The sequence below is a fragment of the Nematostella vectensis genome, chromosome 1 (genome assembly GCF_932526225.1).
Source record: "Nematostella vectensis chromosome 1, jaNemVect1.1, whole genome shotgun sequence".
NCBI lineage: Eukaryota > Metazoa > Cnidaria > Anthozoa > Actiniaria > Edwardsiidae > Nematostella > Nematostella vectensis.
Window position 1 is genome coordinate 19,828,737 of NC_064034.1, and position 121,896 is coordinate 19,950,632.

Genomic DNA, 121,896 nt, shown 5'->3' on the forward strand with positions numbered 1-121,896 from the left:
TTGTGTGTGTTTTGGGCGTGTGGTGTTGGGGGAGTGGGATGGTGTGGGGGGTCCGTATGCCTAGGGGTGGTGGTAGTGGCATGTTGGGGTGTAGTTGAGGTGTGTAGGTGGGGTAAGGGGTGTGGGGTAATGGGGTGGAGTGTGCTAGTGGTATGAGGTGGGTATGGGAGGGTGTGGGTAGTAGGGCGCATTTAGTGGTAGGGGTGGGGAGGAGGGCTGGGTGGTGAGGTGTAGTGGGAGGGGGTGCAGTGTGGTGCGGTGGGGGTGTGGGTAGTAGAGGGTTTGGGGGGTGAGGTTTGTTAGTGTGGCTAGGTGTGGGAGTAGGTGGGGAGTGCGGCGGTGTGGTGGAGGGGATCGGGGAGCTGGGGGGGGGACTGTAGTGTATTATGAGGTTGGTGGCTAGGGCTGGGTGGGGGGAGATAGATAGTAGGGCATCGAGTTGCGTGGGGGAGAGGTCGTCACGAAAATTATGGGTAGGAGATGTTGTGTGAGGGGTTGAGACATGTTGGTGTAAAATATCATCTTCAATGTAGGAGGGGTCTGTATGATAAGGGGTGTTGGGTGTTGAGGTGTTAGAGTAGAGTGTGGGCGTGTGGGTGGATTGGGTTGTGGCAGTAGTGGTTAACACGTGTGGGCGTACAACAGGTCCTGCTGTGCCATATCGACGGCGGGTGGAGGCTGTGGAGAGATTATAATGATGAGTATAAGCAATATCGGAGGGAAGGGGGTTGTGTGTTGTTATCAGAGGGAAAGTGGGAAGGAGGTGAGGTGTGGGAGGGGGTACGTCTTGGGATCACAGGTTGTGATACAGCACTTTCCCCGTATAACTTTTTGGTTTGGATCGGGTATTCGTACCAAGACGTAGGGGCCTAAAGTGGTGTGGTAGTGAGGTGGGTGTGATCATATGGTATGGTGATGTAGGAGGGTGATGGTGAAGGATGGCTAGTAAGGTAACATAGAGTGGAGATGGTAATAATGTAATTACGGTAAAAAGGTGGATAGGTTCGACTAGTAGGTGGTGGAGGGTGGTGAAAAGATAAAGGGGGACTATATAATAGGTTGTGGTAGTGTGTGGTGGGTAGGTGAAAAAGAAAAAAAAATAATAATATGGTGTGGTATGGAGATGGCTAATGGCTGTATTGGTGGGGGAAAATTGGTACGGTGTATAGGTAAGAGTGGTGGTGAGGGAGATGTGGAGTAGATAAGGCTTATAATTTAGAGTGATGGGTCTGTGTGTGTTTTAAAATGGTAGTGGTGCGGAGGTCGATTTAAAATTTGTGAGGTTATGGTGTAAATGTGGGTGATAATGTATCGTTATGATGTTAGGTGATCTTAAGGTGTTTGTTTGTGGGTAGGTAGGGTGGGTCATAGGGTGTGGTCGTTTGTAGTTGGGTTTTGTGCTTTTTAGTTTGGATCGGGTATTCGTACCAAGACGTAGGGGCCTAAAGTGGTGTGGTAGTGAGGTGGGTGTGATCATATGGTATGGTAATATTGGGGGGTGATGGTGAAGGATGGCTAGTAAGGTAATGTAGAGTGGAGATGGTAGTAATGTAATTATGGTGAAAAGGTGGATAGGTTAGACTAGTAGGTGGTGGAGGGTGGTGAAAAGATAAAGTGGGACTATAGAATAGGTTGTGGTAGTGTGTGGTTGGTAGGTGAAAAAAAAAATAATATGGTGTGGTATGGAGATGGCTAATGGCTGTGTTGGTGGGGGCAAATTGGTACGGTGTATAGGTAAGAGTGGTGGTGAGGGAGATGTGGAGTAGATAAGGCTTATAATTTAGCGTGATGGGTCTGTGTGTGTTTTAAAATGGTAGTGGTGCGGAGGTCGATTTAAAATTTGTGAGGTTATGGTGTAAATGTGGGTGATAATGTATCGTTATGATGTTAGGTGATCGTAAGGTGTTGGTTTGTGGGTAGGTAGGGTGGGTCATAGGGTGTGGTCGTTTGTAGTTGGGTTTTGTGCTGTGGGGTAAATGTTTGTATGGTGGGGGAGGGGGCTGTATGTAGGTGTTTGTAGGGGGGGGAAATTGGTTGTCGGGTAGTGTCTGGTGTAGGGTGTGGCTGGTTGGTGTGTTGTGGGTTGGTTGATATAGTCGTGGGATGCTATGGTGTGTATGTAGTAGGCTATGTGTGGAGGGGTAGATGTGTGTGTGGTGGGAGGGGGGGGGGGTTGGGCTGTATGTAGGGTGTGGTGTTGGAGGGAGCCCTGGTTGTAGGACTGTGGGCTGCTGTAGGGTGTGGTTGGTTTGGTGTGTTATAGGGTAAGTAGTGTTGTGGCCGTGGGGGGGGGGGGAAAGGGGTGTGTGGTTTTAGTGTTGGCAGGGGTCTGGCTTGTGTAGGGTGTGTTAGGTGTGTATATTTTAGGTGAGAGTGTAGGAAAGTGTTAGAGGGGGGAGTGTGTGTTTAGGTGTGTGGGGCTTAGGTGGGTGTTGGTGTTGTGTTGGGGCTTGGAATAATCGTGGTGGGTTGTATGATGGCGTGGTATGGGTAAAGTGGGTATGGGGATGTTTGTGGGGTAAGGGATGAGGTTGTGCTTGTTGAAGGTGGTTGTAGGTGTTGTGGTTGTGTGTGTTTTGGGCGTGTGGTGTTGGGGGAGTGGGATGGTGTGGGGGGTCCGTATGCCTAGGGGTGGTGGTAGTGGCATGTTGGGGTGTAGTTGAGGTGTGTAGGTGGGGTAAGGGGTGTGGGGTAATGGGGTGGAGTGTGCTAGTGGTATGAGGTGGGTATGGGAGGGTGTGGGTAGTAGGGCGCATTTAGTGGTAGGGGTGGGGAGGAGGGCTGGGTGGTGAGGTGTAGTGGGAGGGGGTGCAGTGTGGTGCGGTGGGGGTGTGGGTAGTAGAGGGTTTGGGGGGTGAGGTTTGTTAGTGTGGCTAGGTGTGGGAGTAGGTGGGGAGTGCGGCGGTGTGGTGGAGGGGATCGGGGAGCTGGGGGGGGGACTGTAGTGTATTATGAGGTTGGTGGCTAGGGCTGGGTGGGGGGAGATAGATAGTAGGGCATCGAGTTGCGTGGGGAAGAGGTCGTCACGAAAATTATGGGTAGGAGATGTTGTGTGAGGGGTTGAGACATGTTGGTGTAAAATATCATCTTCAATGTAGGAGGGGTCTGTATGATAAGGGGTGTTGGGTGTTGAGGTGTTAGAGTAGAGTGTGGGCGTGTGGGTGGATTGGGTTGTGGCAGTAGTGGTTAACACGTGTGGGCGTACAACAGGTCCTGCTGTGCCATATCGACGGCGGGTGGAGGCTGTGGAGAGATTATAATGATGAGTATAAGCAATATCGGAGGGAAGGGGGTTGTGTGTTGTTATCAGAGGGAAAGTGGGAAGGAGGTGAGGTGTGGGAGGGGGTACGTCTTGGGATCACAGGTTGTGATACAGCACTTTCCCCGTATAACTTTTTGGTTTGGATCGGGTATTCGTACCAAGACGTAGGGGCCTAAAGTGGTGTGGTAGTGAGGTGGGTGTGATCATATGGCATGGTGATGTAGGAGGGTGATGGTGAAGGATGGCTAGTAAGGTAACATAGAGTGGAGATGGTAATAATGTAATTACGGTAAAAAGGTGGATAGGTTCGACTAGTAGGTGGTGGAGGGTGGTGAAAAGATAAAGGGGGACTATATAATAGGTTGTGGTAGTGTGTGGTGGGTAGGTGAAAAAGAAAAAAAAATAATAATATGGTGTGGTATGGAGATGGCTAATGGCTGTATTGGTGGGGGAAAATTGGTACGGTGTATAGGTAAGAGTGGTGGTGAGGGAGATGTGGAGTAGATAAGGCTTATAATTTAGAGTGATGGGTCTGTGTGTGTTTTAAAATGGTAGTGGTGCGGAGGTCGATTTAAAATTTGTGAGGTTATGGTGTAAATGTGGGTGATAATGTATCGTTATGATGTTAGGTGATCTTAAGGTGTTTGTTTGTGGGTAGGTAGGGTGGGTCATAGGGTGTGGTCGTTTGTAGTTGGGTTTTGTGCTTTTTAGTTTGGATCGGGTATTCGTACCAAGACGTAGGGGCCTAAAGTGGTGTGGTAGTGAGGTGGGTGTGATCATATGGTATGGTAATATTGGGGGGTGATGGTGAAGGATGGCTAGTAAGGTAATGTAGAGTGGAGATGGTAGTAATGTAATTATGGTGAAAAGGTGGATAGGTTAGACTAGTAGGTGGTGGAGGGTGGTGAAAAGATAAAGTGGGACTATAGAATAGGTTGTGGTAGTGTGTGGTTGGTAGGTGAAAAAAAAAATAATATGGTGTGGTATGGAGATGGCTAATGGCTGTGTTGGTGGGGGCAAATTGGTACGGTGTATAGGTAAGAGTGGTGGTGAGGGAGATGTGGAGTAGATAAGGCTTATAATTTAGCGTGATGGGTCTGTGTGTGTTTTAAAATGGTAGTGGTGCGGAGGTCGATTTAAAATTTGTGAGGTTATGGTGTAAATGTGGGTGATAATGTATCGTTATGATGTTAGGTGATCGTAAGGTGTTGGTTTGTGGGTAGGTAGGGTGGGTCATAGGGTGTGGTCGTTTGTAGTTGGGTTTTGTGCTGTGGGGTAAATGTTTGTATGGTGGGGGAGGGGGCTGTATGTAGGTGTTTGTAGGGGGGGGAAATTGGTTGTCGGGTAGTGTCTGGTGTAGGGTGTGGCTGGTTGGTGTGTTGTGGGTTGGTTGATATAGTCGTGGGATGCTATGGTGTGTATGTAGTAGGCTATGTGTGGAGGGGTAGATGTGTGTGTGGTGGGAGGGGGGGGGGTTGGGCTGTATGTAGGGTGTGGTGTTGGAGGGAGCCCTGGTTGTAGGACTGTGGGCTGCTGTAGGGTGTGGTTGGTTTGGTGTGTTATAGGGTAAGTAGTGTTGTGGCCGTGGGGGGGGGGGGGGGAAAGGGGTGTGTGGTTTTAGTGTTGGCAGGGGTCTGGCTTGTGTAGGGTGTGTTAGGTGTGTATATTTTAGGTGAGAGTGTAGGAAAGTGTTAGAGGGGGGGAGTGTGTGTTTAGGTGTGTGGGGCTTAGGTGGGTGTTGGTGTTGTGTTGGGGCTTGGAATAATCGTGGTGGGTTGTATGATGGCGTGGTATGGGTAATTTGGGTATGGGGCTGTTTGTGGGGTAAGGGATGAGGGGGTGCTTGTTGTGGGGTAGGTGGGTGGTTGGGTGCGGGTGATGTGAGTAGGGGGGTACTTGGGTGGTTAGCTAGGTATGAGGGGGGGAAAAGGAAGGGGGTTGTGACATGTATAGAGCTGGGTGGTAGTAGTGGGTAGGTATGTTGTGTGGTAAGGATAGAATACGATTTAATTTGTGAGAGGGATGTGGGTATGTATGTGTGTGTACTTTGTGTAGGAGGGAAGGTGGTTGTAGGTGGGGTGGTTGTGTGTGTTTTGGGCGTGTGGTGTTGGGGAAGTGGGATGGTGTGGGGGTCCGTATCCCTAGGGGTGGTGGTAGTGGCATGTTAGGGTGTAGTTGAGGTGTGTAGGTGGGGTTAGGGGTGTGGGGTAATGGGGTGGAGTGTGCTAGTGGTATGAGGTGGGTATGGGTAGTAGGGCGCGTTTAGTGGTAGGTGTGGGGAGGAGGGCTGGGCGGTGAGGTGTAGTGGGAGGGGGTGCAGTGTGGTGCGGTGGGGGTGTGGGAAGTAGAGGGTTTGGGGGGTGAGGTGTGTTAGTGTGGCTAGGTGTGGGAAAAGGTGGGGAGTGTGGCGATGTGGTGGAGGGGATCGGGGAGCTAGGGGGGAACTGTAGTGTATTATGAGGTTGGTGGCTAGGGCTGGGTGGGGGGAGATAGATAGTAGGGCATCGAGTTGCGTAGGGGAGAGGAAATAATAAGAAAAGACGCTAGGGAGCATATGTCCCAAAAAAGCTCCCTTGAGAAATTGGTGATTAAAGCAAACCACTAGGCTAGTTGTGTTCAGAGGACCTCAAATAACAATAAAAGTGATGTTGCCAAGTATGCAACCTGTCACGTGCCGTTTAATGTTTTTTTTTAAGAAATGACGTTTCTCTTCCAGCATGGAAACGAGGCTCTATAATAAAAACAGGAGTATCTTTGACGTTTGTTAATCAAATCATTTCATTTGCGACCGGCCGACCCACCGACGGACTGACCTACCGACCGACCCACCGACCGACTGACTGACTGACCGACATACTCAAACTACATTCTAACATATGTGCCCCTCATGAATTATTTTTGTTGATTTTGTGCATGTTTTCCTTTAGATTCCTGGCACACATGTGATACCAGTTATACCCATGGCACAGGTATCCCATTTAAAAACATTAACCAGCCATTAGCAAGGTTTTAAATGGGTTTGAATTTATCAAAATTATTGAATTACCAAATATGTTCGATTTTAAATGCGTAATAAAATCTGTCAATTTCTCATTTATTTAAGGCCAATAAACGTTCACAAGCGGCTCGCCCGATAACCGAAGCGGAGGAAGATCTCTTGTTTGAGAACACCGGAATCTCTTCATCGCACAGTTTGGTGGCTTCTTTCACTTCACTTTGGGTTTCGACTGCACAAATGTCGGCCTTCGGCCTCGGTCAGTATTTTCAACACCTCGATCACGGTTTTTCACGATACGGACCTCCCACCCGGTAAATAACCCCTTTTGGTGTAGTAGGACAACATATACCAACAACAGTCCTAGCTAGTCCTGATAATGGTACAACTTTGTTGTATTAAAAGGCTGTCGTCTTCTTTGTTTTATGGACGTCTAGGGTTAGGGTTTCGTCCAAACTTGGCCAGTGACTCAGAACAAGTGGTGAAAAACTCAAATCCAAGCGATGGCGTTACCTGGGCGCGATCCGTTTGCAACGCTAGAATATCAAGAATATCAAACCATTAAAATATCAAACCAAATAAAAATACCAATCTGAGTCCATGTTTGAGTAGAGTCTTCTAATCACTGGGAACAATGCGTTCCACAGAGTGAAACGTACACGTGATTCAAATATATTGTATATGGTGTCACAAAAAATAGTTGTTAGCTTCAACGGTTGGATATTAAAAAACGGAAAAAGGTTTTTATCAGAGGGATATTTTAAATGGTGTCTGCGAAATCATGTTCAGTGAAGATTCTACTTTTCAGAGGTAAGAAATGATTTCTCAGCTTCTTCCTTCATTTGATAAAAATGAACGTAAAACAACGCAGTTTTTTTTTTTGTCTTAGCGTTTATTTTACCCTCGGCATTCAATGATTTCAAACGCCCGCTCGACTTAAAAGCTTTCTTTTTTCATCTAAAAAATTCTCACAAATGTATTGAAGGGACGTGATTTGTGTTAGAACTACGAAATTCTGAATGAAAAATGTGCTGTCCGACGCTAAAAATAAATACCTTTTGGCTTTCTGTAGGATAATTGAAAATGGCGCCTACGAATTTCGATCTCTCGTGGAAGAAAAATGCTTGAATTAGAGATTCTCTATGTCTTATCATCGATAATTTATTTTAATAATATGATAACAATTACAATAATAATAACAAAAATAATAATGATTTATTTAGCCACGTAAAAACACCTTAGAGTCAGATGCTCGTTGTAACGAGTACTTCTTCTCGTTTAAATTCTCCAGGCGAAGAGTCTGGAGAGGTCAAAGGAGAAGAAGTTCTCGATGCCACGCCTGCTCTACCACCAGCAAGCGACCAATAACTATGAGGCTTCCCTCTCAGGCGGCTACTGCAGAAGACAATAGGAGGCTTGGTGCCCAAGTGCTCAGAGTGGTTCTTCCTGCAAAAGGAAATGGGGATTTGCCCGCGACCCCCGGGCAAATCCCGATTTGCTTTTGCGAAGAAGAAGGCAAAGGGTATGTCTTGATGTCTGACAACCATCTTGGGAACCGACCATTTAATATCTGAAGGGTAAGTAAAAAACGAGTTAGAATTTCTAAAAGAATCGAGAAAGCAATCCTTAGACAAAGCCAAATTTCAGTTTAGAAAGTCAACAGGCCGCGAAAAAGATGCATATTCATGTGGTAAGGATAGTAAATAGTCAGTCCCTTGTATGTAAACAATTTAGTAGAATTATATTTGAGAGTTTACATAACTGGAAAAGGTTTTCTAACTTACCATCCCTACGTCTCTGAAGCTATCTATCTATATATATATATGAAATTTACTTGAGTCACTGGATTGTGTTTTCTCGACGTTTCGGGGATGTTGCCTTCATTAGGATTAACGGTAAATTATGACGAGTAAAAACTAAACAAATATAAAAGTCCCAGTGCGCGCGCACGGGGATGTCCGTGCGTGCGTTCAAAGCATGGGCAGTCCTACATTAGGAGGGATTTGACACCCTTCCCATGATGCACTTCGTCAAAGCATATTAATATATAGATTTAGGCACTGCCTAAAAGCGGAGCCAGCATTGAAAGAATGTTTTAATGAGATTAAAAAAGCAATTTTTACTGCCATGTTATTATGAATTGTATTGGCCCCTCCAAATGGATCAAGCAAGCACTTATTCAATAATATTAAATATGCAGTATGAAAGTACTAATCCTGGTGTAAAAAAGGCTGTCAAAGTTCAAAGTGCCTTAGTTGATGACAATGTTTTTCAAGAGTCTAATGGTCAATTCTTATTTGTTCCACTATGCATATTTTTTTATCAAAACAGCATAATAACAATCTTTGACCTTGTAAAGAATATATTAAGGATGTAACAGCATTCCAAAGATTTAGATGCCATTCTGTAGTTTCCATGTACTGCAACTGATTATTCAGAATAATGTGTTGAAATTAATACATATTAGTGCACCCACCCTTTGGCCAGTTGTTTTTAGAAACCCTGGATCCACCCATACTAGCTACTCAAAAATGAATGCAATGGAGGAAAATACTAAATTATTTAAAGTTCTTTAATTTCAAACCAAACCATGTTCATTGAGTTATGTTTGGGGTAGAGAGGAATAAATAAACAAATAAACAGAAAGTCAATGGGGAGTTGAAAGGGAGAAATGTGACTCTATTTGAAAAAATGTGAATCTACTTTAAAAAAAATACATGACAAAAATGCAATAATAGCTTGACTGAGCACTTTTCTAACATTTTCCCCTTTCCCTATTAGCTTTAGGTTTGATATGAAACTGTTTTCTTTATAGATTTATTATTGAAAAAGCACAAGTTTGTTATTATCTTTATATAATTTATTAAGTAAGTACCTTGCTCTAATAAAAACCCTTTTATAGAAGTTCCATTCATGTACACTACTACACTAGCACTAGGTACATTCTGACCGGCTTTGCACTTGCAAAGAAACAAATAATGGATGAAACAGCATTCCAAATATAGAGTGATATAGTTAGATACACTTCAGGTGCCACTTACTAGTGATACTCCATCACCAAGGAAATTAAAATCCACAAATATACCTCAGTCATGCATTACATATTGGTGAACCCACCCTTTAGCATGGTGGCCTGCTGTCTATTTTATTTTATAGAAACCCTGCAGCTGGATCCACACATGCTAATGCTACTGCAAAATTAAATGCAATCAAATGGAGGAGAACAAATTGACTTGGGAAGCAAATTAAAAACAAATCCTTGATATTACTGATTAGTGCTTAATGAAAATGTCTAATTTAAAACCTAACCTATTTTAATTTATTCGGGGTGCAGAGGGGAAACAGCAAATAATTATCAATTGCATATAAAAATAGTCAATAGAGAGAGAAAAAAGAAACTGGGACTATATTTTTGATAAAAACTTTAACAGTATTGCAACAACTTGATTGAGCACTCTCCTATCATTTCCCCTTTCCTCATTATCTTCAGGTTGATAAAAAATGTTTTACAGATTTACAGTATCATTGACACAAAGTATCTTGCTCTAAAAATCCTATTAACTTATACTGCTGTATCAAAGTAAGAAAGCCCGGCTACATTTGCCTATTCTTATGTCTTCCAGCCTTTAGCATCAAGCATGACCCTCAGGTAGTCCTTGGTTGGTTTAACCTAAATAAAAGTGAAAACAGTTAACTTGGGTATTTGTTTTTCTTTCAGATTAAGATTTTTATCATCCCATTTATAACCTTACTAATTTTTCATAACTATTTGAATAAAAATAAATAAACACATTATATAGTATGCAAGATGCAGACAATATAAGCTTGAGCAAAAAAAATATAGGTTGCATTTTTTGGTTTTTATTTTCGGTGAAAAAATTATCTTGTAACTGTAAAGCATTTATGATAATGTTGAAGAAGTTGCTGTATCTTCAAAAAGACTAAATACACAGGATATAAAGACAAGAAAGGTCTTCTTTAGCAATATGTGACAGGATTATATTTGTCAGCCTTGATTAAATATCTCAACGCTGTCAATAAAGTAAAGAGAGAACGAAGAATATCAAAGGATGTTGTTATGCTCAAATTGCTTGTTAGACCACGAATTCTCAGTTTTAATGCTCGGTTACTGTAAGCTGAGTTGCATTATACCAAGATAAATAAATGTACATAAATAAGACTAAAACAGTACATTATACTAATTTATACAGCTCTGTTTCGAAACTAAGGTTTTAAAAATAATGAACTGGCACTAGCGGTGTGTGCCGGAAGGCTGTTCCAATCTGGAATAGTGTTGGGGAGAAATGAAAATTTGTAAACATCTGTACTCTAAAAACATATGTATAAATCGAACATGCTAAGTGTCATTGATACAGTAGCTAGACTACTACGTATTTCTGTCGTTAAATTCTTACTTACCGTGAGGAATATACGCCTGAATTTATAGAACTTGAAAGAAAGTATTTACGAATTTAACATCTTCATGGCGATTGTCAGTTGAATAAAAGCCATTCAAGTGCCAAAATTATAAACCAATCGGAATTCAAGTAGATGGTATTTTAGCCAATCAAAACAAGGATAGATGACATTGATATGTCATCTTGACGTCATACTAAAGCTGGTACGGTGTTTTAGTCTGAGCGATTGGTTTTAGGAAAAAAACGAACAAACGAGCATTATAAAAGCACAACAATAAATGAAAAAAAAAATGTCATATTCAAAATGCAAATCACCTTTGGCAGTGTTTTTTGGATGATGATGAGGACGATGTTTGTCGGCTATCTTGGGAACCGACCATTTAGTATCTGACTGGTCGGTAAAACTCAAATGAAACACAATTTCTAAAAGAATCGAACAAGCCATTCTTAGCTAAAAGACAAAGCGACATTTTAGAAGAAAAAGTCAACAGAACGCGAAAATAATATATATTAAAGTGGTATGGTTTTCAAACGGTCGATCCCTTGAAAATAAACCGAATAAAGGTTTCCTAACTTATTGCCTTCTGTCTGTCAATAAAGATATCTATATTCCTCTCACTCAGCCACAGACGCCAAGTCTACTCTCCCAGACATCAGAGATACTAAGGACAAAACTTTCGTGAACCAGCGTAGGGCGGACCTACCCAATGTCCGTGATCTTTACAAGAACAAGAAAGTGGTTCCTGTAGCAGGCGAGGGCGCTAGTGCGACCACACCCATCACCGGGTCGCACCAGGCTTTGACCGCCATGCAAAGCGAAGAGGAGCCTGGGGCTTCTATGGGGCACAAGACAGAACGCAAGAAAGCCAAAGAGCTGAAGCCAATGAAGAAAGCGGGGTTAACCCCCCTTAGACCCCCACCCCACCTGAACACCATGGAGGACGATGATGGTCACAAGGTAAGTGACAGGTCCCGGATGAAGGGTACAATGAGTGAACAGGGTAAGTGACAGGTCCCGGATGAAGGGTATAATGGGTGTGCAGGATAAGTGACGGGTCCCGGATGAAGGGTACAATAGGTGAACACGGTAAGTGACAGGTCCCGGATGGAGGGTACAATGGGTGAACAGGGCAAGTGACAGGTCCCGGATGGAGGGTACAATGGGAGAACAGGGCAAGTGACAGGTCCCGGATGGAGGGTACAATGGGTGCACAGGGTAAGTGACAGGTCCCGGATGAAGGGTACAATAGGTGAACAGGGTAAGTGACAGGTCCCGGATGAAGGGTACAATAGGTGTACAGGGTAAGTGACAGGTCCCGGATGAAGGGTACAATAGGTGTACAGGGTAAGTGACAGGTCCCGGACGAAGGGTACAATAGGTGTACAGGGTAAGTGACAGGTCCCGGACGAAGGGTACAATAGGTGTACAGGGTAAGTGACAGGTCCCGGATGAAGGGTACAATAGGTGTACAGGGTAAGTGACAGGTCCCGGATGAAGGGTACAATAGGTGTACAGTGTAAGTGACAGGTCCCGGACGAAGGGTACAATAGGTGAACAGGGTAAGTGACAGGTCCCGGACGAAGGGTACAATAGGTGTACAGGGTAAATGACAGGTCCCGGATGAAGGGTACACCATATAATAACGGACAGTATATTCATCATTAATTCGATTCTGCCCTGAAGCTAATTACATGTAAGCTAATTACAAAACTTTAAAGCTTATTGATTGACCAATAATCTTGAAATTCAAGTTAACTACAGAAAGAAGTAATGACCTTCTTGATATCAGGCTCGGATGAACAAGCTGAAGAGAGCTCGTATTCGCCTTGCCAAGAACAGGGTCAACCCTGAGGTGAGCAAGCCTTTTCTGAAGTCACTACCAGATGCAACTCCAGGGGCGGTTTGGTGCGAAAACTACGCGGTTCTACCTCCAATTGAATCCGCTCCACCCATAACGGGATTATACTCCCGCCATCTCCAGCCCACCCCTCCTCAGGCCAACACTCACCGGGGTATCCTCGGGTACAAGACAAGTATCACACACGACCTAGTGATAAAAGACGTGGAGACCGATGAGTAGGGGTCATGGGGTTCAATATGCGAGATACACCCTGCGTGCTCCACTCAAACCCAGTTTCGGTATGAAACTCCCGTCCTATGCAGATCACGCACCAACTGGTGACTTCGCCACTCGTGCTGTGACATGGTGGGTTGTCCCGTTAGACACATCAAGGCGGTGCGGTCTCCGCGACAAATTGAGGTGAGACGGCCATGACCAGTGATAATCTCCTCTCTCTATCGGATTCATGGAGGTGTTATTTGCTCGGGGGAAAACGCTATCTGTGGCAGTATAAGGCGGGTGCTCACTTGCCACAGTACAAGGCGTGCGAGGAGCTCATATTAATCGTACGGCACGTAGTCATCCCCGTTGATCTTGAGCGCCCCGTCTTGTACCATCGAGGCGAGTTTCTCTGTTGATCGTACGGCACGTAGTCATCCCCGTTGATCACGAGGGCTTCGCATTATTCTGTCGCAGGGAGCGTTTTATCATCTAGCAAATAATGCCAGTGAGCCTGATGGAAAAGGTCTTTAATCGCTGGCCATAAGTGCCTCATCTCCTTCTGTCAGCGAACCCAACGCCTTGATGTGTGTTATGGAGACAACCACCATTTTACCACACGTATAGCCAGGTCACAAGTAGAGCGCGTGTCCTTTGTTTGGCGGAGCAAGTAGAGCCACAGACTGGGTCCCGATTGAGCTTTATATTTGTCTATCGTAGTTTTTCTTTTTTCGTTACCTTCATATAACTAACTTTACTTCTCTGTCTTCTGTAAATCTGATAAATTAAAAACATACTCAAACTGAATTTTGTAAATAAAAGCAGCTGAATTCTCTCATCTAAGACATTCCCAGTGTTCTCTCTTATTTTTATCATAATCATTTCATCAAGTAAACATATCAAAAGTGATCTATGATCTATTACCTATGATAATAAAAGCACGTGATGAGAAATTGTTTTGTATAGTGTCACCACCAGAGGTTCTGCTGGACAATAATGGCAACATTGTGGTCTGTGACGATGACGACCCTGCCCGCGTCCGTGCTTTCGATATGATGGAAATGAGACCCTGTCAATCAATGTCAGCGCAGATGAGCAGAGTTCTGACGCCTCTCATCACAGTGTCCGTATTTGCCCTTTCCGCTGAAGACGTTTTTAGAAATAGGGTTAAACTTTAGAATTGTTTTTAACCATCAAAAGAAAATAAGAAAAGACGCTAGGGAGCATATGTCCCAAAAAAAGCTCCCGTGAGAAATTGGTGATTAAAGCAAACCACTAGGCTAGTTGTGTTCAGAGAACCTCAAATAACAAGAAAAGTGATGTTGCCAAGTAGGCAACCTGTCACGTGCCGTTTAATGGGGTTTCTAAGAAATGACGTTGCTCCTCCAGCATGGAAACGAGGCTCTATAATAAAATCAGGAGTATCTTTGACGTTTATTAATCAAATCATTTCAAAGTTGCAGGATATGTTGGGAAACACATATAAGACTACATAAAAGTCACGTGACTAGCACAGCATGGAAGCGAAGCTGTTTTAATTATTTAAAAAAATCATTTTTTTAAAAATAAATAATTCATTATAGCTAAAGCTTCAATTTAAGCACTTTTTTTTAATATGGAAAAGCTAGAATGGGGTACCTGTAATGATTTATTGCTGCTTTTGTAAGAGAAAGGTGCTAGAACGGGCATTTACGTATTGTTAAAAAAACGATTTTTTTTATAATCCAAACAGCTTCGCTTCCATGCTGTGACTTACGTGACTTTAAGGTAGTCTTATATGTGATCCCCAACATATCCTGCTACTTTGAAATGATTTGATTACAAACGTCAAAGACCTCACAGTTTGCATACTTGGCAACATCAATTTTCTTGTTATTTGAGGTCCTTTGAACACAACTAGCCTAGTGGTTTGCTTATTTTATGTCGATGTAAAAGGAAACAAAGATAATTCTAACAAAGGGTTGATCCAAATTCCGAGGGGCTAAGAACAAGGGTTATAAAAGCAAATATTACATTCTCCCTTGGCCGATGTCTTGTCCAACCGCTGGCCATGAGGGGCTTATCTCCCTCTGTCAGGGAACGCAACGCCTTGATGGGGCTATAATTTGGGGCGACAGTTTTAAAAAGCACACCGACGCCATGATCCAGAAGCGTGCTTCCCGAATAATAATGAGGGTAAAATGGGACCAGCCATTAGCTGAACTTTTTGCTACTCTGGGAATAGTCATTAAATAAGCGAGTGTGGCGTCTGAAGTGTGAACTTATGTTTAAGACTTTAAATGGGCGCACCCCCGAATATTTAAGTAATAAGTTTAAGCAATTTTATTCTCAACATACGATCAATACAAGAAATAGTAAACGCGGAGGCCTGATTTTACCTCGTGTCCATCGCACTCTCGGACAACGAAGTTTCGCCTTTGGTGGGGCCAAAGCATGGAACGCTCTTCCATTGAATATTAGGGAAAGCAAATCCCTTACTATTTAGTGCTGCACTAAAGGCTTTATAGGTAAACATGTTAATACTGTTCCTAGTGAAAATTGTGTCGTTTAACATTATTGACTGACTGACTGACCGATCGACCGACCGACCGACCGGCTTACTGACTGACCGACCGATAGACCGACCGACCGACCGACTTTCTGACTGACTGACCTACCGACCGACCTACTGACTGACTGACAATTTGGCGCACAATTTGGTGGCTTCTTTCACTTCACTTTGGGTTTCGACTTCTAGGGTTAGGGTTTCGTCGCAACTTGGCCAGTGACGCAGAACAAATGGTGAAAAACTCAAATCCAAGCGGTCGCGTAAGCTTGGGGCGATCCGTTTGCAACGCTAGAATATCAATATATATTGTACATGGTGTCACAAAAAATATTTGTTAGCTTCAACGGTTGGATATTAAAAATAGGTAAAAGGTTCTTATCAGAGGGATATTTTAAATGGTGTCTGCAAAATCATGATCGGTGAAGATTCTACTTTTCAGAGGTAAGAAATGATTTCTTAGCTCCTTCCTTCATTTGATTGAAATGAACGTAAAACAATGCAAGAAAGGTTAACTGTACTTTTTATATGCTCGAGATTGATTTACTCGGAAACGCAAAAAAAAACGTAGTTTTTTTTTGTCCAAGCGTTTATTTTACCCTCGGCATTCAATGATTTCAAACGTGCGCTCGACTTAAAAGCTTTCTTTTTTCATCTCGAAAAATCTCACAAATGAATTGAAGGGACGTGATTTGAGTTAGAACTACGAATTTCTGTATGAGAAATGTGCTTTCCGCTGCTAGAAATAAATACCTTTTGGCTTTCTGTAGAAGAATTGAAAATGGCGCCTACGAGTTCGGAAGAAAAATGCTTGAATTAGAGATTCTCTATGTCTTATCATCGATAATTTATTTTAATAGTATAATAACAATTACAATAATAATAACAAAATAATAATGATTTATTTAGCCACGTAAAAACACCTTAGAGTCAGGATGCTCGTTGTAACGAGTACTTCTTCTCGTTTGAATTCTCCAGGCGAAGAGTCTGGAGAAGTCAAAGGAGAAGAAGTTCTCGATGCCACGCATGCTCCACCACCAGCAAGCGACCAATAACTATGAGGCTTCCCTCTCAGGCGGCCACTGCAGAAGACAATAGGAGGCTTGGTGCCCAAGTGCTCAGAGTGGTTCTTTCTCGCAAAAGGAAATGGGGATTTGCCCGCGACCCCCGGGCAAATCCCGATTTCCTTTTGCGAGGAAGAAGGCAAAGGGTCTTGATGTCTGACGGCCATCTTGGGTACCGACCATTTAATATCTAAAGGGTTAGTAAAACACGAGTTAGCTAGAATTTCTAAAAGAATCGAGAAAGCAATCCATAGCTAAAAGACAAAGCCAAATTTCAGATATGAAAGTCAAGAAAGTCAACAGGCCGCGAAAATGATGCATATTCAAGTGGTAAGGATAGTAAATGGTTAGTCCCTTGTATGTAAACAACTTAATAGAATTATATTTGAGAGTTTACATAACTGGAAAAGGTTTTCTAACTTACCATCCCTTTGTCTCTGAAGCTATCTATCTATATATATATGAAATATACTTGAATCACTGGATTGTGTTTTCTCGACGTTTCGGGAATGCTGCCTTCATCATGATTAACAATGACGAGTAAAAACTAAACAAATATAAGATTTCCAATGCGCGCACGGGGATGTCCGCGCGTGCGTTCAAAGCATGGGCAGTCCCACATCTTAGGGGCCGTCCACACTAACACGGATTCGTTTGAATCCGTATACTTTTTGATACGTTTAGGCCTCCCGTCCACACTAACAAGCGCGCTGGATCCAGCGAATCCGAATACGTTTGAAAACGCGTCGAAAGTGAATCAAAATGAATCCGTATACTTTTGTCCGTAGTGTGGACGGTCGAATCCGTATTAAAATGAAAACGGCGTCATATCGCAGGCGCGCGCTGCTTTGAGCATGCGCATATCATAAAAATGACGAACCCCTGTACCTTTCAGCGTTTTCAAACGTTTGAATCCGTGTTAGTGTGGACGGCTAGATCCAGGCGAACACGCTTAGAAAACGAAAGTGTGGACGCAAATCAAGTGATGCGTTTTCGGCGAAACGAATCCGGGTACTTTTGAATCCGTGTTAGTGTGGACGACCCCTAAATTAAGGCGGCTTGGCGCCAGGGTGTTGTGCTTGATGATAATCTTGGACTCCGCTCATTTACGGGTATCAGTGTCCATAAGGCCGGCTACCAGCATCGCCACCTTCATATCATTGACAGTATGATTCAGTTGATCGAGTTGATTCAGTGAGCCGGTACTGTTATTTCGGCAGTGTTGTTGACCAAAACCATCCTATGGCTTCTAAAATTACCCCCTAGACTGCGCCCAGTCTCGCCGAAGTATACTTTAGTGATACATTTTCTTGCACGAAATGCAGTAATCTAAGCCGTTCGAGGTGTTTGTATGTCGATTTTTTTCTGAATTGTCCCTTGCGGTGTTTTTATGGTGGGATCTTTGTTTACAAATGGACAAGTTCGGCAAACTTGGCTGCCGCGAGGGTCGTTTCCTACTATTGGATCAGTGTCTAATGGTATGGTGCTGCGGAACAAAATGTCCTTCAAGTTCCTATCACGTCTGAAGGCCTTTCAGAGGGGGTTTGAATATTTCTTTCGTATCGATATCGTTGCATTAGATTGTAAAGTTACGTTCAAAGATGGTAGACACCTGGCAGTTCTTTGGGAGAAAAATTGTGGAGAGTGGTTTTCTTTCTTGAGCGGTGTTGTTGCTCTGGCATCCTGACAAGAGATCATCACGATGATTTATCACTGCTTGCTCTCGTCCTCTTTTTACTATATCCAAGGGATAACCGCTGGCCCTGAAGAACTCCTCCATAAGTGACGATTGTTCTTGGAAATCATCCGCGTTACTGCAAATTTTGCGAAGGCGTACAAATTGCCTGTAATGGGCAGGAAAATTTGCTCGTGTAGACCGGGAAAATTGAAAAAAGTTATTACTTGACAAGTCTACTTTTTTAAAAGCTGGCGTGATTGCTTCTACTTGACAAGTTTTACTTGCCAAGTGCAGTAGGTTAATCGTGTAGACGCTCAACGAGTTTTACTTGACAAGTTTTCCCGATGAAAGAAGTTCGTAGGCCCCCTTTTCTTTACTTGTGGACTATTAAAAACGCTGCTATTGCTGCTCTGCTGCTCTTTGTAAGAGGCACCATTTTTTGACGGGAAGTTTTGTTATTTTTTTGTATCGCCGCTGTCTGAAGGCATTACCAGCTCATCGCACGGAAAACTTGTCAAGAAAATATTGCTCGTATGGAAAGCACGTCTACACGAACGACTAGAATATTGTCAAGAAAAACTTGTCAAGTAAAAATTGCCCGTGTAGACGGCCCTTCAGGATGGATGTCTTGCACTTGCAGGGGTGGGATGAGTCAAAGTTCAGATACGAGTGACTATCGGTTGCTTTGTAGTGTATATTGGAGCCAATGCGGTTATCTAGTTAGACCATAAGGATGTTCTGGATTTGTTGTCTATCCTTGGAGCTTGGCCAGGCAAGTTTTAAATTGGTGTGGAATGTAGATGCATGCTCGGGGAAAGTGTTGAGGTCGTGGTCACGACAGGATAAAGCAACGGCGATGTCAAACATGTACCTCTTGTATAAGTTTGGTTTCTTTCCCGTGTAGCTGGATAGCATTTCTTCCTCTAAGTATCCCACGACAAAAATGGTTAGGACCTAGTATACTTCTCAGGTCTGTTTGTAGTATTGGCCGTAGAACCCAAACGTTTAAAGAGTTGTGCCTAGTGCACACTGGCGACATAACGACATGGGCGCGCGCACTCTTATCTTCGACATAATGACATGGACATAACGACGTAAGAGAAAAAACATGTTTTTTATTTTATGTCATTATGTCCATGTCGTTATGTGGGGCTAAACATAGTGCGCGCGCCCATGTCGTTATGTTGTTATGTTGCTAGTGTTCACTAGGCATTAGAACAAGCTCGGCCATACGGAGTTTCACCGTATTGGCTCCCCCCCCTCCTCCACCAAGCTATGAGCTCTTACCATAAGCCTCGCCTGGGAGAAGAAAAATTGCGTTGACAACGGTTTCTTTTAAATAGGTGTTTTCGCTAGAATTGTTTTTTTTTTAACGCAAAAGGCGTAAATACGAAAAAGGAATAAAAAATTCGTGCGAATGCAAAACGTACTATTTTTTGTCAATTTTAAAGAAACATATAAAATAAATGCTAACTAAGAGTCAATCCAAATTGCGAAGGGCTAAAACCAAGGGTTATAAAAGCAAATATTACAGTCTCTTTTGTCCGATGTCTCGCCCAACATGGCGACAATAGCGCGTGAGATTGAGTACGAACAACGCGCGCCCTTCCCAAAGATGACATTACGTCATAATGGTAATCATATTTGACCAATGAAATCGATTCCTTGACTTGCGATATTCACAGCAAAAAATAGGAAAAATGCTAAGACGCGCTTTCGTAAACCTTGGATTTAACTCACCGAGTGAGGCAGAGAAAGCCTTGAAAAAGTCAAATCGTAAAGATGGCGGTACCCGGGCACAGAAGGGAAGACTGTTGAATCGCCCCCAAATGGAGAAGGTGAGCTGATGGTTAAATGAACAATCCCCAGGGTGAAACGCTAGGATATCAAACCATTAAAATTAAAATAATCCAATCAGATAAAAATGCCAAAACTATGGTGTCTGTAAGTTGATGTTAAAGTCTTCTAAACCATGGGGACCAGCACGCTCCACAGAGGGAAAATAAATGTTATACATGTTGAACACGGTGTTACAAAAAGACGTTGTATTGATTTAAGCATAAAATAAACGATACTTTAGAGGACTGACTAACTATGAATACAGATTCGCGCACTTCCTCCGCCTGGAGAGTTCAAGAGACAGGAAGTTCTCGACGCCACGCCTGCTCTACCACCAGCAAGCGCCCAAAGAACTATGGGGCTTCCCTCTCAGGCGGCCACTGCAGAAGACAATAGAAGGCTCGGTGTCCAAGTGCTCAGAGTTGTTAAGGGCGGGGTGGCCCCCACAGGGCTCCCGCGACCCACGGGCAAATCCCGATTTTCTTTTGCGAGGAAAAAGGCAAAGGGTATGTCTTGATGTCTGTCGGCCATCTTGGGAACCGACCATTTAATATTGGACGGGTCAGTAAAACTCGAGTGAAATAAAATTTCTAAAAGAATCGAGCAAGCCATCCTTTGATAAAAGACAAAGTGACGTTTCAGAAGAAAAGGTAAACAGGACGAGAAAATATTATATATTAAAGTGGTATAAATATCAAATGGTCGGTCCCTTGAAAATAAACCATTCAATAGAATCAATTTAAAGAGTGTTTGAATTATAACCAGAGAAAGGTTTTCTAGCTTACCACCCCTCTGTCTGTCTATAAAGATGTTTATATTCCTCTTACTCAGCCACAGACGCCAAATCAACTCTCCCAGACATCAGAGATACTAACGACAATGCTCTCGTGAACATGCGTACGACGGACTTACCCAATGTCCGTGATCTCTACACGAACAAGAAAGACAACGCGGTTCCTGTAGCAAGCGAGGGCGCAAGTGCGACCACATCGACCACCGGGTCGCACCAGGCTATGACCGCCATGCAAAGCGAGGAGGAGCCTGGGGCTTCTATGGGGCACAGGACAGAACGCCAGAAAGCCAAAGAGCTGAAGGAAATGAAAAGAGCAGGTTTAACCCCCCTTAGACCCCCACCCCACGGAAACACCATGGAGGACGATGCTGATCACAAGGTAAGTGACAGGCCCCGGATGGAGGGTACAATTGGTGAACAGGGCAAGTGACAAGTCCCGGATGAAGGGTACAATGGGTAAACAGGGCAAGTGATAGGTCCCGGATGAAGGGTACAATGGGTGTACAGGGTAAGTGACAGGTCCCGGATGAAGGGTACAATGGGTGAACAGGGTAAGTGACAGGTCCCGGATGAAGGGTACAATGGGTGAACAGGGTAAGTGTCAGGTCCCGGATGAAGGAAACAGTGGGTGTACAGGGTAAGTGACAGGTCCCGGATGAAGGGTACAATGGGTGTACAGGGCATGTGACAGGTCCCGGATGAAGGGTACGATGGGTAAACAGGGCAAGTGACAGGTCCCGGATGGAGGGTACAATGGGTGTACAGGGTAAGTGACAGGTCCCGGATGAAGGGAACAGTGGGTGTACAGGGTAAGTGACAGGTCCCGGATGAAGGGTACACCATATAATAACGGACAGTACATTCATCATTAATTCGATTCTGCCCTGAAGACATGTGAGCTAATTACAAAACTTTAAAGCTTATTGATTGACCAATAATCTTGAAATTCAAGTTAACTACGGAAAGAAGTAATGACCTTCTTGATATCAGGCTCGGATGAACAAGCTGAAGAGAGCTCGTATTCGCCTTGCCAAGAACAGGGTCAACCCTGAGGTGAGCAAGCCTTTTCTGAAGTCACTACCAGATGCAACTCCAGGGGCGGTTTGGTGCGAAAACTACGCGGTTCTACCTGCAATTGAATCCTCTCCACCCAAAACGGGAATATACTCCCGCCATCTCCAGCCCACCCCTCCTCAGGCCAACACTCACCGGGGTATCCTCGGGTACAAGACAAGTATCACACACGACCTCGTGATAAAAGACATGGAGACCGATGAGTAGGGGTCATGGGGTTCAATATGCGAGATACACCCTGCGTGCTCCACTCAAACCCAGTTTCGAGATGAAAATCCCGTCCTATGCAGATCACGCACCAACTGGTGACTTCGCCACTCGTCCTGTAAAATAAAGTGTTGTCCTGTTAGACACATCAAGGCGGTGCGGTCTTCACGACAGATTGAGGTGAGGCGCCCATGACCAGTGATAATCTCCTCTCTCTATCGGATTCATGGAGGTGTTATTTTCTCGGGGGAAAACGCTATCTGTGGCAGTATAAGGCGGGTGCTCACTTGCCACAGTACAAGGCGTGCGAGGAGCTCATATTGATCGTACGGCAAGTAGTCATCCCCGTTGATCTTGAGCGCCCCGTCTTGTACCGTCGCGGCGAGTTTCTCTGTTGATCCTACGGCACGTAGTCATCCCCGTTGATCACGAGGGCTTCGCATTATTCTGTCGCAGGGAGCGTTTTATCATCTAGCAAATAATGCCAGTGAACCTGATGGAAAAGGTCTTTTATCGCTGGCCATAAGTGCCTCATCTCCTTCTGTCAGCAGACCCAACGCCTTGATGTGTCTTATGGAGACAACCACCATTTTACCACACGTACAGCCAGGTCACAAGTAGAGCGCGTGTCCTTTGTTTGGCGGAGCAAGACGAGCCACAGACTGGGTCCCGATTGAGCTTTATATTTGTCTATCGTAGTTTTTCTTTTTTCGTTACCTTCATATAACTAACTTTACTTCTCTGTCTTCTGTAAATCTGATAAATTAAAAACATACTCAAACTGAATTTTGTAAATAAAAGCAGCTGAATTCTCTCATCTAAGACATTCCCAGTGTTCTCTCTTATTTTTATCATAATACTTTCATCAAGTAAACATATCAAAAGTGATCTATTATCTATTACCTATGATAATAGAAGCACGTGATGAGAAATTGTTTTGTATAATGTCACCACAAGAGGTTTGGCTGGACAATAATGGCAACATTGTGGTCTGTGACGATGATGACCCTGCCCGCGTCCGTGCTTTCGATATGACGGAAATGAGACCCTGTCAATCAATGTCAGGTGTTTGTAGGGGAGGAAAAATGGTCTTTGGGTAGTGTCTGGTGTAGGGTGTGGCAGGTTGGTGTGTTGTGGGTTGGTTGGTATAGTCGTAGGATGCTATGGTGTGTATGCAGTAAGCTATGTGTGGAGGGGTAGATGTGTGTGTGGTGGGAGGGGCTGGGCTGTATGTAGGGTTTGGTGTTGGAGGGAGCGCTGGTTGTAGGACTAGTGGCTGCTGTAGGGTGTGGTTGGTTTGGTGTGTTGTAAGGTGAGTAGTGTTGTGGCCGTGGGGGGGGGGAGGTGGAAGGGGTGTGTGGTTTTGGTGTTGGCAGGGGTCTGGCTTGTGTAGGGTGTGTTAGGTGTGTATATTTTAGGTGAGAGTGTAGGAAAGTGTGAGGGGGGGAGAGGAAGTGTATGTGTAGGTGTGTGGGGTTTAGGTGGGTGTTGGTGTTGTGTTGGGGCTTGGAATAATCGTGGTGGGTTGTATGATGGCGTGGTGTGGGTAAAGTGGGTATGGGGCTGTTTGTGGGGTGAGGGATGAGGGTGTGCTTGTTGTGGGGTAGGTGGGTGGTTGGGTGCGGGTGATGTGAGTAGGGAGGTACTTGGGTGGTTAGCTAGGTATGAGAGGGGAGAGAAAGGGGGTTGTGACATGTATAGGGCTGGGTGGTAGTAGTGGGTAGGTATGTTGTGTGGTAAGGATAGAATAATTTTAATCTGTATGTGGGTATGTATGTGTATGTAATATGTGTAGGAGGGAAGGTGGTTGTAGGTGGGGTGGTTGTGTGTGTTTTAGGCGTGTGGTGTTGGGGGAGTGGGATGGTGTGGGGGTCCGTATGCCTATGGGGTGGTGGTAGTGGCATGTTGGGGTGGAGTTGAGGTGTGTAGGTGGGGTTAGGGGTGTGGGGTAAAGGGGTGGATGGTGCTAGTGGTATGAGGTGGGTATGGGTAGTAGGGCGCGTTTAGTTGTAGGTGTGGGGAGGAGGGCTGGGCGGTGAGGTGTAGTGGGAGGGGGTGCAGTGTGGTGCGGTGGGGGTGTGGGAAGTAGAGGGTTTGGGGGGTGAGGTGTGTTAGTGTGGCTAGGTGTGGGAGTAGGTGGGGAGTGTGGCGGTGTGGTGGAGGGGATCGGGGAGCTGGGGGGGGGGACTGTAGTGTATTATGAGGTTGGTGGCTAGGGCTGGGTGGGGGGAGATAGATAGTACGGCATCGAGTTGCGTAGGGGAGAGGAAATAATAAGAAAAGACGCTAGGGAGCATATGTCCCAAAAAAGCTCCCGTGAGAAATTGGTGATTAAAGCAAACCACTAGGCTAGTTGTGTTCAGAGGACCTCAAATAACAATAAAAGTGATGTTGCCAAGTATGCAACCTGTCACGTGAAGTTTAATGTTTTTTTAAGAAATTACATTTCTCCTCCAGCATGGAAACGAGGCTCTATAATAGAAACAGGAGTATCTTTGACGTTTGTTAATCAAATCATTTCATTTGCGACCCACCGACCGACTGACTGACTGACCGACATACTCAAACTACATTCTAACATATGTGCCCGTCATGAATTATTTTTGTTGATTTTGTGCATGTTTTCCTTTAGATTCCTGGCACACATGTGATACCAGTTATACCCATGGCACAGGTATCCCATTTAAAAACATTAACTATCCATTAGCAAGGTTTTAAATGGGTTTGAATTTATCAAAATTATTGAATTACCAAATATGTTCGATTTTAAATGCGTAATAAAATCTGTCAATTTCTCATTTATTTAAGGCCAATAAACGTTCACAAGCGGCTCGCCCGATAACCGAAGCGGAGGAAGATCTCTTGTTTGAGAACACCGGAATCTCTTCATCGCACAGTTTGGTGGCTTCTTTCACTTCACTTTGGGTTTCGACTGCACAAATGTCGGCCTTCGGCCTCGGTCAGTATTTTCAACACCTCGATCACGGTTTTTCACGATACGGACCTCCCACCCGGTAAATAACCCCTTTTGGTGTAGTAGGACAACATATACCAACAACAGTCCTAACTAGTCCTGATAATGGTACAACTTTGTTGTATTCAAAGACTGTCGTCTTCTTTGTTTGATGGACGTCTAGGGTTAGGGTTTCGTCCAAACTTGGCCAGTGACTCAGAACAAGTGGTGAAAAACTCAAATCCAAGCGATGGCGTTACCTGGGCGCGATCCGTTTGCAACGCTAGAATATCAAGAATATCAAACCATTAAAATATCAAACCAAATAAAAATACCAATCTGAGTCCATGTCTGAGTAGAGTCTTCTAATCACTGGAAACAATGCGTTCCACAGAGTGAAACGTACACATGATTCAAATATATTGTATATGGTGTCACAAAAAAGAGTTGTTAGCTTCAACGGTTGGATATTAAAAAAACGGAAAAAGGTTCTTATCAGAGGGATATTTTAAACGGTGTCTGCGTAATCATGTTCGGTGAAGATTCTACTTTTCAGAGGTAAGAAATGATTTCTCAGCTCCTTCCTTCATTTGATAAAAATGAACGTAAAACAATGCAAGAAAGGTTAACTGTATTTTTAATTTGTTCAAGAATGATTTTCTCAGGAACACAAAAAAACGTTGTTTTTTTTTTGGCTTAGCGTTTATTTTACCCTCGGCATTCAATGATTTCAAACGCGCGCTCGACTTAAAAGCTTTCTTTTTTCATCTAAAAAAATCTCACAAATGTATTGAAGGGACGTGATTTGTGTTAGAACTACGAAATTCTGAATGAAAAATGTGCTTTCCGCTGCTAGAAATAAATACCTTTTGGCTTTCTGTAGGATAATTGAAAATGGCGCCTACGATTTCGATCTCTCGTGGAAGAAAAATGCTTGAATTAGAGATTCTCTATGTCTTATCATCGATAATTTATTTTAATAATATGATAACAATTACAACAATAATAACAAAAATAATAATGATTTATTTAGCCTCGTAAAAACACATTAGAGTCAGATGCTCTTTATAACGAGTACTTCTTCTCGTTTGAATTCTCCAGGCGAAGAGTCTGGAGAGGTCAAAGGAGAAGAAGTTCTCGATGCCACGCCTGCTCTACCACCAGCAAGCGACCAATAACTATGAGGCTTCCCTCTCAGGCGGCCACTGCAGAAGACAATAGGAGGCTTGGTGCCCAAGTGCTCAGAGTGGTTCTTCCTCGCAAAAGGAAATGGGGATTTGCCCGCGACCCCCGGGCAAATCCCGATTTCCTTTTGCGAGGAAGAAGGCAAAGCAGGGTATGTCTTGATGTCTGACGGCCATTTTGGGTACCGACCATTTGATATCTGAAGGGTTAGTAAAACACGAGTTAGCTAGAATTTCTAAAAAAATCGAGAAAGCAATCCTTAGCCTGTTAGCTAAAAGACAAAGCCAAATTTCAGATATGAAAGTCAAGAAAGTCAACTGGCCGCGAAAATGATGCATATTCAAGTGGTAAGGATAGTAAATGGTTTAAGTCCCTTGTATGTAAACAATTTAGTAGAATTATATTTGAGAGTTTACATAACTGGAAAAGGTTTTCTAACTTACCATCCCTTTGTCTCTGAAGCTATCTATCTATATATATATATAAAATATACTTGAATCACTGAATTGTGTTTTTTCGACGTTTCGGGAATGCTGCTTTCATCATGATTAACAATGACGAGTAAAAACTAAACAAATATAAAAGTTCCAATGCGCGCGCGCACAGGGGATGTCCGCGCGTGCATTCAAAGCATGGACAGCCCCACATCTTAGGGGCCGTCCACACTAAAACGGATTTGTTTGAATCCGTATACTTTTTGATAGGATTAGGCCTTCCGTCCACACTCACTCGCGCGCTGGATATAGCGAATCTGGATACTTTTGAAAACGCCGTCGAAAGTGAATCAAAATGAATCCGTATACTTTTGTCCGTAGTGTGGACGGTCGAATCCGTATCAAAATGAAAACGGCGTCATATCGCATGCGCGCGCTGCTTTGAGCATGCGCATATCATAAAAATGACGTCCCCCTGTACCTTTCAGCGTTTTCAAACGTTTGAATCCGTGTTAGTGTGGACGGCTGGATCCAGGAAAACACGCTGCGAAAACGATAGTGTGGACGCGAATCAAGTGATGCGTTTTCGGCGAAACGAATCCGGGTACTTTTGAATCCGTGTTAGTGTGGACAGCTGGATCTAGGCGAACACGCTGCGAAAACGATAGTGTGGACGCGAATCAAGTGATGCGTTTTCGGCGAAACGAATCCGGGTACTTTTGAATCCGTGTTAATGTGGACGACCCCTAAATTAAGGCGGCTCGGCGCCAGTGTGTTGTACTTGATGATAAGCTTGGACTCCGCTCGTTTATGGGTATCAGTGTCCATAAGGCCGGCTACCAGCATCGCCACCTTCATATCATTGACAGTATGATTCATTTGATTGAAGTGAGCCGGTACTGGTATTTCGGCAGTGTTGTTGATCAAAACCATCCTATGGCTTCTAAAATTACCCCCTAGACTGCGCCCAGTCTCGCCGAAGTATACTTTAGTGATACATTTTCTTGCACGAAATGCAGTAATCTAAGCCGTTCGAGGTGTTTGTATGTCGATTTTTTTCTGAATTGTCCCTTGCGGTGTTGTTATGGTGGGATCTTTGTTTACAAATGGACAAGTTCGGCAAACTTGGCTGCCGCGAGGGTCGTTTCCTACTACTGGATCAGTGTCTAATGGTATGGTGCTGCGGAACAAGATGTCCTTCAAGTTCCTATCACGTCTGAAGGCCTTTCAGAGGGGGTTTGGTGAATATTTCTTTCGTATCGATATCGTTGCATTAGATTGTAAAGTTACGTTCAAAGATGGTAGACACCTGGCAGTTCTTTGGGAGAAAAATTGTGGAGAGTGGTTTTCTTTCTTGAGCGGTGTTGTTGCTCTGGCATCCTGACAAGAGATCATCACGATGATTTATCACTGCTTGCTCTCGTCCTCTTTTCACTATATCCAAGGGATAACCCCTGGCCCTGAAGAACTCCTCCATACGTAACTATTATTCTTGGAAATCATCCGCGTTACTGCAAATTTTGCGAAGGCGTACGAATTGCCTGTAATGGGCAGGAAAATTTGCTCGTGTAGACCGGGAAAATTGAAAAAAGTTATTACTTGACAAGTTTACTTTTTTAAAAGCTGGCGTGATTGCTTCTAGTTGACAAGTTTTACTTGCCAAGTGCAGTAGGTTAATCGTGTAGACGCTCAACGAGTTTTACTTGACAAGTTTTTCCGATGAAAGTAGTTCGTAGGCTCCCGTTTCTTATGCTTGTGGGCTATTAAAAACGCTGCTATTGCTGCTCTGCTGCTCTTTGTCAGAGGCACCATTTTTTTGACGGGAAGTTTTGTTATTTTTTTGTATCGCCGCTGTCTGAAGGCATTACCAGCTTATCGCACGGAAAACTTGTCAAAAAAAAATTGCTCGTAGGGAAAGCACGTCTACACGAACGACTAGAATATTGTCAAGAAAAACTTGTCAAGTAAAAATTGCCCGTGTAGACGGCCCTTCAGGATGGATGTCTTGCACTTGCAGGGGTGGGATGAGTCCAAGTTCAGATACGAGTGACTATCGGTTGCTTTGTAGTGTATATTGGAGCCAATGCGGTTATCTAGTTAGACCATAAGGATGTTCTGGATTTTTTGTCTATCCTTGGAGCTTGGCCAGGCAAATTTTAAATTAGTGTGGATTGAGATGCATGCTCGGGGAAAGTGTTGAGGTCGTGCTCACGACAGGATAAAGCAACGGCGATGTCGAACATGTACATCTTGTATAAGTTTGGTTTCTTTCCCGTGTAGCTGGATAGCATTTGTTCCTCTATGTATCCCACGAAGAGCATGTTTAGGACCTAGTATACTTCTCAGGTCTGTTTGTAGTATTGGCCGTTGAACCCAAACGTTAAAAGAGTTATGCCTAGTGCACACTAGCGACATATCGACATAACGACATGGGCGCGCGCACTCTTATCTTCGACATATTGACATGGACATAACGACGTAAGAGAAAAAACATGTTTTTTCTTTTATGTCATTATGTCCATGTCGTTATGTCGGGCTAAACATAGTGTGCGCGCCCATGTCGTTATGTTGTTATGTTGCTAGTGTTCACTAGGCATTAGAACAAGCTCGGCCATACGGAGTTTCACCGTATTGGCCCCCCCACCCCCCCCCCCCCCCCCTCCTCCACCAAACTATGAGCGCTTACCATAAGCCTCGCCTGGGAAAAGAAAAATTGCGTTGACAACGGTTTCTTTTAAATAGGTGTTTTTGCTAGAATTGTTTTTTTTCAACCCAAAAGGCGTAAATACGAAGAAGAAATAAAAAATTCGTGCGAATGCAAAACGTACTATTTTTTGTCAATTTTAAAGAAACATATAAAATAAATGCTAACTAAGAGTCAATCCAAATTGCGAAGGGCTAAAACCAAGGGTTATAAAAGCAAATATTACAGTCTCCTTTGTCCGATGTCTCGCCCAACATGGCGACAATAGCGCGTGAGACTGAGTACGAACAACGCGCGCGCTTCCCAAAGATGACATTACGTCATAATGGTAATCATATTCGACCAATGAAATCGATTCCTTGACTTGCTATATTCACAGCAAAAAATAGGAAAAATGCTAAGACGCGCTTTCGTAAACCTTGGATTTAACTCACCGAGTGAGGCAGAGAAAGCCTTGAAAAAGTCAAATCGTAAAGATGACAGTACCCGGGCACAGAAGGGAAGACTGTTGAATCGCTCCCAAATGGAGAAGGTGAGCTGATGGTTAAATGAACAATCCCCAGGGTGAAACGCTAGGATATCAAACCATTAAAATTAAAATAATCCAATCAGATAAAAATGCCAAAACTATGGTGTCTGTAAGTTGATGTTACAGTCTTCTAAACCATGGGGACCAGCACGCTCCACAGAGGGAAAATAAATGTTATACATGTTGAACACGGTGTTACAAAAAGACGTTGTATTGATTTAAGCATAAAATAAACGATACTTTAGAGGACTGACTAACTATGAATACAGATTCGCGCACTTCCTCCGCCTGGAGAGGTCAAGAGACAGGAAGTTCTCGACGCCACGCCTGCTCTACCACCAGCAAGCGCCCAAAGAACTATGGGGCTTCCCTCTCAGGCGGCCACTGCAGAAGACAATAGAAGGCTCGGTGTCCAAGTGCTCAGAGTTGTTAAGGGCGGGGTGGCCCCCACAGGGCTCCCGCGACCCACGGGCAAATCCCGATTTTCTTTTGCGAGGAAAAAGGCAAAGGGTATGTCTTGATGTCTGTTGGCCATCTTGGGAACCGACCTTTTGATATTGGACGGGTCAGTAAAACTCGAGTGAAATAAAATTTCTAAAAGAATCGAGCAAGCCATCCTTTGATAAAAGACAAAGTGACGTTTCAGAAGAAAAGGTAAACAGGACGAGAAAATATTATATATTAAAGTGGTATAAATATCAAATGGTCGGTCCCTTGAAAATAAACCATTCAATAGAATCAATTTAAAGAGTGTTTGAATTATAACCAGAGAAAGGTTTTCTAGCTTACCACCCCTCTGTCTGTCTATAAAGATGTTTATATTCCTCTTACTCAGCCACAGACGCCAAATCAACTCTCCCAGACATCAGAGATACTAACGACAATGCTCTCGTGAACATGCGTACGACGGACTTACCCAATGTCCGTGATCTCTACACGAACAAGAAAGACAACGCGGTTCCTGTAGCAAGCGAGGGCGCAAGTGCGACCACACCCATCACCGGGTCGCACCAGGCTATGACCGCCATGCAAAGCGAGGAGGAGCCTGGGGCTTCTATGGGGCACAGGACAGAACGCCAGAAAGCCAAAGAGCTGAAGCAAATGAAAAGAGCAGGTTTAACCCCCCTTAGACCCCCACCCCACCGAAACACCATGGAGGACGATGCTGATCACAAGGTAAGTGACAGGTCCCGGATGGAGGGTACAATTGGTGAACAGGGCAAGTGACAGGTCCCGGATGGAGGGTACAATGGGTGTACAGGGTAAGTGACAGGTCCCGGATGGAGGGTACAATGGGTGAAAAGGGCAAGTGACAGGTCCCGGACGAAGGGTACAATAGGTGTACAGGGTAAGTGACAGGTCCCGGATGAAGGAAACAGTGGGTGTACAGGGTAAGTGACAGGTCCCGGATGAAGGGTACAATGGGTGTACAGGGCATGTGACAGGTCCCGGATGAAGGGTACGATGGGTAAACAGGGCAAGTGACAGGTCCCGGATGAAGGGAACAGTGGGTGTACAGGGTAAGTGACAGGTCCCGGATGAAGGGTACACCATATAATAACGGACAGTACATTCATCATTAATTCGATTCTGCCCTGAAGACATGTGAGCTAATTACAAAACTTTAAAGCTTATTGATTGACCAATAATCTTGAAATTCAAGTTAACTACAGAAAGAAGTAATGACCTTCTTTATATCAGGCTCGGATGAACAAGCTGAAGAGAGCTCGTATTCGCCTTGCCAAGAACAGGGTCAACCCTGAGGTGAGCAAGCCTTTTCTGAAGTCACTACCAGATGCAACTCCAGGGGCGGTTTGGTGCGAAAACTACGCGGTTCTACCTCCAATTGAATCTGCTCCACCCAGAACGGGAATATACTCCCGCCATCTCCAGTCCACCCCTCCTCAGGCCAACACTCACCGGGGTACCCTCGGGTACAACACAAGTATCACACACGACCTCGTGATTAAAGACGTGGAGACCGATGAGTAATGGTCATAGGGTTCAATATGCGAGATACACCGTGCGTGCTCCACTCAAACCCAGTTTCGGGATGAAAATCCCGTCCTATGCAGATCACGCACCAACTGGTGACTTCGCCACTCGTCCTGTAAAATAAAGTGTTGTCCTGTTAGACAAATCAAGGCGGTGCGGTCTTCACGACAGATTGAGGTGAGGCGCCCATGACCAGTGATAATCTCCTCTCTCTATCGGATTCATGGAGGTGTTATTTGCTCGGGGGAAAACGCTATCTGTGGCAGTATAAGGCGGGTGCTCACTTGCCACAGTACAAGGCGTGCGAGGAGCTCATATTGATCGTACGGCACGTAGTCATCCCCGTTGATCTTGAGCGCCCCGTCTTGTACCATCGAGGCGAGTTTCTCTGTTGATCGTACGGCACGTAGCCATCCCCGTTGATCACGAGGGCTTGGCATTATTCTGTCGCAGGGAGCGTTTTATCATCTAGCAAATAATGCCAGTGAGCCTGATGGAAAAGGTCTTTAATCGCTGGCCATAAGTGCCTCATCTCCTTCTGTCAGCGAACCCAACGCCTTGATGTGTGTTATGGAGACAACCACCATTTTACCACACGTACAGCCAGGTCACAAGTAGAGCGCGTGTCCTTTGTTGGCGGAGCAAGACGAGCCACAGACTGGGTCCCGATTGAGCTTTATATTTGTCTATCGTAGTTTTTCTTTTTTCGTTACCTTCATATAACTAACTTTACTTCTCTGTCTTCTGTAAATCTGATAAATTAAAAACATACTCAAACTGAATTTTGTAAATAAAAGCAGCTGAATTCTCTCATCTAAGACATTCCCAGTGTTCTCTCTTATTTTTATCATAATACTTTCATCAAGTAAACATATCAAAAGTGATCTATTATCTATTACCTATGATAATAGAAGCACGTGATGAGAAATTGTTTTGTATAATGTCACCACAAGAGGTTTGGCTGGACAATAATGGCAACATTGTGGTCTGTGACGATGATGACCCTGCCCGCGTCCGTGCTTTCGATATGACGGAAATGAGACCCTGTCAATCAATGTCAAGTGTTTGTAGGGGAGGAAAAATGGTCTTTGGGTAGTGTCTGGTGTAGGGTGTGGCAGGTTGGTGTGTTGTGGGTTGGTTGGTATAGTCGTAGGATGCTATGGTGTGTATGTAGTAAGATATGTGTGGAGGGGTAGATGTGTGTGTGGTGGGAGGGGCTGGGCTGTATGTAGGGTTTGGTGTTGGAGGGAGCGCTGGTTGTAGGACTAGTGGCTGCTGTAGGGTGTGGTTGGTTTGGTGTGTTGTAAGGTGAGTAGTGTTGTGGCCGTGGGGGGGGAGGTGGAAGGGGTGTGTGGTTTTGGTGTTGGCAGGGGTCTGGCTTGTGTAGGGTGTGTTAGGTGTGTATATTTTAGGTGAGAGTGTAGGAAAGTGTGAGGGGGGGAGAGGAAGTGTATGTGTAGGTGTGTGGGGTTTAGGTGGGTGTTGGTGTTGTGTTGGGGCTTGGAATAATCGTGGTGGGTTGTATGATGGCGTGGTGTGGGTAAAGTGGGTATGGGGCTGTTTGTGGGGTGAGGGATGAGGGTGTGCTTGTTGTGGGGTAGGTGGGTGGTTGGGTGCGGGTGATGTGAGTAGGGGGGTACTTGGGTGGTTAGCTAGGTATGAGGGGGGGGGGAGAGAAAGGGGGTTGTGACATGTATAGAGCTGGGTGGTAGTAGTGGGTAGGTATGTTGTGTGGTAAGGATAGAATAAGTTTTAATCTGTATGTGGGTATGTATGTGTATGTACTATGTGTAGGAGGGAAGGTGGTTGTAGGTGGGGTGGTTGTGTGTGTTTTAGGCGTGTGGTGTTGGGGGAGTGGGATGGTGTGGGGGTCCGTATGCCTATGGGGTGGTGGTAGTGGCATGTTGGGGTGGAGTTGAGGTGTGTAGGTGGGGTTAGGGGTGTGGGGTAAAGGGGTGGATGGTGCTAGTGGTATGAGGTGGGTATGGGTAGTAGGGCACGTTTAGTTGTAGGTGTGGGGAGGAGGGCTGGGCGGTGAGGTGTAGTGGGAGGGGGTGCAGTGTGGTGCGGTGGGGGTGTGGGTAGTAGAGGGTTTGGGGGGTGAGGTGTGTTAGTGTGGCTAGGTGTGGGAGTAGGTGGGGAGTGTGGCGGTGTGGTGGAGGGGATCGGGAAGCTGGGGGGGGGGACTGTAGTGTATTATGAGGTTGGTGGCTAGGGCTGGGTGGGGGGAGATAGATAGTAGGGCATCGAGTTGCGTAGGGGAGAGGAAATAATAAGAAAAGACGCTAGGGAGCATATGTCCCAAAAAAGCTCCCGTCAGAAATTGGTGATTAAAGCAAACCACTAGGCTAGTTGTGTTCAGAGGACATCAAATAACAAGAAAAGTGATGTTGCCAAGTATGCACTTGTCAGGTGCCGTTTAATGTTTTTTTAAAGAAATTACATTTCTCCTCCAGCATGGAAACGAGGCTCTATAATAGAAACAGGAGTATCTTTGACGTTTGTTAATCAAATCATTTCATTTGCGACCCACCGACCGACTGACTGACTGACCGACATACTCAAACTACATTCTAACATATGTGCCCGTCATGAATTATTTTTGTTGATTTTGTGCATGTTTTCCTTTAGATTCCTGGCACACATGTGATACCAGTTATACCCATGGCACAGGTATCCCATTTAAAAACATTAACTATCCATTAGCAAGGTTTTAAATGGGTTTGAATTTATCAAAATTATTGAATTACCAAATATGTTCGATTTTAAATGCGTAATAAAATCTGTCAATTTCTCATTTATTTAAGGCCAATAAACGTTCACAAGCGGCTCGCCCGATAACCGAAGCGGAGGAAGATCTCTTGTTTGAGAACACCGGAATCTCTTCATCGCACAGTTTGGTGGCTTCTTTCACTTCACTTTGGGTTTCGACTGCACAAATGTCGGCCTTCGGCCTCGGTCAGTATTTTCAACACCTCGATCACGGTTTTTCACGATACGGACCTCCCACCCGGTAAATAACCCCTTTTGGTGTAGTAGGACAACATATACCAACAACAGTCCTAACTAGTCCTGATAATGGTACAACTTTGTTGTATTCAAAGACTGTCGTCTTCTTTGTTTGATGGACGTCTAGGGTTAGGGTTTCGTCCAAACTTGGCCAGTGACTCAGAACAAGTGGTGAAAAACTCAAATCCAAGCGATGGCGTTACCTGGGCGCGATCCGTTTGCAACGCTAGAATATCAAGAATATCAAACCATTAAAATATCAAACCAAATAAAAATACCAATCTGAGTCCATGTCTGAGTAGAGTCTTCTAATCACTGGAAACAATGCGTTCCACAGAGTGAAACGTACACGTGATTCAAATATATTGTATATGGTGTCACAAAAAATAGTTGTTCGCTTCAACGGTTGGATATTAAAAAAACGGAAAATGGTTCTTATCAGAGGGATATTTTAAATGGTGTCTGCGAAATCATGTTCGGTGAAGATTCTACTTTTCAGAGGTAAGAAATGATTTCTGAGCTCCTTCCTTCATTTGATAAAAATGAACGTAAAACAATGCAAGAAAGGTTAACTGTATTTTTAATTTGCTCAAGAATGATTTTCTCAGGAACACAAAGAACCGTAGTTTTTTTTTGTCTTAGCGTTTATTTTACCCTCGGCATTCAATGAATTCAAACGCGCGCTCGACTTAAAAGCTTTCTTTTTTCATCTAAAAAATTCTCACAAATGTATTGAAGGGACGTGATTTGTGTTAGAACTACGAAATTCTGAATGAAAAATGTGCTGTCTGCTGCTAGAAATAAATACCTTTTGGCTTTCTGTAGGATAATTGAAAATGGCGTCTACGATTTCGATCTCTCGTGGAAGAAAAATGCTTGAATTAGAGATTCTCTATGTCTTATCATCGATAATTTATTTTAATAATATGATAACAATTACAACAATAATAACAAAAATAATAATGATTTATTTAGCCACGTAAAAACACCTTAGAGTCAGATGCTCTTTATAACGAGTACTTCTTCTCGTTTGAATTCTCCAGGCGAAGAGTCTGGAGAGATCAAAGGAGAAGAAGTTCTCGATGCCACGCCTGCTCTACCACCAGCAAGCGACCAATAACTATGAGGCTTCCCTCTCAGGCGGCCACTGCAGAAGACAATAGGAGGCTTGGTGCCCAAGTGCTCAGAGTGGTTCTTCCTCGCAAAAGGAAATGGGGATTTGCCCGCGACCCCCGGGCAAATCCCGATTTCCTTTTGCGAGGAAGAAGGCAAAGGGTATGTCTTGATGTCTGACGGCCATCTTGGGTACCGACCATTTAATATCTAAAGGGTTAGTAAAACACGAGTTAGCTAGAATTTCTAAAAGAATCGAGAAAGCAATCCATAGCTAAAAGACAAACCCAAATTTCAGATATGAAAGTCAAGAAAGTAAACAGGCCGCGAAAATGATGCATATTCATGTGGTAAGGATAGTAAATGGTTAGTCCCTTGTATGTAAACAATTTAGTAGAATTATATTTGAGAGTTTACATAACTGGAAAAGGTTTTCTAACTTACCATCCCTTTGTCTCTAAAGCTATCTATCTATATATATATGAAATATACTTGAATCACTGGATTGTGTTTTCTCGACGTTTCGGGAATGCTGCCTTCATCATGATTAACAATGACGAGTAAAAACTAAACAAATATAAAAAATCCAATGCGCGCACGGGGATGTCCGCGCGTGCGTTCAAAGCATGGGCAGTCCCACATCTTAGGGGCCGTCCACACTAACACGGATTCGTTTGAATCCGTATACTTTTTGATACGTTTAGGCCTTCCGTCCACACTAACAAGCGCGCTGGATCCAGCGAATCCGAATACATTTGAAAACGCGTCGAAAGTGAATCAAAATGAATCCGTATACTTTTGTCCTGGATGCAGGCGAACACGCTTAGAAAACGAAAGTGTGGACGCAAATCAAGTGATGCGTTTTCGGCGAAACGAATCCGGGTACTTTTGAATCCGTGTTAGTGTGGACGACCCCTAAATTAAGGCGGCTCGGCGCCAGGGTGTTGTGCTTGATGATAATCTTGGACTCCGCTCATTTACGGGTATCAGTGTCCATAAGGCCGGCTACCAGCATCGCCGCTTTCATATCATTGACAGTATGATTCAGTTGATCGAGTTGATTCAGTGAGCCGGTACTGTTATTTCGGCAGTGTTGTTGACCAAAACCATCCTATGGCTTCTAAAATTACCTCCTAGACTGCGCCCAGTCTCGCCGAAGTATACTTTAGTGTTACATTTTCTTGCACGAAATGCAGTAATCTAAGCCGTTCGAGGTGTTTGTATGTCGTTTTTTTCTGAATTGTCCCTTGCGGTGTTTTTATGGTGGGATCTTTGTTTACAAATGGACAAGTTCGGCAAACTTGGCTGCCGCGAGGGTCGTTTCCTACTACTGGATCAGTGTCTAATGGTATGGTGCTGCGGAACAAGATGTCCTTCAAGTTCCTATCACGTCTGAAGGCCTTTCAGAGGGGGTTTGGTGAATATTTCTTTCGTATCGATATCGTTGCATTAGATTGTAAAGTTACGTTCAAAGATGGTAGACACCTGGCAGTTCTTTGGGCGAAAAATTGTGGCGAGTGGTTTTCTTTCTTGAGCGGTGTTGTTGCTCTGGCATCCTGACAAGAGTTCATCACGATGATTTATCACTGCTTGCTCTCGTCCTCTTTTCACTATATCCAAGGGATAACCCCTGGCCCTGAAGAACTCCTCCATACGTGACGATTGTTCTTGGAAATCATCCGCGTTACTGCAAATTTTGCGAAGGCGTACGAATTGCCTGTAATGGGCAGGAAAATTTGCTCGTGTAGACCGGGAAAATTGAAATAAGTTATTACTTGACAAGTTTACTATTTTAAAAGCTGGCGTGATTGCTTCTACTTGACAAGTTTTACTTGCCAAGTGCAGTAGGTTAATCGTGTAGACGCTCAACGAGTTTTACTTGACAAGTTTTTCCGATGAAAGCAGTTCGTAGGCCCCCTTTTCTTTACTTGTGGGCTATTAAAAACGCTGTTATTTCTGCTCTGCTGCTCTTTGTCAGAGGCACCATTTTTTTGACGGCAAGTTTTCTTATTTTTTTGTATCGCCGCTGTCTGAAGGCATTACGAGCTCATCGCACGGAAAACTTGTCAAGAAAAAATTGCTCGTATGGAAAGCACGTCTACACGAACGACTAGAATATTGTCAAGAAAAACTTGTCAAGAAAAACTTGTCAAGTAAAAATTGCCTGTGTAGACGGCCCTTCAGGATGGATGTCTTGCACTTGCAGGGGTGGGATGAGTCAAAGTTCAAATACGAGTGACTATCGGTTGCTATGTAGTGTATATTGGAGCCAATGCGGTTATTTAGTTAGACCATAAGGATGTTCTGGATTTGTTGTCTATCCTTGGAGCTTGGCCAGGCAAATTTTAAATTAGTGTGGAATGTAGATGCATGCTCGGGGTAAGTGTTGAGGTCGTGCTCACGACAGGATAAAGCAACGGCGATGTCGAACATGTACATCTTGTATAAGTTTGGTTTCTTTCCCGTGTAGCTGGATAGCATTTGTTCCTCTATGTATCCCACGAAGAGCATGTTTAGGACCTAGTATACTTCTCAGGTCTGTTTGTAGTATTGGCCGTTGAACCCAAACGTTTAAAGAGTTATGCCTAGTGCACACAACCGACATATCGACATAACGACATGGGCGCGCGAACTCTTATCTTCGACATATTGACATGGACATAACGACGTAAGAGAAAAAACATGTTTTTTATTTTATGTCATTATGTCCATGTCGTTATGTCGGGCTAAACATAGTGCGCGCGCCCATGTCGTTATGTTGTTATCTTGCTAGTGTTCACTAGGCATTAGAACAAGCTCGGCCATACGGAGTTTCACCGTATTGGCTTCCCCCCCCCTCCTCCACCAAGCTATGAGCGCTTACCATAAACCTCGCCTGGGAGAAGAAAAATTGCGTTGACAACGGTTTCTTTTAAATAGGTGTTTTCGCTAGAATTGTTTTTTTTCAACCCAAAAGGCGTAAATACGAAGAAGGAATAAAAAATTCGTGCGAATGCAAAACGTACTATTTTTTGTCAATTTTAAAGAAACATATAAAATGAGTGCTAACTAAGAGTCAATCCAAATTGCGAAGGGCTAAAAACAAGGGTTATAAAAGCAAATATTACAATCTCCTTTGTCCGATGTCTCGCCCAACATGGCGACAATAGCGCGTGAGACTGAGTACGACCTAGAGCGCGCTTCCCAAAGATGACATTACGTCATAATGGTAATCATATTCGACCAATGAAATCGATTCCTTGACTTGCGATATTCACAGCACAAAATAGAAAAATGCTAAGACGCGTTTTCGTAAACCTTGGATTTAACTCACCGAGTGAGGCAGAGAAAGCCTTGAAAAAGTCAAATCGTAAAGATGGCGGTACCCGGGCACAGAAGGGAAGACTGTTGAATCGCTCCCAAATGGAGAAGGTGAGCTGATGGTTAAATGAACAATCCCCAGGGTGAAACGCTAGGATGTCAAACCATTAAAATTAAAATAATCCAATCAGATAAAAATGCCAAAACTATGGTGTCTGTAAGTTGATGTTACAGTCTTCTAAACCATGGGGACCAGCACGCTCCACAGAGGAAAAATAAATGTTATACATGTTGAACACGGTGTTACAAAAAGGCGTTGTATTGATTCAAGCATAAAATAAACGATACTTTAGAGGACTGACTAACTATGAATACAGATTCGCGCACTTCCTCCGCCTGGAGAGGTCAAGAGACAGGAAGTTCTCGACGCCACGCCTGCTCTACCACCAGCAAGCGCCCAAAGAACTATGGGGCTTCCCTCTCAGGCGGCCACTGCAGAAGACAATAGAAGGCTCGGTGTCCAAGTGCTCAGAGTTGTTAATGGCGGGGTGGCCACCACAGGGCTCTCGCGACCCCCGGGCAAATCCCGATTTCCTTTTGCGAGGAAAAAGGCAAAGGGTATGTCTTGATGTTTGTCGGCCATCTTGGGAACCGACCATTTGATATCGGACGGGTCAGTAAAATTCGAGTGAAATAAAATTTCTGAAAGAATCGAGCAAGCCATCCTTAGATAAAAGACAAAGTGACGTTTCACAAGAAAAAGTAAACAGGACGCGAAAAAAATATATATTAAAGGGGTATGAATATCAAATGGTCGGTCCCTTGAAAATAAACCATTCAATAGAATCAATTTTAAGAGTGTTTAAATTATAACCAGAGAAAGGTTTTCTAGCTTACCACCCCTCTGTCTGTCTATAAAGATATTTATATTCCTCTCACTCAGCCACAGACGCCAAATCAACTCTCCCAGACATCAGAGATACTAACGACAATGCTCTCGTGAACATGCGTACGACGGACTTACCCAATGTCCGTGATCTCTACACGAACAAGAAAGACAACGCGGTTCCTGTAGCAAGCGAGGGCACAAGTGCGACTACATCCACCACCGGGTCGCACCAGGCTATGACCGCCATGCAAAGCGAGGAGGAGCCTGGGGCTTCTATGGGGCACAGGACAGAACGCCAGAAAGCCAAAGAGCTGAAGCAAATGAAAAGAGCTGGTTTAACCCCCCTTAGACCCCCACCCCACCGAAACAACATGGAGGACGATGCTGATCACAAGGTAAGTGACAGGTCCCGGATGAAGGGTACAATGGGTGAACAGGGTAAGTGACAGGTCCCGGATGGAGGGTACAATTGGTGAACAGGGCATGTGACAGGTCCCGGATGAAGGGTACGATGGGTAAACAGGGCAAGTGACAGGTCCCGGATGAAGGGAACAGTGGGTGTACAGGGTAAGTGACAGGTCCCGGATGAAGGGTACACCATATAATAACGGACAGTACATTCATCATTAATTCGATTCTGCCCTGAAGACATGTGAGCTAATTACAAAACTTTAAAGCTTATTGATTGACCAATAATCTTGAAATTCAAGTTAACTACAGAAAGAAGTAATGACCTTCTTTATATCAGGCTCGGATGAACAAGCTGAAGAGAGCTCGTATTCGCCTTGCCAAGAACAGGGTCAACCCTGAGGTGAGCAAGCCTTTTCTGAAGTCACTACCAGATGCAACTCCAGGGGCGGTTTGGTGCGAAAACTACGCGGTTCTACCTCCAATTGAATCTGCTCCACCCAGAACGGGAATATACTCCCGCCATCTCCAGTCCACCCCTCCTCAGGCCAACACTCACCGGGGTACCCTCGGGTACAACACAAGTATCACACACGACCTCGTGATTAAAGACGTGGAGACCGATGAGTAATGGTCATAGGGTTCAATATGCGAGATACACCGTGCGTGCTCCACTCAAACCCAGTTTCGAGATGAAAATCCCGTCCTATGCAGATCACGCACCAACTGGTGACTTCGCCACTCGTCCTGTAAAATAAAGTGTTGTCCTGTTAGACAAATCAAGGCGGTGCGGTCTTCACGACAGATTGAGGTGAGGCGCCCATGACCAGTGATAATCTCCTCTCTCTATCGGATTCATGGAGGTGTTATTTGCTCGGGGGAAAACGCTATCTGTGGCAGTATAAGGCGGGTACCCACTTGCCATAGTACAAGGCGTGCGAGGAGCTCATATTGATCGTACGGCACGTAGTCATCCCCGTTGATCTTGAGCGCCCCGTCTTGTACCGTCGCGGCGAGTTTCTCTGTTGATCGTACGGCACGTAGTCATCCCCGTTGATCACGAGGGCTTCGCATTATTATGTCACAGGGAACGTTTTGTCATCTAGCAATAATGCCAGTGAATCTGATGGAAAAGGTCTTCATCGCTGACCATGAGTGCCTCATCTCCTTCTGTCAGCGAACACAACGCCTTGATGTATGTTATGGAGACAACCACCATTTTACCACACGTACAGCCAGGTCACAAAGGGAGCGCGTGTCTAGCGTTTGGCGGAGCAAGACGAGCCACAGATTGCGCCCCGATTGAGCTTTATATTTGTCTATCGTAGTTTTTCTTTTTTCGTTACCTTCATATAACTAACTTTACTTCTGTCTTCTGTAAATCTGATAATTTAAAAACATACTCAAACTGAATGTTGTAAATAAAAGCAGTTAAATTCTCATCTAAGACATTCCCAGTGTTCTCTCTTATTTTTATCATAATACTTTCATCAAGTAAACATATCAAAAGTGATCTATGATCTATTACCTATGATAATAAAAGCACGTGATGAGAAATTGTTTTGTATGGTGTCACCACCAGAGGTTCTGCTGGACAATAATGGCAACATTGTGGTCTGTGACGATGATGACCCTGCTCGCATCCGAGCTTTTGATATGACGGAAATGAGACCCTGTCAATCAATGTAATGCAGCTTAGCAGAGCTCTGATGCCCCTCATCATATTGTTCGTAAATGCGCCATTTGACAATCGTCATTTACCTTCACAACAATGGCGCGTATAGGAACAAGGATAATCAAAGATTCGTGCGCGTGCGCAAAGTTTCGTACCTTTTGTCTTATTTTAAGTAAGGCCTGGGGTTGCCACGCCCACCCTGCTAACGCTACCTGATGCCACGGGCAATATACTTCTAGATGGGACGCTCGACGTAGCGGGTAAGGAGAACCGGTAATCGGCAACGGTTAGCACATTTGTCACGTGACTGTGGTCATATTTGTGTCACGTGCTAACTGTGGCCGACCTTCCCCCCCGATTGGACCAACTTGAAATGATGATCTGTTTGTCGATATTTCTCAATTTCTGTTACCCATATAAACGTAAACTGCTTCAATTGCTGTCTTCTGTGAAACTTGTAAATTAGGAAAACATATCTGCGCCTTATGAATTAGTTGTGTTTTTTTTTTTTTTTTTTTTTGCACATGTGTTACCTTAGATGCTAGTATTCCATCTCATTTTACAAGGTTAAAAAAACACATAACAGTGCCGTAGCAGACCTCGAAATATTTGAGGGGCACAATACATATAAATAAAAAATATTTGGGGCACGGCCACGCCCCTACTGGTCATTTCCTTATAATTCTTGAAAATACTGGAGGGGGGGGGGAGGGCGAGTGCCCCCAGTGCTCCACCCCCTGCTACGGCCCTGGACATGTTCGTTTAGGAAGAGCGTAGGACGAGTTTAATCAGGCGGTTGTGGCCTAAGGCGGTCAGACATAATAAGAGCTACTTTGACCACCGTTGCCATGGTTATACATTAAGTGAATACAAAGCATCCATATTCCTGATGAATTTTACGGTGTAATAACACCTCATATAATAGGCCTCGACTTCCTCACAACGACTCCCGCACAAGATCGTCTTCTGTTTCATGGATGACTAGGTTTTTGTGCACTCTGCAAGCAATATCTGCAAAGACATTTTCAATAAAAAAGCTCGAAATTCCTTAATCTGTAAGAAATGTGTCTGACCATGGTAGTAGCAATTTAGGTTTAATGCAGCTGCTGATCGCCATCTTTAAAAATCATGAGTTAAGGGAGTTGCTTGTCCCAAACGGGGTATATATCTCTGAACAGGGTATCATTTCGGTTTCACGTAAATTTTCAAGTAAAATGTCATCATGCGGGGTTCCAAGCTTGAGCAATTGTATATATTTTTTTGGCAACATGGGGCATTTACAATCTAATTACGACTGATGATAAGCCGCGCAGAAACAGAGTATTTGAGAGGTGTAAATATTTCCGTTCTAGTTTACGCTTAGTTTTTCAATAGGAAAAATTCAATAAAAATCTTTCCCTTCCAAACCAACAATGCATTTGTCTGTCATCTAAGGGATTTTTTGCTTGAAAATTTGTATCTGCATTTCTGTACGACTGTGTGTGGTTCTTCGAGAGAAACGTCGTGTTAGACAACAATGCAAGTATTACCTGACGAAACGCGGTCGCATTGAAGCTGTAAAAGGCAAAGCAGTCTCTCGATTGGAGCATGCGCGGTTGTTCCCCTACGATTTCACATATCTTGACGTCCCCTGACCCCCCGCAGTGCTGGTAGTTATACCCCCTACAGTGCGCATGTCTCATGCAGTGGTCCCCACATTGCAGCCTGGTGAAGACTCGGTGTGACGTCATGGTCATGTGACCTGGGGCGGCCATGTTAAGGGTGACGTTCTTCATATCTTGATGATCGGTAGGGGGAGGTGACGGGCAGGTCGTGGGAAGGGAGGGTCTACGGAATTGTTTAGTGTCTAAAAAGGACAAGTAAGAAGTTTGTTGTTCACATATGTGTAAAAGCTGCGCGGAAAAAAATCTTATGTGATATGAGATATATAACTGTCACGGCGAAACAAGAAACGCTATGATACAAATTGTGGAAGCCTGAAATGTAACGAAGGATGTCAATACACTTGGTTCTTTATTAGTGACTCACAAAAATAATACCTTTGAATCTCGTTAGATGTGACGGGGCCTTAATCTCAGCAGTCCCGCTAATGAATCCACCTCTTGCTCGTGCCCACTCTATCACGGTTCCAAAAACCGCAGGACACGATTTAGTACGATACAAGAACTCTATGTTATTAAAACTCAGCCCAGTCCTCCAGATATTCAAACACGTGACTCTTCCTACACATCCGGGGTCTGTTGTTATGGAGAGGACCATGATGTTATCGGTGTGGTTGTGGTGCTTTGTGGGAATCCTCCTTGTGGCTTCAAAGCTCTGTTTACTGTTGATATAGACGGTGAAGTGAGAATCGTTCCAGAACGTGCAGACGAACTGCCAGCCTTGCTTGGGCACCGCGACGTAAGGTATCCTGAAAATGCAAGCACGTTTTGTTATATATTTTGGTAAAAATTGTGTGTCTACCTACAGGTGTGCACCTAAGATTTAATTAGGTGGGGGTGGGGGTGGGGGTGGGGGTGGGAGGTGGGGGGAGGGTCGCCCACTGCGCACGTATTCATTTCTCCTTTTAGAAAAAGACTTGAATACGTGCTTAATCTCCTGGAAGAAGAAAAAACCCGATCTTGATATTTTCGGGTGCAAGTGCATCAATCACAACACAATTTTAATAAAGGAATTCTGCCGGCAACTTGTCAAAAAACTTGAAAAGGTCACGGGCATGTTGATAAGTTCCTCGCAGCTTTAGTTTGCTTTTCCACTCTACTATGTGCGAGCATGAATTTGCCAGTTGCGCTCCGTCTAGCGTGTGATAATATATACACTCGAAGAATACATTTTAAAGAATGCTAGATAAATATTTGAATAGAAAAAAGTAAGGCGCATCTTGATCCGTTACAGCCGAATTCGATGTATAGCGATGGGGCATTAAATTCAACCAACTGCCTTAAAATTATTACGCTTTTGCTGTCCCTTAGGGGGTCTCACAGTGATTTTAGAGCTTCGACCACACCCAATGTGCTATCCTTAAGGGTTAAAAATGTTGTTGAAAAGTGCTATCCCATAGGGGGTTTTCGGCTTTTCTGTTCCGCCATTCATACCGATCTGATTCATGTCCTGTTTCGCTTAGTGCAGTGGCCTGGCTTTCTGTCGCAAACATTGTCTAGTTTTCGTCCAGTAAATAGCATCGCGATACTTCGAATTCGGCTGTAACAATTTGCAACGATTTTTTTTCTCCACAAATGCTTTTTATTTCGCCCAACAAGGGGGGTGGCATGTGTCACATCCGTCACCACCTTTTAGACAATGAAAATAATATCGAACAAAAAATAAATTTGCCCCTCCCACGTCAAATATAAAATTGTAAGTCCCTTACGCCCCACAAGGGCTGTATTAAATGCAATTGCATGTAAAATAAAGCAATCGGAAGCATACCCAGTATTTGCTAAGGGGGGGGGGGGATGCCAAGTCATGGGTATCACATGAAAAAGGGAAAGTATTTGACAACGCTTCAATGGGAAATGATCCACTTGTGGGGGGTGCGCGCGCACCCTGCTCACCCAGCTTCATTTGCATCTATTACATCAGCATGTGGATATACGTGAATCGCTCTATCATTACTCATCCAGCCTTTTTGTTTTATTAGAACTCGGAGTGATGAGCGTTGAGCGTTTACATGATGTGGATATATATCATTTGTCACTTAGCAAGCTACAAATAACCTAGGCCTGGAAGCGTGCTACAAGACACCGTAATAGTCAGGACATCACGTTTTAATGAATTGCTGCAATTACTGGAATAATTGATTATTATTAATTTTATATTATTTTTTATATGGTGTTATCAGTGTTAGCAACAGGCTTACCAATCACATATTGAAGCTCAGCCAATGCATAGATCACAGACTTGTGTATTATTTTATCAGAGAGTTGATAAAAGTCTTTATTCATGTTCACGTTTTTTTCCTCGTCAAATTATTTAAAAATCGCAAAATTAGCAATTTGAAGTCACCCGACCAGCTATTTTGGTGTCGACTTTGGCATTAAGTTTAAGAGTAAACATAAAGGAGCCGTTTTTTTAAGTAAGACGTTTTTTCCCCAAAATTCAAGTTCGCCAGCATTTGAGGTTACCTCGGAAGGAAGACGCAAGGAGATGCTACCGTATGTATTATCGGATCCCTTAGCCGATGTAAAACAATGTTTATTTGCTTTAAAATAGTTATTGAAAATAAAAGAGTTTAAGGAAACACCACATTCCCGAATCGTTACTGCCATTTGCTAGACAGCAAACATTACACTTACATTGCATTGATAAAATGGTATATACAACTTGTTTGTTATTTCACACATGCTAGAGAAGTTGTTGCAAAATCCAAGTTTTTCATTTATAGAACGAAATTGAAGCAAAATTTCTCACGACAGGCGGCCAAGGGCTTGTAAGTGCACCCACCCCCTTGTTTACGCGCCTCACCTCCAAAGCCTTACCAACCTCGTACCAGGGGGGTCCACGGCTAGACGGCATACTTAAAATTACCCAGAAAACCCCGGGGTGAGGTTGGAAACCTTCGAGCCGTGTTTCTTTGCGCCAGAATCACTGCGCATTGCGCCGCAACTCAAATTTAAAGCCTCGAATTGTACCCTCTGGTTTGTCAACATAATTCTTTTGACCAAACAGAGGGTACAAAATGTTCTTCGTTACATACAATTCAAAACTTGATTGACGTGAGAGGTGTACCCCTGTGTTAGCGCCTTATAAATGAAAACTTGTAAAAAAAACTCACCTGAATCCATCCATAGAAATACTCGCATTATTTTCACCCTTGGCGTATCTGAGGGTGTGTGTCGCTTTGCTGTTTGGTATTTTATGCATGCGGAATATCTTCAGTACGGTGGATGAGTTAACACTGCACTTTAGCGCCTCCCAGAAACACACTCCAGCGGGCACGTGATTATCCACGTGACTAGCCATGGGAGCGAATAGTTCGTAGTACCCTCCACCGTAGCCGAAAGCCAGGTCGAAGTCTTTAAAATATATACAAGCATGAGGAGACCTCCAAAGACAGGAAACCCGGCTAGAACGCCTAGGCCTGCTCAGCCGCTTTTAGTTCCGGGTTATAGCTATGGGTAACCTTGTGAGGAATGCGCACAGGGAAGCCCGAAACTAAAGCGTGCGTAGGAGACTACAATAAATGTAGAAATGCAAAAACTACAACCACAAGGCCATAAAAGTTAAAAAAAAAATCTTACCGTTCATTTTAGATGTTTGAACTTCAATATGGAGAAATAGCGCCACATAAATAGCGGTGAAAGGGGAGAGTGCCGTCATTTAGAGCATCTTTCAGTATTTAGAAAACTGGAAAATTTTGTGTTTCTTCCTTTTTGTTTTTTGAATAAGGCTAATTCAAACTCTTGCAAAGCCAGTCTTGAGCTAACTAATGTTATCATGGCTGTTTTGTCAGTTAAAAGTCGTCTCTACTGGCGTGCAAATAACGGAAATTCTCATTATTTGGGCAGTTTGAGACAGAAAACAATTAAAAGACGACATTGCGGATATTGCGTCGGTGCTTAATGTCTATTAAGCCCCTAATTTACTGGCTTTGCTGTGCCTAAATGTCCCACTATTTGTACACTATTTGTACACGAAAGGGTTTAACAAGAATATGAATGATATGAAACAGAGACAATTTGCTTATATACAAATAAGGAGAAATTGCACATTGTCAAAAAAGTCTTTCGGTTTAGCTATTATGTCTACACCAGATGGTCGAGGCCCTGTCCTAAAAGAATTGAAAAAAAAAAAAAAAAACTCGTAAGTGCAAAGGTGTGCTAAGGAGAGCTGACTTCCCAGTCTTCGCGCGCCATATGCAAATTTACAAGTGGTCATGACAACACTCAATTCCAAAATGGCGGCCTACGTGTGTACACAACTTGATTTTCTGTAGTTCGTGGATTTCAAACACGGAATCAAACCGCCCCAAAATCACAAATATGAATTGGTGATCAGATAAGTCCCCGAAAAATCAAATTACAATGGCTTGCAATGAGAAAGAGTTCAAGCTTCCTAAACAAAGAGACTTTTTGCCCGCAAAGAAATATCGAGACGCCGTCAAGCGATGGGGTGAACCGAACCAGATGACTCGCAAAAGGGTTATAATCGTACCAACCATACAGTGCGAAGAAAGAGATGCAGATGTATACGGAGATAGTAGAAGGAGGAGCGGGCTGGCATCTAGTGCAGATGGATCTAGAGGAACGCGAGGTTTGTGACGACACCAGTTTTTGGGTATCTAGGATTTCACGTGAATCTTGTTATCATGGTTGTTTCCCAATATCAATTAACACATTGACCCCTCAACCGGCCTGTACCGGCTTTGAGAAGTACCCACAACCCCAAAAATTCATAAATGCAAAATAAAAACAACAAGATAAAGATACTCAGGCATCAGTCTAAGGGATAAATGGTCTTGCAGATATGCATCCAACCAAGGTGTTGGCAACTACTTTTAAGCCAAATAAAAGCACAGGTTCTTTGACAAATTTCAAATCGAACAAGGAAAGAAAAGCAGGATCACCCCTTTCAATAAAACGTTCAAAATTCCACACAAGGGAGAGAAATCAGCAAACACAGCTCAAGACACAAATAGATACCTTTATTCTGATCCTCCAGGTTCATTTCCATGGCCTCAAAACACAATGTCCACTCCTTGAAGGCTTGTAAAACCACTTGGATGCCTTTACAGATTGCAAAGCATTCTGGGAGATCCAGGGAAAAATTCACAAGGGGAGGGCCAGTCAACACTCCTCTCCCCAAAGTCAGATGGTTTTTTATAAGTCTTTTCACCCCGAAGCCAAACGAATCAATTCCAGGCCATACAGACCCAGAATAGCAGTGTCAACAATTTTGGAATCAATTTGGTTCCAGAAAAGACAGCATTTAGGAGAGCTGTGGTGATTCATTAGAAAATTATTTTCTCATCCAGGCAAAGCCAAACAAGAAAAAATCATCACGAATCCACCTTTGCTTGCAAATATCCATAAGCAAAGCACTCAATTATGCCCCAATAGACTTCATGATGTCCTGAGACACTCTCTTAATATGCTCATAGCTGTATTTTTGATGAAAAATACAAGCAACCATCAAGTTGTGCTCACTTCAGCACAATGACGAGGGATTAAAAGTGGGGGCCGCAAAGCACTGTTGGAAAGCTTGGATACCGCTGACTAGGTGCAGCTGTGTTTGGCAGGTTTGACAGGCGGTATAAAACTCAGAATAGGGGGGGAGGTATCTGTTTTCAGTCTGTTTTTTGTTAATTCAACTCAAAAATAGCCAGGGTTAACCATACCTGTCAACTCTCCTGCATTTGGCGGGAGTCTCAAGATTTTGGTACCCATGTCCCGCGTTGCACACCAAATCTCCCGCTTTTTAACGATTTTTATCGCTTCCAAAATTATTCTATAGAAAATCGTCATTTTGCCTATTTTCTATTAACATATTTGAAACAATAATTCCCTTGCGTAGCGCAATCTATTTAACACCCTCCTGAGATCTATACGGGGATTTGTTAGCGAGAGCTAAAAAAATTTAAGGCCCCATGTCCATTTGTTTGTATTTTCATTTGTTCTATAGAAATTGAGATGTGATGAACCATTGAGCCCTTGTATTCTGTAATCGGTCGGTTCTTGATCTTCCTAATTTAAACAGTGTATACATTTTAGTTTAAAATGTACAAAAAGAGTTTCAATGCTCCTTTTTCTACAGGGACTCTTCTTTGTGACTCTCTGTCACAAATGCTGTACTGAAATCTACTAGATTTTAATGATACTAATTTGCAAAAAAAAAATGCATCAAATACTTGTATAAAAAGTGGTATATAATATTTAATTTGCTATTACTTGCCAAGAATTCTCCACCTTATTTTATGCAAAATAAGATTATTAGCTCCCAAAGGCGATGCTTGAGTGTAGTACCAATGCAATAAATGTGTTTTTCAGGTCAAATTAACAACCAGCATCTAGAGGACTCAGAGTCTTCTCAGGAGGCAAAGTACAAAGCATGGCTGGCAGAGCGGAAGAAGCTGAGATCCATCCTAAACAACAGTGGTCTTAACCAGGAATGGCTGTCCAAGAAAAATACTAAAACAGCCCTTGAGCAGCGAGTCCTCAAGCGCATGAAACAGGAGGCTAACCCTGAAATACGGGTCAAGAAAGTGAGTTTCCCAGTTCTTTACCATAATCTTTGATATAAGCAACTTGCATTAAGTCACATGACTTTTTGGGTTACAAACTTATGCCCAAATAAATGCAAAAATAGCTGTGTCCATCACACCAGAGAGTAAACAATAAAATCCTCAAAAAAAATTAGACCTTCCAAGACTTACTAGCTTATTCATAAGTCCTGATTTGTTGTTATATATCTGTTGTTATTTTGCCGCCAAAAGTTAAAGCAGCATGCAAGTTTAAAACCCAAAAAATCAGTATGATTTCTTAGTGCAAGTTGCCTACTGGATCTATATTATTGTGAGTAAATAGAGAAGGTTAATTTTGGGATATCTTTTTTTTTTTGTATCAACTGTTAAGCCATGTTCTGTTACAGCTACCTCCAATTGTAACTGCTGATGATGAAAACATCACTGGAGTAGACAAAGGTGTTCCAACAATCCGCCAACCCTCCCCAGCTGCGCTGGCGTTGATACAAGAATACCTAGACCAAAGAAGGTTGAGACTTGTTGACCTTTTTGCACAAGCAGATAAGGACAAAAACTGGGTTGTGACAAGAGTAGAGTTCAGGAATATCATTCGTTCCACTGGGATCCCAATAACAGAGTCTGACTTGGAGGATTTGATAATGGCATTAGATAGAGATGATAATGATGCACTTGATTACAGAGAACTGGCTAGTGGACGGCAATCTTATCTTGAGGAGAGGTGAGGATTTTATTTGGCACATAGTATAAAACACCAAGGCTAGTCAGGGGCCATTTTCATTTTAGCTAAGCTGCAACTCAAATTTTGCCAATTTAATGGTTGAACAGGGTTTCTTTTTTGAATGTTTTAACTTGCCTTTAATAAAGTTGGGGTTTTCTCTCACACCAGGTTCTGTATGTTACAAGGATGAAAAAACGGTAGCTGATAGAGACTCTTTTAACTGAGCCAAATGAGATAGTTAGCTTGAAATATCCCACTTTTTGTGCCTTTGAAGGTTCTTTAGCAGTTATAACTCTCACATGAGTACTTGAGAATGCTGAATAGTTTCTGTATCTATCAGGGGAGTTTCTGTATCTATCAGGGGAGTCTCTGTATCTATCAGGGGAGTCTCTGTATCTATCAGGGGAGTCTCTGTATCTATCAGGGGAGTGTATGTATCTTTTAGGGGAGTGTATGTATCTATCAGGGGAGTGTATGTATCTATCAGGGGAGTGTATGTATCTATCAGGGGAGTGTATGTATCTATCAGGGGAGTGCATGTATCTATCAGGGGAGTGTATGTATCTATCAGGGGAGTGTATGTATCTATCAGGGGAGTGTATGTATCTATCAGGGGAGTGTATGTATCTATCAGGGGAGTGTATGTATGTTGTGGTTTGAAATGTGGCATGGTTTGAATTTTTTTGAAACTGGTTTGAATTTTTCAAACTAGCTCATTTTTGGATACCTAGCATTCTAAAAGGGATTTTATTTTTGGGGAGTCATTAATAAAACAGGGGCTTGGATTTTTTGAGGGTTGGGAGGTGTAACTAAAAGAACTAGATAAAAGAATATGCAAATATCCCCTTTTCAAACCAGTTTTAACAATTTCAAACCAAGAAGCATTTCAAACCACAACATGTATCTATCAGGGGAGTGTATGTATCTATCAGGGGAGTGTATGTATCTATCAGGGGAGTGTATGTATCTATCAGGGGAGTGTATGTATCTACCAGGGGAGTGTGTGTATCTATCAGGGGAGTGTATGTATCTATCAGGGGAGTGTATGTATCTATCAGGGGAGTGTATGTATCTTTCAGGGGAGTGCATGTATCTATCAGGGGAGTGTATGTATCTATCAGGGGAGTGTATATGTATCTATCAGGGGAGTGTATGTATCTATCAGGGGAGTGTAAATATCTATCAGGGGAGTGTATGTATCTATCAGGGGACTGTATGTATCTATCAGGGGAGTGCATGTATCTATCAGGGGAGTGTATGTATCTATCAGGGGAGTGTATGTATCTATCAGGGGAGTGTATGTATCTATCAGGGGAGTGTAAATATCTATCAGGGGAGTGTATGTATCTATCAGGGGAGTGTATGTATCTATCAGGGGAGTGTATGTATCTATCAGGGGAGTGTATGTATCTATCAGGGGAGTGTATGTATCTATCAGGGGAGTGTATGTATCTATCAGGGGAGTGTATGTATCTATCAGGGGAGTGTAAATATCTATCAGGGGAGTGTATGTATCTATCAGGGGAGTGTATGTATCTATCAGGGGAGTGTATGTATCTATCAGGGGAGTGTATGTATCTATCAGGGGAGTGTATGTATCTATCAGGGGAGTGTATGTATCTATCAGGGGAGTGTATGTATCTACCAGGGGAGTGTATGTATCTATCAGGGGAGTGTAAGTATCTATCAGGGGAGTGTATGTATCTATCAGGGGAGTGTATGTATCTATCAGGGGAGTGTATGTATCTATCAGGGGAGTGTATGTATCTACCAGGGGAGTGTATGTATCTATCAGGGGAGTGTATGTATCTATCAGGGGAGTGTATGTATCTATCAGGGGAGTGTATGTATCTATCAGGGGAGTGTATGTATCTATCAGGGGACTGTATGTATCTATCAGGGGAGTGTATGTATCTATCAGGGGAGTGTATGTATCTATCAGGGGAGTGTAAATATCTATCAGGGGAGTGTATGTATCTATCAGGGGACTGTATGTATCTATCAGGGGAGTGTATGTATCTATCAGGGGAGTGTAAGTATCTATCAGGGGAGTGTATGTATCTACCAGGGGAGTGTAAGTATCTATCAGGGGAGTGTAAATATCTATCAGGGGAGTGTATGTATCTATCAGGGGAGTGTATGTATCTATCAGGGGAGTGTAAATATCTATCAGGGAAGTGTATGTATCTATCAGGGGAGTGTATGTATCTATCAGGGGACTGTATGTATCTATCAGGGGAGTGTATGTATCTATCAGGGGAGTGTATGTATCTATCAGGGGAGTGTAAATATATATCAGGGGAGTGTATGTATCTATCAGGGGACTGTATGTATCTATCAGGGGAGTGTATGTATCTATCAGGGGAGTGTAAGTATCTATCAGGGGAGTGTATGTATCTATCAGGGGAGTGTAAGTATCTATCAGGGGAGTGTAAATATCTATCAGGGGAGTGTATGTATCTATCAGGGGACTGTATGTATCTATCAGGGGAGTGTATGTATCTATCAGGGGAGTGTAAATATCTATCAGGGGAGTGTATGTATCTATCAGGGGAGTGTATGTATCTATCAGGGGAGTGTATGTATCTATCAGGGGAGTGTAAATATCTATCAGGGGAGTGTATGTATCTATCAGGGGACTGTATGTATCTATCAGGGGAGTGTATGTATCTATCAGGGGAGTTTCTGTATCTATCAGGGGAGTGTATGTATCTATCAGGGGAGTGTATGTATCTATCAGGGGAGTGTATGTATCTATCAGGGGAGTGTATGTATCTATCAGGGGAGTGTATGTATCTATCAGGGGAGTTTCTGTATCTATCAGGGGAGTGTATGTATCTATCAGGGGAGTGCATGTATCTATCAGGGGAGTGTATGTATCTATCAGGGGAGTTTCTGTATCTATCAGGGGAGTGTATGTATCTACCAGGGGAGTGTATGTATCTATCAGGGGAGTGTATGTATCTATCAGGGGAGTGTATGTATCTATCAGGGGAGTGTATGTATCTATCAGGGGATTGTAAATATCTATCAGGGGAGTGTAAATATCTATCAGGGGAGTGTATGTATCTATCAGGGGAGTGTATGTATCTATCAGGGGAGTGTATGTATCTACCAGGGGAGTGTATGTATCTATCAGGGGAGTGTAAGTATCTATCAGGGGAGTGTATGTATCTATCAGGGGAGTGTATGTATCTATCAGGGGAGTGTATGTATCTATCAGGGGAGTGTATGTATCTATCGGGAGTGTATGTATCTATCAGGGGAGTGTAAATATCTATCAGGGGAGTGTATGTATCTATCAGGGGACTGTATGTATCTATCAGGGGAGTGTATGTATCTATCAGGGGAGTGTATGTATCTATCAGGGGAGTGCATGTATCTATCAGGGGAGTGTATGTATCTATCAGGGGAGTGTATGTATCTATCAGGGGAGTGTATGTATCTATCAGGGGAGTGTAAATATCTATCAGGGGAGTGTATGTATCTATCAGGGGACTGTATGTATCTATCAGGGGAGTGCATGTATCTATCAGGGGAGTGTATGTATCTATCAGGGGAGTGTATGTATCTATCAGGGGAGTGTATGTATCTATCAGGGGAGTGTATGTATCTATCAGGGGAGTGTATGTATCTATCAGGGGAGTGTATGTATCTATCAGGGGAGTGTATGTATCTATCAGGGGAGTGTATGTATCTATCAGGGGAGTGTATGTATCTATCAGGGGAGTGTATGTATCTATCAGGGGAGTGTATGTATCTATCAGGGGAGTGTAAATATCTATCAGGGGAGTGTATGTATCTATCAGGGGAGTGTATGTATCTATCAGGGGAGTGTAAATATCTATCAGGGAAGTGTATGTATCTATCAGGGGAGTGTATGTATCTATCAGGGGACTGTATGTATCTATCAGGGGAGTGTATGTATCTATCAGGGGAGTGTATGTATCTATCAGGGGAGTGTAAATATATATCAGGGGAGTGTATGTATCTATCAGGGGACTGTATGTATCTATCAGGGGAGTGTATGTATCTATCAGGGGAGTGTAAGTATCTATCAGGGGAGTGTATGTATCTATCAGGGGAGTGTAAGTATCTATCAGGGGAGTGTAAATATCTATCAGGGGAGTGTATGTATCTATCAGGGGACTGTATGTATCTATCAGGGGAGTGTATGTATCTATCAGGGGAGTGTAAATATCTATCAGGGGAGTGTATGTATCTATCAGGGGAGTGTATGTATCTATCAGGGGAGTGTATGTATCTATCAGGGGAGTGTAAATATCTATCAGGGGAGTGTATGTATCTATCAGGGGACTGTATGTATCTATCAGGGGAGTGTATGTATCTATCAGGGGAGTTTCTGTATCTATCAGGGGAGTGTATGTATCTATCAGGGGAGTGTATGTATCTATCAGGGGAGTGTATGTATCTATCAGGGGAGTGTATGTATCTATCAGGGGAGTGTATGTATCTATCAGGGGAGTTTCTGTATCTATCAGGGGAGTGTATGTATCTATCAGGGGAGTGCATGTATCTATCAGGGGAGTGTATGTATCTATCAGGGGAGTTTCTGTATCTATCAGGGGAGTGTATGTATCTACCAGGGGAGTGTATGTATCTATCAGGGGAGTGTATGTATCTATCAGGGGAGTGTATGTATCTATCAGGGGAGTGTATGTATCTATCAGGGGATTGTAAATATCTATCAGGGGAGTGTAAATATCTATCAGGGGAGTGTATGTATCTATCAGGGGAGTGTATGTATCTATCAGGGGAGTGTATGTATCTACCAGGGGAGTGTATGTATCTATCAGGGGAGTGTAAGTATCTATCAGGGGAGTGTATGTATCTATCAGGGGAGTGTATGTATCTATCAGGGGAGTGTATGTATCTATCAGGGGAGTGTATGTATCTATCGGGAGTGTATGTATCTATCAGGGGAGTGTAAATATCTATCAGGGGAGTGTATGTATCTATCAGGGGACTGTATGTATCTATCAGGGGAGTGTATGTATCTATCAGGGGAGTGTATGTATCTATCAGGGGAGTGCATGTATCTATCAGGGGAGTGTATGTATCTATCAGGGGAGTGTATGTATCTATCAGGGGAGTGTATGTATCTATCAGGGGAGTGTAAATATCTATCAGGGGAGTGTATGTATCTATCAGGGGACTGTATGTATCTATCAGGGGAGTGCATGTATCTATCAGGGGAGTGTATGTATCTATCAGGGGAGTGTATGTATCTATCAGGGGAGTGTATGTATCTATCAGGGGAGTGTATGTATCTATCAGGGGAGTGTATGTATCTATCAGGGGAGTGTATGTATCTATCAGGGGAGTGTATGTATCTATCAGGGGAGTGTATGTATCTATCAGGGGAGTGTATGTATCTATCAGGGGAGTGTATGTATCTATCAGGGGAGTGTATGTATCTATCAGGGGAGTGTAAATATCTATCAGGGGAGTGTATGTATCTATCAGGGGAGTGTATGTATCTATCAGGGGAGTGTATGTATCTATCAGGGGAGTGTATGTATCTACCAGGGGAGTGTATGTATCTATCAGGGGAGTGTAAGTATCTATCAGGGGAGTGTATGTATCTATCAGGGGAGTGTAAGTATCTATCAGGGGAGTGTAAATATCTATCAGGGGAGTGTATGTATCTATCAGGGGACTGTATGTATCTATCAGGGGAGTGTATGTATCTATCAGGGGAGTGTAAATATCTATCAGGGGAGTGTATGTATCTATCAGGGGAGTGTATGTATCTATCAGGGGAGTGTATGTATCTATCAGGGGAGTGTAAATATCTATCAGGGGAGTGTATGTATCTATCAGGGGAGTGTATGTATCTATCAGGGGACTGTATGTATCTATCAGGGGAGTGTATGTATCTATCAGGGGAGTGTATGTATCTATCAGGGGAGTGTATGTATCTATCAGGGGAGTGTATGTATCTATCAGGGGACTGTATGTATCTATCAGGGGAGTGTATGTATCTATCAGGGGAGTGTAAGTATCTATCAGGGGTGTGTATGTATCTATCAGGGGAGTGTAAGTATCTATCAGGGGAGTGTAAATATCTATCAGGGGACTGTATGTATCTATCAGGGGACTGTATGTATCTATCAGGGGAGTGTATGTATCTATCAGGGGAGTGTAAATATCTATCAGGGGAGTGTATGTATCTATCAGGGGAGTTTCTGTATCTATCAGGGGAGTGTATGTATCTATCAGGGGAGTGTATGTATCTATCAGGGGAGTGTATGTATCTATCAGGGGAGTGTATGTATCTATCAGGGGAGTTTCTGTATCTATCAGGGGAGTGTATGTATCTATCAGGGGAGTGTATGTATCTATCAGGGGAGTGCATGTATCTATCAGGGGAGTGTATGTATCTATCAGGGGAGTTTCTGTATCTATCAGGGGAGTGTATGTATCTACCAGGGGAGTGTATGTATCTATCAGGGGACTGTATGTATCTATCAGGGGAGTGTATGTATCTATCAGGGGAGTGTATGTATCTATCAGGGGAGTGTATGTATCTATCAGGGGAGTGTATGTATCTATCAGGGGAGTGTATGTATCTATCAGGGGAGTGTATGGATACTAGTTTGTGGTGCATGCTCACCCTCTTGGTCGCCAAAAAGTCATTTCTTATAGAATTGTACCTATCACCATTTCAATTTTTTTCCCAGAAATGAAAGAAAAAGTGCAGGTAAAGGACCTCCAGAGCGTAAGATTGCTGGCCTGCAATCAGTCAAAGAGGAACCAGAGACAACTCAATCATCTGAGCAACTACCAAAACGACCATCCAGCCCTCAGAGGCCCAAAAGTCCTAATCGGCCAGCCAGCCCTCAGAGGCCCAGAAGTCCTAATCGACCATCCAGCCCTCAGAGGCCCAGAAGTCCTAATCGGCCAGCCAGCACCTCGCAGTCGCCATCTTCCATTATGCTTGACCGTCCGGACTCATCACCAGCTAGACCAGCCTCTCAGATGTCAGGGGTGTCGCTATCCCGCTCAAACTCCTCACCATCTTTGCTTGATTTACCAGCAATTGAGATGACAGAGAAAGTTGAGAGACCATCTCAAGATGAGGTCAGTCATCATGCCCCATCTTGCCAGGCCTACGTAGGGGGGGGGGGGGGGGGGGCATGTGTACCCTGGAGCACCGGCAAAGTACACTGGATCTTCGACTAAGACCTCTCTCAGGCACAGGCTATAGGATAACTTTAGCCCAAACTGATGTCTTATGCTTAGTGTTGAATAAAATACGCATTCCTACCTCAACTGGCTGTATTTGCCTTGATTTTGCTCCTCTAGTGAAGAGGAAAAACGGGCTGCTGGGGTCGAGTTGCTAAATAACCAGGTGCCTGCTACCTAGCGCATCGTTTGAAAGGAGTAAAACCAAGTATTCAAAAGTAAAAAGCATTTGACATCACTTTGGCCTAAAGTTATCTATCCTATAGCCCGTGTGTCATGCAAGGCATTTGAGCTGTGTTACTGCACTCGGTTTGAGGCATAGGCAGGGATAGCCACATGTTTTAGGCATAGTTTGACAGCGCTCAGAGCAACTGTGCACATTTTCTTGTTTTAGATGAAAGAGAAACGAATGAAGAAGCAACAGAAAAGGAAAGATAAAGAGAAGGCTAAGTACAAGAAAAAGCCAGTTGAAAAGCTGACCGTGGCGCCGTCCACGCTAGGGGGTACCACGGGAGAGGTGATAGACCGGTATCGCAAGCTCACCTTGAAGGAGTACCAGGAATCCGTCGAGCTCTGTCAGATGCATGGAGTCCCCCTCAGCAAGGCCATGCTAGGGAGAGGTATGTTGGCTTGGTATTCTTAGATACAGAAAGGGTTGTGTTTGAGATTCTAGCAATGCTTGGCCATAAAAATATTGTTGCTTTAAAGATTTGACACCCTCAATCTCCTTTTTTGTATGACTTTGATGGTTTAAAAGGTTGTGTTTGAGATTCGTACAATGCTTGGCCATGAAAATATTGTTGCTATTGTTGCTAAATTAATTTTGAACAGTAAATCGATTACTACTGCTCACCTTCATAAACAATAAACAAAATGTGGAAAAAGAGCACTTTTGAAACACAGAACAAATCTAGATCGGAATTACCACCATTGCCCTGGGTACCAGAGGATCCGAGCTTCGCGGCGACAGAAGCGGATCTAGGGGGAGGGTTTAGCCCCTCCCCCCCCCCCCCCTAGGCTGCCAGAAAGCCATATGAAACAGAAAAATACCCCCTCTCCCTTTGTCACTGAGCCTAACCCCCCCTTTGGAAAAAGCTAGATCCGCCCCTGGGCGACACAAAACGTTTTCGTCGCAAAGCTTGGAGCCTCTGGTACCTAGGGTAGACCACCATCGCAACCAACGAGAATTTCTCTTGTTGTAAATGCGTTTATCTGTGTTCAGAAGGCACGGTATTGTTTTGCTTAATTTTTAGGCTCGATAACATTTGTTTTTTAACCGCAACTGACGTCTTTTGAAAATAGACGCTCCTGAGCTTTCTTGTCATTATTTCAGTGATACTTTACCCGGAAGATAAACCAGTCGCGCAATGCATCCCTAAGTCGAGGAAGGGCATGTTCGCCATTACCACGAGACATCACGTGCCAGCATCACAACGAGGCAGCCGGCCACCAATAACAGGCCCGGATTGGGTCACGTGATACCCAGGATTACTAAATAGTGAGCTACATCTCTTGTACATAGGAAGTGATTTAAAGAAGCGGTAAATGATAAAAATACCACTTACAATAAATGTGTACTTATTTTCAAATAAATTGTGCTCTTTTCTGGGCAATGCAGGGTTGTATTCACCATTATTCTTACGTTGCTCCCGATATTCCGGGATTTTCTAGCTTTCATTCAGTACCAGATCAACACGTTTACGACGGCATGTTGAATTGCCCCTAAAATCGTCCCAGCATGCTGTTCGCTTATTAACTTAACCCAATCCCCCGCGCAACGCAAAAATGACGTATAAGCGAGCAGGCTATCAACGACTTCCTGGAGCTGTTTCATATAAAAGATTTTATTCAAACATTAACATCTTTCGTATTTTGTACAGAATTGTGAGGAAGCTTGGCGTGATTTAAGTGGCGATCTGATAATCAAGCAAAATGAAAAAGGTTCCTATGTAAATGCTGCACTACTTACAATAAAAAAATAAATGTACTCTAAATATGTCATGTAGAAAATAGGCTAACTATGGCGAGTTGATCAATGTTTACTCATAAAAAACCCTCAGACCAGGGATTCGTTGCAGGCCGCTACCTTTGTCAATATTGGCAACAGGTTAAAATAAACCAAATGCTGCATTGCACCACATCTAATGGGAATGTTTTTTGAGCTAGCATTTTGGCGACTTTAGATAAGCTTATTTGATAAGCAAAGATTATCGTTTCTCTCAGCGTTGTTTTCCTAGCAACAAGGTCTAGGGAACCTGAACTCCGCACGTCGTGTTTAGAAGCCATAACACGAGTTGCCTGCCTAGACGTGGACCCTCTAGGGGCGCGCAGAATTCTGCGACAAAAATCAAGTGTGCGCTATACGGCCCCCGAATGGTCTTTGGCGAGCACTCCGTTTCTTATGCGAGACCGAGCATTTTTAGTTGTTAAATAAATCAAGCAGCGAGCACATCGAAAAATACGATGCGAGCTCGGCGAAAAAATTGCGCGAGCATTAACCGAAAACTGCGAGCACAACGAAATTTCGGGGGGCCATTTTGGGGCACTCGCTCTGGATTAGGGGTAAAATATTGCTCGTCTACCCCCACAACCCATAGAGCACCCTCACATTTATCAATAACCCTTTCTGCTCAAACAGACGCTTATGGCGGTGAGCAAACGACTAAGGGCGCGTTTTTTCACTCGTGATTCCGAATTGAGAATGATTAGAATAGAAAAAAAGCGCGTTCGGTTATCCCTCGTTCCCATTCCGGAATGGAATGAAGGCCAATCCACCCATTCTGCTACCTGTAGCAGAATGACACGAATGCCATTCTGAACATTCTCTACCAACCAATTCCCATTCCAGAATGATAGGAAAAAAACGCGCCCTAAGTCTGCCGACTGGTAGCCTTTAAATTTCGTTCGTATTATTTAAGTGTAGGGGTGAGTTGATTCGCGGTAAAATTGATCCTTATTTGCTACTCTTGGTAGCCTCTACTGTTTCTTACTTCGGGAGAATAAAGAAGTTTTCCTAGAAAACGTTTATAAAAGTCATTCAGTTGTAGGTAGGGCGCGCTGCCACGCCGGCGCTGATTCTAGGCCCAGAAGCCGTGTCTTATTCACTTGGCGTTTACAGCGTTCGCTTGCTCTGTATTGTTGTTCACTTTACTTGCAGAGGACGACGAACTACCGCCACCTAGCCCCAGAGCTTTCATTCGGCCTATCGCGGTCGCCGCGTTAAACGCTTGCTGTAAAATAAGTGAAAAAATAATTTTATATTGTAGGAGTGGAGAGAGATTTAAAGTCAATTCTCTGACACAAAGAACCATACGTCAAAGAATCCACCCCCCCCCCCCCCCACCCCCCATCACAGGCAGCCCAAGCTGGAGGGAGCGGTCATGAATTAACGTGGTGTTTTACACCACACATACCTTCCATTTTTGTTTGTAGAAATTCTTCTTTATCTGTTCGCTGACAGAAGCATGGATATCTCTAGTTAGAGCTTCACCGCCGCAAATCCTACAGCAAAAGAAACCAGGGTATTAAAGCATCGAGTTTTTATCGAGGGGCATGCTAGGAAACGCCTATTCCGTAATGGCGGCTTGCAAATCAGAACTTGAAAACGTTAACCCTTTTACCCCTGGGTACTTTTAAGTTGGAGTTAAGCCTATATTTTACAGGCGTCTCAGGGCGTAATAGTAATGAAAGACATAACCAAACAAATAAAAATAATATTTATGCCTTCCTGGCTTAGAAAAAAGGCTTTATGGCAAGCTTAGGGGCTGGGAACAGTGTATGCAAATTCTGGTTGATAGACAAGCAAGCCTCATTAAGTTATGGTAGAATATCTAACAGATAATTTTTATGTTAAAACCATTGGGGAAACCACAGGAAGGCCAAATTCCATAAAAATATTTGCCTTTATAAATGCTTATGGATGTTTACACGCTGAGGTTGATTCAATGGGATAATTCCTTGTCTGGGCTTCACCAAGTGTGAAAGGAATTCTCTAGTGAATGGTCTCATAAATGGCCTCATACATTGTGGGCCATCTTTGCTACCCAACCTTATTTAGAAATTGTTTTCAGGCTTTTTCTGGGTTCCTTGGATCTGGAAATGTTTTGTTTGGCTTCGGGGCAAAGAGACTTATAAAAAAAACTGTAATGATTATTGGGGAGGAGATTGCCTGCCTGTCTGTCAAGGTGTTTCCAAGACTCCCATGATGCAATGCAGGCATGCAAAATAGGCTAAACATGGTGACTCACTTCTAATGGAGGTTCTAGCATTCATTATTGTGACTGATTGCTGCATACCTGTCAACTCTCCCGCATTAGGTGGGAGTCTCAAGGTTTTGGACCCCTTCTCCCGCTCTCCCACGTTGAGTACCAAATCTCCTGCTTTTTAGCGATTTTTATCGCTTCCAAAAAATCATTCCATAGAAAATCGTCATTTTGCCTATTTTCTATTAAAATATTTGAAATAACAATTCCCTTGTGTAGCGCAATTTATCTAACACCCTCGTGAGATCTATAAGTGGATTTGTTCGCGAGAGCTTTTGATACGGCAAACGCCTGCAAGGTTAAACCCACCCCTCCCCCCAACAAATGAATATACACCACCCCTCCCCCCAAAAAATTATCGTCTTGAGATTTTCGGAGGTTGACAGGTATGTTGCTGTAAAATGGAACCTCACGGACCTGATGGTGACTTGATCTGTGTTTGCTTGTCTCTATTTGTAGTTCGGAATTTTGTGTCTTTTTTGGTAAGAAATGTTTCTGAGTATAAGCATTTGTTTACGAATTGGTCAGAAATCAAGGTTGATATTTTGACAACAGAGTCAATTCTATTACATTGCTTAGATGCGCTTTTGAAGGTCGTCTATGCCTTGGAGGAATCCATGAGTATCCGGGTCTGGTGATGTTTAGTTTGCATTTCAGACATTTTGGAGTTAAGCCTATATTTTACAGGCGTCTCAGGGTGTAATAGTAGTGAAAGACTTAATTAACACAGCAAGATAGGACGCACATGTGTAGTGACATCATACCGGTTATTGTGTGCTTTTAGGAGAATGCGATTTGCTTTCAATTCAAGCATTGTTCAACTGTTTCTCAATCTCTGGTATGACTCACCAGGGGTGGCTCAGTGCTTGTCGGCACGTGTATCTCAGTTTGGGGTCGAGTTCCATTAAATGCCTTATAAAGTCTTTAGCTGTTAGGAAAAAAAAGGATGAATTACAGTTTCATCTACAACGTAACTAATTCAAAAACTAGGTAGAAATGGCTCCCAAACTTACCTGATTCGGAAATTTCATCCCTGTTGAAAAATGAAATATTGATATTATAAGCTCCATGGGTCCTCTAGGGCAGTGGTGTGGGGCTTCTTTAGGTGGATTATTTATTCTTTATTATTTTAAGAATATAAATTATTATTACTAAAGGGGTGGGGCAGATGTTGGATGGGTATGTACATGCCCCCCCCCTCCACACACACCCCAACAACCATGTATACAGGAACTCCATGTGCATCAAATATACAAAAACATATTAGGAAATTCTATTATGTTGTAATGCTGTACATTACTCCCCTGCTCACATTGACGTGCAGGGTGTGTGCCCATCCTTCCCTTGGCTGTGGGCCATTTCTTATTCAAGGAATGTCAAATACTACCCTTTCTCTACATAACACATGACTGCAAATCCCCCCCCCTCCCCAGCAAATCCTGATGGTATGCGTCTGAGCAAGATTAACTTACCAGTAAGGTGAGTCAAACTCATACTCTGCTCTCATAATTTGAGCAAATAGATTAGCATCACTATCATCATAAAAAGGAGGGTAGCCGCATAACCTAAAAATATAATATTGATTAAATAATTAATCACTGGATAATACAATAAAATATATTTTCCTTAATTGTATTTTTTGTCAAAATGAGCTTTTGGTAATTTAATTGTTTTGATTTTCTGTCAAACCTCAGACATCCAAGTCAGCCACAGGCTGATAAGGTGTTATTTGTTATACCTAGCCATACTTACAGAATATATGTGATAACGCCTATTGACCAGCAATCCACAGCTTTTCCATATGGCTGTTGTTTAAGTACTTCAGGGGCTGGAAAAAATAAGATATATTAAAAATAAATATACATCTACTTCAGAGCCTGGAATAAACGGAAAAACTAAAAATATATACAAACTACCTCAGGCGCTGAAATAAATAGAATATATTTAAAATATATATATATATATATATTTAGGAGACTATAAATAATAGGAAATTTACCTCAGGGGCTGGAAAAAGTAGAAATTATTGAAATTACAGAAATTAGTGAAAATAGATACTTATTAGAAAATGTTTGAAACATTTTCATGTGTTTCATGATAATATAACAAATGTACTTCTGGAGATGGAATTGACATGTACAGATATCAACAAAATTTAGCAGCTTTATGAGACTATAAAATAGAACGAAATACATTTACCCTGGTTTATTAGCAGAATATATGTATTCTTTCACACATGTGAAAGCCTTGATGGAAATATAATATTTCATAGAAGAGATAATTAATCAGTATATTATAGGCACATTTCTTATTATCTGTCACAGAAATTGGAAATCCAATCTTTCACTTGAAAAAAGTAAATACTAGAACATAGAGCAAATAAGTAATTTAGATTTCTTGCAACAAAATATGAGTAATTGCTTCCTTGAATAACCAAATAATGACGTACCAACATAACCAGGAGTCCCACAAGCTGTATCCATAAAACTTCCCTGTGCCTCAATTTTTGATAATCCAAAGTCACTGATCATTATCTTCGAGTCCTCATCAGGACTGAAAGGAACCAAATGTCAATTAGTACAGGTTTTATTACAATAAAATGTGATTAAATCTGGATAATTTCTAGTGGTGAAAATGGAAATATTAGGAAAAACAAATAAACTTTCTAGGGCAGAAATGATAATCACAACTTACCTATAATATAACAGATTTTCAGGCTGAGAAATAGAGAACATAAATTTATGAATAAGTTTTATATTAATCAAAAGAAATACTCTGGTGCTAAATGGAGGGGTATTTAAGAAACTCTACTCCCTTGATCTGTAGTCTGACTGTTATAAGATCCTTGCAAGAGAAGCTTAAAACAAGGTATGCTTGTCAGTGTCCCCATGGCAACGTGCAATGGTAAGCTGCTAAATGGGTTCACTTGGCGGAGTCTCCATTCTAGCAACATACAGTGCTTACCTTAAGATCTCTGTGTACGATTCCTAGGGAATGCAGGTAGTCGGCTGCCTCTAAGATCTGCTGCACTAGCGCACTGGCATCTTGTTCTGTGTAGTTTCCCTTTTCCACTATTCTGTCAAATAGTTCCCCTCCCTGTACCCTAGAAAACATGTTTTGACATTAAAATACAAAATATATTTTATTCAATATGGGTTTTTTATTTTTTTTCATTATGTTTTTTTTATTCAATATGGCTTTATTCAATATTGAGTTTCTTCTGCAGAAAAATAAAATTAAAAGGAAACTTTAATAACTTTGTTGAAAATCGGGTAAGATATAGATATTATCCCTGTTGCTAGACTCTGACTGCATTTCAGGTTACCTTGGCTAAGAATAAATTGCTCCTTCCCACATTATTTATGAGAATTTATAAACTTGGCAATCACAAGGGTTAATAAATTAAATGAGAGTTGGTATTTTTAAGTCCCTGGTACTGGTTATGGTTTGCTTTTTTTTATTCACTCATTTTTTTCAATCTTTTGAGTATCAAAATTAACAGGATATAATATTGTTCAAAGTGACATTAGTTTTATATGGCATATGGCATGCACATTTATATCTTAGTCTGTGAATGGCTAAAATTATAATGGAGCTCTTAATAATAATCTAATAACAGTGGTATTGTCCACAGGATTATAAGCTCAATATCGTCATTCAGGTATTCAGTTAGATTTTTAGCTGTTCTGCCATCAGGACAACCATCACTTATACTAGGCTTCCGTCTTTAACTACATTAACCAGTCCACTAACAACCTACATAAGCGTGATTAACATTTTCTGATGAATTGAATTGCAAAATGAGCATGTGCTAACTTCCCAACTTCCGTCGAGGAGAATCAGTTTTTTGAAATTATATATGCATTTTTAAAATTAACTTTTGAACATCTGGTTACTGTGGATGAAGATCAAAAGTAATGTTTAGTAAATAGTAAAGTAGGCTCTGTTTGTTATGGCTAGTGAATTTTATGGTATTCAAAGAACGGAAAGCTCTTTAGTCGTAGAGGGAAAATCTTAAAACTTGATCAATATGGCTCTGCACTAAGATAAGAGAACAAAGGAGAGGCGAATTCACAGTGCTTGTTATTACAAAACGTCTTTATCCCCGCGCGCGAATACCTTATTTAAACAAGTTAATGAAATATTAGGGGATTGTTTAACTTATCTGTTTTTTTTTTTTTTCAAAAACAATCTGTAAGTCTCTGGCTGAAGTAAAAGTTTTCCCATGTCAAGATTGAGATCTGTCGAGATGAAAACAAATCTTCCAGCTGGATTCTACATGACAATAGTCAGATAATTCACAACCAAGTGTTTCGCTAAAACACACAAAACCACCACAATGGAACTGAACAACATGATCTTTGGAGATTTCGCAACGACAAAACTCATTATCACACAAAAAAAGTAACTTCTAGACACGAGCTAGACTTATGATTTCTCGAAAGAAACCCTAGAAACCTGTTGTCGATTCAATATTGTAATTTATTTACTAAGGCAAATGACAGTTTATGACACTTGGAGGATAGCGCGGAATAGCCTGCTAGAAAATGTCTTGTTCTGTACATAAGGCGCACTCCAGAGGATCCTGGAGACAAACCCCAAAGAGATCCACGCATTTCCGCCACTAAACGCTCAACCAGATGGATTAGCCCGAAAAGGTTGATATTTCAGACGCAAAATACACAAATGGCTTTTGTGGTTTTTTACTTCGCTCGATTAAACCTTAGGAGTATTGTGGAACTGTTCGGGAATGCTCCCGCAAGGAGCTCGCATATCATAACAAACCGTATAATGCGAGATATTTGAGTTAACCCCGCTTCGTGGCGGGATGTTTCTTGCGAAATATGAGCACCAATAGAATGATAACGGCCCCCTAGGTATTCGTGCTCGATCGTTGCGCTGAACACAAGGCGATATATAAGATAAACATGCTCCAGTTTAACACTAGACAGTAAGGTATACTCAGGCAGATTAAATTAGTTGATGTAAGAAATTATGTCGCTCCTGATAAAACACAAACGGTAACAGCAAATAAAGTGACATTTACTCACAGGTCCATGACCAGATAGAGATGAGACTTGTTGTCGAATATATCCTTCAGGCCGATGATATTCTTGTGTCGAACTCTAGAAAGAGATAACCCAGGAATTATTAGCGGTCGTAAAAGGGGTTCGTAGAGTATTAAAACATGGTCAAAGTACTAACGCATTTGATTAACAGCGATGAGCGCTCACTAACAAGGCTAAGTGTCGGTCTCTGTGCCATAATAGAGCCGCAGCATCGCCCGCTATAATCGCGATGAACTCACTTCTTGAGAATCGCTATCTCGTTCTCCACAGATTCCTCCTTGCCTTTCAGTTCCTTTTTCGAGATGCATTTTACGGCGAACAAGCTACCGGTAGCTTTCTCTTCTGCGAGCACTACCTCGGAGAAAGCCCCACTGCAACGATGACCGGAATAGTTTAGCTCCAAGCAAAAACATTAGAGGTGTTGTTATTCAATAAACTGCTTATAAAATGAAGGCAAAACAAACCCAGCTCAGGGATCGAATAAATAACCCACAACAAAACTCGGGTCACAATGGCAAGAAGGCCTAGAGATAATACGGCCAGACTTACGTTCCAAGCACCTCCCTTAAATCATACTTCTTCGTGATTTTGTCGTCGAATTTCTTCTTCCCGAACAGAGGCATCCTGTAAGAACAAGCACACGAACACATGAGCCGCTCGTCAGAACCGGCGGGTAGACAAGGCGACCGACAACAGCGAGCGCCTGTCGATCTCACAATAACACAAACATAAAACTACAGTCGAGTTGCTTGCCTTGACGTCTAGCTTGTATTTACAGACACTTGACTGTTTTCTGGCGATGAACGAGGACCAGCTCGGGCATAGTTTGCAAGAGCGCTCTCGCAGCGTTGTTAGGAGGGTGGGCAGGCTTACTGAACGGGGGTAGGGTAGGGGTTATTGTTATTCGACGCAGTAGTGTTGTGGGCGGAGAAAGAACCTAAATCGCGATATTATCATTTTATCGACTTCTTAATGCATTGTGAATCGCGGCTTTCAGTTGAACTAAAGAGCAATTGCCATGGGATTGGCGCGCACGGGGAGTTGTGCATTGAGTCTATGCTCGGCAAATCTAGTGAACTCGTCAGTTGTCACAAGAGCGCTCGAGATGGGAGATTGCCGAGAGCAGCCGACGACTAGCCGACAAGGCGACGATAGTGATCTGCAAAGTACAGTCTATTCCGTCAAAGAACGCGCGCGAAAAACAGCGACAAGGAAGAGAATAAATTTTACGCGCCAGCTGGTTTTCAAGTCGCTTCGTAGCCGCTCAAATTAACATTTTTTTAAAAGCCGGAGAAAGACGCATTCACAAGCGCAGCCCACGCTTTCTCGAAGCACTTCATTTGCGTGAAAAATGATGGGTATAGTTTTTTTTTCAGGAAATGCACTCTGCGTAATAAAACAACATCCCAGGTAGCGTGAAAGTGGTTGGAGTTTCCACCCGTCAATTGAATGCCGCAGTACTGCATACTATGTCTGCAAACGGCAGTCCGCCTAGGGGGAGCTAATCACAACCTTCATGTTTATACGAGTCTCCACTTTCTCCACCAATTAACAGCTGCTTAACTCCTATCGCCCCAGGCTTCACGTGTCCAATACGCATTCTTTTATCCACAGCCCCCAGCAAACTAGTGAAAGATACGCGGTAAAATTGCGCATTATGCGGACCTTTCAAAGGCAAAGTGTAGCGAATGGCGGTGAAGGAGCTTGAGCGATGTGCTTTGTACAGGGACAAAGGTCCATCTTTCACTGCGGAAGCTCCTAGGATCTTGTGATTGTTGTTTTTAATGGCATGCATCTAGGGGTAGAATGATGGTGCTCGTGATAGATTGGCGGCTATAGAGGCCATGTCTAATCAAAATAGAGGGGATATGAGTCTTAAGGGCATTCACCACGGCCAACGACGGCCCACGTAAGGTGAATGACGTCAATAATATTGTAAAGCTACCCTGGATTTAATGCCCAGAAGGAAACCGTTTTTCTGACGAAACCATAACTTAATGAAAAAAATAAATAAAAACATACACACACACACAAGCTCACAACAGCACTAGAACCCCCTAAAATGTGTAGATGCTCCGCTTTATAATATTTGTCGTATTGTCTGTTCGATATTTTGTGTATACTGTATGCTCTCTATGTTATTGCCTTCTGTAATGCATGCTCTGATCAGTGTTTGAGCGATAGCTTCACCTGCCCACCCACTAAACCCTGACGGCTGTAAAGTAAACCTGAGACACTACCCTTTGCTGGTGTAAATCAGTTTGAGCGAGTGCCCAGGACCGATAATTATTCTGGTAGTCATTGGGAATGTACTGCATGGCCGCTTAACTCTGAGTGCTACCTGAATACACTCTATCATCCCTGATCTTTTGGGAACACTCAATCTTAGTTACTGTATAATTCCTGATCTTTGTGAACACCTCAATCTTAGTAACTCTTCTACACTGAGATAAGATCCCAACTTCCCTTCGCTTCTTTTTTTCCTCTTTTTTACACTTGTCTGAATAGTGGGAGATTCGTTGCATGCTGTAGCGTGCTGTATCTACTATATCTCCCTCTATATTTCCAAGGGGTGGGAGAAGCAATGTGACATATTCAAGAGCCCATTTCAAGTTTGCACTGTACGCTAGTTTCGATAGAAGTGATAAAATCATCTGGTAAACCTCATGCGAATATAAAATTCAAACACGGAATTTAACAGGCCATAGGATACTTCAAATGCATTTAAAATAAAGTAATTTCCTAAAACAGTCGCTAGGATGGATGTCAAGATTTCCTGTCTGTTAAACTTTTTTTTCTATTAATAACCACCATTTCATCTTGACCAGAATGACGTGTGCTTTTGAGGGGGCAGTGTCATTTAGTTGTTAAAAGAATAAAAAAAATCCCATCCTTCTAGGCACAACCGTAATCAATCATTCATTCTGCATTTTTATTTTTGCGTGTATTTTTTCGAGAATAATATCCTGTGTATTATCTCTAAGCTTTTATGAAAAAAATATTTCGCCTTCTGGCATACTCTACCGGAATTTGTATAATATCCTAGAAGATATTCTAAACAAGATGAAATTTTAATTTGCGTAAGTAATTTTCTCGTATGCCAATGTAGAGAGTACTTCATCTTTACATGTTTCTTATTAAATGTGGTCTTTATGGTCAAAGCTTCAAGAGCTCTCCCCGTGGGTGCCTTGTCCTCATTCCAACCTCAAATTCATATAATACGAGTTGAGGTCATCATTGCAATAATAAGCTTGTATTACGTTGTAATTCTCGCCTAACACATGTTACCTATTATTCCGTTGTGGTAAATTTGTTTAGTCTGTCTCACTGCTCATTACTTTAGTTTTTCTTATCAGAAAAAAAGGCGCAAAAAGGTTTTCCCTACATGAAATCCCTATCACGAAAAAGCCGATAAAAACATCTGTACACAGCAATAAAAAGCGTGCAGAATCCACACCTCGGGCCCAGTCTCCTTATCTAAGTCACGCTAACGTTTTGGTGTATTTTGTTGAGCCATCTTATTTAACTTGTTCATACTGTTCCAACAGTTTGTAGCGGTGTAAGTTACATTAAAATGGAAAAAAAACGCGTCTACACGTCGACTACAGTTTTAAGATAAAGTTTGACTAAGTATTTGCATACGTCATCGTTACAGTCTTGATCCGAAGAGAAGGAAATCACAGAATAGCAACTAGCATTTTTCTTTATCCTGGCAGAAAAGCTCTCGCATCAACACAGAGTCTATATTCACATGTTTAACGACATGTGCTTATAGGTATGGATCTATGTGCCGACTCTCACATCTGTGATTTATAGCTCATATAGAACACCGAAACACTTTAAGTATGCAATTTGCTCATCAAGGAGGCCAGAGAAGGGTTAATGTTGTGCTTAAAATCCTAAAAGCCTCACCTCTGAAAACATTTGAACATCTTTGCGTAGAACTAGTTGATCTTCGTTCCTAGTGACAACCTAAACGTTTGATGATTCGTCTCGCTCTGTGTACAATCCGATCACATTCGTGACGGAACATCACAGCGACGAGAATAATATTGCGGCGAGCTCTGATTGGCCAACGCTAATCGTGTTAACTATGATTATACCCCTCTACAAGAGTAAAACCCGAGTGACGACGAGGACGACTCAAGCCTCTGGCGGTCTCTCTTCTTACTTTTACAGACCCAGTTAAACACAACAGTCCTCACGGACCATGGGATTCTCTGGCGTATCAACAAGTCTTTAGAGTTAATCTTAGCGTCTGACACCTCTCTGTCAAAAGCAAACAAAATCTGCGGAATTATTCTTTGTGTAGTAATTTACAAAAAGGCCTATAGAACAAAAGGCCTGAGGTGTTGACCTTTTTAAAAAACATCATTTGCGCACTCTCGGGGTGTGGGATGAGCTAAAATACGGGATGCTTCATATATATCTGGTCTCACGTTAAAATACGGGATGCTTCACAGGAATATCTGGTCTCATTAGTTTTGTCCACGAATAGCACGTCTATTAAGAATCGAAAGTGGACTTTCGGCCGTTGTGTGTGTGTGTGTGTGTGGGGGGGGGGGGGGGGGGGGGGGGGGTAGGGGAGGGGGGTGCGTTCTCACCCCCTGCACCCCCGGGCCTGCAATGTATGTTTGTTCCAACATCTAGTTCTTAGTGCTTCTAAGTGTGCTACTTTGCAAGTAGCGTCACTAAGGATGGTACCACGGTGCCAGCGTCCTCAGCGGTTCATTGAGTGTTGTCGATGGGTCCAGTATCTGTAGTGGCTCTATATGTTTTTTTTTTATTAGACGTTCATTTAAAAAAATGTAGAATCAAATTTTACTAGGTAGCGTGTGTTGGTGGGAGGAGGGATGGGGGTGGTTGTGATCACATAAGCACACTTGCCTATTTAAAGCGGAGAATAATCGACAAACGATCTCCCTGGGGCTAGATGTCTTAATGGTTCCAATTCAAGCACGTAGAGTAGCCGGTACAATTAGTAGGTTTCTATATAGGCATCACGATTGGACGGAAAAGTGAAAAACTCAAACAGCGATGTATTTGGATCCCATTAGATGCAATGTCTGGAGAATATGTATAGAAGTAAAGATCCCAACTTTTCGGACTTAACTTGCAATCCTCCATCAGGAAAGCAACTAAAACCTAGTGACGGTTTTAGTAGTCGCCTTGGTTAAGGACTGCAAGTATTTTAAGTCCGAAACGTTGGACTCTTTCGACTTCTGTTTTGTCTATCCCCTTTACTCCTCTATAGGCACATCACGTATTATCACTCCTTTCAACCCACGCAACGCTCCGAAGGTATGTTGGTAGTGATATCAAATATATTTCGCTAGCCCGATGTTAAGCGTCGCGTTGTTTAATGATTTAAATTTTGTCTGGCTAAAATGAAATATTCGTTATACTTTTTTAAGACGAGAAAAAGCTTTCATATCGTGTTAACCATCAAGTCAAGTTCTTGATCATAATCAAATGGTGCGAATTGTATTGCTTACTGGTTGTATGGAGAAAACAGTAACAGAGAATAAACTCTTATTTACAAAAAAAAACAAAAAAACAACAACAACAGAGAACACAATTTGCAGTCTATGACTGTGATACCACCGTGACTGAGATAATGCAATCTTTGGAAATTTCGGGATCGGAGAAACCTACCTAGATAAAAAAGTACCCAATAAAAGGTAAAGTGGTTTTTATTGCCTCAGAGGTTAGCCCGCAGGTTCGGGATTCTAAAAGATACTAAATGACTTTGTACCATCACCCGATGATAAAAAAAAGTGTTTCATCAAAAGCAACAGGAAAAATATCTTATTTTTGTGCGTCTAGATAAAAAATCTTGACCACAATAATCTGATTAGGATAAACACGAATAACTCTAAGAGCTTTCATATTGTACGTGTTATATTGTGGCAATCTTCTAAATTGAGACAAATCTGTAACGTATTTCATGGCAAACAAATTGAGCAAAGCAATAAGGGATACTAGGCCATTAGATATTTGAAAGTGGGGTTGCATACTTCTTGGATTCAAGATTATTCCACGCGAAGGAGATGTGTTCGTTCTTTTTTATTTCCGCTGATCCATTGCTTTTTTAATTACTTGCCTATATTTGTGGAATTTGTACATCCTTCCTCCCTAAAGTATCTAATGGTCCGTCTCTTTTACGGTACGTGCCATGATGGCAAATTCCTAACTGACAAAACTTTCTAATCTGACTCATGGCGTGGAAGTCGATCGACATACACCTATTTCAATAAAGGTTATCAGCGCAAACAGCGAATGGCAAATGCCAAATCGCAGTTCTACGACCGAAAGGTGCTTTAGTAACTATTTGTAAAAATAAAGGTTGTAAATAAACTCAACCCATTTGCCGTTTGCACTGACAACGTTTTCTGAAATAGGTGTATATTACGCCGAAAAGTGAAATGAGTATGTACAGGCCAGTAGCCAGGATTTTGAGTGGGAGGTTCGTTTAACCATTTAGCGGACCATTTTCAACTAAGGAAAACTTCACTCCATAACTTCAATATGTAATTTTTCTTTATTTTTTTGTTTGCTGTTTTTTTTATGCAATTGTGTTTTTTGTAGACATTGTAACACCATAAATGATGAAAAAATAATATAAAAAAAATTATAAAAAGAAATCAATTTCCATCGGCTAATTCAAGCGAGTAACCAAGATATTTTCAATGAAATATCGTCAGTAATGTATCAGTCTTCGTTTTTTATCCATATATTGATATTTTGAAGCTTCCGTTGTATTTTTAATGATAAACAGTAACAAATGATTATCGACATTCTTTAAACATCTCTGGCCGATAAGTTTTTGCTCAGAAGCAAGTACACTATTTTTTTAGAGGAACGTCTAAGTTCAGTTGAGGCTGGGCTGTTCTAATCTTTGGGACATTTTAAAGCTGAATATGCTCTTAATTAACGATTTTCTGAAATTTAGTGTATATAAGAATATAATACCCAATGAATTATAAGGAAGAGAATTACACTAATGATCAATAGCAATAATAAGCTTGTTACTATGAGCACAATTAGATTCTGCATTATAAAACGCATCAGGACTAAAAAAGATTTTTTTCTGCTACCTGAGCCTCGGCATGTTCTTAGCATGTTCTTAAAATTTGGTGAAATCTCGTGCTAGACGTTCTTATAAAAAAAGGTGTATCAAACTAAAAATAACTAATGCATACGCGCTCCCAAGTTGTAATACGTCACATGCGGACTGCTAGCTGGCTAGCCACAGAAATCCCAGCAAAGGGCCTTTCTTGAACCACCAGTTTGGTATATTTTAGAAATTTCAATCCATTACGCCAAACTGACTTCCACATCCATGGATGATAAAGTCATAATATGTCTTGGCAAAGAAATGCTGATCATACCGGGAAGGTGACTCATTTTTTTTCCAGCTCCATATATACCCGGGGCCGAGTTGTGCTATTTTATAAGACTACCCCATCCCCTCTAAGGAGGGGGTGGGGGGAAGGGGAGGTAAAACTTCACAATGCCGACTAAAAGTTCATACTTTAGACTCCCAGATGTTTTGCTTGTACCTCCCGCTGTGCAGCGGTTGATTCTCGGATATTTCCTATTTCTGATCATTCATTAGTTTCACGCTGTCAAAACCCTGTCTGCACTTAAATTATTTCTGGTATATGTGTTGAAAAACTGATTTTATCTTCAGTAATGTTTACTTGTATACGCCGTGTGGACCATGCGAGTGGGAGGTGTGAAAATGTGCGCACTTGTAAAAACCCTTGAACGTGAAGTATCGTGTTTAATATTAAATCCACTTGTATCCACTACCTGCTACTTGAACCTGTGCTTGCGTGTTTTATATCCAATCGTATTTCGTGTAATGAATATCTCATATTACTGTTTCAAGATTTCGGGATGCCTGTGTTATATTAGGGTCTCATAAAATAAGTATCGCAATTCTGAGCTAAACGGGTTCGAACCCTTTGCGGCATCAATACATCTTTTCATTCAATCTGATTTATATCAATTACGTTGTCGGCCTCCAATCTTTTCAATTTTAATATCTTTGCTCAGATTCATTAGTTTCACGCTGTCAAAACCCTGTCTGCACTGAAATTATTCAAAAAGCATTGTAAACAAAGTTGAAATTATGTTGCATTACGAAAAGGCGATCAGATTTTTACTTCAGAAATAAGATAAGTAATGCAGCTCGATACACAGAATAAAATGATAAAAATTCCCGTATCACGGGAAAAACGATAACAATTCAAGTCATTTATTGAATTTCGCGTATTCATGTCGTCAACCACTAATTATTACTGTCAGTTTGCATAGACGAAAGACCCTAAGAACCCTTCTGTCGGCAAGGCTTCCTTAGAAGATAAGTTCAATTCCTGAGTAACCCAAGCTGTATTTGCTACACAATCCGCCAGGTGAAATATTAACGGAGCAAAGTTGCCGAGCTCCAATCATCTTGTCTCCAATTTTTCAAATAAAATAGTGTAAAAAGCACCCCCGTTTGTCGTTATTATGTGAAGCTCGATAGAAGGAAAGATAAGGTAATGCAGTCAAAGTACCTAATATTGCAGAAACTACCTTCGACATTGTACAGTCGATTGTTCGGAAGGTGATTCCAGTTTCTAGCACTATACGCACAAGGTGTTGATAAATTTTTTATGTCGCTATTAAAACTAACTTAGCGCTCGACTGTTGAAAAATGGCTTGTTATCCGAGAAGCATTTTTTCAAATCGAACCAACAGAAAGCCGCCACACATCGCAACTCCTCGAGAGCACTAGATTGTAGAGCACTTCTAGAGTGTGTTACAAAACGCTCAAAGAATAAGATTGTTGGGTGAATGAGGTTATGATACTAGTGATGAGAGCTATTGTTATTGGCGCGCTACAATGGATTCCTACCTTTTCTTTTTTTCCTTCTTCTCTCGCGGCGGAGCATCGTACCCATCAGCCAAACCATTTTCATCAGCCATGACCCTTTTGGTATTTATCCCTCCGATTAATTAGCACCCATGTGAATTCGTGGTCTTGTCGCTGGGGTGCTTTTTCCTCTTAGATCGTATGCATCAACACCACATAAGCCACTTCTCAAGCTAACGACGAAGCCCAGCTAAGTCTGCTTTCTTCTCGAAGAGGTTAGACCTCGAGCGAATATGTCATCTGTAGGCAAATTGGTCATAGTTGATTGGTCATGTGTATATCGGATTTACAGGTCTGTTTGCATCTGAGCCTGTCAACAATTGAAAAGCTCTGGCTCTACGCGCACTCACTTCCCGCGAACACTAGTCAAGAATTTAGCGGGTAATAAGCTAAGTAGCGTCACCGTGTGTGTTTACGCTAGAGGTGACATCCGCAGAGATGGGTCTTTGTGAGAAGCTGAGCTCAGAACGATCGACAGCTTATTGAATTCGGATACAAACAATCAAGCGATGATGCAATTAGTTAGACAAAAAAAGATGTTTACGTTAAGACAATAATAAGGCGATATGATCTATTGGCAGCTATGACTGATTGATCCAAGGTGTAAATCGTCTTTGTGTAGGCCTATAATTATCAAGATATAGAACCTATAATCGCTTGGTTCTGATTCTAGCCCTGGCAGTACGGTTAAGCTCGCTTTCATGTAATTTTCTTTGGCTCTTAGAGAACAGCATGGATCGTTGCCCCCTATAGCCCTCGCATTGATAGCGAGACTGATAATTCGATATCAGTGCTTCCATAAGGAGTCTCCCATCGCGTGACCGTCAGGCTATTGGCTGAAAATGAATGTCGTGACAATATCTTTAGCGTAAACTACATTCCCGCACGAAATAATACCGCGATAGGGTTAAAGGCGCTAAGTGAGGAGGAAAGTGCAATTTGTTAAGCGTGCTTAGAAGTTACACACACAGAGACAATACAAATCAAAGATTTAATCTTTAATAAAGGTCAATATGTTTTTTACGTGTGAAATATCTTCACCGTTAGGGAAGGATCATTATTTAACGGGGGAGGGGGGGGGGGGGGGAGTAGGGCTGCTATGTTTGGGGGAAGGGTTGCTATATATTTTTGAGCATTGATAATAATTTGGCGGAGTGCCTCATTTTTTGATACAGGGTTAAGTGGAGTGCCTTATTTTTTTTTTAAAAACGTATTCTGATCAATCGTCGAGCCTCCTAAAAGTCTGGAATTTCAATTTTATTTCTGGGAAGAGCCCCAGACCCCCTTCCAAATAGATAATGAATGTGATGCGCCTTCTGCTTGCACTTTCAGGCCTTTCCTTTGGCTGGCGTTGAAAATCATTATTCAGTAAAGTGTTGCCTCTATTATTTTCAGTTTTTGTTTAATTAACCTCCATCAATGAATTTACAAATGTCTATTCATGAGAAAGCCTCCCCCCTACTAACTTGTCAGTATTTAGTTTGGAAGGAGCTAATGATACAGTTTTTGCAATAATTAGCATTTCATATATTTGAAAATGGCAAAATTTTCACGTGGGAGACCCCCAAACCCCCCCTATACAATACTAGTTACACCCCTGAAAAATGGGTTTGAAATCAACTTTTCTCCTATGGGCATGTCTAAGTCAGTCCCCCCCAACACACACACACACACACCACTTAAATTTTAGTTATTTTTTATTCTGGGGGAGAGCCTTAATTATTTGGTCGCCTTTTTTTTTTGGGGGGGGGGGGGTCACTATTTTTGGGCTTTACATTGGGAGGGTAGCAATTTTTGAACTACAAAAAAAATTAACTCAGCATCTCTCCCCGATAATAATGACCTTTCTGTTAGAGTCGTTACTTTTTTGTATGCATATCTGATCTGATACGGGACGGGGGAGCTACAATATAGGCCAAAAGAAGTGACACACTTTTCCTCTTTCCTCAATGTTTGAGCATACATGATCGCATCTGCTACTTTCATGCTGGAAAAGGCTTTTAACCAATATTATAGGCTATTCAAGGTGTCCCACTTTCTTTTGTTGGGGATTGTAACAGGCGACGAAGGGCGCTGCGCGGAGAGAAAAGATTTGGCCAGACCCCAATAAAATATCACGCGACATTTTTCTCCACACCGTGTTGATGGTATTTCACATTTGTTTGAATTCGTATCTGTGATACCAAGAGTATTTTTTTGCATTTCTGCTTAGGGTAGCAACATTGCTAGGGGGCCATATTGCTGAGGGCACATTGCTAGGGAACCATATTGCTACGGGGGGGGGGGGGGGCACATTGCTAGGGGAGCCATATTGCTATGGGGGCATATTTCTTCTAAAGACATTTTTTTACTAGCGAAGGAGCTTACACTCGTGTGAAAACTAGAAGCAAGGGGGGAAGCTTCTTCCGCGTCCACTCTGTCCACTAGGTTGGATGATTAGCCCTGATTATTTCTTCTATTTTTTGTGGTCGCTCCCTAAATTGTGGCCGAAAATACGAAGGCGCTCTTCCTGCTTTTAGGATGACTACTCGGTAAATTATTGCGCGATTCTTTTGCCATGTTTGTTTTGTTTCTTTTTTTGTGTGTGTGTCGACAAAATCAAGTGAAATGATTGAACAATGATACTAGAGCATGCTCTCTTGATTATGCCAACCCCCTACCCTCTTTTTTAGAACCTTGAATGATGGTTACCCTGTGGTAGGTTTCGTTACCAGATCCCTGCGATGAGAGTCTTTATGTGTCGCAATGCATGATGGTTTTTGAGTGTCAAAGATGGCGGCTCGCTGTTTGGTCTTGAGATGTGCCAGACTTTGGAGCAGAAATAGCAGTTTCAAGCCAGCTTTTATTCGATCACAAAGCATGCTGAGCAAAGAAAGAGAACCTCCGAATGGTTTTTTATTCAACGAAAAGGTAGATTATGGCTATTTTCCTAAAAAACGTTTTCTTAAAACGTTTCGACATCAAGTTGAAAAGTTGATATTTGGCAAAATCTCACATTCAAGAGATTTGATTAATCTGCTGCATTGCCATTAATCACGTATGCTGTCAAACTGCATATCATAATTACATAGTAGTATTTTCTAGAGCTAGTGGACTATTCTTACTGTGTATTAATTTATTTCTATTAGTATGTACATAGCCTTTCAATGTGCTACTAAATTGTTATCCCCATATCTTTTGGTAAATAGCCACTCTAAGGCCCATAATACTTACTACTATTTCTGTTGCCATGAAGCCACCCAATGTTCTACTACTGTAAAAGATCTAATAAACACCAGGGGCATTTATTAAATTTTGACAGCCCGAGGGGGACGTTCAATAGATAGGAGGCGTTTGTTAGAGAGGCATTCTTTACAAACCATGAAAATATAACAAAACCACATGCAGTGGGGTTCGAGTCTTAGTCATGATCGCATTAAATTAAAGCCTGCATAGCAAGCGTTTCTTGAGATTAAGCAAGTCTCATCCAGTAGAAGCGAAACCCAGTTCAACTTACATTAATTAAATTTGATTTATATTACCAAAATTACTATGCCATTTGTTTTTAAGCTGGGAGGGGGCGTTTATTAGAGAGGGGTGTTCATTACCACTTTGAAATCTAAGGGTGGCGTTCATTAGATAGATGGCGTTCTTTAGAAAGGGGTGTTCATTAGATCATTTACAGTTATTGGTATCTCCATATTTGTTGATATCTAGCCTCTTAGGCCCATTATACTCACTGTTATTTCTGTTGCCATGTAGCCACCCAATGTTCTACTAATTAGCATCTCCATATTTGTTATCTAGCCACTTAGGCCCATTATACTCAATGTTATTTCTGTTGCCATGTAGCCACCCAATGTTCTACTAATTGGTATCTCCATATTTGTTGATATCTAGCCACTTAGGCCCATTATACTCACTGTTATTCCTGTTGCCATGTAGCCACCCAATGTTCTACTAATTGGTATCTCCATATTTGTTGATATCTAGCCACTTAGGCCTGGTGAGAAGAGACAGTGGGAGGACTGGGAAGCCATCTGGTACCGGTGGTGGGTCATCATGATTGTTGGAGGCGGAGTGTTATTCTACTTCAAACCTGATACAAGGTATGTAAACATCAGGTCAAAAATACACGTTGTTCTATACCAAGGGTTCCAGTTTGAGCTATTCAGCAAAATTAATCGCATTTGGATGAAGGGGAATTTGACTCCAAAACACTGAAAAAGAAGAACTCTGGCAGCTTTTTTGTAGCTTGGTCTGTAAACTCTACTTTGTACGCCATTTCTTATCAGCTTTGGCCCATCAGTCTGTGGCATTTTGGATGCATGCGTTAGGTTAGGTAAAAAAAAGACATGTTTATCGTCCTATCCACATCCTTTTTGGGGGCTACACCAATTTTTTTTTTATTTAGTTATTTCTGCTGCTTTTTTGGTTGTTTGTTACTGTTCCATGGCATTAAACATGCATGTGTTCTTTACCATAAACTGCTTGACCAATCTTACAATGCCTTGTCTCTACAACAATCTTACCAGCATTGTTGTACAGTTTTTTCATAATTGGTTTAAAATGTTTTTTTGCGAAATGACTGGGTGACTACACATCCTCTTTCTGCTGAATTTATAATTGATGTTTTATTTTTCCCACCCTGTTTTGTAGAGGTGTGTGTGTGTGTGTGGTTTGGTTCATTAGGCCATCTTTACTGTACATCATTTGTTGGGGGTGCTTATGACATTTTTTTTGACCTAAGCGAGGAGCTAATGAAGCTTGTGATTGACTTTCAGTCCTAACACCTGGGCTCGTCAAGAAGCCCTGAAGAGGCTCGCTGAGTCAAGTGCTGCTGGGATAGATGAAGTGGATGAAGAAGAGTAGATTACGTTCTTGTTTTATTTCTTCTAATTTCGAGTGTAAATAAAAATAACAAAATTTACCATGGTGTGTTGTATTTTATTTTGCATCTTTTACAGTTTCTGCTAGCAAAGGCACTTTACCTACACTAGTGCAGTAGAAGTAGGTAGTAAAACTTAAAGCTCAAACTCTTTTCCCTCTGTCTTTTTGGCATTTCACTAGATCAACTTTGAGCTTATAACTAGAAAAGACACTCTCAACATATAAACTTGATCGTGAAGTCAAAAGTAGGTCCTGAGAAATGATAGCCGAGTTGCACCAACATTCACCGCCCACGATAAGGAGTGGATTCCTTCTCTTTAACTCAGTTCAAGGCATGTTAGGGTTTCGCCTCACCTTTAGTACTTTTTTGCTTTGGTTGTAACTGTGATTTTCAATGTTCTGTTTATTGGGTTTCGTCAACAGTTTTCAACAGCTAAATCACTTTCTGATCTCTGTCAATCAAACCTACAAATTACATTTCTACATTTGGTGCTTTTTTATTTTGTCAATGCCTCAAGGATCTCAGTACTGGCTAATCAAAACCATTTTTAAATTCTTAAAAGAATTTTGAATGACTGAGACTAGTAATTTGGCTGTTGGAAATCATGAGAATTTGCAGAATTTTGAAGACTGCATCAAGACATCTCATGACTTGTTTTCTGGTATTCTGTCTTCAGCTAGTAAATCATCTCCTTTGTTATCACCATCTTGTACTTCCTGTATATCTTTGCTGTCATTGCTATTCGACTGGTTGGCTTCGATAGCTTGATTTGCTACTGGCTCCTTAAGATAAGATAAGATAATTGCACAAGTTAATACACCTATTTCATGGCGAAATTCCTAGTTTTTGGAACCTGTGCAGCTATGAGAATTTGCCATTTTAAGAAAAAATAATATTTTATAAAACAAAGGAAAAATTGGTATAATGAAAAAGAATACTGTTTCCATTGCTATATTTTGTTCAAATTATGCTCATTTCCTTGACTCCCAAAAAGCATTGTGGTTTCGGCCAATTGAATCCATGAATTCAGCCTTATTCGAAATATATAATATGTATATTCTGTAAATTCTAAAAAATTCTTCAGTAAAAAAATATAAACTCAATGAAGAGGCAACCAGGTTATATTAGCATATATTTCAACTTCATCCAAAAATATATATATATATATATAACATGTATAAGTTGTTTTTGCGGTTGTTTGGAAAGGCATTCATACCTCTACGCTAAGTCCAGTCAAGTCCCTCCTCATTGCATAGGCATCTTCACCATCTGCATAGTATTTAGGTTCTATCTCTGAAATACTACAACATACAAATAGCAGTAAGCTGGAAAGTTACTATACTGCACAGCCACACCCCTTGACTGCAGTAGAGAAATGCTGAAGCGGTCCATTATTTATAACTGAAGTACTCTTGAATGAGCATCTTGACAGTTTTTTTGGAGTAAGCTTATGAGGTTGGGAGAATCGTGCTATCTGACTAGCATGAAATTCACTAGCTTACCAGTGTGGCAAAAAAACCATCTTGGCATGCTATTTGATTGCCACAAGCTTTATAGCAAAGAAATGCTTCAGTGAGAATCAGAACACAACTGAATCTTCCTACTGTAGTTATAAAGTTCTTGTCAATCAAGGCTTATTCTCACATGCTAATTGGTCAACTTCCTTTTTGGTAGCATGTGTCGCAATGTAAAACATACCTAAACTTTAGAGTGATTGTGTAGAGATGAAGTGCTGCACGATTGCTGAAAAAAATAAAGTGGGTTTAGCTGAGTCCATATAATCAAACTAACAAAGTAAGGTCATCACCTTTTTCTGACATGAAGAGAGACGTACTGTGCATTGAAACATTCTACCATTGCTCGTGATGCCTGGGAAAAGAAAACCAATCAAATGACTTAGTAGTGAAGTTGATCTCTGATGAGATAGGTCATTGGTTTTAAAATCTAAGTGGCTGCATACAGTACTAAGGGGAGAATCATGGGTGGCTCAGTGTGTTAGCATGTCAGCATTTGGCCTCTCACTCTGCTCAAGATATGGGGAGCACATTTCTGTTTCTCTGCCCTCAATTTAGACTACTAGAAGCTTAAAGCTATTCTTTATGCATATTAGGATCTTAATGTGAAGCGCTTAGAAACTGTGCAATAGGTGTTATAGAAATGCTTGAGTCAGCTTGGTATACCTGCTCCATTAGTTTTTGTGCTAAACCAAGTCGTCGGTGGGATCTTCTAACAGCCTATCAAGTAAGGAAAGCAAGTATTAGGCATTTCAGGGAGATATAGGCATGACTGGAGATTTAAAAATTGTCAAACAATAAGAACTCCAGTCAATTTTGTAAGCAAGACAGGGAGCAGATCCAAGCATTTAAATAAAAAGGGGAGGGGGGTGAAGCAAGGATTTCAAAAAGGGGGAAAATTCCCTTATTATTCTCATAGCTCTGTCCATAAATCCACTAATGGATAAAACCACATTCACACTTACAAGAGAAGTAATGTGACCATGAACCGCCTCATCAGGTTCCTCCTCCCTGAAATAAATAAACAGATTTTAACAAATAATAGACAAAGCAAGAGTCAAAACTTGTTAGGGTAAAAACTTACATCTTGGCCAATACATAACCAACAATTTTTCCCTTCTCATCCTCTGCTACATAGGACAGCTGAAAAAGAGGAATGATTAGTTTGAGCCTATCCTGTCTTTTCATGGTGAGGATTATAAATGACATGAGTTACCCACAAGAGCTGCTGTACAAGCTAAGAAAGTGTTTGTATGGTGGAAAGGGTACACTGAAAATTCTTTAAGGGACAGGTGTTTAATGGCATGAAAACATAACACATAATATGGAGCATGCAAAGTATTCTGCAGTAGATGTGCCAATGGTTATATCCTGCCTCCATCCTGGAAGATCCAAAATATAAGTGGCTTACATTACAAGAGCTAAGTGGTATATAAGTTTAGGACTTTGCTCATGTAATAGTAACCAATGCTTGATCTCAGTCTCAGTAACTATGTTAAAGCCGCATTGTCACCAGTTTACTTCCGGAGGTCCGACGGAAACCTCAACCGTTAAAAGACAAAAGAATCTATTAAAATCCGAGATATTAAACAGGCAATCCGCTCTAAATTATCAATCATATTCTCAATGAAACTTCCAATAAACACACTGCCTCCAATATTTTGAAATATTTTTCATGTTTTCCGTTAGAAATCGTCGGAGATTGTTACGTAATCGACCGGAAGTAAACTGGTGACAATGCGGCTTTAAATGGCCAGAAAAGTTCATACGAATTTCGTTATCAGGCCTGGTGTGGGGGATTGTAGTGTCACATAAAGAAATGACCCACTTTTTGATGGACAAGGGGAGTGTACATGAACCCCCATAGGTACAAGCCTGGTTATATCCTACTTGTGGCCAGGAAAGCCAATGGTGTATCTGTTTATATTCAACCAGTTACCAGGGAAGTCTATGGTATGTCTGTCTATATACTACCTGTGGCCAGGAAAGTCCGTGGTAAAAGTAATACTTCATTTGGTAATTCTCTGGTAAGCACAACAAGTTGCAATGCTGCATGTTCATCAAATCTTGTGGCTAAAAATACAAACAGTTGTATATTGAATTAGCTGAACAGTACAAATAATGTACAAAAGCATATGTATTATGTGTTGGGTCCATGTAAGCTTATGTATACTGTATATCACCCCCCTGGGTCAAATTCGTCTAAATGGTTCTGTGTGTGAAAGGTGAATGATTATTCTCGATCTGTACGGAAATAAACGCTCAAACCCATAATTCTAACGATTAGGAGGCTTACCGTTGCGCATCGTATATTCATTGTGAGTAGAGTTGAAAGCGACAGACAAAATGACGGTTAAATATCGGGAAATTTCTTACAACACGTGACAGTTTCATAAGGAGCAGGCTCGGTAGAGTGTGGACAGCGGTCTAGTTTTACCCATAATCCTCTGTTATATCTAAAAGAATTAATGCTTCTTTTTTCGAATTTATGAAATGGAAAAAAGAAGATTGAATAAGTATTAGCACGATTTTATTGTTATTTAATTTTGTACCTTTTTTAATGAAAAATTAAGAGAAAATTCGCTGTTTTCTTAATTTAAAGCTCGCAATGCAGCATGGGAAATGAAACGGCGCGAAAATAGGAAGACATTCTATAACCATTGAAAGCTTATTGAAAAGGTACAGCTTTTGATCAGGACCTCTATAAAAGGAAGTTTTTATTATGGATCAAGTAATAGAAGAAGATGTTATCGAGGAAGTAAAGGAGCCTGTTGGAAGCTTAAACTTTAAATTAACTTGCTTTGACCGTATGTTAGAATTCTTGAAAGGCGAAGACACACCAGATAACCAAACCAAGCTCGCTTCTCCGACTCCAGAAGAAGAAATTTTGGAGGAGAAACTCTTGGAGGATTTAGAGCAACTGGACGGAAATGTAAACGATGAAATTAGCAGCTTAGATGAAGAAAGCATTGCATTGCTTTTATCGGAATCGGACGAAAGCGAAACCGAAACAACAATGGACGATACACGACAAGAAGGAGAAATTGAAATCTTCGCTGCCACGGTCACAGATGAGGAGAAATGTACTAGCTCAAGGTCTAGCGATTCTATCGTTTGTTTAGAGGAAACTGCAATTCCGAATGAGAATAAACAGCCTTCGATTGGCGAAGGGGGACTAGCTAAACGAGGCAAACGGCTTGGGAATAAATATATTACAGTTCCCTGTTTAAAAACTACACATGAATTCAAAAGAGCTTTTGGAAAGAAATATAGGTTGTTTTTGAAACCAAAGAAAGCAAGAGTGAGTTATTACAGTAACTACAAGCGAAAAATGGAGCTACTTGTTAAGCTGGAGGAATGGGAGAAATGGTTGAATGACTGCGCTGTGAACGAACCCTACATCAGTGTTGAAAACAAAGTGGACAATACTCCACCTCCTACTGATTTTGTTTACATTTCTCAAAATAAAGTACCTTCGTTTCTGGATCATTTGTTCGATCATAACTATCTGGTGGGTTGTAATTGTCAGCGTTGCACACCCAAATCATGCGAGTGCCCCAAGAATAGTGGGGGCGTATTCGCCTATGACAGATTCGGGCGTGTACAGTTTGAGCCTGGGAAGCCAATTTATGAGTGTAACTCTAAGTGCAGTTGCTCAGAGTCTTGTAGGAACAGAGTGGTACAAAGGGGAAGAACCGTGAGGGTAAGGAAAATTGGGATTTTGAGAAATACACAAAAGACTGACTAAGTGATCTAGAAAAGTGCCTTTCTTGCTAACTGCCCTTACCTGAATTATGGTCCACTCCTCACAGATTCTTGCCAATTTACTGGAATCATAGAAATAAAATGTTAAACGTTAGTCAGGATTTAGAACAGGAAGGAATGGCTATTTACCCATTTAGTGGGTAAGCTAACCCAAGCAAGTAAAGGCCACTTCACTGTTTGAAAGCTACAAAATATACAATACAATGATCTATATTTACAGAGACTACATTATACCATATATATATTTTTAAACTAACGACCATGCATAAGCCGTCAAAAATCTGGAATTTCTTTAACAGAGCAATTGAGGCATGTCAATTTGGTTATTTCTGGTGATTCCCTCTTTGTTGTAGCCCATATTTCATAATTCATAATCCAATTCAAGAGATCTCTTCCACAATTCACAATTCCTCTCTACCTTACAGGTGACTATCTTCAGAACATACAATGGATGTGGGTGGGGGGTCAAGACAATGGACCCCATTATGAAGAACCAGTTTGTGACGGAGTATGTCGGGGAAGTCATCACCAATGAGGAGGCAGAGCATAGAGGACGGCACTATGATGCCGCAGGCCAGACGTACCTGTTTGATCTCGACTACAATGATGGGGACTGTGCCTATACTATTGATGCAAAGAAATATGGCAATATTTCACACTTCATCAACCATTCTGTGAGTATAATTTTATATTAAATTTTGCAGACTTTAGATTTAATCGAATAGTGATTAGCAAGATTTTTGTTTATTTTTTCACTGTCTGGATGAAAGCTTATTTCCTTATCAAATTATCTCGATTTTTAGTATGCTAGGGTAGATACATACTGGTCTCTTGATTTCAGTGTGACCCCCGAATGACTGTGTTTGGCACTAGGGAAGATCTTTTTTTTTCTCTTGATTTCAGGGTGACCCTAATCTGACTGTGTTTGACACTTGGGAAGATAATTTTTATTTGCCTCTTGATTTCAGTGTGACCCCAATCTGAGTGTGTTTGGTGTTTGGGTGGATACACTGGATCCACAGATGCCCAGGATTGCCTTCTTTGCAAGACGTGACATACCGGCTGGGGAGGAGATTACATTTGACTACCTGATGACTGCTGGCGATAGTTCACCAACAACCTCTCCATCCAAGCCCTCAAAGTCCTCCAATCACTTCCTCTGCCACTGTGGTGCAAAGAACTGTAGAAACTATCTATTTTAATCCTGAAACCCTAGGTACACATAGATGAAAAATTTGATCCTGACCTCTCATTTACTTTGTCCTGTCAATGTGCTAAATGTTTTCTTATCCTCCAGCTTTTATTGACATTTCAGCCTATCATATTTTTGTTCTCTTCTGTACTTTTTGTATCTCAATGATCATACCACAGAAGGTTTAAGGTGATGTACCACAGGCACAAAGCTCTATTTGAATTGTATGGTTGTCAGGATGACTTGTAAATAAACATAAATTATGTCATATGACCTCTTGGCGAGAGATTTTTCCCCCATCCAGATGCCCAGGACTGATGCAATATCATGGTTCCTTCGGCCGTTTTAAGACATTTAATACCTAGACTTTCATAATTTAATACCAGTGTGAACTTGAACAAATACAACACTTCGTCAGTTCTTTTCTAGAAACCCAAAACATTTATTTCAGACTTTTTAAGACCATAGTCAAACTTTACCCCAAATATATGGGTACTTTAAAAAGTAAAATAACATTAAACTGTTGGGAACCATGAAGATGTAGATACTCTATAAGGCTACCAATTTGTCCAAAATATTCCACTTTTTTCACAGAGATAATGACCTGAGTATTGTGCATTTGGTTCCTTAATAAAATGTCTAGATATCCAGTACTGTTGAAGGTTGTGAAATACTCTTAATAGAGTGTTGGGATCCAGCTTTGATATTATCCATTTTGGCTGGGATCAATGATCTTTATCACTAATACTGAGGAGTACATATGGTGTCAGAAGTGGGATCAAACCTATGCCTGTGCAACATTCTACAGTAAACCATGGTCCATGTTTTGGTTGTATTTGAGAGAGACCCTGCAAAGACCATGGAGTCCAGAGAAGGCTCAGTACACAGAAATTGCGGGTTTAGAGACAGTATTATTCTATGTCAAATGCTTGTAGGCTGCATAATTGGCGGTTTCTAAGCACTTCTTTTCCACAAAATCACTCAATAATTTAGTTTGTTTAGCTAGGCAAAGTAGGTGACATGATAAAAGAGAAAAAAACTCAGTTTCATAGTAATTCTGAAGATTTGGGTTGAAGTTGTGAGAGCGGTCACCAGGGTCAATGAAACTCGGAAAACATAACTCCCTGCTAAATTTGACTCTCCTGGATACTATTTTTAGTCATTTTTACTTGACAGGGGAAACAGCAGGGGGGCAGCTTCTCACATTTTTGAGTGGATGTTTCTTTATATATGAACTGTTTTTAACCAACGGGTTTCAAATGCAACCGACAACAAATTTATTGAACAGTTTATGTTGTTATTAATAGCGCTTGAGAATTTGAATCCATCAAGTATTTTGCAGTTTGAATGCTAAGGCTTTCTCATGGGTGGCTGCATTGTAATGAGAATCATTTGGTAGAGATCATTTTGTTTACAAGGTGTTTTAATTGACAGTAGTGTTCAAAGGAAAATAATAAAAAGTCAAGGTAGATACACAAAAACGAGTCCCCTGACCAATAAAGGATTCAATGGACGGCTTACAGTATATCACACTTGATGGTCAAGTTGCATTTGATTTTTGCAATAACACCAGACAAGACATAAACAATGAGTAATTCTTTTAATGAAAACCAAACTAGGCTCAAAAGTACAATTAGTCAAAATTCTTTCTAAACTTGAGAACTAAAATACCATCAAAGTAGTTAAACAGCGGCAGTTCAAAACTAAGAGACAATGCTCATTTCTGAAAAAAAAATTGATTAAACAGTGACAAATATATTGACCTGTATCTTCTTAATCAAGCCCATTTTCATCTTTTTATAGTTTATGTACTCTCCTGCACAGAGCTTTCTCTGTCCATTAGTTTTCTTTGCTCCACATAAGCAAAGGGAACGGACAAACACAGAAAGCTCTATGATAGAGGGTATAATGCAGACAAGGTAAGAGTTTAAATGCATGTAAAATAAGACCAGAGCTCCTATATCCACATTATCTAGCTATGTAGGGAGTAACTCGTGTAAGCTCTTCAGGTATGCTTCATGCAATTTTCTTACAAAATCTGGATCATTCTGTGAACAAAAATATGAAAGTCATAAGATAAAATGTAGCAAGTCTTTGCATTCCAGGAGTAATTGGAGAGCGGTTGGGAATTGGGCAGAAGGAAAAACATGATTTCTTGCATAAACAACTGCTCTCCAAATATCTCACTGGATAGGGTCAAGGGTTCTTGAAAACAAAGAAAACAAGACAAACAAAACATATAAAAAGCGGTTGGACAAACCTTCAATAAGTAAGTCATAGATTGAGCCATCTGGTCTGCTGTCAGGGGGGAGATCTCTAGCTTTGGGGGCAAGGGTTTGATGGGTGAAGGTGCGGCAGAGACCTTGGGAGGGGCTTTGAATGCCATGGGTGACATCAGTGAAGCAGCATTCGCTGCCTGTTCCATGCTTTTTTGCGGAGTATCCTTCAAACAAAATACATCGATTCAGTATCCTTATTTTCCTTTAAGCATAAGCTATGTCAGACAATACAACAGAGTATACTTGGGGCGTTTTCTGTTTTATTAATACTTACCTGACTTGTCTGCAAAGTAGAGAGAGCAGCAGTTATCGTATTACTTGTTGCAGTTTTATCTCCCCCAAATAACTAGAAAACACGAACAAGATTTATCAAGATTATAAAAAGGACTTCTCCCATAAACGGATATCATCCTTGTTCTACCTTTCTCTGAGCCCCTGTTCTTGGACTCTCTGATGGCTGTTCCTCAACTGGTCTTCCTGGCTGGGTACATGATGCCTGCTTGGTATTGGTCATGGCTTGAAGGAGCCCTAATGGTCCGTTATCTTGACAGTATGTTACTATAGACATGCCGGAGGTGGAAACACTTGGTGAAGGTGCTACTGGTGTAGAGTATGAGCGTGTCTTCCTGCTTGGCTCTGGCCCTCTTAGAAGTTGTTGGAGCTGTTCACTTTGCTGTTGTTTTTGTTCCTCAATAGTAGGCTTCTGTTCTTGTGCATTTGCTTCTGACTTATTACTTGATTTTTCCTGACACAAGAGAAAAAACACATCAGTATTGTAAATATGAAATCTAAATAAAAATAACATAAAAATAAGCATTTGTATAGTGCCATTCACACAGTTTATTAGTGTTTTACATTTGAAATCCTAATACTCATTTAAAATTTCCATGAATGTTGGGACTTAGGAACACAAGCTTCTAGTAAGTTGGACATTAAACAAGTCAAATTCAGGGCCAAGAAACAGAAAGATACCCTCGACCACGAATCACTTGTTTCAGCAGAGGTGAGAGGTCCCATACACAATGCACTTACAGACTAAAAAACTTGTGATTTTTACAACTAATAAATGTTACACTAATACATACTTTATCATACTTTTCTTGAGCTTTTGCAAACATTTGCATTATATCGACTTTTCCATTTGGTTCTCCTTGTGGTTTCTCCTATAAGAGAAACAAATATTTACCAAATATTTATTTCACTATATAATAATTTTATTAGATGTCATAAATAGGAACCTCATAGGGGATAAAAAGTTTTTCTATGAGCACTACAAGGTGATATGACAATTATTTTTGAATTTCAAATAATAACATGTTAGAGTAGACATACCTTTTTATTCAAATCAGGTTCACTTGGGGGTCTGACTTGGGGTTCCTCTGAGCTAAGTCTACCAATAAATGAACAAATAAACAATTAACTAAAATAACAGTTAAAATGGGTATGATAATTTGTGTTGTATCTAAATACTACTCACTTATGACAGCTGTAATTACCTTATAAGGAGATCTGATAATCGGACACACTCTGAGCCAGCATAAAACCATATTCCAAAAATACCACCTACAAAAAAAAAACATAATATTATTCAAATGTCTGTAATGTTTATAACAATTCACATCTTGACACCAAAAAATGTAGACAATACAAATATCATACTTGTTTTATTTCTAAAAAGTAAGAACGGGTCCTGCATCTTAAACTCCATGCTTCTTGTGATGGGTTCCATGATGTTATTCATGTTAAGTCTGTTCATTATAAAGAACGCTGTCTTGGGGTGACTTGATCTAGGATTAAAAATGATCAGTTGATGATTAGAGCAAATGAATATATATTAATCTATTTTAATGTGCAGGCAGGCAATGTCAGCGTTTGATGTACCTGCTATATACAAATAATGCTCCTTCTACTTCCGTCTTTTCCTGGATAGAAAAAGAAATACGAAAGAGAAAGTGACAATCTTCCACAGGTGGTACTCAAAACAATTTTCTCCTACTCACCCAAGCCTGTGTCTCAGAATTGAATTTATACAGAGCGACTTGAGACGCCGTGTCGATAATATTTACCACGAACTGGTCGCATTTCTTGATGGCGTTAAGGTTAAGTTTGAGTTCTGGCGTCGACGTCCAAGACAAACTGTTGTCCGCCATCTTGGAAGCTTATTCTGATGAGCGATGCCGCTGACAATTTCAAGCGACGGGCTCGGGGAACTACTTACCGGTAGAATTTCGGATAAGTTTCCGGATGATGTTCGGAAAAAGATAATCCTTGTTTTTTGGTGGTTTGGCCCAATAAGAAATAAATACTTGATAAGATGCAGCATAGAGTGCTCTTTTTAAAATCGAATAAAGTGTTTTTTTTAATCAAGCAGTATTTAAATCTCATCTCTTTTGAATATAATTGAAAAGATAGTTTATCGGAATGTACTCGGAGAATATACTCAATTATGTCGACGCCAGGCCTTCTGGGGATCTAATGAGTAAACACAAAACAGCAAACTAGACGGGTCTAGCTGTCAGATGTTTCAGGAAATTTGGGTTTCGTGTGAGACCAAAACCAAAACAATGTACTCAACTCTGAGCAAATTGACCAAATAGTTTTTAACGAGCTAGTGTGAACCCTCGTTTGTAGTGCTAAGCCTATCTGCACATCAAATGAATGGCTACCCCTGGCCCAAAGAACGACAGCAACAAGTACCCCAGAAAAGCGTACTTCGCGCTAGAGATGTCAGATCGGAGCTCAAGACGAAGCGATAGCAGTCATGGAGGACGATCGGAGGAGAGAGACACGCTAGATGAGGATTTCGACGAAGTGTTTTGGAGAAAGGTACGTGAACTAGGAATGCATTGATTGATAGGGAATCTTAGGGGTCTTTATTTGGGTTTTTAGAGGCAGCCAAAGACAGTCTTCAAAGTTGTTGGTCATTTAATGCTTTTCTTAATAAAGAAGATAGATATAGACATAACTAATAGAATACAGCTCGTCTTTCCACGGTATTAGTATGGGCGAATTTCTAACCAACCTCCGTGTCAGCACAGATTTATGAGATATTGGATTTTATGGTTCATTGCACAGCACGCTCTGTATCGTATTAAGGAGTTATCGCAAGTTTACTGCTGCTTGTGTTATAAGTTTGTTTACCACCTACTGAGACGCTCGTTATAACAGCTTAATAACTGAGAGTGTGAGTGTGTTTAAAAGAAGCATCCGACACAGATTATACTGCCTACTTTATAGGTACTGTGGGATGATGTAATATGATGTACACTGAAAAAAAAAAACAGATTTTCCAGAATGTGAAAAACTTGATAATCAAAACATTCTATTTTGTCAGGTGTACATATCTTATAAATTCTCAATTAATTACTTATTTTATTTTTAACCAGCTGTCTTATTGTTATTGTTCTAATTCTTATTGTTGTCTGTATAATCCATTGATTACAACAAGTATATACAAAACAAAATATACAACAAGTATACTTAATTATGAAAAGTTTTGACTTTGGTTTTAATTAATTTTTCATGGTTTGCTAAGGATACAAAGGGTATGCGTAGTAATTTCATTACTTTGTGAAATTATAATTTCCTTACAAGCTTGTTTGCTTTGATTGATTCTTAGGAGTAAACGAGTAAACCTATAACCCATAGTAGGCCTTGAAAAACTGGAGGACCATGATACAGAGATGTTAAGAAATTTGGAGGGCATAGCAATGCTACTGCTAGTCATTACATTAATATTTTGGGGCACTCCCTCCCCCCCCCCCCTCCCACATCCAGCCCCCTGCCTAAATCCAGCCTGCCCGGATGCTAGGCACCGCATGATGATTTAGATTGGCATTATGCTTTAGTATTGATGGTTATTCAGTCTTGTAATTTTAGTTTATGGTTACAGTCAATTAATCATAATGTTAATTCTTCTGTAATTGAAATGTTAAATTCATTTAATGTCATGGTAACTAGGTACAGGATAGATATAATGACTGTAACATGTGTCCTGATTCCGTGACTATTGTTACTTGAAGGTGCGTGATAAGTATAATGACAAAATGTGTCCTAATTTTGTTGTCATGGTTACTTGTAGGTGCGTGATAAGTATAATGAAAGTGAAATGTCATGGAGCAGGGCTATGGATGAAGTGCGTGTTGAACAGCTGGTCGAGAAGTATGAGAGCAGTGGTAATAAGCTGTCTGAAATCCCCCTTTTAGTGCTACTGAAGAGATGGCCCACAAAGAGAAAGTATAGAGACAGCCCGAGTCTACTGGCAGCACTGGAACACCAGGTGAGTAGGAGGTGCTTGTTGGTATGTTACAATAGGGGACTTGCGCTAAGAGATTATATGACCTTTTGAATGGCAAATTCAAGCCAAAATGAAAACAGAAATGAATGTGCTTGTCAGATCAGAGGACAAAGAAAAAAATAAAATCTTCAAATTAAAATAAACCCTTTCTGAAAAAAAAATCATTCTGGCTTTATTCGTAACCGTAATATAATTCATATTTTGTTGATGTTATTATGGTTGTGCTGGTTTGCAACCCAAAACCGGGCAAGAAGAAAAGTCAATAATAAAGCATTTGCAATAAGGACATAGAAAATAGAGGACATTGAACATTTGACATAGCCATCAAGATTGATAAGACTTCCACCACACTCCTCTACCTTCTTTCACCCCCTTCCCTCTCTCCCCTTTTATACTGACTATAATATGTCTTATTTCTTTATGTAATCTTAAGATAAAAATACATATCTAAAGTTACAATCATAATAAAAGTAATTAGAAAAGCTCAATACTTTATCTTATATGCATGTAATATTTACACCACTATGTGTAGTGAAATCTATTTATATAGGATGTCCTAAATTGCTCTGTATTTACTTTAGGGTGATAAAAGGATACTTTCCTTAACGAATACCTAATAGGTTCGAATTTTGCCATTATATATTTTATTGGCGAGCTATTGGTATAATTAGCTTTTCTCAAAGTTTGAGGATCTGATCTTTCTAATAACTCCTTGATATCAAGTTTCTTGGATGTATATTTTCGTTGATAACATCTATTTAAGAAACCTTGTACTTCATTAAGGGCAGCTGGAGACGCCCCGTAAACCAATAACTAAGGCATATTCAAAATTTGGCATACTGTTACTATGGTCTGAAAGATATATTCAACCTCTTGATGGTTGTATCCCTCTTACCGGAGGGTCCTCACAACATGCAAACACTTATTTGCTTTAACGAGCTTCTCGTGCAAATGGCTCATGAAATTATAATTATGTTGGAATATAATGCCCAACATTTTGAGCTCTCCACATTGTAGAATATTGTGCACCATTGTCAATTCATCAACTAAACCTTTATTATGCATTGGAAGTTCTTTGCACTTTTTAGGATAACAAGTCATTGTAATCTCATTTCTTTTTTATCCCTCGAGTGTCTTTCAAACCTGTCGCTCACTGACTTCGGGAATAACTGAGCTTGAATCAATAGTCATGATAGCAGATTCCTCATATGTTGTGTCATAACACAGATTTCTGAAGTAGTCATTACCGCCTATACCATGCCTATACCATTGTAAATATCTTTTCCTTATATCATATTAGTAAAGTAAAGGTCATTTTCAGTATTTTAGGAGATAAAACAAAGAGTTGGCACACATTATTTTTGAGGTTATCATTTTAAAATGCGATGAAAGATGAGAAGATAAAGGAGATATTCTAGGTATCCAATGGCTATTGTTTCCCTTGATAACTCCATACTTGTGTCAAGTTCAGATCCTCTTACGTTGTCCTTGTTGGGCCATGATAGGCCTTGAAATGATTGCAGGGGGACGACACAGAGACATTGAGAAAACTGGGTGATGCAAACACACCCCTAATTTCCTAATAGTTTTAGAAAATAAACATGTGCTTTTTACAGATCAACAGATTTACTGCAATACTTCTTGAAAATGAGTCAGGAGTTGATTACAAATACTTCAGAGACAAAGAGGACCCCGCCCACAAGACCCTACTCCACCTGGCCGCAGCCCTGGGGTACAGCAGTGTGTGTAAGACCATACTAAATAAGTATCCCGGGCAGTTATATATCACTACCAGGCCGCATAATGAGCACAGACGGTACCTACCAGTAGAGCTTGCCTTGATGAAGGAACACGATGGAACAGCAGCTTTCCTTGTTAAACAGATGAAGCATGAAAGGTGAGAGAATGTAATACTTAGTATTAATATTAATACGTAATAATAATACTTAGAACACAGATTATTAAAAGTTATTCTTTATAAGTCTTGAATTTGGTACATATTCCCCGGACAAGACACATTGTTTTCTACTTATTATCGACCCATTGTGTATTTAACTAGTATGCATTGACCCCTGAATTTACTAAATTATCATGTTATTGTTATCTATTGTCATGTATGTAAATTGTAATTTAATTGTTCTGACCCTCGCTGTAATCTAGTTTACTTATGTTAACTACAATGGCGATGAATAAACTCTGTCATCATCATCATCATCATCATCACCACCACCACCACCACCACCACCGCCGCCGCCACCACCACCACCACCACCACCGCCATCACCACCACCACCACAACCACCACTACTGCCACCACCACCACCACCACCACTGCCACCACCACCACCGCCACCACCACCACCACCGCCGCCACCACCACCACCACCACCACCGCCACCACCACCACCACCACCACCACCACCACCACCGCCGCCGCCACCACCACCACCACCACCACCGCCGCCGCCAATTTGCACAGAGGCAAATCCTCCTTCTTATTACCAAGAAGTCATCTCTTGTAGACGAGGGAATTGGTGGTTCTTAATAGGGTTTTAAAGAGTCTTCGATATTCCGGGCACGCCAATGGGCGCACACCTCCAGAAACCCGGTTTTAAATAGAAACAAGACAGATGGATACGGTGGCCCACGGGCACGCCAAAAAATTTTTCTTCACCGCAGAACTTTGATGTTGAATCACCAGGGCAAAGGAGATCCAGTACCATTTTTTAGAGAGATAACGCAAAAAAAAATTCGGCTGAAGGACTCCGCCTTTAGATCCCTGCCTTCAAGGGAGCGCATTATCTTGCGAATAATTTTCAATCGATCTTAGTCGCAAAACGTTTCGACTACGAGGGAGGTTTTGGGAAAGAGCAAAAAATTATATGGAGTGTATATAACAGAAAGGTAACGTAAGAGTCGAGAAAAAAATGCTCCAGATCCTTATACATCCGAATTCTCAAGGTCTGGTCTGGCTTCCGAAACCGCGCCGATCCTCGTTAGGAAACTTGACACTAATCCCACTTCCGCCGTGAAAAAAACTGTGTCGTCTTAAGGGGTTTTGCAGGAACGTCGCCATATTTCCGCATATAAATTCATTGCACTCCCCCTCCTCTAAGTGATCACGACCACGCTTATTTACTTCATGTCTTTTCTTGTAAAATGTTTCTCTTTCCAAAAGCACTTAAATTTTGTGCAAATTACGTGAAAGTACAGGAGTAAAAATAATTGTCTTTGGTTGTTTAAAAAATAAGAATAACTTTAAACATTTTTATAACGTAAATTGATTAACGAGAAGGGAAAGGAGGTAACGAATCCATTTGATTTTCCATTTCCAGATTTTCCATTTGCGAGAACATTATTTTTTCAAGTAGGTTTATATTGTGTAGGAGGATCAGGGCAAAAGGGTGTGGCTTTATCTGCCAGAATAGGTAGACCTTGCAGCTCAGATTTCGCAACCTTATTTGACTGACCGGGTTCTCCAAGTACCACATTTATAGAGATTTTCGTGGTTTTATTATGTACATTTATCTGTCCTAACTGCTCATGCTTTATTTCAATAATTAAGGGAGAAGGCGATTTCCTTAATGAATACTTATGTTACAGATTTCAAGTGTTCCCCGGCGAATCTTAGTTTTATTGTTCTTTGGAAAAGGGCAGAGTCTTTCGAACTGCACATCGAAGCTCTTTCATCTTCCAGCAGTAGATAACAGGGTTAATACCAGAGTTCATAAAGACTATTGTAACTGAAATTTTCACAAATGTCGCGGATCGATTATTGTCTCCTGTTATATCATAGTAGGCAAATGCTAAAAAACAAGGAATGTAACACAAGACGAATGCGAAATATATGTACAAGGAATTTCGTATGGACTTTCGGTACTTTAAGCTTGAGGTGACATTGAAAATGGAGGAGTCTTCTTCACAAGATGTGTTGACTGGGCCAACTACTTGGATTTGGTTCCGATGTTTTCTTATTATTTTATAGATGCTAAAATAGCTAACGATGATGACAACTGCACATATCCCCGTAACACAGCAGAGGGTAATGTTATATTTCTGTATTCCATATAAAATAAACGATAGTCCAAACTCTACTGCAGCTAACCAGATCCCGCAACACACAATTGAGACTTTCTTGGCCGTGATAATAGCTCTGTATCTAAGATGAAGGTGCAAAGCCATGAACCTATCAACTACTACCGCAGTAATGCTAAGAAGAGAAACGCCGCAAAAATGTGATGAAAAGAAGCAATAAACGGTGGCAATGTCGCAGTACATCTTCGGCCACTCGCTAGCCTTGAGTTCCATAGCAGCCGAGACAACTATTAGTGGCTGGGCAAGGATTCCAACGCCGAAATCTGACAGAGCAAGGCTACCCAAGAGAACCATGGAGGGTGTGTGAAGCGCTGGTGTTCGCCATATTGAGACGAGGACTAAGGCATTCAGGACGATGGCGGGAAAGATTGTGATCCCGTTTAGCACAGCGACAATGACACACTCTCCTTGTGTTATCTGGCCTTCTTGAACCCATTTGGTTAAATGGTAACACGAAAAGTTGTAGACTAGCATTTTCAGCGAGCTTTTATATCCCTGCTGCTTCCATCTCTGGTAACAGCAAAGCACCTGCCCTTCTCGTAATCACTTTTTCCGGATTTTCTGTATCCTTCGAGTATTCTCTGTTTAGTATACGTCTGTGTTCTAAAAAACCAGGATGAGGGATTCCCTGCCGCTTATAATTTTATTATTTTATTAAAAAAAAAAGATTTGAGCTAACAAATATGATGTGTGGAGACTGTGGGGCGTCTTGGCCTGTGGCGTATACTAAGATAACAATGAAACGTTTATTTAACGTATTTTAGTCTCTCTGAAAAAGGACTGAAAAAAAGTCTGAGACGTTGGCGTCTTTAGCGACTCTATTTCTTTATCACCTGGCAAGCATCTCATTTGATTTTTAAGAAAACAATGCTTGAGACTTGAAATTTTCAGAGATAAAAAACATGACTTTATAATTATTTCTGATGGCTCAGGATCCGTGAGCAGCAAACTGCCACAACGTAACTAATTAAATTAGGTGCAGTGATAATTTCCCTATTGGCGTGAAGTATAACAAGTAAGCATAAAACTTTGGGTGGGGGGTCTAGATGAGTAAAGACAGGGCAGCATGCTACCGCTTTGTTACAGATAAGGTACATATAGAAACATTAATCCAATCACAGGAAATTGAACTCGCCACCATACCAATTAGAAACCAACGGAAACATATTATACACAAATGAAAATAGGAAAGTATAAGATTAATAAGAATAAAATCTAAATGCTAATTACACAAGACATCTGACAGGCCTACACCTGTGGCGAGTAAATAGAAAGTGCAGATTATAGAACTATATCAACTGCTTCAACTGAAAACCAGATCTTTCACTATGATCTTTCACTATGATTATGCTAACAGTTTGTAATAGAACTGGAGATGTTCAATTACAAAAATTAATTATCTCTTCCAACTTCTAAATTGATTAGAATAACAACATTTATGTGAATGAGCCATCGAATTCTAATTTTCCATTTGCGCGAACAACAATTTTTTTTTTCAAGTAGGTTTATATTGTTTAAAAAGGATCAGGGCGAAAAGGTGCGATTTTATCTGCCGGAATACTTAGAGCTTGCAAGTTCTCCCAATCTTAAAAAAACGTTTATTGATTTATCCCTTTACTCAAACTTCTAAACTGATTTGAATAACAACATTGATATGAATAATTTCATCTAGATCTGGGTACATGGGAGCAGTACCTTCACTTGGCAAATATCCAACGATCTGGGTACATGGGAGCAGTACCTTCACTGGGCAAATATCAAAGATCTGGGTACATGGGAGCTGTACCTTCACTTGGCAAATATCAACGATCTGGGTACATAGGAGCAGTTCCTTTACTGGGCAAATATCAACGATCTGGGTACATTGGAGCAGTACCTTCACTTGGCAAATATCCAACGATCTGGGTACGTGGGAGCAGTACCTTCACTTGCCAAATATCAACGATCTCGGTACATAGGAGCAGTTCCTTCACTGGGCAAATATCAACGATCTGGGTACATGGGAGCAGTACTTTCACTTGGCAAATATCCAACGATCTGGGTACATGGGAGCAGTACCTTCACTTGGCAAATATCAACGATCTAGGTACATGGGAACAGTACCTTCACTTGGCAAATATCCAACGATCTGGGTACATGGGAGCAGTACCTTCACTTGGCAAATATCCAACGATCTGGGTACATGGGAGCAGTACCTTCACTTGGCAAATATCCAACGATCTGGGTACATGGGAGCAGTACCTTCACTTGGCAAATATCCAACGATCTGGGTACATGGGAGCAGTACCATCACTTGGCAAATATCAACGATCTGGGTACATGGGAGCAGTACCTTCACTTGGCAAATATCAACGATCTGGGTACATGGGAGCAGTACCTTCACTTGGCAAATATCAACGATCTGGGTACATGGGAGCAGTACCTTCACTTGGCAAATATCCAACGATCTGGGTACATTGGAGCAGTACCTTCACTTGGCAAATATCCAACGATCTGGGTACATGGGAGCAGTACCTTCACTTGCCAAATATCAACGATCTCGGTACATAAGAGCAGTTCCTTCACTGGGCAAATATCAACGATCTGGGTACATGGGAGCAGTACCCTCACTTGGCAAATATCCAACGATCTCGGTACATAGGAGCAGTTCCTTCACTGGGCAAATATCAACGATCTGGGTACATGGGATTGGCACGAAGTATAGGCCTACACCTGTAGACGGTTCAAGTAATAGAACTTTTATAGAATAAAATGTCGCCGTGAAGAAATAAAGATTTGCCGTGAGTAATTAAGTTTTACCTTGAATAAAACAAGTTTTGCCGTAAAAAAATAAAGTTCTGCTGTGAACAAGAAACGTTTTGCCTTTAGGAAACAAAGTTTTGCCGTGAAAACAAGGCAATAATTCGAGGCCTGCTACGGCACTGGAAAACGAAAAAAATTCCACAGTAGAGGAAGGACTGCGACAATAACTTCCAAGAACAAAAAGTTGGAGGGGGGTTCCCCTATATTTACTATACAAGGGCATGCCGCTGGATAGAGTAGGGCTTTCAACCTTCTTCTTCCTAGGCAGGGTATATATTTCAAAGATATTTTAAGCCTTTCTGTTTTGAACATTGTTCTGATTTTATTATTTTGCTTTCGTTGTCACAATTTTTTCAAGGTTATGAAAATTGAGGTTGTTGTCCTAAACAGGGTATGTTCTTGCAGATATTATTGTCCTAAGACCCGGATTACAGACACGGTGGGGCACCCTTATAACCACACAGGGGCTGAGTACCCCTCGGGGGTTTTGCAGGAAGATTGCCATCTTTTCGCACTTCCCTTGAACCAACAACGACGCCCCCACTAATTCACTTCATGTATTGTCTCGCGAAATGTTTCTCATTTCCATCTCCTCGATTTCTCTAGACGGGCTACCTCGTACGAGACGCCTCAGTTCTTGTCTGAAGTCCCCTTTCATCACGGCGTACACAGGCCCATTAGCGGCCGCGTTTACGTGATATAAGACCCTTGCAGCGCTTACTACGTACTTGTGTGCTGGCTCTGCCAGCACGTAATGCGATATGCCCTCATACACCGATACAAGAAAGCACAAGTCGAAAATAAACACAAGGGCGCCTACAATATGTAGACTGCTTTGTTTGGAAATGTTTTGCACACTCGAGGAAGAGTAATTGAATTGGATGGCTTTTCGCTGTTGCTTCATGTCTCGTTTTCTCCTAGTGACGACACGTACCATTTGAATATAGATGAGTAACAACGTAATGGAAGGAACGCACTCACAAAGTACTAGATAGGCGAACTCCAGATCCTTAAACGCTTTCATCGCATCGTAGCGAATCGCTATGAAGCATGGCAGAGGTGAGATCATCGCTAGTGCCCAGGTTAGCGCGATGCGACACGCTAATCGAAGTTGAAGTTTGAGTCGTTGATACCGCAAAGGATACGATACGGCAATGTAGCGATCGACAGTCAACAAGCATAAGTTAAATGTAGATGTATTTATCGCCATGGTGTAGAAAAGCCATAGAATCCACAGATCGCACTTGGAAGGTTGATGAAGAGTACATACCGCCTCTATTGGGGTGATTATTATCGTTAAGGATATATCAGCAATTGCCAAAGATAGAATAAGCCAATTCGTTGTCCGTTGTAGCTTGGGACGTGAAGTAATAAGAAAAATGACTGTACCATTGCCAACCAAAGAAATAAAAAAGATAATTCCCCGAGTGATCAAGTACCACAACTCCGTCTGATCTGTTGGGAAATAAAGATGTGAATGACTTAAATTTCCACTGTACATTTTGTTATCAATGTTCTTCATACAGGTTCGTTCCCTTTTCTTCTAGACCTTATTTTTCTTGACGTTAATCAATATAACGATTGAAGACTTTCTAGGACGCTTTTCCAATGACAATAGTCCTAGTCAATCAATCTAAATTGGTTTCTTGTAGTTCCAGCTGCTTAGAGTAGAGATCATGACGTTACAGTTTTAGAAAGATCGAGTTCTTATCGCAATTCAGTTTCCGCCATGTTATAAGCTCGCTTTAGTGTTTGTAATTCTCAAATGGACTAATGCTTTATGTAAATTAAACTTGGCTTATCACCTTTGTCTTTAATTCCAATGATTGATGGAAAACAATTCTTATACGAACGCTAATCATATTATATATACGCGAGATTGGCCAATAAATCCCCTTTTGCGAAATCGATCATGAAATGGTAGCATTTTGCAACTGAAAGCCTCTGGCAATTATGAGGACTGGTCAGGGAATAATGTTTTAAGCTGTTTGCTGTTTTAAATGCCTAAAACTCATTCTAATTCGAAACACTTTTTGTCCATAAATCAAATAAACCGCAATAAAAAGGCAAATGTCACCATGTCAAAAATTTGGCAATTTCTGATGTGTAGTTTTTTCTTTTTGCTAATATGTAAGCCCCATGATGCCAAGTTTGTGATTTTGTTTTTAACTCGTTCCGTTTTCAAAAGGCTGTGACGTTTTCCGCCAACAAAGTGGGGTTCTATTTATATGCGATAATGACTTGACGGTTAAGATGTTTTTTAAAGTGTCGAATTCCCTGTTTCGTTTCCGTAGTTTTAAGGCCTCGAATATGTTGTTGTCAAACCACTGGCTGGAAGTTTGCTCTGATCCCCCGAAAAACAAATAAAAAAAGCTGACATGCAAATATTGGTTGACGTTTTTTATTGATTTTGCTTGGGTGTTTTAAATAATCTTTTGCGTGTACATCTTGCTAATATGTCTGTAAGCAAGCTGCTTACTTTGATATAAATTTTGTTCCGACTTTTATATTTAGTTAGAGAACTCAAAACTTGCCAGTGTCCAGGGGTGTGCCTAGCGAGAAATGCAGGGTCTTAAATTAATTCACTGACCACGAATCAGCCGATCAGTCAAATCCGCATCCTTAGCTCTGGTTATAGGTCACTAGATCCATCTAAAAACTTTTTCTTTCAAAATACACGGACTCATCTTGTCACACGAGCAGGGTGGTGTTTTTAGTCATTTGAGTCATTTGATCCGAGAATTGTGGGCGGATCGCATCCTTTTGTAAGAGGTAATCGAGGTTGGTGGAATTTAATACTCGTAAAATGTCCCATTATAGATATACATACATTACCATAAGCAGTTCCGTATCACTTCATGTTAAAATGTTTAGGTTTTTTTTGTGGAGGGTCCAATGTAAATGATTTACTTGTGCATATAATATGCTCAGAAAAGACTACACATTTTCAAATTTTATTGATTTATATGTTTTTTTCTTTGAACACAAAGTGGTTGTAGTTCCGTAACAGCGGATATTTACTGAATAACATCTCAAATCCCTTCCTTTTTGGCCTTAACCAATTTATAAAAATGGTTTTAACTTTGCAGCCAACAATTGTCAATGGGCTTTCGCTCGCGTGTCGCTAATAAATCCATAAATATTGCAAGTAATAAAACGGTCTGATACAATTCTTCGAAAATAAATGCCATGACCCACACGAATACTAATGACAAAATAACAATAAAATGCAAGCATGTAGAGGATAAGGTGAGATCTAAGAATTGGGTGATTTATTTTGCTAATTTTTGTGCACGAGAGCTCAACAAAAAGCCGTTTTTATTTTCTAGGACAAAAAGTGTATGCGACGGCCGCCAATGCGTAGTTGCGCTGCAATAACATATCCCATTCTTTCCTTTTTAAGTTAGCCAACTAATGATTTAACTGGTGAATCTTGGCACGAGGCTCTGCTATAAAAGGGATAGCTCCTCCCATCCCCGGGCTCAAGAATAACCAATTATCAATCAGCCGTCAATGAGTAAACATGTCAGTACAATTGCTCTGAGCGCTAAATTCAAATTTCATATTCTAAACCAAATTAAATATTCCTAGAGTTGTCCATCTAAAATAGTGTCTATCTATCGTAAAATAATGCTATACCAAGCTGTGTGCGCTCTAAAACACGAGCATTTTCATCATAGCGCGAGAATAATTTATGCAGATGCGATAGATTATGGATACCGCAAAATTTAGAATTGGAATGCAAATCACTAAGTTATCATTCTCTTAACACAAGTGTCTTGTTACCTGTGCAAAAATAGTTTTATTCTAGCCGACTGAGACTCAGAGATAAGCAATTTTAAAATTGCAAATTTGAGCCCGGTGGGAGGAGCTTTCCCTTTTATAGCGGAACCTCGTGTTTATTAAAGCCGCATTGTCACCAGTTTACTTCCGGTCGATTACCTAACAATATCCGATGATTTTTAACGGAAAACGCGAAAAAGTATTTCAAAATATTGAAAGCAGTGTGTCTATTGGAAGTTTCTTTGAGGATGTGATTGATAATTTAGAGCGGATGGCCTGTTTAATATCTCGGATTCTAATAGATTCTTTTGTCTTTTAACGGTTGAGGTTTCCGTTGGACCTCCTGAAGTAAACTGGTGACAATGCGACTAAGTCCTGGCATATTGATATACCAATCACTGTTTTAGAATGAAAGCTGTCCTCTTTTAGACTTCAAAGCTTAGTTTTTATGAAAGTATATCTCGAAAAAATCATCCGGTTTTTATTCAATGTTTTATCGAGTAAATAATATCAAAAAGGTTGTCTTTAAAATATTATCTATTCAGCCGAATGAGTGAAATTAAAGGCGCACATAATAAAAATTAACCGTTAAGATACGACATTTTTTGGAATTTTAATTCTAAAAAATGTCATTAAAAATGATTCATTGAGAACGGGAAACAAATCAATCCTTTTCGCTGCTTCATTTCTGCAGTCAAACCAAGGACACACTATGGCGCAGGGTGATACGGAACTATAATCACGACCTCCGGGAAGCACGAAAAACTAAAAGCAATGTTAATAGAAAATATCGCATCAAGCCAGTAAAAAACATACACATTAACATACATTCTTTCACTCTAAGCATTCGTATCAAAATCAGGACATTTTCTTATAAGGAGGTATTGTTTTCATCTGACTTTCGTGACGCGGATCAGTTCACTGTGCAGTAAACGCCGCTCATTTCAGTAACAATTATAAAAACCGCTTTGAAATAACCATACTTTTTAAACAAACCATTGAATGGAATTAGCTGGATTTGAATCTCAGGAAATGTTAATAGTTTTAAATTATTGAGGTAGTTTTGGATTGTTAACATCTACAATATTCGAGTCAAAAATATAAAAACAAATGCTGAGTGATACGGAACTATAACTGTTACGGAACTACATACCATACTGTACAAAAGACATGAGGCGCTAGAAAGTACTCAGTGTAAAGAAACCCGATGTTTGTTTACTAGTCCTAAAAGAAATCTCCTATGTTCTAATAAAACTGCCTATTTGCCAAACTAAAACTGCCTATTTGCCAACTAAAACTGTCTATTTGCCAACTAAGACTGCCTATTTGCCAACTTAAACTGTCTGTTTGTCTATTAAAACTCTTGGCGCCACCTTGTCTCATATGAGAATCCAAGGGCTCTACGAGCCAACTTATTCATTTGTGCTGCCGCTGTACGATTGATATTAAAACACTTCTCTTACGATGCGACACTTTTCATCGTATACGTGTGATGCCTTTGCAATAAAAACTCTTTCTTCTTTATGTGTTTGTTGAATTCATTAATCTCTCCAGTAAGAATTGCGAAAAAACTGTGCCATCCGCATGAAAAATAAATGAGTTACTAATACCCCACTACATGGGAGTAATTCAATATTAAAATGGCTATTGATGCTGACAACAACCAGTTTAGATTATTTTATTTAACTACTATGTCCCGGACTTCTACGAAGCCTTTTGCATCACGGTTAACAATATTTAGTCATTCTTATTTTCGCTAAAACAAAAATAGCTCTAAGAAATATTTTTTATTCCTTTCTTAGCATAGGCTAAATGACAAGATTCGATGTGTAAAAAAATGAAGTTTGAAATGAAAATAAGCTGGTTAGTAAGGATTGAATAGTAAGGATTTTGAACCTGTTCGTATTAGTGATAGCAAGAGTAGAGAATGTGGCCTCGATGCGACCCTAAACACTCTGGTTCTCTCCTTCGCCGTCTAGAGACTAAAAAAATACCTTTGTTTTGATTGGTAGAATATGGGTTGCAATATCAAAAGAATCCTGATTGGTTAGTAACATGTGTGCTATAAGTGATGCTCGCCCCGCAACAAAAATTCATTATTCATTGCACAAGCGCAAATGAATGATTTGAAAAAGAAAGTCAACCCAATCAAACATCAAACAGACTGACCAAAAAGTTTGCTGCTGAGACTAAATCATTTAATTGCAGGGTCCGTCACCTCTTCTTGTGTAATCATCAAGAAAACCCAGACAACTTCAGCTTTAATAAGCTAGTGGAAGGACAGAGAATGGAGGCAAGTCAAAATTATCCTTACCCTTACCCTTCTGTACCATCACACCCTAATTATCCTTCCTTTCCCTTTACCCTTCTAGAAAACTGTGGTTGCGGTCCTCGACTGTATGATTACGCCGCACTACCCTTACCTTCCCGAACGACGCGAAAGCTACGAGTCACGTGAGGACGAAGAGAACATCGAGCATGCGTGGAACAGTGTCCCGGATGAGCCGATGAGCTACCAGTTCTACTACCAGATTCTTGACGGTGACGAGTGGGGCCGCCTTCCTACGGTCCCAGCTCCTAGGGCGGGAGAGAGCACGGTGAAAAACCGGCACTTCAACTGGAAAACGAAGTCATCGCTGTACTCAATCGCCTACAGCGGAAATAAGGTAAAACCTAAAAACATAACAAAACCTACTGTATAAGGCTCTTCCATCCCCAAACCTCGAGAGCGTAAGCACGTCTCAAATTGATTGGTGGGGGGCAATACAACAGAAGTATTAAAAACATCAAGGTCACAGCCACGCCCTTACTGATTATTCCCTGCTACACCCCTATCTGGTTTTATTTAGCATAGGTCAGTATTCCATATAACGTATGTGTGTTGGTCGTGCAGTTAGTATCACATACTCTTTACTACAATTTGACTTCTGGCATATCATTATTATTATTATTATTATTATTATTATTATTATTATTATTATTATTATTATTATTATTATTATTATTATTATTATTATTATTATTATTATTATTATTATTATTATTATTATTATTATTATTACGTGCTTAGCTCATTTCCTTTGAACAAAGTTTTATCTTATGTTTGGGTTTCTCACATATGTATCTACGACAGTGTAACTCCTTTCGCTTCTTTTCATTTGAGCGAGTTTTTTTTTTCTTATCTCATGTTTGTTTGCGATTCTCAGGAGGCGATACAGCATCCTGTCGTTCGATTGCTAATTAAGAAAAAATGGAAGGATTATGCGCACATGTGGTTTTGGTGAGCATCCATTCAATTAAAGTAAAATATAGTCACAATGACCGAGATCTTGTTTGGTGATAGTTCTGTCCAACCACTCAATTTGCCCAATTATTTTTTTCTTGCAAATTGTTTCTACTGCGATATTGTTAATCCCCAAAACAAAACACAGAACATTGATTTGAATAATCTTGATACAACAAATTTGATAGTAGCCCCAACACTTCAGTAACTCGTTAAATCCATCCCTCCCATCTCAAAGCAGAGGCAGGACTCTATGCTGCTCGAACGCTTATTAAATGGGTCATGTTTAGAAATGAGCTTTTCCTGTATGTCATTCCCAATCTTGCAAAACCTACATCAATGGAATATGAAAAATACTTTGTGTGCCAACACTTTTTGCTGTATTTTCCCCAACTTGTAAAACCCATCCTCTCGTCACGCAGTACTCAAGCGGGCTTCTACACCGCGTTTCTGCTGCTCCTCTCGTATGCTCTCATCCACGGCTGTACGCGTGACAACCCTAACCGCTACAACGGCGCGGGGGACTGGGTCCGACAAGCATGTGAGATCTGCGCCATAGTCATGGTGGTGGCTTATATCATAGATGAAATCAACCAGCTAGAAAAGTAAGTACAGTGATTTCAACAAGCCTTGGCTGGTGTGAAGCATTGGAAAAAGTGAAAAAAGATTATCGCGTTAGATGACTGGGGCTCAGTCATCTAATGTTTTGCGTGACGGTGGCATGACCATGTTTTGCGTGACGGTGGCATGACCATGTTTTGTGTGACGGTGGCATGACCATGTTCGGCGTGACGGTGGCATGACCATGTTCGGCGTGACGGTGGCATGACCATGTTCGGCGTGACGGTGGCATGACCATGTTCGGCGTGACGGTGGCATGGCCATATTCGGCGTAACGGTGGCATGACCGTTTTCGGTGCGATGGTGATATTACCATGTGACGTTGATATTGCCGTGTTTTGCTTGACGAGGATATTGCTATGTTTTGCGTGACTGTGGTATTACCATGTTTGGCGTGACGGTGATATTACCATGTTTGGTGGACGGTCATATGACCATAGTTGGCGGGACAGTGACATCACCAGGTTTGGCGCGACGGTCACATGACCATAGTTTGCGTGATAGTGACATCACCATGTTTGGCGTGAAGGTCACATGACCATGGTTGGCGTGACTGCCTCTCCCACTGAGAGACTGGCTAACCCCTAGTACCCCTCCCTCCCGTACAAATAACTACCTTTGCATAATGCCATACCACAAATTTGGTTTACCGAAACCATCTTTATCTTGCTCCGTTTCTGCTTGTATACTCTTTACATAGTATCAAGTTACCATGAAAGCCATTGAACCTTCTGGGGAAGACGTCATATAACCATACGCTCTGAATCACGGGAGAAGTATTTAACTTTACTTTAAGATGGTTATTTTGCGATTTTATCACAAAGTCTCTATTCCAATGTCGATTGTGTGGCTGGCAAGAAGTGCAGCTAGCTTGGGCTTAACTCTTTCGTATTAACTTGTGATTATCGTGCTTCCAGGGAGAGACTTAGCTACTTCAGGGATGTGTACAACTATTTCGACTGGCTTGGGCTGCTCCTGTTGCTCCTCGTCATCCCATTCAGATTCGCGGACAATGATCATCAATGGCTCATAGCTGCTGTAGGATACTTTTTCAATTTTCTTAGAATTTTCAAGTTTTCTTGCGTGACAAGGTAAGAGTTCTCGCAGCTCTCCACCACTAAGTTATCATTTAGTTATCAATAAATCATCATTTAGTTAATATAGAGAAAAAATTCATTTGGGAGGGGAAGGGGAAGGTTAGGGGGGGAGACGGGTGCTATTTAACCATCTATGTGTTTTAGCGTATGCTTTATGATCACATTTCTCGTTAAAATGTTTCCTTCAGGCACGTACCTATGGTAGGCAGAAGGGAAAAGTGCGGTATCATATGGTATTTTATGCATAAAAGAATTCTATTTGATGATCCCTAAATGACAAACAACCTACCCTTTGCAGGCCAAAGGGGGTGTGCGCACCCTGCCCACTTTTCCCCACCCACCCTGTATACGCGCCTTATACCCAAAGCATTTGAGCTAATAATTCTCGTCAGAACGCAAGATATAAGCGGTAAATAACAGGCCCATCTTCCCTTTGTCGTCTACAGAACAACAGGTCTATACACAAAGACATTAGCAAAGATCATCTATCGAGACATGACGAGGTTCGGTGTCGTTTTTCTTATCGTGTTTCTGGCGTTTTGTGGGACATTCTTTATGTCACTAAGAGCGACGGGCAACCACAACGTGTTTGGGTAAGTCATCCGATAATCGAACGAGAACCCTGTGCATGGATAATCATAACGAAAGTCTATAGTAATGGCGGGAAAATCACGCGCGGTATAAAGTAGCTGGAGCATTTTGTCAAACCGCTTTCTAGCCACACAAATCCCCCTATCTACTTCTAATGCCATGTGTGATATGTTGAAATACCTGTTATTTTATGCCATCGTCTCTTACTTTGCTTCACTTGCAGTGGTTATAATCTTGTGCTGCTCTCTGGTGTCCGTGCTCTTGTTGAACAACAGGGACCAATTGACGATTTTACAAAATACAGGTGAGATGGGAAGTACCTTAGTGCTGTCAAGTGGGGTCACGATCGATGGAATCTAGACCTGCTCGTTTTTATGCAATCATTCATGCAAGAAGGAATCAAGGTCCCATTGTTCTGTTGCAAAAAGCTTTCCCCATATAGGATTTTTTTATACAAAACAAACTGGTAATAACATGTAGAATATAGTAAGATTTTGAGGAAATTATGTGGAAAATATGCTCCCTAATATATCTCATTGACGATTTTCTGTTTTGAACCAATCAAATGGAGCAGGGACAATAGGTTCTTTTCTCTTCTAATTTTAACAAGGTTCCCCTTCTCAGCGTCTTCTAATAAGCCATATTACAAAAAGATTAGGAAAAACTTTGTTTTAAATGTAAATTATGCTTGAATTCTGTGTCTCGGCCAACCAAATTTCTAGTATTTACAAAGACATTTTTACATGCCAGTGTGCATTTCGCATTCAGGATGTATCCAGGCTTTTATCCAGGATAATCATGGTCCATATACCCTCACCCTTATAGTCTGTTGTACAAGCTGTTTGAGGTGGTACCTGTATAAGCTGTTTGAGGTGGTACCCGGCCGAGTCTATCTTCACTATTGCATTTGACATTTCCTGTAGAGGGACCCCCGTGTGCCTTGAGATTGTATCGGGGAAAGTCAGCTCTCTTGATGTGATGGTAGAACCGGCTATGGAGATACAAATATCTTTATCCTGATAGTGACCAGCTAATTCAGCCTAATTTGTCGGGTTGTGATCTAGTTAGCTTTTTGTTAATGTGCAGTAGGGCCGGGACTGTGGTCTAGTCAATGTTTTGTCTAGATTGTAACGATGCCTGTTAATGGTGTACACTGGTGTTGTGCATGTTCGCCATGCTGCTGTGTACTAAGTTGGATGTATTCTTGGCTTATCCAGGTTACCCACGATCGTAGAGTTGATGTACATGTTGTACAGTGGTACTCTATACGGCGTACATAGTCATTAACGCTACCGAGGTACTGTGTATTCAGCCGGCTGTACTTCTTGTTCCCACAGGTGGTTACCGACGGTCGTGGTATTGATCTACATGGCCGCTGTCGTCGTTATCCTACTCAACATCCTGATAGCTCAGCTCAGTTCTACCTACGCCGAGGCAAAGAAGATTGCGCGCCTGCAGTACGACATAGATCGTATGCACATCATCACTAGACTCGAGCACAGCAGATTTTACCAGTTGGTATGCGCGCGCAGATTACGGTTGGATTCCTATTTTTTTAATTACTGAGTGTGCTAAATGTATTTGTTAATATGATAGAACCTAAGACTCATGCATTTCAAGGAAGAAGAATGGATCGACGAGATACGATTAGCAAAGGGTAAGTCTGTTTGAAGAATCTCTGTACCAGCCGCCATTCCGTCATCCTAGCAAAATACCAAGTGTTAGAGAGCATCCATTTCCATCGGCTGGTTTGGGGAATATGTTCCGATATTTGCGATTGAATTTGGTAAATAACGCTCGAGAATTCATTTTCAGGTGGTTATTTTAAGATTTCTTCTAATAATTTGTCTCTCAATATTGGTTGAAAACATGAAAAAAAAAAGTTTTGGCTGTCACGCCATTAACACGATATGCGAACTTTTGTCAATGAGATATAACTTGACTTTTTTGAACCCAGAACTCCTAGAGTACAGCGAGGATAGACATCCGTGGGAAAGCATCGAGGACAAGCTTGAAGCTATTAGGTATGGGATAAAAAGGTTCACTGGAGACATCTAGGAATCATGCATCACAACTCCAACTTCACTTCCATATATAAGGGGCTAGGCAAACACGTTTCTGAACGAAGAAAAAGTTCACTGGAGACATCTAGGAATCATGCATCACAACTCCATTTTCACTTCCATATATAAGGAACTAGGCAAACACGTTTCTGAACGACGAACGGCAACAGAAAGTCTAACGTTTTCCTTCTTTGAATAGTTTTTGTTCCAACCCAAAAAAAGAAGACGTATTTGTTCTACCACGAAGTCATATGAAACCCTGCCCGCGGCAGGAAAGCTTCCGTCTTCCAGAAATGATGTTTGCTTAAGTTCTTTGATAACACTGCATCACCTCGTCTGAAATCTAGAAGCAAGAGAAGATGCGCTGGTTTAATGAAGCCGTTCACCCATATAACTTCAATCTTATGTTATTCATGTTCCAAACTTAAATGTAACATGATACCAGGGTGCACTGCGCTAAGTTGTCGCTTTGACGCCTACCTGTCAAAAAATGGGCACTAACTTTCTTTTTTTTTTTTCAGAACGATGATGAAGAAAGTTATCAAGAAGTTCCCCTTACCATCGGAATCAAAACACTGATAGCATATTATAGAATTCAAGAAAACAGAAATGTAGACAGAGGTTTTAATTCGGCTCGGATCGGTTCGAGTCTCGCGATGTTGTAGTTGTAGTTTATATAGCACACATGGACTATTTGATAGATATATTCCTCTGATATTGCGGAGGTTAAATTACATATGTTTATTGTAGGCAAAATAAGGAACTGGTCAAGGATATTTGAGTGAACATAAAGATAGTCAGGGTAATTTTTTTTCGTTCAATGGTTCTTCGGGGGAATATGTTAACCCCTGCGAATCTTCAATGGAGACGAAAAACAATAGGCGTGGAGACCGACTTATCTAAGGCCTAGTTCAGTTGTTTAGACGCCGTTTTTTTGATGTACCGTTCCAAACGAAAAAACATGCAAATTGTCAATTGTTGACATCTTCATTTGCATTCAATTGAATTTGGAACGGTACACGAAAAGAACATCTAGACGAGGTCTAAGTAAGACTCACTGAGGGGGCTGTTGCTGTTTGAATTATCGGGGCTTTACTGTAAAGGGGATATTTGAATGATAAAATGTATAATCAAAACATAGTCTGCAAAATTGTTCCATTATATTTTATTTAGATTGTTTGCAATCTAATAATCTAATAGATTGTATTATTTAGATTGTTTGCAATCTAATAATCTAATAGATTGTTTTATTTAGATTGTTTGCAATCTAATAATCTAATAGATTGTTTTATTTAGATTGTTTGCAATCTAATAATCTAATAGATTGTTTTATTTAGATTGTTTGCAATCTAATAATCTAATAGATTGTTTTATTTAGATTGTTTGCAATCTAATAATCTAATAGATTGTTTTATTTAGATTGTTTGCAATCTAATAATCTAATAGATTGTTTTATTTAGATTGTTTGCAATCTAATAATCTAATAGATTGTTTTATTTAGATTGTTTGCAATCTAATAATCTAATAGATTGTTTTATTTAGATTGTTTGCAATCTAATAATCTAATAGATTGTTTTATTTAGATTGTTTGCAATCTAATAATCTAATAGATTGTTTTATTTAGATTGTTTGCAATCTAATAATCTAATAGATTGTTTTATTTAGATTGTTTGCAATCTAATAATCTAATAGATTGTTTTATTTAGATTGTTTGCAATCTAATAATCTAATAGATTGTTTTATTTAGATTGTTTGCAATCTAATAATCTAATAGATTGTTTTATTTAGATTGTTTGCAATCTAATAATCTAATAGATTGTTTTATTTAGATTGTTTGCAATCTAATAATCTAATAGATTGTTTTATTTAGATTGTTTGCAATCTAATAATCTAATAGATTGTTTTATTTAGATTGTTTGCAATCTAATAATCTAATAGATTGTTTTATTTAGATTGTTTGCAATCTAATAATCTAATAGATTGTTTTATTTAGATTGTTTGCAATCTAATAATCTAATAGATTGTTTTATTTAGATTGTTTGCAATCTAATAATCTAATAGATTGTTTTATTTAGATTGTTTGCAATCTAATAATCTAATAGATTGTTTTATTTAGATTGTTTGCAATCTAATAATCTAATAGATTGTTTTATTTAGATTGATTGCAATCTAATAATCTAATAGATTGTTTTATTTAGATTGTTTGCAATCTAATAATCTAATAGATTGTTTTATTTAGATTGTTTGCAATCTAATAATCTAATAGATTGTTTTATTTAGATTGTTTGCAATCTAATAATCTAATAGATTGTTTTATTTAGATTGTTTGCAATCTAATAATCTAATAGATTGTTTTATTTAGATTGTTTGCAATCTAATAATCTAATAGATTGTTTTATTTAGATTGATTGCAATCTAATAATCTAATAGATTGTTTTATTTAGATTGATTGCAATCTAATAATCTAATAGATTGTTTTATTTAGATTGATTGCAATCTAATAATCTAATAGATTGTTTTATTTAGATTGTTTGCAATCTAATAATCTAATAGATTGTTTTATTTAGATTGTTTGCAATCTAATAATCTAATAGATTGTTTTATTTAGATTGATTGCATTATCGCTTGTGTAAATTTAATGTTGACGTCGAAGGGTGGTGCGGACGGATGGCTAATGCTCTTAGAAAGAGTCCAAACGTGGACGTGGAGTGGTCTTCCTGTGTCCTCATGTTGTCATGGTAAACATAAACAGCCCCTTTGACGGATAGTGAGCAAATAATCTTAGGCGGTATTTTGCTTCTACGACGATTGTTTTAGAATTCAAGGATTTAAATTAAAATCGAATTTTATTACCCATTTCCCTATTTTCCCTTATTTTAAGCGAGTACGATCTGGCTATTTCTGTTGCTTTCGCGTGAGTGTTTTCACAGTTTGCACAAATTGATCAAGAGCTGGATCAAGTTTCTCAAAGCAGTCCCCTGCCAGATGAAACATTCTCTGGTCCATGCGGTTTGCTATCCACTTGTCTGGCTCCTTCTCAAAGTAGACCACCACGACTCTGCTGAGGATTGAATCCTCGAGTAAATACGCTTTTATTATACTCCCATCGAATGTCACATAAGATTTCTGGAACTCGTGGATGTCGTGTTGGAGGTAGTCTTCGCAGATATCAGAGTACACAAGAACGACACAGCGACTTTGGAATAGCTCATCCTGAAAATTAAAGGACACTAAGTAAACAGGTAAACATTTGGCGAATATTCAAGAAAAAAAGACAGTGGAGTTGCGTGGAGTTGCTTACCTCTAGCGTGGAGTTGCTTACCTCTAGCGTGGGGTTGCATACCTCTAGCGTGGAGTTGCTTACCTCTAACGTGGAGTTGCTTACCTCCAGCGCGGAGTTGCTTACCTCTAGCATGGAGTTGCATACATCTTGCGTGGTGTTGCTTACCTCTAGCGTGGAGTAGCTTACCTCTAGCGTAGAGTTGCTTACCTCTAACGTTGAGTTGCTTTCAAGTGTGTCCTGGATGCTGTTGAGTGTCACATGTGAACCGAGCTTCATTCGAAGGAAGTCTTTAAGCTCTTCGCTGCGACTCTGATCTTGTCGTGTGTACAGAAACAAAACTTTGGACTCGTTCATGGCTGAAACAACCCTGAAAAAGATAAAGAAAAATTCTTTGGACTGGATCAAGACAGAAACAACCCTGACAAAGAAACTCCAACAAAACTTTGGACTCGTTCATGGCTGAAAAAACTCCGAGAAAGATACACAAACAAAACTTTGGACTCGACACAAATGTCCCTGGGCATTCAAAGTATGGGAACAATTCTTTGGACTTGTTAACAAAATACCCGCAATCTCAGCCATTAACAGTAAAAAGTGGTCGTCGTTAATTCTCAAAATCTTCTAAATCCACAGAACATAGCAATGTGTATGCAGGCATAACTGCACTTAAAGCCACTTTCCCATGTTATTTTATAAAAGGACACGAACTTGGCGCACACTTATATCTAGGACTCCGGTGAGAAGGCACTTCTGGTTAGAAGGTACGTTCATCCTCCCTGGTACGTTCATCCTCCCTCCTCGTTGAATTTCAAGACGCATCAAGGTGATAAACGAGATCAACTATAGACAACCACGACTCAGATTATCCACCAATCAATTTACCAGATTGTCACAGGCTTCCCGGCCCCCAAACAAATAAAGCAACAACAAAAATCATGAAAAAAAAAGAGGAAAAATATATAGATAAATTAATACGTAGCTCATGGGTAGAAGTCCAGCATGAGATTTCACCAAGTTCTATAGTCATTCTAAGAACATGTTGAGGCTCAGATACTAGCAGCAAAATGTTGTTTTGTAAGTGTGGCGCGTACCCTGGTTTTCGAGGGCCCCTCCCCCCACTGTGTTCGTGCCCCTGTGATGCATAGGACCCTCTTGATCACTTGTGTAATTCTTAAAGTTTTAATTAGTTTATATTTTTAAATACACTGAAATTCAATAGCACCCCACTTTTCAGTCTTAGAATGCTCCAAAAATATGAACGGAGGCTTATCAAATAAAAAGAGTGTATCTTTAAAATGCTTTTTTTAGTACGAAAACCGTCGCGCAATTATGTTCTCTGGGTTAAAATGAGGGGTTAAAAAGATGGAATGGTTTATCACGACCCCATCATCACACAAGCTTAAAACGTGCAAGGTATTAATCATTTCACTATCAGTCATTTCCATACAACTATATTTTTCCACAAAAGCTCGTTTCTAGTTGTCTGTTTCTATGACTCGATGCTGTCAGAAATGAGAGTCACGTGACTCCCCACTGCTAAGGACATTTTATGCGAGTTTATGACTCGAGGGGGGTCTGTTTAATTTCATTACGAGATAAGTTACGATTATATAGAGAGACAAGACAAATAGAAAAGACAGTTATGTTTGCGCACCAGGTTAATCTGTAAATTAGTGATACAACATCTTAAATACATAACTTACAACACATTCATCTTCTAAATCAATGACACATGTCGACCCCATAGGAACTACTATAATCTACAAACAATTCTTGGCATGAAATACCGAGCAATTTATTGTCTTACTCCTAGTTTATTTATTACTGTATTTGGCAAGATTTGACGACCGTACTATTCAAACAATTTATGGCTAATTATTTACCCATTTTTAAAACAGGGTGACTTTGAACGTTTAAAACAAAATCAAGCCCTAGGTATAATGTATTTCAAAATCGTTCGATGAATCATTATGTGCAGTGATGTCTGTTATTAAAATTTTCCACTTAATTTGCGAGCGGGACACTATGATTTAATCAGGAAAGCATTCTTGCTGTCTATTACAGCTACAGAATTCATGAAAACAGATATTTCCTATAACACCTGCGAAAATTATAGAGTCGACGCGTCACAGATTGTGCAGATGTACTTCATATAGTGAGAAAATAAATAAGTTTAAGCTGTGTTGTCCGTGGAATCCTTTATATGCAGTATACACGTCATACTTACAAACAGTGGTTTGGCGCAAGTAGACAAATTATAAAAGTTGAAGGTGACGATTCCCGAGCAGTCCCGCACCAGAGTTTAAGACAATGACTTGATAATGCGATAGGAATAGAGCGAAGTAAGAAACAGCTTACGCATGCAGCCTTCACAGCAATTTATATGACTGACACTGCCGTCTCACAACAACTCTTGTTGTATCGGTTTACCGCAAAGGTCAAGCTAGCATAGCTAAACCCGCCTTTGAATGAGATAACAAACAAGAGACGTCTGCAATCAGGTCTGTCTTCACAAAACCATTTGACCGTGACTCAATCATTAAGAATCACAGCAGTTACAGACAGAAGCGCACTCGAGTGACAGTTACGAATACACGAACACGCAGGGTCAGGAAATGCCGTTATAGAGAATACAATTATCTACTTCCGGCAACTAAGTAACCCCCGTCCCCTCACCCCTCGCTATCGTGTATTCGAAAAAGGTTGGAGAGGGGCTGGAGTTCTACCCGAGCTTCAGAAAAACAATCCGAAAAAACAACCAGCCTTTCGGGTTAAAAAGGTAGGAGTGCTGCATCCTAGCGGTGCATTCCCACACAACCCCCTCTTGCCGATATACACCTATTTCACAACCCCCTCTTGCCGATATACACCTATTTCACAACCGCTATTGCCAGTATATACCCCTCACAACCCTCTCTTGCCGATATACACCTATTTCACAACCCCCTCTTGCCGATATACACCTATTTCACAACCCCCTCTTGCCGATATACACCTATTTCACAACCCCCTCTTGCCGATATACACCTATTTCACAACCCCCTCTTGCCGATATACACCTATTTCACAACCCCCTCTTGCCGATATACACCTATTTCACAACCCCCTCTTGCCGATATACACCTATTTCACAACCCTCTCTTGCCGATATACACCTATTTCACAACCCCCTCTTGCCGATATACACCTATTTCACAACCCTCTCTTGCCGATTTACACCTATTTCACAACCCTCTCTTGCCGATATACACCTAATTCACAACCCTCTCTTGCCGATATACACCTATTTCACAACCCCCTCTTGCCGATATACACCTATTTCACCACCCTCTCTTGCCGATATACACCTATTTCACAACCCTCTCTTGCCGATATACACCTATTTCACAACCCCCTCTTGCCGATATACACCTATTTCACAACCCCCTCTTGCCGATATACACCTATTTCACAACCCCCTCTTGCCGATATACACCTATTTCACAACCCTCTCTTGCCGATATACACCTATTTCACAACCCCCTCTTGCCGATATACACCTATTTCACAACCCCCTCTTGCCGATATACACCTATTTCACAACCCCCTCTTGCCGATATACACCTATTTCACAACCCCCTCTTGCCGATATACACCTATTTCACAACCCTCTCTTTCCGATATACACCTATTTCACAACCCCCTCTTGCCGATATACACCTATTTCACAACACCCTCTTGCCGATATACACCTATTTCACAACCCCCTCTTGCCGATATACACCTATTTCACAACCCCCTTTTGCCGATATACACCTATTTCACAACCCTCTCTTGCCGATATACACCTATTTCACAACCCTCTCTTGCCGATATACACCTAATTCACAACCCTCTCTTGCCGATATACGCCTATTTCACAACCCTCTTTTGCCGATATACACCTAGTTCACAACCTTCTCTTGCCAATATACACCTATTTCAGAATCCTCTCTTGCCGATATACGCCTATTTCACAACCCCCTCTTGCAGGTATATACCCCTCTCACAACAATCTCTTGCCAGTATATACCCCTCACAACCCTCTCTTGCCGGTATATAACCCTCTCACAACCCTCTCTTGCCGATATACACCTATTTCACAACCCCCTCTTGCCGATATACACCTATTTCACAACCCTCTCTTGCCGATTTACACCTATTTCACAACCCTCTCTTGCCGATATACACCTATTTCACAACCCTCTCTTGCCGATATACACCTATTTCACAACCCCCTCTTGCCGATATACACCTATTTCACCACCCTCTCTTGCCGATATACACCTATTTCACAACCCCCTCTTGCCGATATACACCTATTTCACAACCCCCTCTTGCCGATATACACCTATTTCACAACCCCCTCTTGCCGATATACACCTATTTCACAACCCCCTCTTGCCGATATACACCTATTTCACAACCCTCTCTTGCCGATATACACCTATTTCACAACCCCCTCTTGCCGATATACACCTATTTCACAACCCCCTCTTGCCGATATACACCTATTTCACAACCCCCTCTTGCCGATATACACCTATTTCACAACCCCCTCTTGCCGATATACACCTATTTCACAACCCTCTCTTGCCGATATACACCTATTTTACAACCCCCTCTTGCCGATATACACCTATTTCACAACCCCCTCTTGCCGATATACACCTATTTCACAACCCCCTCTTGCCGATATACACCTATTTCACAACCCCCTTTTGCCGATATACACCTATTTCACAACCCTCTCTTGCCGATATACACCTATTTCACAACCCTCTCTTGCCGATATACACCTAATTCACAACCCTCTCTTGCCGATATACGCCTATTTCACAACCCTCTTTTGCCGATATACACCTAGTTCACAACCTTCTCTTGCCAATATACACCTATTTCAGAATCCTCTCTTGCCGATATACGCCTATTTCACAACCCCCTCTTGCAGGTATATACCCCTCTCACAACAATCTCTTGCCAGTATATACCCCTCACAACCCTCTCTTGCCGGTATATAACCCTCTCACAACCTTCTCTTTCCGGTATATACCCCTTTCACAACCCTCTCTTGCCGGTATATACCCCTTTCACAACCCTCTCTTGCCGGTAGATAACCCTCTCACAACCTTTTCTTGCCAGTATATACCCCTCTCACAACCCTCTCTTGCCGGTATATACCCCTTTCACAACCCTCTCCTGCCGGTATATACCCCTTTTACAACCCTCTCTTGCCGGTATATACCCCTCTCACAACCCTCTATTGCCGGTATATACCCCTCTCACAACCCACTCTTGCCGGTATATACCCCTTTCACAACCCTTTCCTGCCGGTATATACCCCTCTCACAACCCTCTCTTGCCGGTATATACCCCTTTCACAACCCTCTCTTGCCGGTATATACCCCTTTCACAACCCTCTCTTGCCGATATACACCTATTTCACCACCCTCTCTTGCCGATATACACCTATTTCACAACCCCCTCTTGCCGATATACACCTATTTCACAACCCCCTCTTGCCGATATACACCTATTTCACAACCCCCTCTTGCCGATATACACCTATTTCACAACCCCCTCTTGCCGATATACACCTATTTCACAACCCACTCTTGCCGATATACACCTATTTCACAACCCTCTCTTGCCGATATACACCTATTTCACAACCCCCTCTTGCCGATATACACCTATTTCACAACCCCCTCTTGCCGATATACACCTATTTCACAACCCCCTCTTGCCGATATACACCTATTTCACAACCCCCTCTTGCCGATATACACCTATTTCACAACCCTCTCTTGCCGATATACACCTATTTCACAAC

At 41.3% G+C, this 121,896-nt stretch overlaps 15 protein-coding genes and 2 long non-coding RNA genes across 21 annotated transcripts; 8 read left to right on the forward strand and 9 right to left on the reverse strand.

The window, feature by feature from the left end:
- The first annotated feature begins 7,528 nt into the window (after positions 1-7,528).
- On the forward strand, positions 7,529-13,582 carry LOC116605415. The gene is made up of 3 exons (XM_032368146.2): positions 7,529-7,834; positions 11,299-11,633; positions 12,466-13,582. The coding sequence occupies exons 2-3, from the start codon at positions 11,484-11,486 to the stop codon at positions 12,754-12,756; spliced, it is 441 nt and encodes a 146-aa protein (XP_032224037.1). The 5' UTR covers positions 7,529-7,834; positions 11,299-11,483; the 3' UTR covers positions 12,757-13,582.
- On the reverse strand, positions 9,096-10,936 carry LOC125561814. Its single transcript, XR_007307506.1, has 2 exons — positions 10,677-10,936; positions 9,096-9,927 (listed from the first exon to the last, which is right to left on the reverse strand). It is a non-coding gene; the product is annotated as an uncharacterized LOC125561814 (long non-coding RNA).
- Positions 13,583-19,709: 6,127 nt separating the features above from the next.
- Positions 19,710-22,761, forward strand: LOC125570240. Its single transcript, XM_048731639.1, has 4 exons — positions 19,710-19,860; positions 20,127-20,367; positions 20,693-21,033; positions 21,645-22,761. The coding sequence occupies exons 1-4, from the start codon at positions 19,723-19,725 to the stop codon at positions 21,933-21,935; spliced, it is 1,011 nt and encodes a 336-aa protein (XP_048587596.1). The 5' UTR covers positions 19,710-19,722; the 3' UTR covers positions 21,936-22,761.
- Positions 22,762-29,562: 6,801 nt separating this feature from the next.
- On the forward strand, positions 29,563-31,780 carry LOC116605416. The gene is made up of 4 exons (XM_032368147.2): positions 29,563-29,743; positions 30,010-30,250; positions 30,576-30,916; positions 31,442-31,780. The coding sequence occupies exons 1-4, from the start codon at positions 29,606-29,608 to the stop codon at positions 31,730-31,732; spliced, it is 1,011 nt and encodes a 336-aa protein (XP_032224038.2). The 5' UTR covers positions 29,563-29,605; the 3' UTR covers positions 31,733-31,780.
- Positions 31,781-39,070: 7,290 nt separating this feature from the next.
- Positions 39,071-42,011, forward strand: LOC125561768. The gene is made up of 4 exons (XM_048726113.1): positions 39,071-39,268; positions 39,535-39,775; positions 40,101-40,441; positions 40,795-42,011. The coding sequence occupies exons 1-4, from the start codon at positions 39,131-39,133 to the stop codon at positions 41,083-41,085; spliced, it is 1,011 nt and encodes a 336-aa protein (XP_048582070.1). The 5' UTR covers positions 39,071-39,130; the 3' UTR covers positions 41,086-42,011.
- An 806-nt stretch (positions 42,012-42,817) lies between these two features.
- LOC116614875 lies at positions 42,818-47,870 on the reverse strand. Its single transcript, XM_032376406.2, has 5 exons — positions 47,370-47,870; positions 46,904-47,144; positions 44,169-44,539; positions 43,659-43,975; positions 42,818-43,140 (listed from the first exon to the last, which is right to left on the reverse strand). The coding sequence occupies exons 1-5, from the start codon at positions 47,446-47,448 to the stop codon at positions 43,111-43,113; spliced, it is 1,038 nt and encodes a 345-aa protein (XP_032232297.1). The 5' UTR covers positions 47,449-47,870; the 3' UTR covers positions 42,818-43,110.
- Positions 47,871-47,993: 123 nt separating this feature from the next.
- On the forward strand, positions 47,994-59,869 carry LOC116614873 (translation initiation factor IF-2). Its single transcript, XM_032376403.2, has 6 exons — positions 47,994-48,381; positions 50,115-50,329; positions 50,716-51,047; positions 57,752-58,151; positions 58,651-58,876; positions 59,590-59,869. Exons 1-6 carry the CDS (start codon positions 48,153-48,155, stop codon positions 59,733-59,735), a joined length of 1,548 nt encoding a protein of 515 aa, XP_032232294.1. The 5' UTR covers positions 47,994-48,152; the 3' UTR covers positions 59,736-59,869.
- A 213-nt stretch (positions 59,870-60,082) lies between these two features.
- LOC5507688 (calcium/calmodulin-dependent protein kinase type 1D) lies at positions 60,083-76,946 on the reverse strand. Of its 3 annotated transcripts, none has more exons than XM_032376404.2 (13): positions 76,493-76,946; positions 68,137-68,211; positions 67,827-67,958; positions 67,570-67,644; positions 65,483-65,621; positions 65,213-65,235; positions 64,968-65,071; positions 64,271-64,346; positions 63,991-64,083; positions 63,532-63,551; positions 63,368-63,446; positions 61,670-61,757; positions 60,083-61,486 (listed from the first exon to the last, which is right to left on the reverse strand). In XM_032376404.2, the coding sequence occupies exons 1-13, from the start codon at positions 76,561-76,563 to the stop codon at positions 61,358-61,360; spliced, it is 1,104 nt and encodes a 367-aa protein (XP_032232295.1). In that variant the 5' UTR covers positions 76,564-76,946; the 3' UTR covers positions 60,083-61,357. The 3 variants fall into 3 exon arrangements, with proteins under 3 accessions (XP_032232295.1, XP_032232296.1, XP_001628316.2); XM_032376405.2 differs by lacking the exon at positions 76,493-76,946 and adding an exon at positions 71,500-71,654; XM_001628266.3 differs by lacking the exon at positions 76,493-76,946 and adding an exon at positions 68,341-68,540.
- Positions 76,947-79,255: 2,309 nt separating this feature from the next.
- On the forward strand, positions 79,256-81,419 carry LOC5507689. The gene is made up of 3 exons (XM_001628243.3): positions 79,256-79,420; positions 80,483-80,598; positions 81,274-81,419. Exons 1-3 carry the CDS (start codon positions 79,283-79,285, stop codon positions 81,359-81,361), a joined length of 342 nt encoding a protein of 113 aa, XP_001628293.1. The 5' UTR covers positions 79,256-79,282; the 3' UTR covers positions 81,362-81,419.
- Positions 81,416-85,331, reverse strand: LOC5507680 (N-alpha-acetyltransferase 10). Its single transcript, XM_001628267.3, has 9 exons — positions 85,191-85,331; positions 84,869-84,967; positions 83,979-84,037; positions 83,860-83,905; positions 83,561-83,614; positions 83,188-83,249; positions 83,079-83,123; positions 82,597-82,681; positions 81,416-82,162 (listed from the first exon to the last, which is right to left on the reverse strand). The coding sequence occupies exons 1-9, from the start codon at positions 85,209-85,211 to the stop codon at positions 82,025-82,027; spliced, it is 609 nt and encodes a 202-aa protein (XP_001628317.2). The 5' UTR covers positions 85,212-85,331; the 3' UTR covers positions 81,416-82,024.
- Positions 85,332-85,419: 88 nt separating this feature from the next.
- LOC5507690 (histone-lysine N-methyltransferase SUV39H2) lies at positions 85,420-88,124 on the forward strand. Its single transcript, XM_001628244.3, has 3 exons — positions 85,420-86,597; positions 87,085-87,333; positions 87,628-88,124. The coding sequence occupies exons 1-3, from the start codon at positions 85,617-85,619 to the stop codon at positions 87,859-87,861; spliced, it is 1,464 nt and encodes a 487-aa protein (XP_001628294.2). The 5' UTR covers positions 85,420-85,616; the 3' UTR covers positions 87,862-88,124.
- Positions 88,125-89,437: 1,313 nt separating this feature from the next.
- Positions 89,438-92,309, reverse strand: LOC5507691 (mRNA-decapping enzyme 1B). Of its 2 annotated transcripts, XM_001628268.3 has the most exons (10): positions 92,131-92,309; positions 92,012-92,052; positions 91,790-91,917; positions 91,627-91,693; positions 91,463-91,520; positions 91,216-91,293; positions 90,552-90,875; positions 90,405-90,476; positions 90,112-90,294; positions 89,438-89,899 (listed from the first exon to the last, which is right to left on the reverse strand). In XM_001628268.3, exons 1-10 carry the CDS (start codon positions 92,278-92,280, stop codon positions 89,828-89,830), a joined length of 1,173 nt encoding a protein of 390 aa, XP_001628318.2. In that variant the 5' UTR covers positions 92,281-92,309; the 3' UTR covers positions 89,438-89,827. The 2 variants fall into 2 exon arrangements, with proteins under 2 accessions (XP_001628318.2, XP_032232299.1); XM_032376408.2 differs by lacking the exon at positions 92,012-92,052 and having other exon boundaries at positions 92,131-92,273.
- A 272-nt stretch (positions 92,310-92,581) lies between these two features.
- LOC5507682 lies at positions 92,582-113,898 on the forward strand. The gene is made up of 14 exons (XM_048726123.1): positions 92,582-92,956; positions 94,212-94,409; positions 96,044-96,324; positions 107,316-107,400; positions 107,480-107,773; positions 108,314-108,387; positions 108,813-108,995; positions 109,929-110,102; positions 110,555-110,701; positions 110,923-111,003; positions 112,037-112,217; positions 112,296-112,356; positions 112,657-112,723; positions 113,284-113,898. The coding sequence occupies exons 1-14, from the start codon at positions 92,789-92,791 to the stop codon at positions 113,339-113,341; spliced, it is 2,052 nt and encodes a 683-aa protein (XP_048582080.1). The 5' UTR covers positions 92,582-92,788; the 3' UTR covers positions 113,342-113,898.
- On the reverse strand, positions 97,922-99,891 carry LOC5507692 (histamine H2 receptor). Its single transcript, XM_032376411.2, has one exon. The coding sequence runs from the start codon at positions 98,994-98,996 to the stop codon at positions 98,061-98,063; it is 936 nt and encodes a 311-aa protein (XP_032232302.2). The 5' UTR covers positions 98,997-99,891; the 3' UTR covers positions 97,922-98,060.
- On the reverse strand, positions 100,020-103,391 carry LOC5507693 (adenosine receptor A2b). The gene has a single exon (XM_048726142.1). The coding sequence runs from the start codon at positions 102,844-102,846 to the stop codon at positions 101,878-101,880; it is 969 nt and encodes a 322-aa protein (XP_048582099.1). The 5' UTR covers positions 102,847-103,391; the 3' UTR covers positions 100,020-101,877.
- Positions 113,899-115,553: 1,655 nt separating the features above from the next.
- Positions 115,554-118,931, reverse strand: LOC116618157. 2 transcript variants are annotated; one of them, XM_032381555.2, is made up of 3 exons: positions 118,273-118,931; positions 116,253-116,412; positions 115,554-115,975 (listed from the first exon to the last, which is right to left on the reverse strand). In XM_032381555.2, exons 2-3 carry the CDS (start codon positions 116,397-116,399, stop codon positions 115,658-115,660), a joined length of 465 nt encoding a protein of 154 aa, XP_032237446.2. In that variant the 5' UTR covers positions 116,400-116,412; positions 118,273-118,931; the 3' UTR covers positions 115,554-115,657. The 2 variants fall into 2 exon arrangements, with proteins under 2 accessions (XP_032237446.2, XP_048582148.1); XM_048726191.1 differs by lacking the exon at positions 118,273-118,931 and adding an exon at positions 116,763-117,094.
- Positions 118,932-119,925: 994 nt separating this feature from the next.
- Positions 119,926-120,300, reverse strand: LOC125561790. Its single transcript, XR_007307499.1, has 2 exons — positions 120,255-120,300; positions 119,926-119,968 (listed from the first exon to the last, which is right to left on the reverse strand). It is a non-coding gene; the product is annotated as an uncharacterized LOC125561790 (long non-coding RNA).
- Between the last annotated feature and the right edge of the window lie 1,596 nt (positions 120,301-121,896).

Coding starts and splice junctions, on each gene's coding strand:
- LOC5507689 (XM_001628243.3), top strand. CDS start 79,283: ATGGCGGCTCGCTGTTTGGTCTTGAGATGTGCCAGACTTTGGAGCAGA. Junction 79,421..80,482: donor GTTTTTTATTCAACGAAAAG/GTAGATTATGGC, acceptor GTTGATATCTAG/CCACTTAGGCCTGGTGAGAA. Junction 80,599..81,273: donor TACTTCAAACCTGATACAAG/GTATGTAAACAT, acceptor ATTGACTTTCAG/TCCTAACACCTGGGCTCGTC.
- LOC5507688 (XM_032376404.2), bottom strand. CDS start 76,563: ATGGCTGATGAAAATGGTTTGGCTGATGGGTACGATGCTCCGCCGCGA. Junction 68,212..76,492: donor AAGAAGGAAAAAAAGAAAAG/GTAGGAATCCAT, acceptor TTGTTCTTACAG/GATGCCTCTGTTCGGGAAGA. Junction 61,487..61,669: donor TCTACAAACAAAAATGGAAG/GTATGTGTGGTG, acceptor CTTATTTTACAG/CAAGCGTTTAACGCGGCGAC.
- LOC125561768 (XM_048726113.1), top strand. CDS start 39,131: ATGCTAAGACGCGTTTTCGTAAACCTTGGATTTAACTCACCGAGTGAG. Junction 39,269..39,534: donor ATCGCTCCCAAATGGAGAAG/GTGAGCTGATGG, acceptor CTATGAATACAG/ATTCGCGCACTTCCTCCGCC. Junction 39,776..40,100: donor TGCGAGGAAAAAGGCAAAGG/GTATGTCTTGAT, acceptor CCTCTCACTCAG/CCACAGACGCCAAATCAACT.
- LOC5507691 (XM_001628268.3), bottom strand. CDS start 92,280: ATGGCGGACAACAGTTTGTCTTGGACGTCGACGCCAGAACTCAAACTT. Junction 91,294..91,462: donor AACCTGATTTGAATAAAAAG/GTATGTCTACTC, acceptor TTTCTCTTATAG/GAGAAACCACAAGGAGAACC. Junction 89,900..90,111: donor CTATGACTTACTTATTGAAG/GTTTGTCCAACC, acceptor TTTTGTTCACAG/AATGATCCAGATTTTGTAAG.
- LOC5507692 (XM_032376411.2), bottom strand. CDS start 98,996: ATGCTAGTCTACAACTTTTCGTGTTACCATTTAACCAAATGGGTTCAA.
- LOC116614873 (XM_032376403.2), top strand. CDS start 48,153: ATGGCTTGCAATGAGAAAGAGTTCAAGCTTCCTAAACAAAGAGACTTT. Junction 50,330..50,715: donor CTGAAATACGGGTCAAGAAA/GTGAGTTTCCCA, acceptor GTTCTGTTACAG/CTACCTCCAATTGTAACTGC. Junction 58,152..58,650: donor AGAGACCATCTCAAGATGAG/GTCAGTCATCAT, acceptor TTCTTGTTTTAG/ATGAAAGAGAAACGAATGAA.
- LOC5507680 (XM_001628267.3), bottom strand. CDS start 85,211: ATGAATATACGATGCGCAACG. Junction 84,038..84,868: donor ACGGACTTTCCTGGCCACAG/GTAGTATATAGA, acceptor CCTCTTTTTCAG/CTGTCCTATGTAGCAGAGGA. Junction 83,250..83,560: donor CACAAAAACTAATGGAGCAG/GTATACCAAGCT, acceptor TTCTTTTCCCAG/GCATCACGAGCAATGGTAGA.
- LOC5507682 (XM_048726123.1), top strand. CDS start 92,789: ATGGCTACCCCTGGCCCAAAGAACGACAGCAACAAGTACCCCAGAAAA. Junction 96,325..107,315: donor AAACAGATGAAGCATGAAAG/GTGAGAGAATGT, acceptor ATTTAATTGCAG/GGTCCGTCACCTCTTCTTGT. Junction 110,702..110,922: donor GGCAACCACAACGTGTTTGG/GTAAGTCATCCG, acceptor CTTCACTTGCAG/TGGTTATAATCTTGTGCTGC.
- LOC5507690 (XM_001628244.3), top strand. CDS start 85,617: ATGGATCAAGTAATAGAAGAAGATGTTATCGAGGAAGTAAAGGAGCCT. Junction 86,598..87,084: donor AAAGGGGAAGAACCGTGAGG/GTAAGGAAAATT, acceptor TCTACCTTACAG/GTGACTATCTTCAGAACATA. Junction 87,334..87,627: donor CACACTTCATCAACCATTCT/GTGAGTATAATT, acceptor TCTTGATTTCAG/TGTGACCCCAATCTGAGTGT.
- LOC125570240 (XM_048731639.1), top strand. CDS start 19,723: ATGCTAAGACGCGCTTTCGTAAACCTTGGATTTAACTCACCGAGTGAG. Junction 19,861..20,126: donor ATCGCCCCCAAATGGAGAAG/GTGAGCTGATGG, acceptor CTATGAATACAG/ATTCGCGCACTTCCTCCGCC. Junction 20,368..20,692: donor TGCGAGGAAAAAGGCAAAGG/GTATGTCTTGAT, acceptor CCTCTTACTCAG/CCACAGACGCCAAATCAACT.
- LOC5507693 (XM_048726142.1), bottom strand. CDS start 102,846: ATGAAGAACATTGATAACAAAATGTACAGTGGAAATTTAAGTCATTCA.
- LOC116605415 (XM_032368146.2), top strand. CDS start 11,484: ATGCAAAGCGAAGAGGAGCCTGGGGCTTCTATGGGGCACAAGACAGAA. Junction 11,634..12,465: donor AGGACGATGATGGTCACAAG/GTAAGTGACAGG, acceptor TCTTGATATCAG/GCTCGGATGAACAAGCTGAA.
- LOC116618157 (XM_032381555.2), bottom strand. CDS start 116,399: ATGAACGAGTCCAAAGTTTTGTTTCTGTACACACGACAAGATCAGAGT. Junction 115,976..116,252: donor AAAGCAACTCAACGTTAGAG/GTAAGCAACTCT, acceptor TTTAATTTTCAG/GATGAGCTATTCCAAAGTCG.
- LOC116605416 (XM_032368147.2), top strand. CDS start 29,606: ATGCTAAGACGCGCTTTCGTAAACCTTGGATTTAACTCACCGAGTGAG. Junction 29,744..30,009: donor ATCGCTCCCAAATGGAGAAG/GTGAGCTGATGG, acceptor CTATGAATACAG/ATTCGCGCACTTCCTCCGCC. Junction 30,917..31,441: donor AGGACGATGCTGATCACAAG/GTAAGTGACAGG, acceptor TCTTTATATCAG/GCTCGGATGAACAAGCTGAA.
- LOC116614875 (XM_032376406.2), bottom strand. CDS start 47,448: ATGACGGCACTCTCCCCTTTCACCGCTATTTATGTGGCGCTATTTCTC. Junction 43,976..44,168: donor ACATCTAACGAGATTCAAAG/GTATTATTTTTG, acceptor TGTCCTTTTTAG/ACACTAAACAATTCCGTAGA. Junction 43,141..43,658: donor ATGCGACCGCGTTTCGTCAG/GTAATACTTGCA, acceptor ATGTCTTTGCAG/ATATTGCTTGCAGAGTGCAC.